The sequence below is a fragment of the Phoenix dactylifera genome, chromosome 1 (genome assembly GCF_051530095.1).
Source record: "Phoenix dactylifera cultivar Ajwa chromosome 1, Ajwa_hap1_PhDact_Kaust_v1.1, whole genome shotgun sequence".
NCBI classification, from domain to species: Eukaryota; Viridiplantae; Streptophyta; class Magnoliopsida; order Arecales; family Arecaceae; genus Phoenix; species Phoenix dactylifera.
The window spans coordinates 11,622,472-11,764,073 of record NC_143190.1 but is presented as its reverse complement, the minus strand read 5'-3'; the positions used below and the strand labels follow the sequence as shown (position 1 = coordinate 11,764,073).

The window sequence follows — 141,602 nt, the reverse complement described above, 5'->3', positions numbered from 1 at the left end:
GAATCGAGATCAATTGAACCTTAATATCCAAGCTCGAACTCGATTTGATAAAAAAAGCAATACTCGAGCTCGACTCGAATATCAACCAAGCCGTACTCGAGCTCGAGATCGAGCTTGAATTCGAGCCTTGGTTACATGTTAAAAAAGTATGGTTAAAAGTTAGAAGTTAGGTCAGATAAAAAATATAAATATTATATTTTAAAATATTAAATGAATAATATATATTATAAATAAAATAAAATATTATTAAAAGTATATACATTTGACTAGGGTTGTGAGCTTTCAAGCCGAGTATTTTGCTACTCGAGCTCGACTTGAAAAACTATTCTAGCTACTTGAGCTCTCAGCTCTCAACTCGTGCTCTATAATAAATGAGTCGAGTTTGAACTCTAGTCTAGCTTGAGCAGCTTGCAAGCTGCTTGGCGCATCTGCACCCTTAGTTTGGGGAGGGTTAGATCCAACGTCGGTGGAACCGTTCCAAACCACCTGGTTCAGGGCATATCGAACGATACCGGCAGACTGGAATAGTTCTGGCCTACAAAATGAGAAAATAGCGGAGGAGGCGGAGAGGGAGAAGAGAGGAAAAGAGAGGGGGGGAGGGAGAGGGAGGGTGCCCGCCGGCTGGAGGGCGAGTAGCATTAGGAAAGAGAGGTAGGGTGGCCGAACGGCCAGAGGGGTAATGTTACTAGGAAAGTAAAATTTTTCAAGTAACATTAGGTTGAGTGGTGCAGATTTACCTAGCATGGAAATGTAAATGATCAGTTGTTATTACTTTGAGGAAGTTATAGAAGATTCTTATAGAGATCGTTGCAGATAAACCAAGCAATTTTGAACATTTTTATAAAATTCTCATTCCAATGAATAGTCTTGAATTTTCACTCAAGATTTAATGCTAGAATTTTCAAAACCCAAAAGTAGCTATCTGGTATTTTCCTTGCCTTTAGAAACTGATTTTTTTTCTTAAATATGCTATCGGAATTTGAACTTTAATAATGCATTTTTTTTCCTAAGGCAGCAGAAAAATCGTAAGTATGGGTAAGGTATTGTCGTTTACAATTCTTGTGATCTCTTTTTTCAACGAGCAGAACAATCATAATTGTGGGCAAGAAATTGTTGTTTACTACTTTCACTTGCTTGCTAAGTTTCCTTTTGTACTTTGGTGGCGGTGTACTACGTGTGTGTTGGATGGGGTAGGGGGTGCCCTTCTTCGTGGTTTGTGATAACAACTACTAACATTTAAGTCAAGAACCTTCTTTATGAAGAATATTGAACTTTAAGACTGCTTAGGATAAGTAATTGGAAATTTGGAACATTTTGGTCAATCTTTAAGATTGTGTTTTCCCTATGGTCCGCCGAACCGGTACCGGTAGCCTACCGGACCGGTGCCGAATCGGTCTGCATAGCTAGCGCACGCCCATGCGGTTCCCAGCGCACCAGTACGCTTCTATACCGTAGGGGGTGCCCTTCTTCGTGGTTTGTGATAACAACTACTAACATTTAAGTCAAGAACCTTCTTTATGAAGAATATTGAACTTTAAGACTGCTTAGGATAAGTAATTGGAAATTTGGAACATTTTGGTCAATCTTTAAGATTGTGTTTTCCCTATGGTCCGCCGAACCGGTACCGGTAGCCTACCGGACCGGTGCTGAATTGGTCTGCATAGCTAGCGCACGCCCATGCGGTTCCCAGCGCACCATTACGCTTCTATACCGCTCGATTCCGGCCCCCTTTGGGGTCGGAACTGTTTTCCACCGCTGTACCGAACCGGCCGATACGGGCTGAATTGGCCGGTACAGGATGAATCGGCTGTTACGGGCTGGTTCAGCATACCATGGTTTTTCCCCTGATTTTTTCTTTGTTTATGTAAATTTATGCGAATCATGGCTATCCATTTATATGCCGGTGTCATGGTTATCCATATTTGCTGTAGTTACCCAACTATTTGAGATTGAGGTGACCCTTATTATGCTTTTTTCGACCTGATTAGCAATAATCATTGAATGTTGGGTTGCTTATCCTGAAATGATTTTTGTTATTACCTTTTGAAGTTTCTTATTGCTCTTGTCACTCATGTTGTATGCATGTGGACTAGCTTAATGATTATTACTTAATCTTTTGTTATTATACAGATGAAGGACATGATGCTGATCCTTGGGGTAGCAAGGTTATATCTGGGGCTAGAGCTGATGCATGGCATTCTAGTAAAGCAATGGACGGCTGGGGCAAAGCAGCTAGTTCTAGTGGAGAGCAGGATTCGCAATGGAATATGACTGCAGCTGGTGAGAAAGTTACTGATCAAGCTAGAAATTGTATAGAAGATGCTGATGGTTGGAATGGCAAGGCTTTGGCTAAAACCAGTACTGAAATTGATGGATCGAAGAAATCAAAACCTCAAAGCGGTGGTGATGGTGGCTGGGGGAGAGGCAACTTTGGAAGTGGGAATAATCTGGATCCCTCTGAGAATGTTACGGGGAACTGGGATAAGCAAAGAGCTGATAATCTAGGTGATTCTCTGAAAAATTCTGATGGTGTCAGTGGCTGGGACAGAGCAGCAACCAGCAAGGACAAGGGAAAAGACCTTAGTTGGGATCGGTCAAATAACTGGACTCGCCCTGAAGTTGTTAGCAATGACAAAGTAAGTTCTTGGGATGTTAAAGGCAAAGGAATAATTAGTAATGAGGATGATTCTTGGGGCAAAGCAGCAAGCACTCAAGAGAAAAATACCAATGAAAATTGGGGTAAATTTTCTGTTGGTTCAGGGCAAATTAAAGAAAAAGATGCTACTAGATCTGATGGGGGAGAACAAGCTGATCGTTGGGATGCTGCTGCTTCAAATTGGACCCAGTCAGCTGTGCAACATGGAGGTCAAAGTAGCAGCTGGGATAAAGCAAGAAATCTTCATGCTGGTCGACTGGATAATTGGGGCAAGTCAAATGATAAAAGTGAAGCTGAAACTAGAGATTGGAACAAATCTGGATTCTCTAGCCAAAGTCAAAATGCCAGAAGGGAAGAACCAAAATCTTTTGGTGGAGATAAACCTGGAGGTCTAAGTAGCAGTTGGGACAAAGCAAAAGATCCGCATGGTGGTCAATCTGATAACTGGGGAGAGGTGAACGAGACAAGTGAAGCTGAAACTGGAGGTTGGAGCAAAGCTGGATTCTCTAACCAGAGCGAGAATGTCAGATGGGATGAACCTCAGAATGCCCGATGGGATGGATCAACATCTTTTGGTGGAGATAATGCCTTCAACTGGAGGAAAGCGGTAGATGGAGGTGATCGGATGGACAACTGGAAGAAACCAAGAAATTTTGAAGGGGGGCATGGATTTGGTCAGGGAAGAGGCAGGGGTTGGAATGCAGGCGAAAGTGGAAACAAAGATCGCGATGGCAGCTGGAACACTACAGTGAGCTCTGATGGTAGTCAGAAATCAAGTTGGGGAAAAGGATGGGATAGAAATATCGAAGCTGGTGGAGATGGAGGTCAAGAGAACAACTGGAACCAGCAAAGAGGCTCTGATGGTGGCAGGGGATCCGGATGGGGAGGTGGAAGAGGTCGTTATGGATCAAGAGGAGGTAGAGGTCAAGATGATAATTGGAATGGGCCTGGACCCCGGGGGGGATGGGGATCTGCAAGGGGAGGTGGTAGGGGTCGAAATGGAGGAGGTGACAATGCAAGTAGTTTCGATGGGACACGATCATTTGATCGTGGTCGAGGTCGAGGTCGTGGTCATGGTTGGGTTCAGTCTTCCAACCTCAAGGATGACCAGGGATATTGTTGGGATGGAGCCTTCCAAAAAAATCCATCATCTGGCTGGGCTGGCAATAAAACTCCTGGGTCGGGCAAGTCGGAAGGCTTTAGTGAAATTGAAGAATCAACAGAAAATGTTGATCATCAAGGTGGCTTGAACGGAAGAAAATCTTTTGACACAGGCTGCTCATCTGGCTGGGGTGGACAGTTGTCTGACTGGAAGAAGGATGAAGCAGGCAACAATTCAAGGAGCAGTCCCAACTCGAATTGGAAGAAGGAAGCATCTGTGAAAGATGCCGCTGGAGGTGGAGATGACTGGAATATGTCCAATCGTTCTGGTCGAAATCAGTCTGGTTGGGATAAGTGGTCATCTGGCAATGAACAAGTTGGTAAAGCTGGAGCAGGTTCGATGGAGGGTTGGAACAGTTCAAGACCTTCTGATAAGAAACAATATTGTGTGGGGGCTGACAAGACATTAGCTGGAAATGAAGAAGCATGTCGAAAGACAGTTGGAGGTAAGTGGAATAGTTAAACACCTTTATCATTTTCAATTTTAGTCAACATTTGCTTTGAAAATTGAATGTTATTTATTTTTTTTCTTGCAATAGAACGTCCAGATGACCTAGACCTTTTGCACACTCCTGGCATGATTATGATCGCCGTTCTTTTTTTTGTCCTAGCCATTCTTCAATATTTTCACTTCTTACAGAACAAAGCAGTGAAATTGAGGAGAAAATCATTATTTTCTAAAATAATCTAGTTTTGAAATTGCCGAACTGTTAATCATTCTTTGCCTGTTCTGACTGTGAGCATGCTTTGCATCTAACTGTTCAATTTTATCACTTTAAACAGGTCAAGAACATGAAGCTGATCCTTGGGGTAGCAAGGTGGCATATGGGGCCAGAGGTGATGCATGGAATTCTAGAAAAGCTGCAGACAACTGGGGTAAAGCAACTGGTTTATGCATAGAAGAGATTTCACCATTGAGCAAAGCAACAGTAGGTGAGAGGGCTATTGATGTAGGTCAAGATGGTGATTGTCCAAAAGATGCAGATGGTTGGAACAGAACTTTCAAAAGCGGTCCTGGAATTGATGGATGTGAGAAAGCAGAAGTACTTCCAAGCATGGATGCTGGTCAGAGCTGGGACAAAGCAGAGATCAGCAAGGATAAAGGAAAAGGTGTCAGTTGGGATAAGCCAAGTAGTTGGGCATGTCCTGAAGTTAGCAATGATAAAGCAGATGTGTGGGACATCAAAGACAAAGGATTAGTTAGAAATGAAGTGGATGTTTGGGGCAAGTCTTCCAAATGTCAGGAGAACAACAATGAAACTAAAGATTGGGGAAGCAATTCAAGCCAAAATAGAGAAGATAACAAGTTCATCGGTGGAAACAAAGCTAACAATTTGGATGCTGCCGCTTCTCATGGGACCCAATCAGCAGCACGTGGAGGCCAGAGTAGCAGTTGGGATCATTGTGGTCAAACTGATAACTGGGGAAAGGCAAGAGAGAAAAATGAAGCTGAAGCTGGTGGTTGGAGTAAAACTGGATTCTCTAGCCAAATTCAAAATGCTAGATGGGATGAAACAAAATCTTTTGGTGGAGATAATGCATCCAACTGGAGCAAAGGAATAGACAATGAAGATGCTTTCAGAAATGGTAGGCCGGACAACTGGAATAAACCAAGAAATTTTGAAGGGGGTTGTGGATTTGGTCGGGGAAGAGGAAGGGGTCGAAATGCAGGTGCAAGTGGAAATAAAGATCTAGATGGCAACTGGAACAAACCATTGGATCGTGAGGGGGGTCAAAGATCCAGTTGGGGTAGAGGAAGGGATGGAAATAATGAAGCTGGTGGAGGTAGAGGTCAAGAGAGCAACTGGAACCGGCAAAGAGACTTTGGTGGTGGTGGTGGTGGTAGGGGATCAAGCTGGGGAAGAGGAAGTGGTCGTACTGGAGCAAGAGGAGGTAGAGGTCAAGGTGATAAGTGGAATGAGCCAGAAGACAAGGAATGGGGATTAGGATCTTCTAGGGGAGGAGGTTGGGGTCGAAATGGAGCTGGGGATGAAAGGAATGACTCTGATGGTAGACAATCTTATGGACGTGGGCGCGGTGGGCGCGATTATATTTGCTTTTCTAATCGGAATGAAGAGCAAGAAAACTTTGGGGATGGAACCTTTCCGAAAGCTTCGACATCTAATTGGGCCAATGATCAAAGTCCTGGGTGGGGTAAATTGGATAAAGGTAAATCTTTTGATGCAGGCGGCTCATCTGGCTGGAGCAAACAATCCTCTGACGGGAACAAGGATGGAGCAAGCAACAATTGGAACAGTCCCGACTCCAGTTGGAATCATGGAGCATCTGTCAAAAAGCCAGCTGGAGGTGGAGATAACTGGAATGTGTCCGATCCTGGTGGAAGTCATTCCTCTGATAGGGATAAGTGGTCTTCTGGTAATGAGCAAGCTGGTAGAGCTGGAGTAGCTGCGGAAGGGGGATGGAACGGTTCGAAACCTTCTGGTAAGGAGCATTCTTTTGGGCGGGGTGACAAGACTTTAGCTGGAGATGAAGAAGCTGGTAAAAAGACAGTTGGAAGTAACAATGGAGGAAACAATTGGAACACCACCAAAGCAGCTGGTGGTAGTCGGTCCTCTGCTTGGGATAAATCGTCAGCTGGAAATGAGGAAGCTGTAGCTGCTGAGATTTCAAGCAAAGCCAAAGAAGATGAAGGTAGTGGACGTCGGGGGAGCGGCTGGGAGAAGGCTCCAGCAGCATGGGCCGAAGCTAAAGATGGAAGTGCAGGTAACGGGGGGTGGTAGTCTGGCATGTCAGATGTAGATAGACGTGGTTTATCCTGGCTGTGCCTGTAAATATTGGGTCTGTTCGTTTTGTTAGACCCATTTTGTTCTATGTTTTGTATCTTGTAGATGGTTAAGACTAAAAATGTTTCCCCTCATTTGCTTGCTCTCTTCAACTGTTAGCAGGAACCTGTCTTGCATCCTTTTGATAATTTTTGGGGATCAACCAAATGGACTTCTTTAGTGCCAGTTGGATTGCGTCATATCATCGTATCATCAAATGTGGTTACCTCATGGGGTATGAAGCTTTCTCTGGGATGCCAAAATGCAATGCGAACAGATTACAACGTCAAATGTAGATGTGGCTGGATTCTATAGTAGAAATTCAAAGTAGGTGCAGATGGAATCTATTACTTTGTCTGCAATCTAGGATTTCTTGTGTAGCGTCAAATCTCTGCCCCCACCGGTCTATCATCATGCTTGAAGTTGCAGAAAATAGGTGCGGCTTAGGATATTAGCGAAGTGCAGGTGGCATGTTCACTGTGCTCTGGGATTACCAGGAGATAAGGTAGTTACCTTGAAACAGCAACTGTATTTAATTTTAGAAAATTTATGATTACTGGAAATTATGTGAGATTAAGTCCTGGGAGAAGCGACTCAATTGTTTTCCCTAGAGAATTCAATGATACTATGACCTATCGTGAGAACATTGATGGCGCCGGCCCTTTATGATATTCTGCTCTTATTCTGTAGCTTAATTTGAAAGTATATTTTTCAGGTCGATGGATTTTTCTTGTGTTTCTGCCGTCTGAAATGACTACCTCCTTGACTGCAACATAGCTTTCTGCTTTTCTCGTGTCACCTCTACCATCAGATTGTCTATAATTTGGAGTTCTAATCAAAGACAACAGGTGCCAATGTTACACGTCCTTGAGTTTATGGATAAGCCACAAAAGCTTGCAGCGTCGATACCGTGAAGTATTTTCAACGCCTGTAGCAAGCTTTTCGGATTGTCCAACGTGAATGTTATCATCTTTGTAATCTGTCGATAAATCTTTTACACCTGTTTATAAGTTTATAACGAATGGTAGATTGCAGATCCTTCTCGTTTGGAACCATGATCCTAGTTTTTGGCGCAAAAATTAAAACTATGTCCATTAGGCATGGAATGGAATCTCGTTCTGCGCAGCATCCATGCACTCCATAGAGCTTGAGTGTAAACATACCCCCTCCTCGTCCTATAATTCCTATAGGGATTAAGCCCGTTAAAATTGTCAAGGCTTCGGTGGCAACCACTTCTATCTTGTTTCTATAACAGGAACTAAATATAACTTATAAGCTAGTTTGTTTCTGTGCATTGTATTATGATAGAGTTGTGGTCTATGATCAAACAATTATTTGAATTGATGCTCGTGTTATGGGAGCAGACAAGCGGGAGTACAAACATCCAAGATTCAACTCAGGTTCTATCAAAACCGACCAACCAGCCAAAACCAATGCCCACCAATGCACTTTCTAGCAACCTCAGGCACCAGCACATTGAATCGTCTGGCAGAGGTTTAAGCAAGAAAACGAGTGTAATTTTTGAGCAATCCATAACCTCGAATAAAGCAGATGCCCGCCAGCAGCACCTGATAATCCAATCTCAGATGCTTGAAGCCAAAATATATCGAGTCATACTCCAATGTCCTGAACATCGATTGTTCTCAATTGGACCAGAACCCCCTAACTCAGACCATGAAATTCTAGAAAGATTGTTAGAACTTTGAACTGAGAATTACAGAGCATCGCTGATTAACTGCGACAAGCAACTTATTATTGATACGTGTTATGTATACAGAGAGCCGGATAACTCACAAAAGCATTCACCACTTGACATATTGGCAGAAGAATTATATTGTCCAATACTGGATTCGGACTAGGAAAGAAATAAATACCAGAAGAAAAGCTTTTACACCAAGCAGTCCAGAATGCCATGTCTGATGATCTTGGGACATTAGTCTGAACTCTTTTTTTTTGTGTGAGAAGATAATTGATGCTATGATATTTCCTACAGAGCATCTGGATGCTCCCAAGACTCCACAGTACACCAATTTGCCAATCATAGCAATCTCTAGGCAAAGCGACAGAATAGCTACTGTGCTGCTCAGATGACTTTCGGAATTTTAACAGTGGAAAATTGAATGCGTAAAATCTCCAATAATGTATTCAGAAGTATACCAGGCAGCAGCCACTTACAAAACAAAAGAGAGCGCCAATGCCCTAAGTAAGATACACAGCCTTCCTCCAAAACAAGTCTAATCGCTTAAACACAACTGTATCTGCTTTCTCTTTTACTTTGATATACTACAGATGCAGCAACATACATAACAGTGGTTGCTCAATTTTTTACAATGGATTTCCTCAGATCACCTCTTCAACTTCAAAAATTGGATGAATGTTCTTTCCTACCATTGCCAAGTTTTCTGATAGCAAACTTTAATCAAATAGAAGAAATCTTCAATTGGTATAAATGAGGAAGAAAGATGAAATATCAAATAGCAGAAGATTTCACCTTCTCTGCCTCTCATCCATGCCTGTAAGAGTTGCCCCCAGCTGAGACTAGCAGTGTGCGGTACCAACCCTCTCTGATTCGAGTGGCTGCGTTTGCATCAACTACAGGAATCCTTCTGAAGAAGAGCCAAGTCCATCATCAACTAGGAGTCAAACCTGGTGGCACCTGCTGTAAGAGATGACAGAAGTCCTGCTGCTGGGCCAGGAAGCATGTCACCAAATGTTGACATGGCAGCTGCTGACCTGTCCTTGAACTTGCCAACTTGGCCATCAGAAAGCATAGATCCCCACCTTGATGTACTCTCTCCAAATTTGCTGCCAACCTACGTATTTGGAATGACACGGAAAAATATAATTCAGTCAAAAACATGGCAAATTTTACAACAAAGCAAGATTTTTAATCTTGGAGAAAAGCTCTGGAAAAATAGCATAGTTCATATAACCCAATAATTAAAACTAAAATATGTTAATCCTTCAAAATCAAATTAATGTAGAACCTGGCAAATCATTAAAAATAATTGAAGGCCAAAGACATCTCATTAAGCTGGAGTCCATGTACTCAGCACCAAATTGGTTAGCGGGCAGTGAGACCTCTATAAGATGATGAATGGCATTGCAGAAAATGGGAGCGCATAGTGTTCTGATTAAGATATTAATTTCTAGGCATTTTATAAACTGAAGAATCTGATGCTGTAGTAACTTTGAGAGACATTAAGATGAGGTTGAGCATAACATTTTGGAGGACCGGAAATCTCTGAGAAATGAAACTATGTAAAGCACAAGATATGCAGTCTGCCAGAAGATCTGTATGAAACTATGGATGAGAAACCCCAAAAATAGACTTACATGTGCCTTCAGCTGAATCAAATGCAGCATCTTCACATGTCATCTTCTTTAAGAGTGTGTATAGCATATTCAATAACAAAATCATGCATATAACTAAGAGTCTATGCACATTTAGCCTCACAAGTTTTGAATGTAGAAAACATATGAGACAGAACAAGTACTTCACAGTTCAGTACCATGCATTCCTGACTATGATGTGCATCATTAGCATTTTATGAGGACATTACAATGACAAACTGAAATTCCAACAGGAGACTTCTTTATCTGGAACATTCAAGCATATGTACCATTTCACAATCAGAAAATTTGATCATAAATTTGTGATCAAAATGATTGTTGCCTTACCAAGATGTTTAGAATTATGCAACTATATACCAAGTATGTATGACTTTTTATGACAAATACCTGGGTCATGATTGATTTGAACAATGGTGTTGCAACTCCAAAACTAAGACTATCATCAAGTTCAGGCTTTGGAGACCTTTCTCCATTTGAATATGCTTTCCAAGGGCTCCTCGATTGTGTATCATGAGCTGACGTCTGAAGGGCTGATTTATGTGCTCCTCTTGAAGATAAGGCAGGAGCACTAAAAAGAAAAAGGCTTTACAGGTCAGAAGCACAGAATTATTGGCAATGGAGACGATGCATATATGAAGCCTGATGAGAGATAAACCAAGGGAACAATTGTGGTAAAAAAAATCAATAGTTTAGTTACGCATAATAAATGATCTTGTTAAAATCATCATGATAGTTTTCTAGTTTAATCTAAGTCACATATTTCATAGTATATCATTCATCCTAACATTCTAATTACAGCTCAAAAATAACTTTAGTGGCCAATTCTATATGTGGGTTTTTTTGAAAAAGAAATGGCAAACACATGCAACACTATTAACTATTAAGCTTAGTGGCATAACTTTGTTGCTACATCCACTTCAGAGACTTACTCCAGAAATTTTTCCAAGTGCTTCCAAGTATTTTGCAGTACATACATCTAGTGTCACGTAACCACCTCAATTCCAAGGTCCAACTAGACAAATTAAACTTTCATTTGTTTCCACACTTTTCATACTGAATAACTTGTCAAAAAAAGAAAAACGATATAACAAAATTTGTTTAAATGCACAAAGATACCAATCAAATATGAATAATGACCTACTTTTTTTTTAACCATTGTAGATGTATCATGTATTTTACAATATCCATGTCTTCTTTGAGTGAATGTAAATATTAATTGGATAATTATGATATTTATGTTCGTTAGACAAACATATAAATGGGTCATATACAAAAAATATGTTAAGATATATTACTATAAAATTGATCTCTAGAATAATAATACAAAAAAATTGAACCATTTATGAGAATCCTTGTTCTCTATCTAGGAACATATGCAAAAGAATGCTCTAATCCACAGTATGTACATATCTACATACATACAAAATATATATATATATATATACACACACACATACATATATACACACATATGTATATATGTATATACATGCATACATACACACACACACGCATGCACGCACACGCACGCACATGCACGCACATACATATATGTGTATACACACACAAACACATATACATATATGTATATACATACACATACACACACATACATGTGTGATCAATTTCAATGTGGAATATATGGTATTCATTCCATCTGGTGTACCATGTTTTTTTCTCTTTAACCCAATGAGTTCAAGTGTAGCCCACACAGAAAGTGAAGACCAGCCAGTGTAGATACAGATACAGTGGTTCACATAAACTTAATTCAGGAACTTAAAAGAACCTGTTATTTAACATGTACATTTCACAAGACAATTGGGGATGAGCCTTGTTGCAATGGTAAGGTTGCTCCATTTTTGACCTAGGTGTCGTGGGTTTGAAACATAGAAACAGTCTCTCCGCACATGGGGGCAAGGCTGCATACATCTGACCCTCTCCACACCCTATAGTGGTAGTAGCCTCGTGCATTGAGCCGCCCCTTTTATTTCAATGGACAGCTGGGTAGTTTATTGAAAAAGGGAAAAATATATGATAGCACATTCCAATATTAGGTTTGGTACATGAAAGATCTGCAGCTCAAGTACCTTCTGTAGAAGAATTTCTTAACAATAAAGTAAAATGTCACATGTATATCCTATGATAATTTGGCACAGCTAATAAAAATTGAAGTAATTCTATATCATTGTAGGTAGAAAATAATAATAGCCTAAAACATAATTTCAAGTTATTTTTAGTTTGAGCTTCTAAGTAGCTTCCATCTACTACAGAACATCTGATCATTAATAGCTTGTCATCCAAAGTCTGCCAGGACTGTGGGAGCATTTAATCAAGGAAGATATATCTTCAATGGTATCATAAAGTGTTCGTTATGTGATGCTAATTGACAATGTTAAAATCAAACTAAAGTTTCTTTTAGCATGTCGATAGTAGCCACAACATGCTTGCATATAACAAAACTAAGATTTCTCCATGTTAGTAAAAGAATGAGAATTTTTTATTTTTCATCACAGCAGGACTGCTGATGTGGTCCATACTTCTTAAGAGACCATTATGAAGAATCTTAATACTTTAATAGCTCTGCTACCATATGATTTATGGAGTTTGTTGTCATGGTTTCCGCAACTCTTGGCATCAGCAGATGTGTATAACAAAAGAATCATGCACATATAACATTATAAAAAATTAATTTTTAAAAGAAACTGTTCCTGTTAAAGGCTACATAAGTAGTAATTGAAGAGTCCAGTCCTACGAACTGCGCTTATGATGTTGAGTTGGTTTTTATATTAGCAATATCTCCAAGAGATGCTACTAATATACTTCAGGAAAATATCATAGAAATGACAAGAAGAGTGCCAACCTGATCGGAAGGTATTTGAATCGCGGAACTGTAGAGCATCTCATTATATTAGAGTCTGTATTTGATTTTGTGGGCAATTTTTGTACGGTGTCAGTGTACATGCGATTAAGCTGAACAAAGAACCCGAAGAGGACCGCATATCGCTTATATGATTGCTTCTCATTTTCCCATAGGTAGGGTTCATAACTGTGAAATTCACAGGAAAAATATATATATAATCAAAAAATTAAAATCTGAAAAAAAAAGGAATGAATAGGGAGAAATAGTAAAAGATTCAATTATTCAAATATAATTGTTGTCCTATCAGAGACATTTATAGAAGAGCTTACATAGCCCAGTCAATGGGATCCAGCCTTTGTGAAAGCTTATTTATCAGCTTCATTACATGCTCCCTATTAGCATAACCAGGCTGGAGTTGTGGCTGTTTCCATCTAAATAGAGGCTTTTGCGTCACAATTTTTGATGACTCCTCTTTGGCATTCATTTCAGGACTCCCAGAGGCAGAATCTTTGCCCCCAGATAGAATGTCAGCAATGAAATGTAGGTCTAACAAAATCTGCAGTACTCCTTTTTCTGAAACCTGAGCTTCACCCCTCTCTATGATTGACAAGAAATTTTCATATACATCCACCACCTATTACATAATGAAGGCAAAATGTCCATGAGAGATTGTTATCGTTAGGAATTGTGTCAAGCCATTGCAGCACTATCATCTACTTGCAACTAACACACACAGTCAGCTTGCATTTGACAAATAATTTTGTTCGGTGAAAGTAAAAGACTGGCATTCAACAAATATGGACTCTAGTGAATCTCATGAAAATGCCTCTCATATATATAATTATTTCAGTTTCGACTTGAAGTTAAAAAACAAATGCTCTCCTCATCAAATTTTGGACCTCTGCTGCAACTGGAATTGCTTTCTTCTTGTGTGCTCAAATATATGCACATCTTTGAATGTGTTTGCGCTTGCATGCCTAATACAAAGTTTAATACTATAACAAGCCATACAACCCTGCAAAGTTTTTATTCTTAAGTGAAATGTTACATTATTGTTATTCAAATCTAATAAAGTTTCTAACCAAAACCAGATATTTTATCTTTTCAATATCAATTGTAAAATTTTACCAACAATGCTAGAGAGTACTGTTCTCCATGCATGTAAGTACACAAGGTACAATACCAAATTGATTAATGATCTAATCGAAGAATGAGACCATTCAAAATTTTGATAAGTTTATTGATATTATGGGACCAGAAATATCTTTCAATGACCAACAACTGCACTATGAATTTGGCCCACAATTGTCATCAAACCCATCCGTTAATGTTGAAATTTAGGACAATAAGATAATAAATGAAAATGTCATACCAACTCCCCAAAGATTTAACTGAAAGATGAATCCAAGAGGCCAACATGATCGAAATCCTGTCAATCATTAGAAATAAAACTATACACGATTTTCTTGGAATTAATTGATTGAACCTTATTGATCAAGAATAAATGGAAAGAGGCCTCTAACTTGGAAATTCATCTTGTTGACTAAAATTACAGAAATACCATATTAGAAGATATGAAGAGGAAAAGGATGTCTCTAGCATGATCTAAAACTCTTGGCTTTAAAGAAATAATAGATGTAATGGCCACAACAACGATTGAGGAAATCATTGTTAAAAAGTTGAAAGCTAAAAGATTAAATCAAAGAAACGAAACTGAAACCTCTCTTGACATGGTGTAGAACTGCAACTAGATCTTAAGTGATGCCTTTCCATGCACGTTACAAAACTTGCAATTTTGTAGATTCCATCGCCTATCTCTGTTACATGAGACTTCTTTTTATTTTTTTCTAAATATTTCTCTCTTTGTTCTTGCTTTCAATTGGTTGTTCTGGTCTGTCTCGCACCATCACAGTACCATACTGAACCCACTGCAGATAGAGACATGCTCCGATACCGGGATTAAACCCTAGTTACAGTAACAATCAATAAAACTTCATGAAGATATAGCATGTCTTAGTTATCATTCATTATCGTCGTCTAATATTTGTCCAAAAAGATGGTCAACATTCTTTTAATTTGGTCATTCCTTAACATTCATCATGCTGGTTCCATTCCAAATAGGAACCTTGATCATGGCATTACATGGACGCCCAAACTCCCACATGCTTGGGGATGGCTTGATGTCACATAGGTGATCACTGAAAGAACAATTAAGCCAAGAGCATATAATGCATCATCATCAGTCTATATTACATGTTAATCAAAATTAGAACAAAATCTGCCCTATAATGTTATATTATTTTCCCCCTTTACTTGTGTTGAAATCTTATCATAATCACAAACCATTAACATTTTTTTTATGATAATTTATTGACACAAGCTTTTATCTTCATCCAAGAAATAAGCATTAGGACAACATAAAGGAGCACTTTAAAGGAATATCATTATCAACAAGCAAATTATAGATCATTTTTCATAATTATCAAGTCATTTCTTTTAATGTGAAACACCAGTAGCTCATGTTTGTTTCATATGATGCCTTTTTTTGCAAGAGTAAGGAACCAGCATGACTTAACTACCTCAAATTTGACAGACAAACTACTAAGCTAGTAATGCTCCATAAAAATGACACAAAAGTATAATTCACAAAATGCACATATAATTAAGCCTGGGGCACTAAGCTTTCTATGCCATGTTTGAAGGCATCTTGGTTCATGGTCCTTTTGTCCCATCAGAAAGTCAAAGGCAAATTCATTTTAGCAAATTAGCATCAAAGGCCATAATAAGAATGTGGCAAGGACACCATGTGCAAAAAGATAAACAACATAGAACAAATTTTATAACTGTGATTAGACTTGATGTGCAACTGGGCCAGGAGGCCCAGTTGTCAAATCACAGACAACCGTGGGACTGTAGTTTTACTTGTCATCTTACGAACTGGGTTGCATACCAAGTTGCACCCCATGCAACCGCCCCTCCAAAATTGCAGTCATATGCATGCTATTGGACACAAGACTGTGTTCCACTCAAAGTCAACATGAATGAGACTAGGAATAAGAGGCAATGCATTGTGACTTGTGACGAGAAGGGATACAATCATGTATGCAAGGTAAAGGTTGTACAGATTAATCTAAGGCTCTCCACACGACACCCAACTGGACCTCTAGAACTTTAGGCAGCAAAATCACTAAGTTGATAAACCTGCCAACTGATAATGTGATAATCAGGATCTGCAGGTTCATGATCACAGAAGTCTAAGTGCAGTGTTTACAATGTTAGGCGGCAGAAATTCAAATCAAATGTTTATAAGTCCTCGTAATGGTGACAAGTCAAACAAGAAGATATATATTATCATGTACCACAGATACACATCACAGCAATCTCCAAGGATGGCCAAACCAGTATCGGAGGTTTTTTTTTTTTTGGGGGGGGGGGGGGGGGAGAGAGACAAGAAAGAGGCAAGTGTGAGAGAGAGTAGAGGGTTTCCCTCGAACGGACAGGGTGAGAGAGAGAAGATGGAGAGAGAGGAAAGCGAGAGAGAGAGAGAGAGAGAGAGAGAGAGAGAGAGAGAGAGAGAGAGAACTTTCTCGTCATCATCGGCGAGTGAGAGAGAGAGAAAGCAACAAGAACGAAGAGGGCGAGAGATAGATTGAGAGAGAGGGACACATACCAATCCATCATCATTATTGTTGTCACCATGGGTGGCGGCAGTGATGACGAAACCTTAACCCTAGCTCGAGAGAGGCGAGCGAGAGTTCGGTAGAGGGTTATACAAAGCTCGAGCTGTCTTGAACCGAGCGGAATTGGATAGTTCCACTTGGTTCGGGCCAGTTCGATTCGACCTGGTTTGAGGCCCAAACTAAATTGAAAGGCTATCTCGTCACAGTAACTGACTGGTTTGAATTGACAGTTCAGGATAATTTGGCCATCCTTGAATCTCTATTTTGAAATTCTATTATCTCTGATGAAGTGTTGGTTTAACATAAACTCGTGGCAGAAGAGACTGGATATGAGAGGAAAAATAACATAAGAGATATTAAGACATAATGAGGGCATGCATATGGAGCAAGGAAATTATTATACGGTGACAACCTAGATCCTCCAACAAGGTACTCTCACACTGAAATTTTGGTGATAAAGATCAGAAATGTCAAGGTGCCAAGCAACCCAATGACATTGACTCTTGAATGTGCTATGTAATGTAGTAACAAGTTCCAGCCTATATCTTGTAGCCGGGGTGTCTCCCTCATTTCACAATGGACTCGTTCTACCCAGGGGCTTTATTTTTAATCTATTTCTTAGATTTTTCTCTTTTTTCCTTTTTTTGGTGTAAAGAGAGAGGAAAACCTATAAACTGATTTTCTTGAGAGGTAAACTCCTCACAGCTACACCAAAATTTGCAACCTTACTCATTATCAATTTAGACAACTAAGGGTAGGCCCTAAAAAAATAGACACGAAAGCAGCAAAATATAAGCAGTTGCTTTTGTATATCTTCTTCCCTATATAATGTGATGGCCCTACCTTTTCTCATTAAGCATGCTGCTTCGGCTAGCAACATGGAAAGCTAGAACTGTAGTTATTTAGAAAAAAACAATGTTGATGGGGTCATTTGATAACAACAGCCAGAGAAAAATTAAAAAGAACATCTACAAAGCATCCTAAACTAGGAGTTGGAGCAAACAATATAGAACACAATAACTTTGCATTTTAAAGTTATTAAGGTCACACCTTTGTTCCAAAGCTTCCATTGACAAAAACCCTATCAGTCAATTTCTAATCCTCAAGAAACTGTCAATACAAGTCCAGAAAATTAAGCCTCGATAGCTACTTAGAAGTTATTGTTACAAAAAATGCACATTTAAGCCATTGAATATTTTTTTAAAAATAAAAGATCATCAACCAACCAAAACATGCAAATTACACCATGTAGAGTGGTAAAAAAATGCAGACACTAGCATGGGCAGACACTGACAATTTGTTAACTTCTACGCACAAGGAAATGGAGCAACATACCTTCTCCATTAGTCTCCATGCAAAATTTTGCAGTATTATCTTGTCAAGAACATGGCCTCCAACTTTATGAATTTCTAAGCATGCTTGAAAGAGAAAAGATGTGACATAGAGAGAAGGCATGATAGGAAGAGCTATTTTCATCTCCAGAGGGCCGTCACTGGATTCTTCTTGTTTGATTACAGTCACTTCCCAACCCTGAAAATAATGCTTTGATTTATCATTAGAAACCCACAAGCTGCAGCTTAACTTTTTTCAGACAACTACCTAGACACCAATGGGAAAAAAACTGAAAAGCCAGATTATATAATCCAAGAAAGAATCAAGAGTTCAGTATGTTATTTGAGAAATACGATCATGGAACAATACAAAAAGCAATACAGCAAACATCCAGAACATAGCAAAGGCCATACATACCCGCAAAGGATTTGCTGAAGATAATGCATCATCCTTGTTGAGATCCTTGGAAAGAATAATTGATAGCTCATTGGACACCCATGTTATCCATATACTATGAGCTTTGATGCAGAGTTCTTGCAAAGTTTTGTTTAGCACGTCAAGTTTTGGGTTCTTGCTGTCATCCACAGCATACAATGCAGCGGCAGTTGAAATTGTTTGCCTTCTGGGATTATCAAAAAATCGCTTTTGGGGGCTTCTGGGGCTGTCAAATGTATGCCTTCTAGGGCTAAAAGAGACTAGGGAATCAAAGGCCACCCTAGATTGCCTTGGCAAAGGTGATGATAGGTTAGTAAATGCTGCACCACTTGTTTCTTTCGCCCACTGCCTTGGGGAACCGAGTATCACAGGTAGGTGACTTGAATGGTTTCGTAATGCAAACAAGAGAAGCCCAATGAAAAGAGATCTTTCAACAATCACAGAAGGTGGTATAGAATCCTTGTCCCCATTGTTGCTTCCTAAGGAAGCAGACAGATGCGCAAGCTCATTTTCAAGTTCCTTCAGTATAACTGAAATGGTCTTGTAACACTTCTCCTGAATGTATGGCACAAGTTCCTTCAACCTCAAAGTAGAATTATGAGATTCTACAAAGCATAATAGATCCTCCAATATACTTTGGCATTTACTGTCCACTGCATCTCTAATCCGAGTGACTTCAGGCCCAAAATATGCATTGAGACAGCTCCGGAAATCATTCTCATCAACAGTTGGTTTAAAGCTATACAAAATTCCTGTTTTCTTTTGGTTGGGCTCTGAAAACCAAAACCCACCTGTATAAGGCTTCTTCAAGTATGCCTGGAAATCATCCTCATCTTTAGGACCTGTGACCGCCACAATAGCCTCGATTGAATTTCTCACGTTGATGTCTCTGTTCAAGTTCTCAAACTCTGAATGAATGATCTCCTTCATCCTCTTCAGGAATGCCGCTTCCAACCTATCTTCCAAAATATCCTTTCCATCCCTCAAAATTAGCCCGCAAATCTGGTTCCATGGTGACTCAATTTCAGAGCCAAAGGCGCTCCTCAGCCACTGCTCCAAGCTCTCCTCGAGCCCCTCCCGACCATCCAGAGCCTCCCGCACCAGCTTCTCAGTAGATCCAAGGCCTTCTCCATTTCCAATTGCGTCCACAATATGCTTTCCATCTGACAGTTCTCCAAATATCTCGTTGCAACAGCTCTTCAACCAAAAGGAACAGGCCTGGGCGATGAACTCCGGCTCAAGCAACACCATCACTGACTCCAATTTCTCCCTGTGCGACTTCCACAGCCTCACCTCCTCCTCCGGATTTGGAATCCCTCCAAAAAGCTGCGTCCCGGGGGGCGATCCGAGAACGGTCTTGTAGAACAGTGGCATCTCATTCAACGCAAGAACGAAGAGCTCCCCGACTTGCCCTAGACTAGCCCTAATGGTTCTGATCGCATCACAGAGAACATAAGAAGAAGATCCGTTCGAGTCGACGGAGGCACCGGCGAGCTTCTGCGAGATCCACGATCGCCTGGAGTCGAGGAAAAGCCCTAGAACCTGTTTGGGATCGAGATCGTCGATGATGGCGGCGGCGGCAAGAGCGTCGGCGTAGGCGGCGATGGTGAGCCCACGGTCCATCAGGCGCTCGCGGCTCCGCTGGGAGATCTGGGCCTTGAAGCTCTCGACGATCTGCCACTGGTGGCGGAGAAGCGGGAACTTGGCGAGGGCGTCGGGATCGACGGCGCCGCCGGCAGCGGTGACGAGGCCATGGACAGTCTTGGCGCGGAGGTAGCGGCCGGAGGCCTCGAGGAGCATAGACTCGTCAAGGCAGCCCCAGATGTTCTCGGGGGTGTCGACGAGGTACTTGATGCGGGAGGCGATGTCGTAGACGCGGGCGCGGGCGGGGTCGGGGGCCAGCTTGGGGGTCTCGGGGTCGGCGGCGGAGGTGGAGAGGGAGCGGAGGGCGGCGTCGATGGCGGAGAGGTTGGAGGAGATAGCGTCACAGGAGGACCTCATGAGGAGGATAGAGTCGGCGGACTCGATGAGGTCGCGGTAGCTCTTGCCGACGAGCTGCCGGAGCTCTTCCTTCTTCTCATCGATCTCCCGTCGGGTGGCCGCTTCCAATGCGCGGATCTCCGGGATCGGCTTCGTGCGGAAGAGGGACTCCGCGTCGCGGGTGCCGACGGCGGTGGCTGCGGAGCCCGGGATCTCCGCCGCCGGCCGCGCCGAAGGCGATCTCATGGCAAGGGATCCGGTATGCCTCCTCTTCTCTACCTCCGAATCCAAATCCAAACCCTAACCCTGGAGAAGATTGGGATTGGCGGAGTTCACGAGCGCCAGATCCGAGAGGGGGGTAGGAGGAGGGAGTGGAGTCAGGAGGGGACGAGGGGGAGGTGAGATGGACGTGTTGGCACGTGCAACCGAATAGAGCGGGAAGTCTCGGGGCGCTGCCCGGAGTCGTGAGGCGCAACCGCGCCTCCGTGCTTTTCTACAGATGCACGCTGCCATCCATCTGGCTCCACCTTTGGATATCGCTTCGTTTCGTCCGAGCATCGCTTCTTTTCCTTTTTCCTTTTTCTTTTTTTTTTCTTTTTTTGCTGACATAGGCACATCATATATCACCGATACAAATACATCTAGTAAAATCGACAAACAAAAAATTCTAAAATACTTAAAAAATACTTTTTTTTTTGAAAAATACTTTATGTCACATAAATTTTCTTTGTTTATGGAATGCTAATATGGTAACCCATGATCCGACTTTATACGTTGCGAGCCACCAATTTTTTCTTACCGTAGAATTTCTCGTGTTACTAAATGGGCAATTTCTTGACAATTATTTTTGATAAGCCGAATACAACGCACCATCCTAATATAGATACATCTAAAAAAAAATCAAATAGAAAGAAGTAGTGGAGAGAGGATGGTGAAGACTCATAATTATACAACTTCAGACTCAGAATATTGTGCAACAAACGGTACGTCTCAATTAGTAATTCCATTCGCCTCGCGATGTATTTGGATAATCTGAAAGACCACACAATCTTTCAACAGGTTACGAATGCTCTACAACGGTGGATGCGCATCGCCAGCCCTAGCATGGCACTTAATCTACCTAATTATATTTGCCGAATCTTCTTTCAAAGTAGCTTTTTTTTAATGCTTCTAGAAAAGAGGTGTTGAACAAACAATTTGAAAAATTGGAATTTAGGGGTTGTCTTGTTGGACGTTTTTTTTTTGCAAGGTCACTATTTTTTTATCTATTTTTTCTTCTCCAGTTTCCCTTCACCATGTGGTGTGAAGAGAAGTGCTGGACCTACAAGTGTAAGAAAACCTGTTACATTTCTTTCCTCCACAAACTCGACTCTATCACTCCATCTCTTTTAAAGTGGCTTTGAATGGCTATGTTTGATTCATGTTAAGTGAGAGAGGCGTGTTTTTCCCGTTGTGGATAGCTGACTTTTAACAATGCCGTATATAGAGAATTAATAAACCCATGTTTTATGAAGAGAAGTATATGTTAACATAAGTTTATTGCAAACATGTCTCTGTCTTTATTATTTTGTTAGCTTTATATATATTGTAGATCCATCAAGGCCACTCATGCAACTCATTTAAATACATGTCTATGTTTTATGCTGCTGTCTCATTTAAAGGTCGCTCATACAACTAATGCTGGATTAGGACATTATCAGATATTAACCAATTATTGGAAAGCTTGCTTGATTTGTAAATACTCGATTAGGATAAACTATGTTGTCATTGTGTCCGTTAATGCATGACTCCAACATGAGACTAATATTAACCTTTGATATTTTGACTATTAAATTATGACTTTTCATCTCGCATTCTGGACTCATGCAAGGTATTTATAGTCTCTTTCTTTTCCATTATGTTTGAAAAGAAATTAACCTACGCAATTTTATTTTCTTCAAGATAATGTAAATCTAGCATAGCAAAATTTCTACAATTGCATTTTGTTGCAGGACACTCCTACCAAGATGATTGCTCTTAGCTATACCTTTGTAATAAATTTATGTGCCCAACAAATGGACTTCCCACCTAACTTTAAGCTAGCAAATCAACCTTTTGATAGAGATGCTCAATCAAAAGCCTATAAACTAATATAAAAAATTTAGAACGAAAAGGAATATATATGAAAAAGAAAAAAATTCAATGGATGATCTTCACCTGCATCAACCAACCAAACACCCCCAATCTCAACCTCTCTCATCCTAATCCTCCAACCAAGCAAATTTTCTATTTTAATCTTTTGCATGAAAGATCAGTGTTGAATCACCTACTGCATAGATCTCAAAATATTCTAATCATATCGCTTGTTTATTTTTACAGATCTCAAAAGTGGCCGATGGATGATCCAACGATGGATTTATGTGTAGGAAGGATTCAAAGATACAACCACGATCCCTTCGGGACACCCTCCGCAATTATCCTTTCCCTCGCATGTCGTACACCACATAACCCGTGTCCATCCTCAGGAAAGTATTTAAGCCCAGCCCGGCTTCTAGCCTCTAATCCGTCGAAGTTCGAAGACAAACTCCCATGGCGTCGGTCGCCGCCTCCAAGGGAGCGCTGCTTGCCGACGACGTCCCGTGGAGGGCCTCCCCTGCCGGCTTGAAGCCCGTCCCCAGAATCCACCAGAACCCCGTCCTCCGCCTCCCGCAGAACCCTAACACCTCCTACGCCCTCGCCGTCATGAAGGTAATCCGGACGTTCCCTTCTCCGTTTCTTGGTTTCTCTCTTCGATTCTATCTGATTTGGTGTTCTTGTTCTTGTTCTTAGCGCCCCGATCCAATTGGCGAAGGGGTCGCGATGGAGGCGAAGCTGGAGGCGGCGGGGCCCGACTGCATCGTTCCCGGGCTGGCTACTCCTGTGAAGTTGCTCGGATTGAAGGTTTAACTCTACAAATCCTAAAGTTTCCGTCTTTTGAAGATAGATGTGCGAGTGGATTGTGAAAAATGTGTTCATTAAAAAGAATATGATCGGTCACTGAATTTTATCATTTGGTCACCAAGGAGTTGGGGTTATTGTTAGTCTTGTGATTCTTGAAGCAGTTTTGAAGGAATTGAATTGCTTGAAGGGATTTTGCTTCTTAGTTCCATCCCAGAAAAACAAAACCTTCTATAGGCTCGTAAACTTGTAACTCAAGTGCTACAGTTGGTGGTGGAATTATTGGTATTGGGTGATCTGCAGAACAATTTTTAAGGAATTGAATTGTTTTAATGGTTTTCTCTTATTCTTTTCCATCGCAGGAAAAGAAAATCTTCCGTGTGCTACTAAAATCACAACTCCAGTGCTGTAACTTTAGGATTTTCTGTCCATGGACCTGGTAGATCAATGCTGTTGGACATGAATGCAGGATGACAAGCCATTGGCCTCTTACTCTTTTTGGAGGGTTCTTGGACCCCTTTTTAGTTGCTCGTAGAACAACCATGTTTTTAATGATTGAAAAGGTTTTGAATTTCTTCTGTATTTTGCTTTGTATTGGTGTTTTTAGTGATTCGACTGCATGCAACTTCCAAGAGCAAGCTTTTTTATATGCCATTAGTACTTTGTGTTGTCATTTTTCTTTCTTTGTCCAACATTTTTTTATTTTAGCTCTGTGTATTGATTTATGAGAGTTTTTCATTATTTATGTCTTGATTTGTTCATATTGTAAATTTCCTTTTTGATAACATTCTTGTATAATGTTTCACATAATAAAGAGCACAATTTCCAGATTTGAGAACAGAACATAGAACAGCTGCCACAGACTTATTTTGTCTGTAGGGCCTGTCAAGGTTGTTCTTGTATAATGTATAGTTCTAATTGTTTGGCAAATAGTTTATATGCCTTATGGGTCTGGTATCATTACTTAGAACTTCCCCCTTTCTTGATGCTTCTGAAAAATTTTTCCTTATTCTTGAGCATTCTTAGTGCAGTTCTGGGCAGTACCATTACGTGTTCAACTGTATGCAGGTCTGGCCTATTGAAATTAACTTCAAATTTATGGAACCTGTTGGACGAGAACTGCAGAACATTGGAAAGGTAACTATGCAGTTCAACTATATTTTTCTTGCAATATTATATGATAATAAATGTTTCATGCATATCTTTTTCAGTGCATATCTTGGTCAAATAATATCTACAGTGTAAGGAATAAGATTGGAAAAGAACAAAACATTTAGTAGCTAAATGATTGCAGAGCTCTTTGTTGAATTAGTTACCTCTCAACTTTGTCCATTTCTGTTGACAAGTCAATATTTTCCACCATAAAAAGCATTGTTACTATTCATACTAGTACAAAAGATTTACTAATCATACTAGTAAAGAGGAGTGTGATTAGGTGACATGGACGGGAAGTATTTAAGGTTGTGAATGGGAAAAAATGCATCTTCACTTCATACTTGAATACAATAAGTCTGCTAGACAAAACTAATTCTTGAGGTAGAAGATGTTTTATACTTCTGACAATCTTCTATATGAACTTAAAAACATTCTGCCAAATGGTCAGGTGGTAAAACTTTTGTCTGCCAATACTATGAGCTTTCAAATGTTGATTACTTTGATATACTCATTTCAAGTATGTGCTTCTTATATACATATATGATAACATGAATATTGACTTAAGCATTGTGACTGATATTGGTAGGGAGCCAATGTCTGCCTAATTCGATTGGGCAGTTGACATGCGAATGCCCTTTATATTTAACTGTTAAGCTAATGGAGAATTGGACTACACTTATCTTCTATGATTTGTGTATTCCCTATATTTGCTTGTTGGATGCTGGAAGAGTTGTTGCCTACTAGCATGCAGTGTCAAATAACCCAAATTTTAAGTTAAGGTCTGACCAACCAACTATATACCGGGCAGGATGTTCGCATATATACATATGTATGAATATTATGCATGCATGCATATATGTATGCATGTATATTATCAATCTTTGGGGTGGTAAAAGTGTTGCAAGCAAGGTATGCCGTCTCGGTACTGGGCCTTGTATTGGTGCCACCTTGTTACTGTGTCAGTGCGCCCGATACTGGAGCCGATTTAGCGTACCGAGTGTCGGTACATCCCTGTACTGCATCTTGGTACTGGATCAGTATGGTACGATACGCCCCGTACTGTTTAGTTCGATATGGTATGGTGTTCCTTGGCAGCAAGTGCTATGTAATTCTCCATGAATTAAGAGTCAGGTCATGTCTAAATCCATGAAAACATCTATAGTTAACTATGCTGGGAAAGGGCGTAATTAACACAAAATGAGGTATGTATTATAAACATAATTGATCTGTTAGGATATGAATCCACGGTAATTCTATCTAAATGTCATCAATGTCTTATAAATATGTTCCTAGATTTTCTTATGTACTCGTTAGATATTCAAGTCCACTGTGGTAGAAGTAACAAAAGCATGCAAATTTTTTTGGATTCTTTGGCATTTTGTTAGGACAAGTTCAAGTCTCTCTCTCTCTCTCTCTCTCTATCAAGATTCCTCACATAGAAGTATTTATAGTTTTTGACATATAGTAGTCATATGTATGTTAATACATGTCTAATGCCAGTACCTCAAACTAATCCGGCTAAATTAATTAACCATGCTATCTAAAATGCTCCTTTCTCTCTATCTTGAAATCTAACTTCGTGGAAATGGCATATTGTGTGTTTTCCAACTTGCATTTACATATATTGTTCATCTTAAAAACATATATCATTTGTACTAAATCTATTACATTTGCATTAAAATCTACAACTCCTTCCTGTCTCATGGATTACTAAATCTATGGTCTCTTATCAACAAAGTTTGCCAAACCGGTACTGAGGGTCGTATCGGTTGGCTACCAATTTGGCATGATACCACTATATGTTGTACTGAGTCGAGGTGTAACGGAGATGAAGGATCAGGAGAAAGAGAGGGGAGAGAGGGAGAAAACCCTAACCCTAAGCCTAGAAGGAGGTGAACTAGCGGTATGGAGAGAAGACAAAGGGCAGAGAGGGAGAGGGAGAGGGCGGAGAGGGAGGGAGGAAGAGAGAGAGAGAGAGAGAGAGAGAGAGAGAGAGAGAGAGAGAGAGAGGTGTACAGGGTGTCGACCGTTGGCGATGGCGTCGGCGTACCGGTGGAGCCTCTAGCAACAGCGTGGTAGGGCTTTGAAGCTTCGATTCATGGTGGAAGGAGAGAAAGTGAGAATGAATACATGAAGAGGTCGGGGTTCCTAAGGGATTTTGAAGGCCAAACCATTTTGGTTCTTGGTCAGTTAGGTTTGGTGTAGCCCGAACCACCCAGTTTGGGACAGGTCGTAGAATCCTGCTTACCAATGTTCGTAAGTTCCTTTTTCTCTTCAACTTCTAGTGGAGTGATCCTTTTGTTTAGACTTTTTTGATGTTTGAACTGCGCCGCTACCTGAATAACATCCTAGCTTCATTTTTTATACCTATCTTGAACCAGTGCCAAAACTGTTGCAATGCCATGAATATTACCCTTGGTTCCATTGTTTGCTGATGAACAATTTCTTGCTAAAGAATGTTTCTGTTCTTGTAGATTACAATCTTTTTGGGCAGCTGAATGGTTTTGCCTCCCAATATTCAGTAAGATAGTTTATCAATAAGGACCGAGTGGCTTTCTGATATCCTTTGCTTTATTCTACATCATTCTTTTATTGACATTAGGAATTTCAAGGATTGTTCTGTCTTAGCATGGAACACCTTTTGATTTAGCTGAAATCAAGCAATCATCTTTTTCTTTCTCATTCTCTCAGCTGATATGGTGCAAAGTGCAAAGAAAGTAACCACTTGAGATGCCATGAGGAAAATGCTGAATTCAGGTTCCTATAGCAATGGAAAATGTAACTGCTAGATGCTTCTATCTTGGTGTCACTTTTGGCTTATCTTGCCATTAGATTTAGTTGTGGAATCTTCTGCTTTAGCTGCTTCACCGGTGCTGAAAACTTGTATCTGCCTATGCTCCTATGCCCTTCAATGGTCCAATCTAAATTTCTTAACAGTGCTAAGTTAAGCAGATATGATCTAAGTAGAATTGTAATTTTGTGAATATTTCTTAAAAAATTCTGCTTCTAGTGAAGTACTGGTGCTTCATTGCTTACATTGGAATTTGTTTGGTTGCATGAAAGTACTCTCGAGTCATGCAAGTGATGTTGGTGGTCCAATCCCGAGAGTTTGGACAGATGTAAGTCAAGTGACTCGTAACTCTTATATATTTGCTTCCTACTTTCAAGAATTGGCTTCAGTTAATAGGGAGAAAAGGAAATTCAAATCACCCCTCAAAAATTGATTTTGAAAAGTGGTCCTATTCGGACCTTTTTGACTTATTTAGCCATTGTTGGTGGCTTGTTGCGGACTAATGCATTTCTATCACTTCTGTGAGATAATTCTTCTCATGCTGTACTTTGAAACTTGCTTCCCCTGAAGTTCACTTCAGATATTTATGCATATTCAACCAAATTGGCCCCTCCATGCAACCATAGTCTAAATATTTTCCCATTTGAACATGAGAATAAGATTTCAGGTTTCGCCTGGTTGATATGTACCTCGCATTACTAAGTGAATGACACCATTGGCTAAAGTAGAGGGGCCGCATTTTTTCTGTGTTTCTTCAAGTTTTCACAATAATAACCTACCTTTCTCTCATAGCAATATCCTGCTGCATTAGATATTCAAAACAATAGCCTTCCTTTCCAATTCTTCCTAGGTGTCAAAGCCTGTTGCCATGCCATTTAATTCTCATGAGTTGCTGCTTTTCCTTTACTGTACAACTCATCACATTCAACCTGTTGGGGGAAAAACCCCAAGTCATACCGCCACGGAGGCGCTCGGCTAGAGAACGCCGACCGGAAAGGCGCTCGACTAAAGGACGCCGACCAGAGAGAGTGCCAAGAGGCGCCCAACCAAAATAACCAAGTAGGGATGCTCGGCTAGAAAGAGCCGACCAGAAGACGCCGACCAGAGAAGCGCTCGAACTAGGAAGCGCCGACCAGAGACAAAGCGCCAAATAGAGGCGCTCGGCTAGAAGGTGCTCGCCCAAAGGGCGTCGACCAGAAGTACTAGAAGCAACCCCGCCACAGGGCGCCCCTCTGGGCGACCAGCTCGGCTCGGCAAGGGTGCCGAGCCGATGCCTTAACTAATACTCCTCCCCGCCAAGCTTTCTCGAAAGGTCCGGCGGCTATACACGCGACTCTACTACAACCTGCCACTATCTCCAAGCCATCAAGGCATAAGATCTCCGCAGGTATTCGGCACGACCTGCCATTAATGCATGAGACTCCCTCAAGTCTCCAATGCACTCAGTCATTTAATGAACACGGCTCAAGACGATCTCCGGATCGCTGAACCATCAAAGCGTATGGCTCTCCCTGACCGTCGGTTCATTCGGTAATAAATGCACTTACCATCCACAGACCCCAGGCCCACCACAGCCGGCGGTTCAACCACTCCAACAGGTCCGATCGACCATGACAACTCCCTGGTTCCGGTCTGATTCGGTCCCGTTCTCCACTACGCCATTAATGGGCCAAATCATGCCCAATTATGACGAAAAGAGACAAATTCCCCTGCCACCTCCCAGATAACGTAATCTCCTTCTATAAAAGGAAACCTGGGAGAAGGGAAGGGGGGCCCCCGGACAGAACCCTCCTGGACCAGGTGAAAAGAAGCAAACAGCACAGACACAATGGAGGATATCATCCTCTTCATCTTCTTCATCTTATCCAAATATTCCTGCTGTCTTCTCCATATACTCTCTTCCTTGCTCTCTCCACATATCTGCCCCCTCTGACTTAAGCATCGGAGGGCCGGCGCCGGGGAGCCCGGCCACCGGCTTTTTGCAGGACTTACACCCCTCCAAGAGGACGTCACCAGTCGGCGCGCCGCCGACCACCGTCCCTGCGGCGAAGCTCCTCCTTCCCCAGCTTCGCGGTATCCCCCGGGTCCAATTTCCAGCAACAGTTGGCGCTAGAGGAAGGGCCCGAGTTCGCTGCCATGAAGCTAAGAAGCAAAGGGGCTTCCAACGCCTCTCGACGTCCTCCACCCAGTCCTGAGCATTCCGTCCGGAACTCACCACCTCCGGCTGAGTCAGTTCATCAAGTTCGGCCGGAGCAATTCGATGCCCTGGTGCAACAGGTGCAGGCCTTGGCCACCGCTGTCCAAAGCCTGCAACCCAGGGGCATCCCAACGGCACCGCCTCCTCCGGCTCCAGTCCAACCGGAGCCTCCTGCAAGCGGACTTCCCCTTCGAGGTCAGGACTCTCAAGTCCAGGCCTCCCTCTGGAGAGAGCACCCCGTCAGAGGCCATGGAGGCTGGCCACAACCTTCAGAAGCTGAGTCGGTTCCAGGGCAACCTGCACCCGAGCGAACCGCTGCAGCAATCCTCCAGAACGATGAACTCGACAGGAAGGTCGAGAAGCTGGAGCGCCAAATCCAGGCACTCCATGGCAGGAAATCGGGGCGCGATGGCGACTTTGAGTTTACTACGAAGTCGCCCTTCTCCCCGGAGATTGAAGATGAACCGGTTTCGCTACGGTTCAAGATGCCCCAGGTGGAGCCCTACAACGGCAAGGCTGATCCCCTTGACCACCTGGAGAGTTACCGGGTCTTAATGGCCCTACAAGGAGCCTCGGAGGCCATGATGTGCAAAGCTTTCCCGGCGACACTCCGAGGACCAGCCCGGCTTTGGTTTACCGGGCTGAAGCCGAGTACTGTCTCTTCCTTTGAGCAGCTTGGCAGACAATTTGCTGGCAACTTTGCCGCCAGCCAGCCCCAGCGGCGGACATCCGACTCCCTCCTCGACATTAAACAAAAGGAGGGAGAATCCTTCAAGGAGTACCTGGACCGGTTCACCGCTGCAACATGGGAGGTCCGGGAGCTTGACCAGTCAATCGCCATGTCGGCGTTGAAAACTGGAGCCCGATCCTACAGATTCTTCTTCTCGATTGAGAAGAATTTTCCTGCGGACCTCACCGAAATGTTCGCTCGGGCGCGGAAGTACGCCAAGGCAGAAGAGGCCGTGGCAGTTAGGCGGGGCGGGACCGAGCAGAACCCCAAGAAAAGACGCCGCGAGGAGCGCGGCCAGCCCAGAAGCCCGTCTCCGCGACGAGCTAAGAATCCGTCCCGCCCGAAGAGTCCACCCCGGCTAAGGGGACCGCCACAGCAGAGGTCACCACTCCGCCCGAGGTTCCCACTGCAGGCCCGTGCACCCGAAGGGAGGTATGAAAGATACACTCCCCTCAATGCTCCTCGGGCTGAAATCCTCATGGAGATTGAGAGTCGGGATTGCATCCGGCTCCCACCTCCGAAGCCAGACACCAGAATCCGGCGTGATCTCCGGAAGTATTGCCGTTTCCACCGGGATCACGGCCATGATACCGAGGAGTGTTACCAGCTCCGAAATGAGATCGAAGCACTCATCCGCCGAGGGGTGCTCGATCGGTTTGTGCAAGGCTGGCGTGAAGGAAAGAAGCCAGCCGAAGGAGCAGCACAGCCTGAAGGTTCAAATGCCAACAGGCCCATCGCCGGCGTCATCAACACTATCCGAGGTGGGACCTCGGCTGGAGAAGCCTCAGGGGAAGAAGCCTCCTCGAAGCGCCCGCGCACCTCTGAAGCCATCTCCTTCTCAGAAGATGATCTAGAGGGAGTCGAAACTCCCCATGATGATGCTGTGGTCATCTCCATGGTCATAAACAAATTTGATGTAAAACGCATCTTGGTCGATAATGGAAGCTCGGCGAATGTTTTGTATTTTGGTGCTTATTGTAAAATGAGGATGACAAAAGAACAGCTACGGAGGATGAATGCTCCGTTAGTTGGATTTACTGGGGATTCAGTCCCAGTAGAGGGCGAGATCGACCTTCTGGTCACAGCCGGGCTCGCCCCTCGTGAAAGTACCGTGGGTATGAGCTTCCTTGTAATACGCCTGCCCTCGGTTTACAATGCCATCCTCGGAAGACCAGGACTCAACGCCCTCCGAGCAGTGGTCTCAACTCACCACCTGCTGATGCGATTCCCTACCAGCCAGGGAGTCGGTGAAGTTCGAGGGGACCAAATGGTGGCAAGACGATGCTACCTAGCGACCCACGAGGCAAGACGACCAGCCGAGGTGCCTGCCCCAACGACTGACCAGCCCTCGACTGAAATTATGGAGGCACGGGTCAACCCCCAGAAAGAGCGGGTAGAGCCTGGTGAGTTGTTAATTCAAGTTCCCCTACGAGAGAACTTTTCCGAGCTAACCGTGCAGGTCGGCTCTGGCCTTGGCGAACATGAGAGGAGTCGCCTCGTCAACTTCCTACGGGACAATATGGATGTCTTCGCATGGTCGCCTGCAGACATGCCGGGGTTAGATCCGGAGGTCATGGTCCACCGGCTTCAGGTGAAGCCAACCTGCAAGCCCGTGCGACAAAAGAAGCGAGGCGCCGCCCCTGAACGACAACGAGCAGCAGCCGAGGAGGTCGGCAAGCTCCTTGAAGCCGGCTTCATCCGGGAGATATCCTACCCGGAATGGCTCGCCAATGTGGTCCTCGTCAAGAAAGCCAGTGGGAAGTGGCGTATGTGCGTGGACTATACCGACCTGAATAAAGCCTGCCCGAAGGACAGCTTTCCACTCCCCAGCATCGACCAGCTCGTGGACTCCACCTCGGGTCACGAGCTGCTGGCATTCATGGACGCCTTTTCCGGATACAACCAGATCTGCATGGCGCCGGAAGATGAGGAAAAGACAGCCTTCATCACCGACGGGAGAACCTACTGCTACAAGGTAATGCCATTCGGCTTGAAAAATGCCGGGGCAACTTATCAAAGGCTGGTCAGCCGAATCTTCAAAAACCAAATAGGCCGAAACATGGAGGTCTACGTGGATGACATGCTGGTGAAAAGCAAGGTGGCGCAAGACCACATAGCCGATCTCAATGAAGCATTCTCCACACTCCGAAAGTACCAGATGAAGCTCAATCCAGCTAAATGTGCATTCGGGGTCACCTCCGGCAAATTCCTCGGCTTCATCATTACACAACGAGGAATTGAGGCTAATCCAGAGAAGATCCGAGCCCTCTAAGAGATGACGCCTCCCAGGACGGTCAAAGAGGTACAGCGGCTCACGGGCCGAGTGGCAGCCCTCGGGAGATTCATCTCCCGCTCGGCCGAGCGCTGCCTTCCATTCTTTGCAGCCCTCAAGAAGCCGAAGAACTTTTTGTGGTCGGACGAGTGCCAGCAATCTTTTGAAGAGCTCAAGCACCTACTGGCTTCCCCTCCCCTGCTCATGAAGCCTCAACAGGGTGAGCTCCTCTACTTGTATCTAGCTGTCTCCCCTGTAGCAGTAAGCTCGGTCCTGGTTCGAGAGCAGGGCAAACTCTAGAAGCCAGTATATTATACCAGTCGGGTCTTAAGGGACGCTGAGACCCGATACTCCAAGCTTGAGAAGACCGCCTATGCTTTGGTCATCTCGGCTCGGAGGCTCCGACCCTACTTCAAAGCTCATACAGTGGCTGTGCTGACTGACCAGCCAGTCAAGCAGATCCTGCAGAGATCAGATCGTGCGGGTCGGATCACTAAATGGGCCACTGAGCTCGGAGAATTCGACATCGAGTACCGGTCCAGACCGGCGATCAAAGCACAAGCACTCGCAGACTTTATAGTCGAGTGCACCATACCGGATGAGGTCGAGCCTGAACCTGAGCCACCGGTGGAGCAGACCCCGAGTTTGACATAGACTCTGCATGTCGATGGCTCTTCAAACTCGGGGGGTAGCGGAGCGGGACTTATCCTCACCAGCCCGGAGGGGGTGGTCGCCGAGCAAACCTTGCGCCTCGAATTTCCTGCTTCAAACAACATGGCGGAGTATGAGGCACTTGTCGCCGGGCTTAAGCTAGCCAAAGAGCTAGGAGTGAAGGACTTGAAGGCCTTCAGTGATTCTCAGCTCGTCGTCAACCAAATTGTGGGCGGCTTCGAAGCCAGAGACCCGACCATGCAGAAGTATCTTCAGAAGGTACGGGATCTCGTCTCGACCTTGGAATCCTTTCATATTCAACATGTTGCCAGGTCGGAGAACCTCAGGGCCGACCAGCTATCAAAGCTGGCGTCCTCTCGCATGAGCGAGCTTCCCAAAGAGGCAGTACTGGAATATCTCCAAAAGCCCAGCACAGACGAGCCCGAGCAGACCCTCTGCACCGAGTTCAAGCCAAGCTGGATGGATGAACTCATCAGCTATCTGCAAGACGAAACCCTCCCCGCTGATGAACGAGAGGCTCGCCGAATCAAGCGCCTCGTCACCCGGTACATACTACACGAGGGAAAGCTCTATCGGAGATCCTTCACCTCTCCCCTCCTCAGATGCCTTCGCCCAACGGAAGCTAATTATGCCCTGCGCGAAGTCCACGAAGGGATTTGTGGAAACCATCTGGGAGGGCGAGCATTGGCCCATAAAATTCTGTGCCAAGGATATTATTGGCCGACACTCCAGAAGGATGCTATGGATTTCGTCCAAAGATGCGACCGGTGCCAAAGGAACGCCAATGTTCAGCGCCGGCCCTCGGCTCCTTTGACCTCTATCAGCTCCTCTTGGCCCTTTGCCCAGTGGGGAATTGACATTCTAGGGCCATTTCCACTGGCCACCGGGCAAAGGAAGTTCCTGGTCGTCTCCATCGACTACTTCACAAAGTGGGTAGAAGCCGAGCCCCTCGCCCGGATCACCGAGCAGAAGATGCGGGATTTTGTCTGGAAGTCCATCATTTGCAGATTCGGGCTTCCCCGCATCCTTATCTCTGACAACGGTCGCCAGTTCGACAACATCCATTTCAGAGAGTTCTGCTCCGAGCTTGGCATTGACCACCGCTTCACCTCGGTCGCGCATCCTCAGACAAACGGAGAAACCGAGGTAACAAATCGTACTATCTTGCAGGGTCTCAAAGCCAGGCTCGACAAATCTAAAGGACAATGGGTCGGAGACCTGTACAATGTCCTGTGGGCTTACCGGACCACGTTCCGCGTCCCCACCGGCGAGACCCCCTTCAACCTAACATATGGGACGGAGGCCGTCATTCCACTAGAGATTGGGCTCCCCTCTCCAAGAGTCGAGCACCATGATGCCAGCTCCAACTCTTCGCAGCTCAGAGGCAACCTCGACCTGATCGAGGAAACAAGGGAGGCCGCCCGAGTGTGTATGGCAAGGTACCAGCAAAAGACAGCTCAGTACTACAACGCCAGGGTCAAAGTCAAATCTTTCAGACCAGGGGACCTTGTCCTCAGAAGAGCTGAAGCCTCCCGACCAACTGAGCAAGGGAAGCTGGCCCCGAATTAGGAAGGACCATACCGAGTCACGCGCATCCGCCGACCCGGGACTTATAAGCTAGAGTCCCTAGACGGAACTCCCATCCCGCGGAGTTGGAGCTCTGAAAATCTCCGCGTGTACCACCAGTAGAACCCTAAGGGGTTCCCCATTATTCAACTATTGAATTTCATTCTATGAATTTCATTTCACAATAAACTGATGGTTTGCGAACTTATTCCGAGCTCACCAATTCTCCTGATTATCTCATGGCATCAGGTTTATTCTTCTTCCCTGACCACGGTTGGGATGCCTCGATGCCTCGGGATGGTGGAGTACCTGCGTGGACTCCATGAAGATGTCCGTGAGTTCGTGGTGCGCTTTCCATCAACCAACGAGCTCGGCTCGCGCTCCTACCCCGACCTCGGCCGGGATGCCTCGAGACGTCGAGATGCCCCGGTTTATCGGGATGCCCCGATGCATTTGAGTAGCGGTCCTCTCTGACCGGACGAGCTCGGCTCGTGCTCCATCGACTATCGAGTAGCGGTCCTCTCTGACCGGACGAGCTCGGCTCGTGCTCCATCGGCTATCGAGTAGCGGTCCTCTCTGACCGGACGAGCTCGGCTCGTGCTCCATCGGCTATCGAGTAGCGGTCCTCTCTGACCGGACGAGCTCGGCTCGTGCTCCATCGGCTATTGAGTAGCGGTCCTCTCTGACCGGACGAGCTCGGCTCGCGCTCCTACCCCGACCTCGGCCGGGATGCCTCGAGACGTCGAGATGCCCCGGTTTATCGGGATGCCCCGATGCGTTGGGATGCGGTCTTCATTGACCAAGACGAGCTCGGCTCGCTGTCCGCCGGCTTCAGCCGACGAGCTCGGCTCGTTCTCCATCGCCGGATTTCTCTGCCGACGTCCCCAAAGAACGGACCCCGAGCAGAGGAGCGTCTCCAGTCGCCTCGGCGCAAGGACGCACACGGTACAAGGTACCCATTTATTTAATATTTTTATATTATCTTATCTGCTTTTGGATTTCTCTGCCGACGTCCCCAAAGAACGGACCCCGAGCAGAGGAGCGTCTCCAGTCGCCTCGGCGCAAGGACGCACACGGTACAAGGTACCCATTTATTTAATATTTTTACATTATCTTATCTGCTTTTGGATTTCTCTGCCGACGTCTCCAAAGAACGGACTCCGAGCAGAGGAGCGTCTCCAGTCGCCTCGGCGCAAGGACGCACACGGTACAAGGTACCCATTTATTTAATATTTTTACATTATCTTATCTGCTTTTGGATTTTTCTGCCGACGTCCCCAAAGAACGGACCCCGAGCAGAGGAGCGTCTCCAGTCGCCTCGGCGCAAGGACGCACACGGTACAAGGTACCCATTTATTTAATATTTTTACATTATCTTATCTGCTTTTGGATTTCTCTGCCGACGTCCCCAAAGAACGGACCCCGAGCAGAGGAGCGTCTCCAGTCGCCTCAGCGCAAGGACGCACACGGTACAAGGTACCCATTTATTTAATATTTTTACATTATCTTATTTGCTTTTGGATTTCTCTGCCGACGTCCCCAAAGAACGGACCCCGAGCAGAGGAGCGTCTCCAGTCGCCTCGGCGCAAGGACGCACACGGTACAAGGTACCCATTTATTTAATATTTTTACATTATCTTATCTGCTTTTGGATTTCTCTGCCGACGTCCCCAAAGAACGGACCCCGAGCAGAGGAGCGTCTTTTGTCGCCTCGGCACAGGGACGCTCACGGTACAAGGTACCCATTTATGTTTTTACATTAACGTTTCTACATTATCTATTGTCCTCGGATCTCTGCCGACGTCCTTAAAGAACGGACTCTGAGCAGAAGAGCATTTTCAATCGCCTCGGCGAAAGAATGCTCACGACACCAAACTATTATACTATGGTGAATCCCCGTCACAAGCTGACGAGTATTCAACCCATTTGTTGGAAAAGAATCTGGTCCGCCCCGATAACTCAAGGCTCGGACCCAGAGTTCACTAACTGCGCTAAAATTTAAGTCCTAGAGACCGCCTTAGGGCTCGGTCGAATTCTGGACTAAGCTCGGAAAGACTCTCCGAGCCCAAATCCCTTTGGCATAAGCGTTGTTATGCCGCTGATCAAAAGACTGAGCAATGAAGCTCGGCAAGCTGAACCTAAACCCAAACCCTGTGGCGGGCGAAATTAGAGGCCATAGAGCCCATGTCCTTGGAGCCTAAAATAGATCCGAGCAGAAAAACTTGGGACTATAACAGAATAGTTTCCAAAAATATGTATTCATTTTAAAAAGGCCCGTAGGCTACAAGGATTCGGGCTCGGCCCTTACAAATGTGGGGACCGTCCCGACCTAAAAACAACAAAATTACATTAAGGCTCGAGCTCGACCGCTTCGGCTTCGGCAGTGTCGGGGGCGGCGGGCTCAATAGCCGGGACCTCCTCGGCCTCGACAGCGATAGGAATAGTCTCGGAGGCGACCTCGGCAACTTCGGGGACGGCTCCGGCCGCCTCGGCCAGACCTCCCTGGTCGGCCCCCGGAGTTTCTGCCTCCGCCTCCGCCTCCGGCCTTTCGACTCCTGCTCCCGGTTGGAGCAGGTTTACATCAAAATCCGGGAGGAGCCGCCGCAGCTGGTTGCGGAAATCCCGGAAGCCCTGGATCAGCCCATTCACGCCCTCCTCTGCTAGGAGGTCGCGGAACTCCTCCGACTTGCGAAAGAGCGCCACCGCGCTCTGGGCTTGCTCCCGAGCCTCGAGCTCCCGAGCCTCATGATAGGTGGCCTTCCGCTCGAGGTCCTTTAGCTCCCGCTCGAGCTCTAAGTGGCGAACGCGGGCATTCCCCACCTCCTGCTCACGGGAGGCCAGCGCTTCCTCGGCTTGGGCCAACCGAGCCTCTGCGGCGCGCAGCTCGGACCTCGCCAGTGCATGCGCGCCCTTCTCCTCGTCGAGCTCTGCGGTAAGAGCTCGAACTCCCTCCTCGGATGCTCCAACTTTTTCCTGGAGCACCTGACGTTCGGCCTCGGCGGCTTGGTACTTCGCCTCGGCGGCTAGGTACCTCGCCTGGGCCTCGTCATAACCGCGCTGGCACCTCCGGGCCTTCTCCCGGTATTCTTGGACTAGGTGCATCAGCATCTCCGTCTCGTGCAAATGCTGTAAAAGAGACGAAAAGAAAAATATAAGGCGCCACTAGTAGAAAACTTATACAGATTACACAGGTGGAGAATTTTACTTACCCGGACGGCGTTGCAGCGGGTAATGTCCATGAAAGCATTGTAGCTCATGGACTGCATCGCGGCCCGGTCGGCTGGGAGCAGCGCGACCCGGAATATCTCACGCGCTACTCGAGGGTTTTCGAGGGCTGAATCACCCTCGAATACCGACCAGGTGGGTGCGAGGGGCACCCGTTCCCCCGAGCCTGATGGGCCCGGAAGGTCAGCATCAGCTGACCTGGATGGAGCTGACCCCAAGGCTCCCTGACTGCTCTCCAGCTCGGAGCTAGGGGGTTGGGGTCGAACGAGCGGCTGATTTGACCGCCGCACAACTATAGCGGGGCGTGCAAGCACGGGACCCGCGGAACTCCTCCCCTGGTCGGCAACTGAAGCGTCCTGCCGACCAGGAATCTGCGCTAAAGGCGCTGGGCATGGGGGCGCCACCGAGGCTCCTCTGGAGCCCGAGCCCCCGGAATCTGCGCCCTCCCTCCGACCAGCTTCGGGGCGCGCGGGCTGAGAAGGGCCCGCCTCGGAGTGAGCGGGGCGAGAAGGACCCGCCTCGGCCACCGCTGCCGCCGGGGGCGCTGGGGTCGCCGAGACCTTCTGTTTCTTCCTCGGCTCGGTGGGCTCGCCCGAGAGCTCGGCTGCCCTCTTCTGGAAGCGGGCGTAGAGGACTTCGCTTTTCGTCACCATTTTTGCGATATCTGCAAAGGCGAACAGGATTAGAACATTAGAACAGTAAGGAAATAAAAAGAGACACTGTAACTACCCTTACCGTGGGGACGTGCCGAGCTCAAGCCCACGTTCACTAAAGCGTCCTCACATATGAGGCCGTTCAGTAAGATGCCGTCCCCGAGGCTGCGGATGGCGTCGAGGATCCCCTGCTCACGTGGAGAAAGTCTGGGGGGTTTGTTGATGGACTTGAGCTGAGCCGGTCCCCACCGGGGGTCAAACCCCCAGGACTGTGCAGAACCAAGGAAGAAGAATTTCTCCTTCCAGCCATGAATGGACGAGGGGGCACCATGAAAGAGCGGCCGACCCGCCCGAAGGGCGATGTAAAGCCACTCCCCGTCTCCCGGATTCGACTTAAAGATAAAAAGTTGCCGGAAAACGTTGACAGAGGTCGGAATCCCCTGCAGTAAACACAGTGACAGGAAGCCCATCACTGTCCTCCAGGCATTCGGAGTGAGTTGCGCCGGAACCAACTGGCATACCGTCAGCAACTCATTCACGAAGCCGTGAAGAGAAAATCGGAGGCCGGCCCAGAGTGATTCCAGGTGCACTCCAATCCGGCCTACCGGAGGATCGGTTATCCGATCCTTTCGCCTGGCGGGCTCCAAACGGAACCCCTGAAGAGGGAAAAACCACTCTTCGGTCATTTCGACCTTCAGGATGCTCATGGTGGACTCGACCTCACTGGGAAGAGAACCCATTGCAAAAAAGAAAAAGAAATCAAAAAAGAAGGACGACCTGGGGAAAATGCCGGAGAATGGAACTTCGGACTGAGAGAGGCTGAGAGGAAGAAAGCTAGAAGCAGAAGGCAATAGAAAGAGGACAGAGGGCCAGGGGAGAGTTTAAATAGACCTCCCCAGCGGCCCGGATCAGCGAGAAAAACGCTGTATCCTGTTTAGATGGCGACGCGTGTCGGTCCAAAAGACAGAACGACGCATTTAATTAGGGCTAGCGCTTCGGACGCCGAAGCGCCCCATCGGATCGTGCGGCCCCATCATGAGCCCACGACGCGAGGACGCTTCGCAAAAAGTGTCCCAATAATGAGACTTTTCGGGAAAGAAGAGACGCCGCCTATTAAAGGCACCTCAAAGCGCTCGATAATTCAAAATACGCAATAAATTATGATTTTCGGAATCCGTAATGACCCAACTGAAGCTACTTCCCACGCTCCAACTGTTAGCCAACTGGAACTCGGAAGTCGGGGGGTAGTGTTGGGGGAAAAACCCCAAGTCATACCGCCACGGAGGCGCTCGGCTAGAGAACGCCGACCGGAAAGGCGCTCGACTAAAGGACGCCGACCAGAGAGAGCGCCAAGAGGCGCCCAACCAAAATAACCAAGTAGGGATGCTCGGCTAGAAAGAGCCGACCAGAAGACGCCGACCAGAGAAGCGCTCGAACTAGGAAGCGCCGACCAGAGACAAAGCGCCAAATAGAGGCGCTCGGCTAGAAGGTGCTCGCCCAAAGGGCGTCGACCAGAAGTACTAGAAGCAACCCCGCCACAGGGCGCCCCTCTGGGCGACCAACTCGGCTCGGCACCCTTGCGGAGCCGATGCCTTAACTAATACTCCTCCCCGCCAAGCTTTCTCGAAAGGTCCGGCGGCTATACACGCGACTCTACTACAACCTGCCACTATCTCCAAGCCATCAAGGCATAAGATCTCCGCAGGTATTCGGCACGACCTGCCATTAATGCATGAGACTCCCTCAAGTCTCCAATGCACTCAGTCATTTAATGAACACGGCTCAAGACGATCTCCGGATCGCTGAACCATCAAAGCGTATGGCTCTCCCTGACCGTCGGTTCATTCGGTAATAAATGCACTTACCATCCACAGACCCCAGGCCCACCACAGCCGGCGGTTCAACCACTCCAACAGGTCCGATCGACCATGACAACTCCCTGGTTCTGGTCTGATTCGGTCCCGTTCTCCACTACGCCATTAATGGGCCAAATCATGCCCAATTATGACGAAAAGAGACAAATTCCCCTGCCACCTCCCAGATAACGTAATCCCCTTCTATAAAAGAAAACCTGGGAGAAGGGAAAGGGGGCCCCCGGACAGAACCCTCCTGGACCGGGTGAAAAGAAGCAAACAACACAGACACAATGGAGGATATCATCCTCTTCATCTTCTTCATCTTATCCAAATATTCCTGCTGTCTTCTCCATATACTCTCTTCCTTGCTCTCTCCACATATCTGCCCCCTCTGACTTAAGCATCGGAGGGCCGGCGCCGGGGAGCCCGGCCACCGGCTTTTTGCAGGACTTACACCCCTCCAGGAGGACATCACCAGTCGGCGCGCCGCCGACCACCGTCCCTGCGGCGAAGCTCCTCCTTCCCCGGCTTCGCGGTAGCCCCCGGGTCCAATTTCCAGCAACACAACCCATCCAAATCTTCACTATTCGATCCACTTCTTTTCTTCTCTTTTTGGGAACATGTTTTTGGAAGTCTAGGTATGCTCTCCTTGGGAAGATAATGGCTGAAATCATATTTTGAAGAAATGTCTAAGATTCAATTTCTGCTTTAGAGAAATATCTAAAAAATTACTTTTAATTCTAGTGTAGCATCATACTAGAGGTGTTACATATATTTTTCAGTCCATGGGTAAGCACTAATTACCACTTATTTTTCAAATTTATTTAAATTTGTGCTTAGGTTACCATTGCCATGATTATGCCCAAATTTAAATTAATTGCTATCAAATTGAGATAGCAAGCATGCTACTAATTTCCAGAGTTTTTTTAAACATTATTTACTTATTATTATTATTTAATTAAAAAATATATTTTTAATGTAAAAAGTTATCCGATGAACGAAAAATTTTGATTTTTGTAATACTATGTAGTTATTCTTAAGATCTATAACATATCATGAAATCATGATAGATACAAAATTTTGGAATAATTTTTCCTCATTTTCTTTTTTTTTGTTTCTTTTTTAAGGCTTCAAGGAAAAGATGGGAGAGGGAAGCGAAGGAGGAGATTTACTTGCTTAGAGTTGGATTTTAGATGAAATTTGTGTTGATCGTCCCTTATACATTGTTTTATTGTTTTTGTAGGAAAATGAAAAATTGGTCGTGGGAGGGCTAAGAAGGCACAAGAGATCTTCTTAATGCCTTCTCTCAATTATTAAGGGTGGGATTGGCCTGAAACAATCCGAACACGTTGAATTGAGCAGAACCAGGTGGTTTTGCTCGGTTCGGGTCGATTCATGCCAGGTCGGGTCTTCTCTTGACTTGATAGTGCATCCTACCTAGTTCTGGCCTAGAATGGTTCGAAATGCCTTGAATCGGGCAGTTTAGGGCTGGATGACAATCCTTAGTTGAATACTTAGATGAACTTTTTTCTTTTTCCATGTAGGGAATGTGCATATTCTTTTATTAAATGGCTCAACAAAAGCAAATGAAAATTCTAGAATTAGCTATGTCTGCAGAAAAAAAGATGGCCTGAATCTGCAAGGGTAGAAATCACATGTGCTAATTTGGCAAAACACCTCTGATGTTTTCCCATCTAGGAACCAAGATTGAACCAGGTTTAGTGCGAGAAGACCTGCTTTAGTGGTGCACTATAGACTCAAGGTGCATTTTATTTTATAGCTAGCAGGACCTGTTTCTGATTGGACATGTTTCTTCTTTGATTGATGCTATGTGATTATGGATATGTCTACTTTATGGTTGATATTACATGATTGTGGACATCTTCATCTTATGGCTGATGTTATTAGTTCGATGGATGGTAATATTATGTCATTACATTGTTGACCTTTACATTATACCGATGTTGTTCGGTGGATGATGTTTTACAGCTGTCCTTTATATTTTTTATTATTTTTTGGAAATTGATGTAAATTATGCTTTTTGATACTGAAGTAAGAAAAATATTAATATGTTTTACTAGCCCATCTCCAGTATTTGGCACCTGTTATCCGTTGTTTGCCATGAAATACGCCAGCCATTATGTGTCCACCATTCGCTTTTCAATTAGTTGATCTGTTTGCTTAAACCTTCTATTACTTTATATTATGATTTTTTTTTCCCAGACCAGTTTTGGTGGCTTATAGTATATGGATGACCAATATGGTGTTTTTTGGTAATAATGCAATCTTAATTTTGTTGTGTGCGCTTTCTGCATTATGTTGGTTCTAGATGTAGGAAAAGTTAGGTGAATCATACTTACTAGAATTTAACCGTACAAAGTTTTTTTTTTTCAGGTTTGAAGCACTTAATTGTTCAATTTAGAAACAAATTGTTGCTTCTGTACAAAATTTGCCGAGGATTTTTTGTATTAAAACATCTAAGCTCTAATATCTTATATTTTCTCCGAAAGGAAAAAAAGGGCATGACATCTTTTAGTTGTACTTAATCCAGCTTACTTGTTATTCTTTTATTTTCGTAATTTTGGTAAAGAATCCATTATGGCCATGTAATGTGCAAGGAATTTCCACCACCATACACGCTAATTAATGTGTTTAATGTACTTAATTTGCCTATCTATGTTGGCCCAATACCGTTACTGTTGATTACATGCTCTTTTCTTTTGTAGATGATGGATTCAGCAGTTAACCTAATGAATGCATCATTTCAAGATCGCTAGGCCCAGATGTTGTTTGTACTGGTATCCGAATTCTAGTTCTGGTTAGCCTCATTTTGGGAGTACTGGGTACTGGAGTTGATGCAGAGGAATCAGTTGATAGTACTTGCTATGCGGCTGATTAATGGCTACATCTGTACGCTTGCAATGAAAATGTATGTTAAGCTGCTAATTTTTTCTCATCTTACTGTGCAGAAAACCTGATGGCAACTTTGTGCAGCAAGTTATTGTGCTTTTATTAAATAGTGTTTCGATGGATGACAATGTTCATGCCAATTGTTTCCGTTAAGGACGCAAATGGGTCAGGTTGACCCATGACCCGACCTGACCCAAACCAACCTGCTTAGACTCAATTTAGACTTGATTTATGGACCCATGGGGTTGTATCAGGTTTGAAATTTGGATTTGTTCTACATTTCAGATTGGATCTTGTTTATTAAGTTCTGATTTAACCCAACCTGATCTGATCCGATTGTTATATGGTTCAATTTAGGCTTCTGGCCTATTACTTGACCTGTTGACCCAACACTGTTTACAGTCCACAGTCAATTTGGAGGGGGAGTTGAGCCAATTTACTATTTGCAGTCTATTGAAGTCCCAATTAGAGATTAGTCCTATATAATAGTGGCATCCATTATCAATTAAAATAAATGATAGTCATCATCCCACCAATCTTAGCTTCTTGTTTTAATTTTATTCACATGACATAGGAGATGTTGTGGCAAACTATATAGCTGTGTGATCTTTTTGGATAGGAAATTTGACTTTTAGATTATAGATTGATACTATGATTGACTTAACATTCTATCACTGTTTCAGTTAATTAGATATTTTTAAACATAATAATTCATATAATGTGCAAATAATGCTCAACTTTTGAAATTATTTTTGATTATTTTTAAGATTTATTGGAAAAGAAATCATACTAAATATGTCATAACATGCTTCGAAGGAGATACTAATCTCTTATGATGAAGTTAGGATTATTTATTTATTTATTATTATTTTTTTTTTAAACTTTAGGACTCCATATATATGACTCGGATTCGATCTGGACTTGAATTTTTGGGGTTGGAATTGGATTATATATGGATTCGACCTGAACTGAATGATTTATTGGATTAAAAATTTGAGCCATAAATTTGATCCAATCTTTTATTGAATTCGATTTAGGTCCAATATTAGAACTCGAACAAGAATTCAGGTTTTGTCGAGGTCTCTAATGATGCGATTCGACTTAATCCATTTACGCCCCTAGTCTCCATAAAGTAGCGTAGGATTTGTGTGTGTCTTGTCAATGGATACATCTATATGACTGCAATGAAGAGGCATGTGCATATTTGTTGTCTTACTGTGAAGAGAAGGTGATGAGAACGTTGCATAACTTTTTGCTTTTCTTCCAGAAAGGAATCTACTTTCATTGAAATACCGTCTTGCTGGATGCCAGGTCTCATAGCTGTTTCCACGAACTAGCATAGGATTTGGTACGATGAAATTTTGGTAGTTCACCATTTCAGAAGAGCCTAATTTCGAGCCTTTTGGCAAATTTTGCCGAGTGCATGAAAGATGATTAGTGTCAGACGGCCAAAGAATGTGCTTGCAATTGCAGTCATTTATATAGTTTAACATTGACCCTGTATTGTAAGCATTTTTTTTTTATACCATCCTTTTAGTATCTCAATACAGACATGGTACATGTGTCGCACACCCCGATGTCAAATTTATTCATCAGTATATCTACAAATTACATAAATACTTATATAGGAATATTCGTACATGATCATATGCTTATATATCTTGTTAATGCAACCTTATTGTTGAATCTAAATTCACATGCATAATCTTATTCCTAAATTTAAATTCATATACATAAACATCTCTTTATCATATTTGTATTGTGCGCTGGAACGACTGATATATGAATAGAATAACTTAGCAACCGCGCCTCTTAATCTCTTGTTACCTTATCCAAAAGATGCATGCGTAGATTTGCATATAGATCCAAGATCTATCCGCCCTTCACTTTTTTTTTTCTTTTTCGCAAGTCAAAAAAGACGTCCTATCTCGTATAGCATCCCCTCTTTCCCCCACTGAAAGACGAGAAAGCAACGACAGCACGTAAATGAGGTCGAATTCTAAAAAGTAATGGACGAAAGATCTAAAGCCTCTCGAACGGAAGTTCTCTTCGCTGGCTTTATGGACAAAATTAGGAATACGCCCATCATATCACGTGTACTCGTTGGGAGTCGTCTCTTTTCCCATCCTAGCTCGCTTTGGTTGACGACTGCGTCTCTGTTTTTCCACCATACGAACGTTGGTCCCATGCACACCTCTTTTCTTCTCACACTTGGATGAATCCTTCTGCGACCAAACTCTATTCAAAGTCCTCAATAATGCTTCTAAGCTTAGTCCATATACCACCATTTAAGCCCACTGGTGAAGTGGTCTCCATCCATCCGACGTGTGAGCGTGACTCTTCTTATGGCTCTTGCGGTCAACTGCATTTTAGTCATTTATTATATCATGCATCTGCCCCACCTCGGGGCGCCATCAGCGAAGCTTGATCGAGGTAGCTATGTGGCATTTTAGTCGTTTATTAAATCACCAGCACACAGAGTCTCCGCTTGAAGTTGAAGAGGTTGCAGTGGTGCACTGGTCCAGCCAGCGGTACCACAAAAAGAAAGTGCTGGATTCCATGGCGTTTCTCGTCCATTGTTTGGTGATGGAGGCATGGGTCCTTTTACGCTCTTGTCACAATATGTCCAATATCTCCATGATGCCGTTATAGTGGCGGCCTTTTAAAACGGTTATCTAATACTGTAGACGAAAAAAAATAGACATCATTACATGTCTTACTTTAATAATAAAAACCAACAATATGGGATATTTATTTAGATATTGACATTGAGCAAATCCATGCAAATCTAATCACAAACATCATGATCGGTCGGTGGTCAGCTCCAATAAATCTGTGCTGCACTGTCTCATAGTCCACATAAATCATAAACCGAGTCGGTTCTGATACAACTCAGATACTCATCCAAAATAACTAGTCGAAAAGTATTATTTGAATTTTTTAGTTCTATATAAGTATTCAATATCTATTCAGCCTAAATACAAAAAACTGTTTCAACAGGGTGGTGATTAAACCGTTAAAGTTGCGTGCTATGAAAGTCGTTATATTATTCTAAACCTCGATCGGCTATTCCCTGGTCAAACAAAATCTTGATGGAATCTCGGATCTCATCGTAGAGTTGTGTACGAGATATCGGGTTGGTAGCTAGTGGGACACCCTCATTTTAGAGGAGGCAGAAACCCATTTCCTCCTCTTTTGTTACTTTCTTTGTTAACGAACGGAGCAACTTTCCTCGCCCTCCCTCCCCCGGATGGGATCGGCGGCAAACATTTTTTTAATGAAAATAAAAAAGGATTTTTTGCATGGATACCCTTCTAAATATTGGATTTTGCACGAATATCCTTCCAAAATTGATATTTGCATGTATACCCTCATCCAATACTTGTTTTGCTATTCTACCCTTTTTTATTCTTGTTTTTGCATATGTACCCATGCCATCTAACGCCGTTAAAAAATTAATGGTTTCAAATTAAAATGACTAAAATATCCTTAATAGGTAGGCATGCAAATAGAAACATTTATAAGGGTATACAAGCAAATAGAAACTTTACAAGGATATTCATATAATTTTCTATATTTACAAGGGTATATATGCAGAAAAGAATTCTAGTAGATGGAAAAAATTTAGATACATCAATTAATATGATAGCCTTCATAATGCTGTATTTATTAGTTAATATCTTATTTCTAGGCCTTGGAAGAAACTTTATCACGAGCATCCTCTCTATAAAACACTTTGAAATAGAAATAATTATTTAAAAACTATTTGACACCATCATCATTTTCTTGTGTCCATTTTTGTATAAATTAGTGAAATTTCATTTGGCCTTATGGAATGCAGCTTGAAAACCTACAGGAAATCAAGTCAAATCCAAGCTCTATTGCGTCTGAAGTTATGAAAGTGTTTGCTTCCAAGTCAACATCTGGTGAGAATAACTTGCCAGAGAGTGCCACCGAATCTTTATTTTTGAGTTCTTCACAGATGGGTACTACCAGTCGTGTTCCAAATAACTTGAAAGCAAATAAGGTGCAAAAGTATCAATCCAACCATTTCTAACTCCTATATAAAAATCACGACAGCGTTCTTGAATAGTAAAATGGGAACTGAATCACTTGAAATCAAACAGCAAGCAAGTTTGTCATCTTACTTGTCAAGAATGAAAAATGTGGGACTCCCAGGGTCCCTAAACTTTTTTTTTTGAAGGTTAGCTTCTTCAAGAACCTAGGCTTGTCATCTCCTCTACATGTGATCAAAACGGCCTTCTCCTTCAAACCCCGGACATCCGGGCTGCCCACCTCCTTTAAATCCCTCCCTTCTCTTATATCAAGCAGCTAAGCATTGATGTCTTCCGATAACTTCGAGAAAGCAGTACTGGCAGACTCCACTCCCCAAGGCTTCGGCCTCTGAAAAATCTGCGACATAACCAGCAGCACCGCCAGCGCCGTAGGGAGGAAGGAGGAAGTTCGCGAGCGGCATCGTGATCTCGGGCCGATCTCGCTCGCGAGGCCGATCTCGCCCGCCCGCGGGCGATCGCCCAAGGGATCGCAAGATCGCAATCGCGATCTGTTCGCCCGCAGGCGAACAGCGTTCACGATCCGGAGGGGGAGGGGGAGAATAAGGATAATAGCGTAATTTCAAAATTTTATTTTATTATTAATCTATATAAATTTGAGTTTTTTAACTCCGTTAAAACAACTGTTATATTAGAGGTATTTGTACAATAACAGAGTTTTTTGAGGGTATACACGCAAATATCAATTTTGGAAGGGTATTCAAGCAAAATCCGATATTTAGAAGGGTATTCATGCAAAAAAGTGATACCTCAAGGTCAACCTTCAACGGGATTATTTGTTTTGTTGGCTTCCATGGGTTAGACATATAATTAAATAGGGGTACGATGAGATGCACATATAAAGCTATTATTTCTCTTGTTAAACTTTGAAGAGCCTTTGTAAGTAGAGCTGATCACTGGCCCGCCCAGTCCGGTCTGAAATTTTTCGGGCGTGGGCATAAAAAAAGGCCCATGGGTCGGGCCTGGGCAGGAAAAGCCCGACCAAAAAATCGGGCCGGGCCTGGAAACTTTTAAAAATGGCCCGACTTGGCCCTTGTTTTATATATAAAGGTAGAAAAATACATCCAGTTTTAGAGAGTCTATTAAGCTGTTGGGCCATTCTGGCCCATTTTCAGATTCTAAACAACAAAAAAATCGGGCCCGTCGGGTCGGGCTTGGGACCGGATTTATAAAGTTGGGTCGGGCCTGGACAAAAATTTAAGCCCGACAGTCGGGCCGGGCCTGGACAAAAATTTAAGCCCGACAGTCGGACCGGGCCTGGGCATAGCCATCGGGCCTAATTTCTGCTGTAGAGCCCGGTCCGACCCGAGTTTTGATCAGCTCTATTCGTAAGTTATTTCATTGGTCGTATCTTGCGGGTGTGGACCGAAGACCTGGCACAAACAGTATTAAAAGCTTGCCCCGTAGGTCAAGCTATTTGCATACCTACTCTTCAGAGGGCAGAACCGTATATGATATTGTGAGGACCCGTGAGGGCGTGTGTTTAGTCCCACATCGGTTATTCGCTGGGTAGATCTTGGATACTTATACAGGATCAAGGAACCCAAATAATACCTTCCGGCTAGCCATTTTGGGCGAGATCCTGAGTTGTTACAAATGGTATCAGAGCGGACCCGGCCCATAACCTATGTGGACTAGGGAACACTGCAGTACGGATCCGTTGGGGCTGACCACGGACCAATCGTGGTATTTGTGATTAGATTTGAATAGATATGAACCCTTAGCCTGACGAGGATGTCAGGGCTTGAACGGAGGGAGTATGTGAGGACCCATGAGGGCGTGTGTTTAGTCCCACATCGGTTATTCGCAGGGTAGATCTTGGGTACTTATACAGGATCAAGGAACCCAAATAATACATTCCGGCTAGCCATTTTGGGCGAGGTCCTGGGTTGTTACAGATATTTTATCTAAGGAGGATATGTATTTCCAAATCATATCCCCACGCAATAAAGAGTATTGCTTTGAGGCTCGTATAAAGTGCACGAGAATAACCCTCCTGCTTAGTGGTAAGAGGTAGGACTTAGGAGCGACTTAATGTATTTGGGGGCCTAAGGCGAATTCATCAAGAGAAGATTTTTTTCTTTCCGTTTTATCTTTAAGAAATTTTCTGCAGTGGGCCGGCCTAAGGCGAACTCACTAAGAAGTGCCTTTTTTCTTTCTGTTTTGTATTTGGGCCGGAGCCTTAGGCGACCGCCTCAGTTGCCTAAGGGTTGGGCCAACCCTAACTAAGAGGGTTGGTACATCTTACAAATTTGCTGCCAAACACTGGCAAGTTGGTAGATTGTGGAGTTATCAACAACATAGGGATTGCAGGTCTAAAAATTTTTCATGTATAATTTAGGATACCCGATTCAATTTTGTATAATAATGTCTTTTATTTTGTTATCATGGAAGGGCACAATAGGCGTTTAGTTCCAAGTCCTTTCTATTTGCTTTTGCTTTCTAGAGAGGACGGGAGAAGATTTTTCATCCAAAACCAATTAATAAAGTTTTAAAATAGATAGGTCGAGAAAGAAAGTAGAAACTAATATCTAATTAGATTAGAACAAATGTATGATAAAATATTTTCCTTGGGAATTCAGCCATCAAAATGTCACAACGGACTCTTTCAGATAGAAACTGTATCTTTTTTAAGGAAAAATATGCGATGAGTGCAAGGATGCCAATATCCAATTGTACAACCCAATATATTCGAGCCAAGTTGGGTTGATTTGTGTCCTTATGATTTCAATTCAAATCAGAACTGCGAAACATCTTCATTGTGGGATCAAATTATTGCCATGACACTCTAAAACTCATTGTTGAATTCTAATAATAAAGGCAGATGATCGATTAATCAAACGACATTGTGATGGTTTGAAGGGTGAAACAACCTGCACAATCCTTCAAACCCGGCACATTTATAAAGTAGTTTTTCTGGCCAAATTGATTAATCTAATTGGATAAAATTATTTTTTCGCTGAGCTCTCTACTATTGATTTGTACTTTACGATGTAAAGCTCCGTCCCAATAATATCAAACAAGCTTGATTTGTCATAGCCATGATCAGCTCTGAACTCATGTTCGTAGGCAAATCGGAAGAGAGAGAGAAAAAAAAAAAGGTTTGTCAAATCGCCATAAAGGTCAGCCAAGACGGGATCGGCGGAGTCCAATAACCTCTCTCTCCCAAAGCGTACCGGAAAAACTCTCTCTTGAGTCTTGCCAAATATGAACGTATATTTATTATTCTTCCTATACTCGTGAGCCACGTGGTCCCATACCGATAGATTCGATGGTCCGACCGTCCCCACGGACGGTGTCGCCTTCCCGCGCCTTCTCCCATCCCAATATTTCAAAGTCAACAATCGTTTGCAGAGTCCTCAGTCTATACCCATCCCTCTCCATCCCCACCTCTCTCTCTCTCTCTCTCTCTCTCTCTCTCTCCTCTGTTTTGCCGTCTGATTTCCTTCCCTACTCCACGCCATATCGGTCTCACCCTCTCGCCCCGAATTATTCCGGCACCTTGCTTCGTATATTCCCCTTATTCCTCGCTGTCCCCGTCATATTTATTCAACCACGGGGGAGAAGCGTGTGTACCGGGTGTGGAGGCGTGAGGACAGGTGAGAACAGGGGAGGAGGAGGGGAGAAGAAGCGGAGCGACAGGAGGGATGGGATGGCGGAGGGATTCTCGCCGGCTTGGTGTTGCTCTGGCTTTGTCTCTGGTGGTGGTGGTGGTGGAGCTCGCAGGGCGGTGCCATGGAGGAGTCACCAGCTCCTTTGTGCGGAAGACGGAGAAGACTGTCGATATGCCGCTTGATAGTGATGTCTTCCGTGTCCCCCCTGGCTACAATGCCCCCCAGCAGGTCTTAAATTTTGTTCCTTTGATCGTTTTTTTCCTGATATTTTGGCTCTGTCCCAGTTGTTTTTCCTCCGGTCATTCATGTTTTTTTTTTTTTTTTAAAATAAATCTGTTATAGTTCCTCATATTTATTCCTTTGATATTTTGGCTCTCCTATTTTTTAAGTTTTTTCTACTACGCTTAGTTTAATCTGTTCTTAGCTCGATGATCTGAGATTTCGTTCTTTTAAGTTCCACTTTCGATCTCTGATTACAGGGCTTCTGTGATTTTCTTTTTAAAATTTTTCTAATGCTCACTTCTTAATTTGGTTCTACCAACATGGATTTTGGCCCATTAGTTCTTGGCTTGATGTCCTTAATGATCTCTATTTGTTGTTACTGTTACTTTTTTATTTTTTTTATTTTTTTATTAAGTTGGTATTGGTAATCTGCCCTCAATTTGGCTCTACATAGGTTTTTGCTTTATCGAGTCCTCTTATTCTTTTTATTTTTATGTAACTCTGTTTTCTTTTCCAGTCCTTAATTCTTCTTTTCCTACCTAATGAGTTTCTGCATCCTTTTGCTTCATATGTTTGTTATATCCTTCAGGATGTTTGGTTATTAATGTTTTTATTACTCGCCTTCACTAGAATTGACTGTGTATTTGAACTTTGGTATGTAATTACACTTTGATGCTGAGGTTCTGGTCTCCGATCCATCGTGTTGATGCGCTGGCATTGACACTGGTACTGGCTTGTTTGTTTGGATTCCAAAAATATTAATCTTCTGTTTATTGTTTCAAAGGTTCATATAACTCAAGGCGACCAAGATGGTGCGGCGATCATTGTATCATGGGTGACTCAGGATGAACCTGGCTCCAGCGCGGTGCTTTATGGGACTGATAAGAACAAGCTCGAATTCTATGCTGAGGGAAAGTATACACGATATAAGTTCTATAACTATACTTCCGGCTACATCCATCACTGCACTATCAGGAATTTGAAGGTGATTTGGCAATCTCAACCTCTCATCTTCTTCTGCGATGAATTTTCACTGATGAATCCTCATCTGTGACATTAAACTCGAACACTAAGGGTGATCGATAATATTTTAGGTAATCAAACACAAGTTTACAATTAGAGGAGTTTTGGAATTCAAAGTAATGCAAGTTCTTGTTGCTTTGCAGCATGACACAAAATACTACTATGCAGTTGGGATTGGCAATAAATTGCGGCAGTTCTACTTCATGACCCCTCCTAAAGTTGGTCCTGATGTACCATATACATTTGGTCTTATAGGTATTTCTAGTTGTCCTCTCTCTCTCTCTCTCTCTCAAAGTAATTTGACAAAAAAACCTTCTAATCTATAAGTTTATGTTAATTGTGGATACCATGGACATATGTTTTGTACAATATTCAACGTTATCAATGCTAGAGACTGACCATGCATTCCTGCATTTCAGAGAGTGAAAACATGGACCGTGTTTCAAGTGACATTTTATTTAGATGCAGTTCTCATGACGTACATTTATAAATGCTACCTTGTTGACTGTAAATCTAAGAAAGTACTTATTTGGTGTTATTTATTGTGGTATCAAACAATTAATATAAACTTATTGATTAGAAGGTTTCTATTGCTGCCTACCGAATCCAATAAGATAACTATATCGGTGTTCCATCAGAAAAAATGCTATTGTCTTCAGAAAATGATGCTTTTGAAATGAATATGATTTTCTAGCGGGGTTTTCCTGGAAGCTTCCATTTTTTTTCTTGTTGAGCAAATGGTGGTGAACCACACACAATTTACCTGAAGTAAAATGAGTTGAAGGTATTCTATTGACATGCAATTGTTTCTCTTCAAGGATTTTTACAGACATTCCTGTCAATCAAGAAAAACCCTTGATTCCATTTCCTTTGTGTAATTCCGATTGAATCTATCATGATAGGAATTGTAAAAAAAATTAAAATTAAAGTGATACTGTCATATTTGACATGACAGATGTTGAGGTCTTTAGCAACTTGATGTTTGTAAAGAGAGTTTGAATCTCATTACTTTTTTTTAAAAAAGAAATTTTTTAGAATCATTTTCACCCTCCTTGGCTTTCTATTATGTGTGGGAATTTTTTCTTTGCCTTTTTTTTTATTGAAATTTTTATTGAAAGTAACATTCTAATGTTTGACATTATATTCTGTACTCAGAAAACATTTAGCTTTTGCTCCTTTTTTTCCTTCAGCATGAAAAGGAGTTATCTTACAGTTTAGCTATATATTCCATGAACATATATGCACAATTGATTTATCTCTATGTGCTCCAAGATCATAAGGCTTGCGGGTGTATGTGCCTTAAACTGTCGATGAAACTATGCTGCTGCTACTGAATATTTGCATGTTCTCACATGATTTTCATCTTTTCGGTATCATGTGCAGGGGATCTTGGACAAAGTTTTGACTCAAATAGCACACTTTCTCATTATGAATCAAATCCCAAGGCACAGGCCGTGCTATTTGTTGGAGACCTTTCTTATGCAGATAACTACCCAGATCATGACAATGTCAGGTGGGACACATGGGGCAGGTTTATTGAGAGAAATGCTGCGTATCAGCCATGGATTTGGGTTGCAGGAAATCATGAGATTGACTTTGCTCCTGAACTTGTGAGTAGAAAGTACATTGGTTCAAGTATATTTACTGCACAATATTTTCATTTATGTTATAACGTTAGATATCTTCTAGTGCAATAAAGCATCGACAGATGGTCATGCTAAGTTGATGATATCTACTAACAGCGGTTGGCTGGCATTTGTAGTTTGTGTCACTATCAGGAGTTAAACGACCTAAGAAAAGCACTGATTGTAAACTTTGAGACAGCTACGTAGTAAATCAGGAAGTGTATCTCAAGCATTAAGCATATTGTAGGGGTCTCTAGTTTTGCATCAATTGCATACCGAGAGAGGGATAACAGACTGGCATGGTATATACAAGTGTGACAAAGATCAGAGGACACTGCAATTGTGAGCAGGGCTTGAGTTTCCGTTGAAGGGTCAAGAAAAAGAAAGGAGAAATTTAGAAGAGTTGGATTAAACTTGTGAAAATTTGACAAAGATAAGAATGACAGAGGTAATTTTCATCCAAAATGGATGGGATGAAGCTGGATGGTTAAAGTTATGATGATATCGTGTTTATATTGACGACTAATTTGTTTGGAACAATTGGTTAGGGGTCACTAGATTTTATCAAGCTGTATGGTAGATTATACTGTTCATAAGATTTTGAGGCTCATGCTTGTTACTTCCTTTCATGTTCTAGGAAAATAAAATTTTATCTTATGGTTTTTATATGCAAATTTAATCTGATTTGATATTTAGAATTAGAAGTGAACAAGTTGGAGCATTTATATATTTGAGGGATTCAAAAGACTTAAATGTTCATATCTTTATTGCAGGGTGAAAATGTGCCATTTAAGCCATACAGTCACAGGTATCATGTTCCTTATAGGGCTTCTGGTAGCACATCTCCATTCTGGTACTCCATCAAACGGGCCTCAGCATACATCATTGTCCTGGCATCATATTCAGCTTATGGTAGGTATACATGATGCATTATTCTGATTTTTTAATGCATATTTAGCATTTTTGAAACATGATGCACCTTTCTGGTATTCATATATGATGCATCATATTTGGAATATCTTTTTTCTGAAATTTATATAAATTTTCCAGAATAAGTTTGACATGATGAAAGAATTTTACTATCTTTGTATGCATTTATTCATCAGCTTTATTATGGTGGAATATAGGCATTTAGAACAACCTCCATCTGTGGAACTTATGCTTCCCTTTCACCATTACATCTTCGAAGTACAACATGGCTACACTTTGCATTTATTGTCCATTCAAACTTGCAGAAATTGAATGTGTAGTTTCCTGAAGTCAATAGCATGCCATAGACTGCACACAACTTTGGAATTACATTACAATAAGTTACCTTAACTAGTTTTCTTATGTTGGAATTATACAAAGTCACTCCTACACAGCACACTAACATTTGCAATGTCAACCACTGGCATGAAAAAAATTAGAAGGGATCCAGATAATAATCCGTATCACATTAACTTATGTCATTCTGATTATTGCACCTGACTTTTGGTAAACTGGGGTTTGTTGATACCTTATTAATGGTTAAATATGTTCTGATTATTCTTTTTTACTTCTTCATTTATTCATATTTATTTATTTATCTGTATTTATATTTTATTTTATTGTTGGTGTTTGGGGGGGGGGGGGAGGGGGGATCTATGGCCAAGCCATTTCTTCTGCATTTATATTTTATGTTATTAGGGGGAAGGGGGATCCTTGTTAGTGCTCTGCATTTCATCTCAACAATGATATTAAGTCATAACTGATCAATAAACCAAAGAGTTACAGGTCCATTTCTTCTACAACGGTTATTTGATGCTTTTTTTTTTTTATATCATTCAGGTAAATACACTCCTCAATACGAATGGCTTGAAGCAGAGCTACCCAAAGTAAACAGAAGTGAGACACCATGGTTGATTGTTCTCATGCATGCACCATGGTATAATAGCTACAACTATCACTACATGGAAGGAGAAACCATGAGAGTAATGTATGAGCAATGGTTTGTAAAATACAAAGTTGATGCTGTATTTGCTGGTCATGTCCATGCCTATGAGCGCAGTGTAAGTGCATATCATTCTGCCTAATCATCTTCTACTCTCTTGCACCATTTCATAAGCACAAGTTTCCAGTTCACCACTGCCTTTTGCTAGATATGGGATTATTTATGCATGACCAGGAATTTCTGTTTTTTGCATACTAAATCAAGCGTTGCTTCCTACACAAAAACACACATCTTAATTTATGACCTTTTAATTTGTCCCAATTATTTATTTGCTTTTCATGGCTGTGCTATTGGAATTAAAAAGCTATTAGAAAAGAGCCTCTGCCAGGTTGCCTATACTCCATTCGATTTAGGTTTCTGTTAACATCAATGGTGTGCCATGTATGACAAGTTATACTAAGAGCGATAATTTATGTATTAGCAAGAACTACAACCATATGGTGCTTTAACATTTGAGTTGGTCTGTTGGGAAGTCCTCTTCTATTGAGTCTTCCTGCCTAAGGTCTTTCTTTGAGTAGTTTCCTACTCCATAGACAGTTCTTGTTGGTCTTGTTTTACCTCCACCATCCTAGGTCATGAACAAATCTGATGATTTGATGGTTCTGTTTTGCAGTATAGGATATCAAATATCGCATACAATATCGTGAATGGGAAATGCAAACCAGTTCCTGACCAATCAGCTCCTGTATACATCACCATAGGTGATGGTGGAAATCTCGAAGGGCTCGCGACTAAGTAAGACAAATACAAGATCTATAATTATCATTTCATTCCCTCGCTGTTTTCGTAACATTTTGCTGATGCGATCGGACCTAGTGATTCTTCATGGACTGATCGAGTTTTTTTCATCCACAATGCAGCATGTCAGAGCCACAGCCCAGTTATTCAGCTTACAGGGAAGCCAGTTTCGGTCATGCTATTTTTGACATCAAGAATCGGACCCATGCTTATTATACTTGGCACCGCAACCAGGATGGTAATGCAGTTGCTGCTGATTCCATGTGGTTTTACAACAGATACTGGCACTCTATTGATGATTCTACTACATCTGCTACATAAGTTGATCCACTAGTTCTGAGTCTTTGGAAATAAAACTTTGTCTCAAATTTTGAGGCAGGCTTGGATACTTCTCCTTTCTTCGTTACTTCTCTACTTCACCTTTGAATCGAAAATCTTGTAACAGAATACTCTGCCCATTTAAATAGCTTATTTGTTGCTTTGTCAATAATCATAGTTTGGAGACTATGATGTTGATATGGAGTTGGTTCTGAATCAACAAATCACTGGTCTGAAAGACTAGCTTCATTTCAATGAAGGAATTCTAGAACTTGTGTGATTGCGAAGGTCCAGTTAGCTCAGTTATGATAACTTGCAATAGTGCTTAACATAAATTGGATCAAGTTAATTAATTTGCTCAAGTGATTCATAAATTTATTAATATATTGATTAATAGTATTTATAAATAATAATATATTTAATATATCAATATATTCATTAATAAATAATTAAAAAATATTTATTAATTATCAATAAGTCTAGCATAGGATTTATTAACAATTAATATATTTGTTTATATACCAAAATTTGTTAAAATTTATTTATAATAAGAAATATGTTTTCTATTATATGTATAATTAATTTAATAATCTTTATTAACAAGCAAATATATTTCAATATTTGAAATAGCTAATATTGACAATGTTATATAAGTGGACCACAAATGGTTAACAAATGGATCGAGAAAAAATATTGTTACTCGAATTGTTTATTCAAGAATATTCTTAAAAACATGGTAATATTTCCATATAAGATTACCTTTAACTAAATACAATAATTTTTTCAATATTATTTTTATAGTAAATTTTCCTTAACCAAATGTAGTAATTTTTTCCCCCATTTATCAGATTATCGTGTAATAAGACCTAAGGTAAGCCAAAATACGACCGGCGGAGTTCAATATCCTCTCTCCCAAGATGTACCAAAACGAACCTCACCTCACTTCCCAAATATAAATAGATATTTTATTATTCGTTCCTGTACTCAAGTGAGCTGCATGAGTCCCACACGATGGACTCGACGGTGTCACCGTCCCGGCGTTCCCTGTCTCCTTCCCGCTCCTTCTCCCATCCGAATATTTCAAAGTCAACGAACGTTTCCAGACCCCTCAGTCTATATCCATCCCTATCTATTCCCACCTCCCTCTCTCTCCTGTTTTGCCGTGTAATTTCCTTCCCTATTCCACTCCATATCGGTCTCACATTCTCTCTCCGTATTATTCCGGCACGTATCTTCGGGTGTGTACCGAGTGAGGAAGTCTGAGGACAGGTGAGAAACAGGGGAAGAGGAGGGTAGAAGAAGCGGAGTGACAGGACGGATGGGGTGGCGGAGGGCTTCTCGCCGGCTTGGTGTCGCTCTGGCTTTGTCTCTGGTGGTGGTGGAGCTCGCAGGGCGGTGCCATGGAGGAGTCACCAGCTCCTTTGTGAGGAAGACGGAGAAGACTGTCGATATGCCACTCGATAGTGATGTCTTCCGTGTTCCCCCTGGCTACAATGCCCCTCAGCAGGTCTTCAGTTGGCTCCGGTCCGCTTAAAACTTGTTCCTTTGATCACTTTTCGGTCTGTGGTTGTTTGATTTCTGTGTTTATCTTTTTTCTGATATTTTGACTCTATCCATGTGGTTTTTCCGTTATCCATTTTTTTTGGTCTGTCATAGTTCCTGATATTTGTTCCTTTGGTATTTTGGCTCCCATTATTTTTTATTAGTTCAATCTGTTCTTAGCATCTGAAATTTCGTTCTTTTGGTTCCCCTTTGGATCTTTGATTATAGGGTTTCTGTTATTTTCCTTTTAAAATTTTTCTAATGCTCCCTTCTTAATTTGGTTCTACCAAAATAGATTTTGCTCCATTAGTTCGTGGCTTGATGTCCTTAATCATCTCTATTTGTTGTTACTGTTTTTTTTTTAAAGTTGATTTATTGGTAATCTATACTCAATTTGACTCTACGTTAGGTTTTTGCTTCCTCTTATTCTTTTTTATTTTTATATAACTCTGTTCTCTTTTTCCTTTTTCCGTTCAGTCCTTAATTCTTCTTTTCCTACCTAATGAGTTTCTTTCTCCTTTTGCATTATACGTTTGTTATATCCTTTCATGATGTTTGGTTGTTCATGTTTTTATTACTTGCCTTCACTAGATTGACTGCGTATTTGAACTTTGGTATGTAATTACGCTTTGATGCTGAGGTTTTGGTTTCCGATTCATCGTGTTGATGCGCTGGCATTGACACTGGTACGGGCTTGTTTGCTTGGATTCCAAAAATATTAATCTTCTGTTTATTGTTTCAAAGGTTCATATAACTCAAGGCGACCATGATGGTGCGGCGATCATTGTATCATGGGTGACTCAGGATGAACCTGGCTCCAGTGCAGTGCTTTATGGGACTGATAAGAACAAGCTCGAATTCTATGCTGAGGGCAAGTATACACATTATAAGTTCTATAACTATACTTCTGGCTACATCCATCATTGCACTATCAGGAATTTGAAGGTGATTTGGCAATCTCTAACCTCTTGTCTTCTTCTGCTATGAATTTTCACAGCTGAATCCTCATCCATGACATTAAACTCGAACACTAAGCATGCTCGATAATACTTTTGGTAATCAAACAAAAGTTTACAATTAGAGGAGTTTGGAATTCAAAGTAATGCAAGTTCTTGTTGCTTTTCAGCATGACACAAAATACTACTATGCTGTTGGGATTGGGCATACAATGCGACAGTTCTGGTTCATGGTCCCTCCCAAAGTTGGTCCTGATGTACCATATACATTTGGTCTTATAGGTATTTCTAGCTGTCCTCACACACTCTCTCTCTCTCAAAATAATTAGACAATCTTCTTATGACGCCAATATAGTTATCTTATTGGATTCTGTAGGCAGCAAAAGAAACCTTCTAATCTATAAGTTTACTTCAATCGTGGATACCACAGAAATATGTTTTGCATAAAATTAAACGTTTTTAATGCTATAGATGACCATGCATGCCTGCATTTCAGAGAGTGAAAACATGGACCATGTTTCAAGTGACTTTTTATATGGATGCAGTTCTCATGACGTACGTTTATAAATGCTACCTTGTTGACTATAAATCTGAGAAAGTGCTTATATGGTGTTACTTATTGTGGTATACACAATTAATTTAAAATTATTGATTATAAGGTTTCTTTTGCGGCCTACTGAATCCTATAAGATAACTGTATTGGTGTTCCATTAGAAAACAGATACTATCATCTTCAGAAAATGATGTTTTTGAAGTGAATATGATTTTCTTATTTTTCCTTGAAGCTTCCATTTTTTTTTTTCTTTTTGAGCAAATGGTGGTGAACCAGGCACAAATTAGCTGAAGTAAAATGAGTTGAAGGTATTCTATTGACATGAGATTGTTTCTCTTGAACGATTTCTACAGACATTCCTGTCAATCAAGAAAGACCATTGATTCCGTTTCCTTTATATAACTAAGATTGAATCTATCATGATAGGAATTATAAGAAAAGGTTAAGTTAAAGCGACACTGTCAGATTTGACATGACATATGTTGAGGTCTTTGGCAACATGATCTTTGTAAGTAGAGTTTGAATCTCATTATTTTTTTTTAAGAAAACTTTTTTCAGAATCCTTTTCTCCCTCTTTGGCTTTCTATTATGTATGGGAATATTTTCTTTGAATTTTTATTGAAATTAGCGTTCTAATGTTTGACAATATATACCCTACTCAGAAAACATTTAGCTTTTGCTCCCTCTTTTCCTTCAGCATGAAAATGAGTTATCTTACAGTTCAGCTATATATTCCGTGAACATATATGCACAATTGTTTTATCTATATGTGTTCCAAGATCATAAGGCTTGTGGGTGTATGCTATTTCTACTGAATATTTGCATGTTATCACATGATTTTCATCTTTTCATACCATGTACAGGGGATCTTGGACAGAGTTTTGACTCAAATAGCACACTTTCTCATTATGAATCAAATCCGAAGGCAGAGGCAGTTCTATTTGTTGGAGACCTTTCTTATGCGGATAACTACACGAATCATGACAATGTCAGGTGGGACACATGGGGCAGGTTTATTGAGAGAAGCGCTGCGTATCAGCCATGGATTTGGGTTGCAGGAAATCATGAGATTGACTTTGCTCCTGAAATTGTGAGTAGAAAGCGTATTGCATCTATATATGTTTTTGATCATTGGTTAGCTTTAAGTACTATTTATTGCACAATATTTTCACTTATGTTATAAAGTTAATTTATTATTTATGTTATAACGTTAGATATCTTCCAGTGAAATAAAGCAAGGACAGATGGTCATGCTAAATTGACGATTTCTGCTAACAGTAGTTGGCTGGCATTTGTATTTTATCATTGTCAGAAGATAAAGGACTTAAGAAAAGCTTTGATGCATACTTTGAGAAAGCTATGTGGTAAATCAGGAAGCGTATCTCAAGCATTCATATTGTAGAGGTCTCTAGTTTTGCATCAATAGCTGACTGATAGAGGGATAACAGATTGGCATGGTACAAACATGTGACACAAAAACCAGAGGGTGCTGCAATGATGAACAGGGGTTGGGTTTCTGTTGAAGGGTTAAGAAAAAGAAAGGAGAGATTTAGAAGAGTTGGATGAAACTTGTAAAAAATTGACAAAGGTGAGAATGACAGAGGTAATTTTCATCCCAAATGGATGGGATGAAGCTGGATGGTTAAAGTTATGGTTGTATCATGTTTATATTGACGGCTAATTTGTTTGGGTCAAGTGGTTAGGGATCACTAGATTGAATAGAGACGTATGGTAAATTATACTGTTCATAAGATTAGAGGTTCATGCTTGTTACTTCCTTTCATGTTCTAGGAAAATAAAATTTTATCTTATGGATTTTAAAAACAAATTTAAACTGATTTGATATTTAGAATTAAAAGTGAACAAGTTGGAGCATCTATATATTTGAGAGATTTAAAAGACTTAAATGTTCATATCTTTCTTGCAGGGTGAAAAAGTGCCATTTAAGCCATACAGTCACAGGTATCATGTTCCTTATAGGGCTTCTGGCAGCACATCTCCATTCTGGTACTCCATCAGACGGGCCTCAGCATACATCATTGTCCTGGCATCATATTCAGCTTATGGTAAGTATACATGATGCATTATTCTGATTTTTTAATGCATATTTAGCATTTTTTGAAACATGATGCATCTTTCTGGCATTTGTATGTGTTGCATCATATTTTGAATATCTTTTTTCTGAAATTTATACAAAATTTTTCAGAATAAGTTTGACAGGATGAAAGAATTTTACTGTTCATTAGCTTTATTATGGTGGGGTATAAGCAACCGAAGTTTTTGATCAAGTGGTTCCTTACCATCTTTCTTTTCTGTCCATTAGAAGCTTACCTCTTGTCTCCATCTGTGGAACTTATGCTTCCCTTTCACCATTATATCTTCGAAGTACAACATGGCTACACTTTGCATTTATTGTCCATTCAAACTTGGCGAAATTGAATGTGTAGTTTCCTGAAGTTAATAGCTTGCCATATACTGTACACAACTTTGGAATTAGATTACAAGAATTATATAAAGTCACCCCTACACAACACACCCACATTTGCAATGTCAACCATGGCATGAAAAAATTTAGAACGGATGCAGATAATAATCCGTATCACATTAACTTATGTCATTCTGATTACTGCACCTGACTTTTGGGAAATTGGGGTTTGTTGATACCTTATTAATGGTTAAATATGTTCTGCTTATTCTTTTTTACCTCTTCATTTATTCATTATTATTTATTTATCTGTATTTATATTTTATTTTATTGTTGGTGGGGAGAGGGGGGATCTATGGCCAAGCCATTTCTTCTGTATTTATAATTTATGTTATTAGGGGGAAGGGGGATCCCTGTTAGTGCTCTGCATTTCATCTGAACAGTGGTATTAAGTCATAACTGATCAATAAACCAAAGAGTTCAGGTCTATGACCAAGCCATTTCTTCTACTACAGTTATTTGATGCTTTTTTTTTTGTATCACTCAGGTAAATACACTCCTCAATGCAAATGGCTTAAAGCAGAGCTACCTAAAGTAAACAGAAGTGAGACACCATGGTTGATGGTTCTCATGCATGCACCATGGTATAATAGCTACAACTATCACTACATGGAAGGAGAAACCATGAGAGTAGTGTATGAGCAATGGTTTGTAAAATATAAAGTTGATGCTGTATTTGCTGGCCATGTCCATGCCTATGAGCGCAGTGTAAGTGCATGTCGTTCTTCTACTCTCTTGCATGTTTCATGAGCACAAGTTTCCAGTTCACCACTGCCTTTTACAATATATGGGATTGTTTACTCATGACCAGAAATTTCTGTTTTTTGCATAACTAAATCGACCGTTGCGTCCTACACAAAAACACACATCTTTATTTATGACCTTTTAATTTGTCCCAATTATTTATTTGCTTTTCATGGCTATGTGCTATTGGAATTAAAAAGCTGTTAGAAAAGAGCCTCTGCCAGCTTGCCTATACTCCATTGGATTTAGGTTTCTGTTAAACATCGATGGTGTGCCATGTATGACAAGTTATACTAGGAGCGATAATTTATGTATTAGCTAGAACTACAACCATATGGTGCTTTAACATTTGAGTTGGTCTGGTGGGAAGTCCTCTTCGATTGGAGTCTTCCTACCTGAGGGCTTTCTTTGAGTAGCTGCCTACTCCATAGACAGTTATTGTTGGTCTTGTTTTACCTCCACCATCCTAGATCATGAACAAATCTGATGATTTGATGGTTCTGTTTTGCAGTATAGGATATCAAATATTGCATACAATATCGTGAATGGGAAATGCACACCAGTTCCTGACCAATCAGCTCCTGTATACATCACCATAGGCGATGGTGGAAATTGCGAAGGGCTCGCGACTAAGTAAGATGAATACAAGATCTATAATTATCATTTCATTCACTTGCTGTTTTCTTAACATTTTGCTGATGCGATCAGAACTAGTGATTCTTCCTGGACTGATCCAGTTTTATTCATCCACAATGCAGCATGTCAGAGCCACAGCCCAGTTATTCAGCTTACAGGGAAGCCAGCTTCGGTCATGCTATTTTTGACATCAAGAATCGGACCCATGCTTATTATACTTGGCACCGCAACCAGGATGGTCATGCAGTTGCTGCTGATTCCATGTGATTTTACAACAGATACTGGCACTCTGGATGATTCTACTACATCTGCTACATAAGTTGAGCCACTAGTTCTGAGTCTTTGGAAATAAAAATGTCTCAAATTTTGAGGCAGGCATGGATACTTCTCCTTTCTTCGTTACTTCTCTACTTCACCTTTGAATCGAAAATCTTATAGCGGATTACTCTGCCCATTTAAATAGCTTATTTGTTGCTTTGTCAATAATCATAGTTTGGAGACTATGATGTTGATATGGAATTGGTTCTGAATCTACAAATCACTGGTCTGAAAGATTAGCTTCATTCAATGAAGGAATTCTAGAACTTGTGTGATTGCGAGAAGGTCCGGTAGCTCAATTATGATAACTTGCAATAGTGCTTAACATAAACTGGATCAAGTTAAGTAATTTGTTCGAGTGATTCGTGAATAGTTACAATGAAACCAGTTTGCAATGAAACCAGTTTGCAATGCGGATAAGTTAAGAATTCAATTTGACAATTTATTGGAAGAACAAAAGGCAAGGAGGAAGAGTACATAAAGGAAAATAACCATTTATTGGGTAAGTTCTTGACTGGCTCAACTCCTTGACCGTCAAATGTTTTCTTTACAACTATGCGCAAAGCAACCTAAGCAACTTCAGAAGTTAACAAAATATATTTCCACGTTTTATCCAAAGCAAAACTCTGTACCCCTCCTTTTCTGCTTTTTTTTAAAAGGTAAAGCAAAATCAGTTTGTTAACAAAGAGAGAACAAAGAGTGGACTGCAAATTACGTGATCAAGTGAACCAACAAATGAAGCAATCCTGAATCCAGACCGAAATGGATCGAATCAATCAAGTCCACCTAATTAAAACAGGTTAGAAACGACAGGTTACCTGCCTGCTTCTCAGCTGCACTACCAAAAAGACCATATCAATAGTTTTATCATTTAATTTCCTGTAACTTATTGGATCTTCTAGGGAGTTGGGAGTTTCCATCTGTGGAATTTTGATGAGCAGAAATGGAAGAAGATGGACAAAGAAAGACTTTGGGGATTCATCTATCTATTTCAAAACAAAAGAGAAGAAGTTTCTTCTTCTTTTTTTTCTCCATCTTTTGAGAAGAAACAAAAGAAGGGAGATTTTAACAACAAAATGAACTTTGACTTTAGAAAGTAAATAGTAAGCAAATCATCGACATTCCTTGCAGTTCATTCCTTGGACAATGCTACCTCCCATGGACCAGATCAAAGCAAATGGCATCGACCAGACCCAAATAAACCATTAATCAACTCGGAATTTTTTTATGGAAAATCAGCTTAGAAATTGGGCTACTCCAACAGCTTGGTTATCCCGTTCCCTTTGATGGATAAGAATTGGTGCAATGCATGAAGGTTAGGTGAGTGTTGCATGAGGCTTGGGTCATTTCATAAGCACCATATCAGCACAAATAATTTAGCAGACGGGTATAGGGAGGTTTAAGTTTTCATAGGGAGAGAATCTATGTGGTATCATTGTATTTTCTGATTTTCAGTTTTTAAAAATTCAAACACAACAACTAAGACAAAAAAGCTGTTTGGTGGAGTAATTTTTTTTATTATATGAACTCTATGCCATTTTTTGAAAAAGTTATTAAATGCCATTTTTAATTTTTGAGAATAGAAGTAAGTTATATTTTACATGCCCAACAATCACTACTGCCACCTATATCACCATAATCGCGACCATTACGACCATAGTTACCACTGTCACCATGATCACCTCGTTTTGCTATACTAAGTGTATTTATATATGAATATTTTCCAAAAAATAGAATTTATTTCTTTAAATTTTAAAAATTAAACACAAAGATATCAAATGTTATCTTAATTTTTGCTTCATAGGGCAGTAAAAATCATATTTATGTCTGGGCACGATCTTACCCATAGTTTGAATAGGATCTCGCCAATAAATTGAGTACGATTTGAACACTGTAAATTTCTCTACATCGCCGATCAATGATCCATAATAGGTAATTGCCCCGTGCTTCCTTGTGGCATGAAACTGACTCAAACAACAATCAAACCAAAATAATAACCAAACATATTCCAGCTTAATTAAAACCATTCAATCTACTTGGCAATTAAATTCTGTGATTGCAATGATGGACTACTTTGTTGAATGAATACCAGTCAGCTGCGGATAACTAAAACCAAGAGTCATGAATCAGTTTGCCTTAGCCAATTAAATTAGGGTTTGAGAATGACTCGCATTGAAAGTCTCAAAATTTCGAAGCTTAGGTTCTCTTATGCTCTATTTTAACAAGAGAGGTCCAGCATCAAATCATCAACTAACCGATGATTGGACATGATAAAATATGTACCATCCCGGCCGGCTCCAATCATCTACTGTCACAGCAATACACAGGACGCAGGTGATATTTTCCATTTAATGAAACCAAAATAAAAACCAAACCGGCTCTGGCCTCTGGCTTAGTAAAATTCTTGATGAACGTTGAACCGCACTTCAGAGATCCCATTTCTCTTCTCTCTGAATGCAGCGGAGAAGAGGAGACTTCTCTCGCTCTCCCGCTTTAAATAAACCCCAAACCCTTGCAGACGAGATCCGAAATATTAGTTGTTGCTAGTAGCGAGCGAGTTCGATCTCATTCTCTGTCGGAAGAAGAGAGCGAGAGCGAGAGGGATGGAGGAGAAGGGGGAGGAATCTGAGGCGGAGAGAGAGAAGCCGGCTAGGGATCCGGAGTTCTGGAGCTGCCTCCTCCAGCCGCCGATCGCCCACAACGACCCCGATTACGTCGGGATCCGCCGCCTCCTCCTGCACCGCAAGGCTCGGTCCTCGCCGGCGATCGATCACCGGAAGGTACCTATCTCTCTGATCTATTGGTTGCGGTTTATATTTTGATGGATCTTTAGCGGATTCTTGTCAAGAAAATGATCGAATCTTTGGTAAATTTGGTAATTTATTGAATTTAATTGGATTCTTGTGTTAAAAGGAATGGAGATGCAATGGCAAAGGGTACGTGGCGTATCGGAATTTCATTCGCCGGCCAAGGAATTGGGAGAGTTCCGCTAACCAGAGCCAGCCGAGTACCCCGGGGCACAGGTTGGTGATCCGACGTGGTTGAGTTCGTGGGCCTGAAATGGAGTCAGAGGTGTTGAATTTGAAGTATATGGACAGAAGTAATTGAATGTTAGATGTCAAAGGCCCCATGCTTTAGAACCGCTTCTGAGAACTGCTAATTAATGTTTCGTTTGGTTGAAAAAGTTTCTATAGGAAAGATATTAGAAACTCAGCATACTTATAACTGAATGCTGTATAATTTTGTAATATCTTCAGTATGGATATCACATACTCAAATCTATCCTGAAAATTTTTGTCAGGTTGATTTCATTTTGCATGAGAAATGATCGAAATCTTTTTTATTAAGGGATAGGTGAAGCAAGTTTTTAGGCTTTTATTTATTGATTAAATTCTTCAACTCATCCATAACATGACAGACATTTGATATGACTGATATAGATATTTAATTTCATAGTGTCAAAGAATTGATTGGCTATCTCTGCCTGGTTGCATGTGAAATATGAAAAATAGAATATACTCTACCTAGAAAGCAGAAAAATACTTAGAATGTGCACATAAACAGAAATGTTGTATATATTCAGGCTTGCATACAAAAATTTATCTGCATCATCCAAGTAAAATTATTTTCTTTGAATTATTTCGGAAAGAGCCATACCATGTTCATATTGGATATGGTGATGTCAGTCAAAATCTAGGTAAAGTATATGCGTATATACTTTAACTTCTTATTGCTATGAAGTCTCTACTATAAAGTCTTCATTTTTGTTGAACTTTTTATTATCTTAACTCATGCACTTTTTTTTAAAAAAAAAAATTAATTGTGCTTTCACTCAAATCTGATATTAAGTTATTGTTGATGTATCAGTGGGCGTTGGGCTTCATCTCCAGGCCCGCAGTCTATTCTGTTTGAGGCAGACAGCTGGAGTTCTAGCAGGGTATGTGCTGCATTCTTGCATGCTTTCTTGTATTAACTTCGAGTAGTTTATTTTCTAAAAAAAAGTTTTCTCTCTAGAGTTATATAGCTTGTACTTTGCTTCACATTTAAATAACTAATCTGCACTATCTTTTCCTGTATTATGATTTAAATTTTGCTTCCTAATTCATTATGTAAACATTTTGACAGTATCATTTTTTTCCTGAAGGACTTAAGAAGTTCCAGCCAAGCTTTTAGCCATCGTGCAAGTTTCAGCTCGAGCATAAGTGATGCTGACCGTCAAGTTCGATTTGTTGAACCTGCATACTCATTTGTTGGAATGCACTGCATCTTTGACAACTGCAAAGCTTCAGGTGATTTTCAATGCATAAAACAGTGTTTTGTCACTATTTTCTTTTCTACTGTTCAAAGGAACAATATCTAATATAATTTTCCAATAGAAACTCACTGAAATGTTGTTTTGTCAGTAACAATCTTAAAATTTGGGCATATGAGTTCGGATTTACTTGCATATGGTGCATCAGATGGAAACCTGACAATTTGTCATGTCTCTGACCCACCTTCCATCCTTCAGCAATTAAGAGGACATTCAAAAGCCATCACAGGTTAGACTGCGTGTCAATTATCCAGAGCTCTATATTTATTATAACTCAAATTTTTTATTCCCGAAGAAAAGCTATCATATAATTTTCATATCTCGGCTTTATTGTATATTGCATTGTCACATGTGTTTCAATATATAATACATAGTAAATTATGGCTGAAATGGTGCTAGAACTAATGTTTAAAAATGGGCATCTCACACATCAAATAGAAGATAGAGGAAGAAGCAGAAAGTTCTTGAAAGTGAAAAAAAGGGATGCATCAATATTACATTCCGAGTACTTGGTATTTTCAATGCATTACAATATAGCTAGTATATGCATTGGTTAATGAGGAAACTTGGAAATCTGTTTTCCTAGAATTGGTGTCTAACAAATCTAGAACCTAGTAGAACTTGATTTTCTTGAACTTTTCATATGAAGCGAACCTACCCCACTTAATGCTTCTGTGCATCATCAAATAATTTTGTTCTTGAATCCTCTATGCATCCCTTCATGTAAAAGCATCTCTTTATTGTGCATAACTATTACTTTAGGGTGAGTATGGAACTCTTTACCTTATATTAATAATTGTTTTTTTATTGTCAAGGAATCAATTTTATGGTATTTGAGAGTACCTTAAATCTTGGTGATATTGGATAAAATATGATGATGGCATCCTACCATCAAATTGGTTAAGGTGTCATTTAGAGAGATGACATCCTCCACAATCTAGGGGTGGAAGCAAGGTTCGTAATATCACTACTAGACTATGTATCGATGCCATGCTAATAAACTATTAATTTTTCCGGAATGGGGGGCCAGGTCGGCGTACTGAGACTCGGTGCACCCCTCATACCGAATGACAGTTCGGCACTGGTACGGTATGATATGTTCGGTATAGGATGGTATGTATCGGTATGGCGGACCTTGGTTGGAAGTCACAATGAACAAGAGGACATTGAAAGTGAATGGAAGAGATCAAATTGCATGTATTCTATTAATCTATTTTTATGAATCAACATAAAATAACTGTTAAATATTCATATTAGTGTTGTTAAGCCAACACCAATTGTTTCTCTTCTTATCTCTCTTTATAGAAGTGTTATTATAAGCTTTGTCTAACCCTTGCAACATCTGCTAGAGTTTGTAATTTCATTTCACGTTTTTACACTCAATCTTCGAAATATGTCCAACCATTTTGCACAGTAGTCAACATTCATCTTGCACTTTATTTATATTAATATGTTTTAACAACTGTATATCTTCAGTTTAAATAATTGGGAATTATTCAATTGAATTTGTGACGTTGGTCACATGAAATTTTATGGTGATTTCACATCTTTTGCACCAATACTTGTTTCCTCTATTCCCAAATTGCTAACTAGATTACAGATTTTGATTTTTCATCTAACAATCAGTACATTGCTTCGTCCTCAATGGATAAGACTGTGCGAGTATGGGAAATATCTAAAGGTCATTGCATTCGAGTAATATATGGAGTTTCTTCCCAATTATCCATTCGCTTTCACCCGGTGAGTAAAGATTCATGTCACTCTTTCTTATTTTTCCTATATAAAGTATCAAGATATTTATGAAAACTGGTTTGTTGTTTCACCCACAGTGTGCCCACATGCTCTGTGTGCATGTGTTGCAAGGATTCTGCAATTTATATGTAATCAATATTGCAAATTAACTTGATTGATCATGCACTCTCATAACTGTTACTTGATTGATTGTTTTCTCTATCCAGTAACTTGTGAAACACCACATTTTGAATCTACTTTAGTCTAGAACCACAAAACACTCACTAGAAATTAATGCCACCTAATTTGCCAGCTCAATCTGGTGATTTTAGTTCCAAAAGCACATTTGCTTCATATTACTACTTAGTCTAATGTTGTTTGTTGGATATTGCAGCAAGAAGTTGCGATTCACAGCATAACTATATTATTTATATTTTTCAAGGCCATCTGTATCTTATAAATTATAAATACCTTTTTAGTTATATTAAATGCATTACCTTTTAGTAATTCAGTAGGCCGTTATGTGTTCCTTTGGGATCTTTTTTGTCAAATTATCAGACTCTTCTCTATTAAATTAATATTCTGCACTAAGGGGAATAATAAGAATCTTACAGGTGTCAATACCTGTATTGTCCCTGATACAGATCAAACTTCAACCAGCTTAAAGTATCTAATGCATTGAATAAGCTTTGTACATTTGATCTTGACCTGTGCAACTATCAGAAGATTACCGGATTGTCCTATCAGATCAAGAGTTCTGATTGTTATGTTCATCCATTCTCGTTCTGTTTTGTCGAAGCTGACCATGGCGTCACTATCAGCCCCAAGATAATGTTAGATTTCTCAAGAATAAGCTGATATAGAGTACTATGAGTAAGAGAATTTAGGAATGCCCCCCAGGCTTACATCCTTTACTATCAAGTTGAAAATCATGCATGTATGAGAGTTTTTCTTTTATAGTATTTGTTGCTTTATCTTTACATGTGCTGATTGGTTGCATCAATCTTGAGTCTAACATTAGGTATGTGCTGGCTTTGGCATATTACTAACATACTTGATTTTAGGGACTAACTTGGGTGTGGCTAGCATGGATCAAGGCATCTCGTAGTGGTGGCATTGCAGGCTTGATAGCTGAGACTGGCATGGTATCTGCAGTGCCTTGCTAGCAAGGTTCATAATCTCGATGCTAGATCCCATATAGGTAACATGTTGATACAGTGTCATTACATCTGTTATGGGGTCGGATTGGTGTACCAAGACTTAGTACACCGCTCAAACTGAGTGTTGGTTCAGTACTGGTATGGTACGGCATGTTTAGTATAGGATGGCATGCATCGGTATGGCATGTCTAGTACAGGATGGTATGCATCGGTATGGCAAACCTTGCTTGCTAATGATTCATATAATCTAGCATTACTATTGGCCAAGCATTGGCACGCTATTGTTACCATGCCTGGTGGAGTACATAGCATGTTCTATCATGCATGCTGACTAGCACTTTGATTAATAATTCTTAATACCAAGAATTTGAAAAATCATGAAAAATTTGAAAAAACACTGCACAAATTCACATCATTAATCTGACCTGAAATCTCCACACAGGTTTTAATACTGAATGCATAACTTTTGTAGTCATTGCTCTTTGCTGGAGCTCCTAGCATAACTTCACCCAAAATCTTCACACGGGTTTGCCTTGGAAAATTGCAATGGTATTGAAGGCATTGTACTAAGTAACCTCTTGATACTTCTTTAGAATTGCATGCTTTCATTCCTACATAAAGGTGATTATACCTTTAGCATCTGATGCTGAAGGATTTAATTGTATGACTACATGAAAATCTCTTATTATGTAATGCAAGTTTAGACTTTTCCATGGTGAAGTTTTGGGATACCATCTTCCATTTATGATTAGGCATGACAAAAGAATGCTTTTTTTGAAAATAGTTGCTGCCATTTACTTGGAAGTTCAACAGTCTGCCTATCAATTAGCTAGAGGCCAACCAACAGAAGGTTATCCTTCCTTAGTTGATGTGTGAATAATTGGAGCTTGTCAATGTCATTATTAAGAGTAGTCTTTCATGCCGAAGGTGCATTAGCCAGAACCTCCTCTTTTAGAGGCTATAGGCATAATGTTCTAATCTTCTCAACCTCAATGTTTTCTCATTCTTGGTTTTGCAAACAATGCGCCAAACTACAATATAAATTTTGGGAAGGGCAATGCTGCTACTTCTAGGACTGGATTTTGGTGTTTCTTGTTCCTTCAAGTGCCAGTCTGTACAAACAGGGAAGCAGTACCATAGATTTGACAGCTGAGAACAATATAAGCAAGCTTGTATATCTAGCAAATGAAGTTTGTCCTTCCATCAAGAAATCTGCAGTGACTAATTTGCAAGGTGGATAGAAGCGTCTGATAGTATCAACCAAAATAGAGAATTTTAGAAGTATTTTTAACTTACTAAACTGCTCCTTTCTTTGATCTTCTGAAGTCAGATGAATTTTCTCTTTGGATGTTCCAAATCTGCCACTATGCAATGGAGAAGGGTTGTGTCAAGCAAAAGTAACGATCTTTTGCTCTCTCTTTCTCTCTTGCCTTCCAAACCTATGGTAGTTGAAAAGACTTCACAAACACTTTGGACCAAAGATGGCACATATTTATGGGCTCTTGCTACTGAGACCATTTAGTGACCCTGAAACATGTAGTTATTTTCATTTATGGATTTCTTGGTTGCAATGGGTTGGTGGATGATCTTGGTTTGGCTCTTTAACTCCAAATTTTGTTGACTCGTAATCCTTCTACCTCTTCTTTGCTCATGGTTAACATAATTCATGTCATTTCAAAAAAATGTGTCACATTTTTTTTAAATGTTTACTATCTAGAAAAATATGAGATATTGGGTTATTATGTTGTCCAGAAATTGGAAATATATTAACACTGATTCTAAGCAGTCTTTGTAGATACGGCTTTATTTATGATCTGCTTGATGCTGGTTGCAGGTGAATAACAACTTGTTTTCAGTTGGCAACACAAACAAAGAAATCAATGTAAGGTTTTTATTCTGTCTCCATGCCATGTTTTATAGAATTTTATATTTCTCAAGATTGTGTTGGTAAGACAGAATGCTTTGTCCCACAAGGGGTCTAAAGCAAGAAAATTCTAGAGGTTTTCTCTCTTAGGAATTCCATATCAGTTTGTCATTTTCTTTTTCTTTCTTTTGACATAATTTGTTTTTTTTTTTTATTTTCTCTCTCTCCCCCCTTCTTACTATGTTTTAAATTATGCCTCAGGTTATCAATTTTAGCACCGGTCGGGTTATTAACAAACTTCTCTTTGAGAATGAAATAACAGCTATGGATAATGATCATACTGGTCAGCTTATTTTTGCTGGCGATGGACAGGTAGGGTCATATTAATTGAACCATGTCCATTAATTTAATGAAAGAATATATTGTATCCAGAATATTACAACTTGAGTGAACATCACAGGGATGTGTATACACTGTTAGCGTGAACTCCCATACAGGGTCCATATCCAGGTCCCATCGAAATAGGAGCAGCTGGAGCAAATCTCCAATCACAACTGTGCAGTATCGTACGTTTTCTCTTGTGGCACGAGGTCCTGTACTTCTTACATGTGTTCAAGATGGAAACATTTATTTCTTCAGGTTTTCTTTCATCTCTTGCATTGAAAATTCCATCAATCTGTATCTTAAGCTTTCGAGCTTTGTTTCAGTACTCATCTAGTTATGCTGTCTTGTGCAGTGTTGCCTTGGAGGTGAAAGGGTATTTGACTCTTCTGTGCGCTCTCAAATTAGCTCCCCGGGTGCACAGCATTCGCGCTTCTTTCTGCCCTCTACTTTCTCTTGAAAAAGGGGAATTTATTGGTACATATCACACTTAGAGGTTCCAATGGCCTGCGCTATTTGTGATACCTGAAGTAGTATTTTCATAATCACTGATTAAATATTTATTAGGTCCTAACATGCAAGATATTAGGAGATGGAGGAAGAGGTATTAAGAAGGAGATAAAACAATATCCTGGCAGATTGTCTTAGCAAAATAGGCTATTTGTATGTCTATCTTTTATTTCATGGTTGGAATAATGAAGCTTCGTATTTACCTTATAAAGGTCCTCTTGGTTGGTTGCAAGATTTACCATATCAATTGTACTGACGTACCGGTAGGCACCGGTACCGGCCAATAGTGCGAGCGCTCTTTCCCGCGTGCGGGCGCGCGGGGAAGCTGCGCTTGGGCTGATACGAACTGGCCCGGTTCTTACAGGTATCTGCTTGTACTGGTGCGAATCGGCAAGCCGCGCTTGGGCCGGTGCGAATTGGCCCGGTTCGCACTGGTACCGGTATAGTACGTGCGGAACCGGCGGCCGGTTCAGCAGACCTTGGTTGGTTGGAAGTTTGGAATAGAGCTTAAACCTTTGCTTTGCCAAAAAAATATCAGAAAAATGTTCCAATTGCAAAATTGATATTTGACCTCCATTTATCTTTCAAAAAAGATATCTGGCCTCCATTTTTGGATATGGTGGAACAATCACTTTCTGAAAAACCTAAGAACCATATTCACTTTAATTTTACAATTGCATCATATCTGAAGTGGTTGCATTCGCATCTTTGTCCACCTACATAAAGATAGTTGACTGGACAGTTAGAGCCCTTTGATCGTAACTGACAATCAGGCTTCAGTCTTGATTATATTCCGGATTATCATCCTTTTTGCTGGGGGCATATGGTCCTGCTTGATATGAAACAACACTTCAAACATGTGTCTACTTCGCATGCTCTTCCAGACTTACAGATATAATTTCTTTTTTTATTTCAGTTAAATGATCTTTTCTATGACAGTTGCACTTGCTTAATGATATAAATATTATTAGTATCTCTTTTTGTTCATTTCAGTAAACTCAGATTACTGACTAACTGATTTGCTGAACATTTAAGTTTCTGGCAGCGAGGATTCAAATGTTTACTTCTATGACTTAACTCGGCCAAAGCACACGTGTGTAAATAAGCTGCAGGTCTGCCCACTTTCTAGATTTTGCTGCATGCATAAAACCTCAGACTTCATGCCTGCGATGCTGATTTATTTGTTTCGGCAGGGGCATGGTTCTTCAGTTATAGGAGTTGCCTGGAATCATGGGGAGAACTTGTTGGCCTCTTCTGATTCAGATGGAACAGTGATTGTTTGGAAGCGAGCAAAGACAACTTGACTCTTCTGTGCACTGCCCTGGAATCCTATCGACTCTTCTGTGCACTGCCCTGGAATCCTATTGATCAACGCAGCCAAACATGACAATAGTCACAGGGACACATTGACAGCATCATGGCAATAGCATATCCTTTCTCTAATCTGCACAGATGTGGCCTGAAAAAATGACAGCTTCAGTTTTTCAAGTCGAGCCTTAATATGCCTATAGGCATCCAGAGTACGGAAAACTTATCTTGGTATTTGTTGTTGTGTAATTTTTTTTTGTTCTGTCCTCTTATTTTGTATTGCTATTGGGGCTTTTTCAGTCTTTGTATTGTATAGAATTCTTAGTATTGCATGCAGCGGGAAGAATGGTTTAGACAAACTTCAACATTTTTACAACTTCATGCTGTGTGATCTAGTGCAAATCACCTGTATCGGCAGCAGCAAACATGAGAATGTCACCTGGATATTGTTCTCTCTTTGGTACAGGCAAATTTTCGGTAAATAAAGGACAAATCGTTTTCCAATTTTTCTACTTACTATTTGATCTTATAAACACCAGAACACAAAAAGTTTGCTCTTTGTTATGAAAGTCACCCAGCTGGTTTATCGGACTCTTATGACTCCCTCTGAATTGGCATCATGAAATGTGCCACATAATGAAATAAAATGAGTGGTGCAATACAGCTGATAAACTTTTTTTAGAGAGAGAGCTACTCACCATGACTACCCAGGTCTAAATTTAGGACGCACCATCCAAATTGCTGTCATGCTACCATTAAGGTAATCTCCAAAAGCATTGCCCTTCCTGTTTTATTGTCTCTGGCATACCTTGGCTCGGTAGGATACATAAAGATCCATATTGAAGCAGTACATCTTTAGATATTGGTTCGGCAAACCTTACTCCTAGATATACACTTTAGTAGTTGGGGAAAATGTATCATGCTCCAAGACCAAGGTGGTAGTGTTAGCCACCCATATGGACTTGTCGTTTTTACATAATCACTGGATTCGATGCAAGAGTGTAGGATCCATTGCTATAAGAAATATGGTGCATATTATGTGTTGAGGCTTGCCATGCTACAAAATATCAACAAACTCTGCATGCATCTTCACATACCTGCATAACAATAATGATACGCCAACTTGCCTGAACCTCTCTGCAAACGAAAACCTTTTTGTTTGCCCTCATTTATCATACTTCCCGACAACAATTGCTCCATGTCGTTGCATGCATCTTAACATCTTGTACATCTCCATGCAAACAGTTTTTGGCATTAGTTTCTTTATAACAGAGAACATTTCAGTCCTTGACACGTTAACAATTTTCACTTGCATGTTAATTGTTTGGTCTCATAAAACTGTCAATTGAAGTTCAATTAACATAAATACCATATAATACAACAGAGTACATGACAACCAGCAGGAAACAAGTATAAAACCCACAAACACCACCCTTTTTGGAAGCATTAAATCTTATTGATACTCCTAACCCCTGATCAGTAATCTCTGCTATTATGTTTTAGAGTATTCCAAGCCTTTGTACAAGGTCCTGACCCCCTATGGTAAAATGCAGCCATCAGTCAACAAGTTGCTTAATATATACTCCCTTTCTTTAATAAAAATGTACACAGGACTTTGCTCAAAGAAATATGTACACATGACAGCAGGAGCTGATGGCTACTTACAATGCAGGCAGTTTGGGTAACTTTTGCTCGTAGGTATATGCAATTAAGCGATGATTTTCTTGCACTTTTTTTGTTTCTAGTGCCTTTTCTAAATCTTGGCATTTCTTTAGAGCTGCCCTTATCTCCCTCAGCATTTCATCAATGCCAACGAGTTTTCTGCAACAAGCAACAAAATAACAACATTATGACATAATAGCCACAATGGGTAGAACCAGCCGGAAAAGAAAGAATTATGGCATTACAACTGCGAAGCTTTAAACCAAGATTTGTCGTCCCGTACTAAACCGGATAGTACAGGACGTACTGCACCGTACCAATTCGGTATCGGTACACGATACAGGAAAGGTACTGACATTCGGTATTGTCAAACCATTCCCGTACTGTACCAACATAGTGATATGGTGGCACTAGTATGGGCCCGGTACCAAGACGGCGTACCTTGCTTTAAACCATAGAGACAAAGGTATGTTGTGTCTGCAAAAACTGCAGATATCAAATAACATCCTATATGTATAAAAACAAATAGCTTTCCATTAAGAAACCATAAGACTAAATAGATTTGTAGCCAACATCAATTCTAGCAAATCTTTATGGGAGGCATACCACAAATAAAGTCAAATATTTTGTTCATTTATATAATGTGAAAGCCATGAATGATTGAATCCAGTGACACATGGCATGCAACATTATCTAGAATAAAAAAAATGGAAAACAGGAGACGAGACTAGCATTGCACATCCTCGCATTTTCCCCATGTCTATGCTACTCAAATATGAAAGAAATACAGCCAACTTAGTCAAGTTGTCAATTGAAACAAGATTTTGCCTATTAAAAGATTTATTGAATTACACAAATAAACAAAAGATATTTCAAATGAGATGGGGAATCGCACCATCATATCTCCTCTCACATGCAGTATGCATGGTCAACTCTAGTATAACTATTGAGAAACAGGTAACGAAGCCAAGGCTAGATGGTAGTAGGAGCTAAAAGCCCTTCCAAACATTATAATCACACACCAGAAAAAGAGAAGCAAAACTGCCCTGACAACTTAGCCAAGAAATTTTATAGGATCCAGCCCACTTCCAGATAAGGTCACTGAAAGATAGGTTCATGTGCCTTTCCTCATTTTATTCCACATCATAACCATGATCTAAGTTTTAATAATCATTCAAGAGACAATGTCCGATTCCATTATATTAACAGCAAAAAAAACAGATAAAGAATTCAGCTTTACCATGTTATGGATTCAGGAGGCCAGTATTTGCAGTAAATATAACCAACTTAAGTTTGATTTTCTTTAGTAGCACATGTCTAGTGACTGAACAATAGACATCTTCCATTACCGACATTCCTGATTAGCATGATTAAATCTACAAAAGATGAAACATGTTGCAGAAAAAATCTATAGCAAAACAATAAGCACAGTAGTTTTATTAGAACTATGAAAGAATGCAAATTCATCATGTCAACCTATGATTTCACCTAATACAGATTCTAAAACTTGGCAGGTTAAAAATGCTATACTCTCGGACATAATCTTGAGAACACAGACATGCAGATACCCTTGTTAAATGCATAGAAACACACACAACGTGCAATTGTGCAGTGCCTGATGCCTCATGTATAATAACTAGGCATCATTCTTGAGCCCTTGTTATTTTCAATTCCATGTGCTGCAAAAAGAGCATTTCTCAGAGATCTGTAATAGGTTCCGCACTCTTGGTCTAGTTTATTTTGAATTTGTTTTGTGCCCTGTGAACAGCTGTCCTCAGGTGTGCTACATCCTTGGTCCAGGTTGCTTTTAGTTCTCAACCACTGCAATTTGATGATGCAAGGCAAGCACACATTAAAATCAAATTCTTAGTGAAACACCTCATATAGAAACTCCCAACACCTCATTCTAGGTTCAGATCTAAGATGAGATTTCTTTCAGGCAACGATAACAGGTTCACAGGTAGGATTAGTTCATATCAGAACAGCATCATCAATCTGCTGTTAGCTGCTGAGAAAAATTGTTGATCTTGGTCCTTTTGACCCAATGTTGTTACAATCGATTGCTTGGGCATCTGCATAATAGTCTTTAAAGTTGTGGCCTGTGGGAGCCTGCCTTTAAGGAATTCTACTATACATACGTTGCTGGCAAGAAGGATTGAGATTTGGTGCAAGCCAACAATTCTATCTAGACAATATGTGAAGGCACTATAAATATAGGATAATTAAGCCAATGGGATAATGATAGATCATCTTTCCGTGGATGTAATGTCATTAATACTCTCTATATTTCTTTAATTTCTACTATAAATTGACAATTTACACAAGCGAGCTTCCAAAAGTTGAACAATCCCCATTAAGCTATTCTTCTAGGGTAATAGAGGTGTCTGGTGGTGTATCCCGCTATTAAACATCGATAACAATAAGAAATGTCCAAAAAGGTTGAATATTCTATTATAAACTATAGTTCCACTTTCTTATGCCGAGCTGAAGTTTTCTCTTATTATAAAAAAAAAAAGAATCTGGAGAAGTAGTGACTAAAAGTTCATTAGGAAAGTATGACAAAAGAAATTGTGTTTAATGGTGATATTTATGGATCCAATTAATCATTAATGAAAGAATCATACTTCCGAAATGTAACAAGCATTTTAGTCTTATTATTTTGGATGTCAATGTAACTAGGCCTAGCATAAAAGAAAGGGAAATAAAGTAAGAGAAGGAAGTAATTATACTTAAAGGAAATGCAGAATAAAGATTATACTGGGACAGGATCTTACAAAACACTAGCAGCCACAACTGCAAGAGGTCTTGGATAATCCTCTATCCCCTTTTCCTTTGACTGTTCATTACTAGCTCCTGAGGAAAGTATGGGCACACCTTTACTTTCAGCAGATAATTCCTGCCTCATTTCTAAGTTAGGTGCCTCTCTACATCCAATCTTGGAGACTTCTTGTACCAATGATGGCAGCCTATCCCGAGCCTGTTATAAAAGTGATGGATGTATTATTTTAGACTGAAAATATTTTCATGAGACACATGGTCGAGTCTTACTTAAATCTTGTTGAGCAAAATACAAAGGATCATTAACCAAGGAGAAGGTAAAAACATGGATATAGCTTTGTATAAGAGCATGAATTTTATTGGAGAATGGAACTAGAATGCACCTCTGGAAGGTCAATCTTGTTTAACACTACTATATATGGTCGTTGAAGATAATCTGGGTTGTACATTCGTAATTCCTGCAAGAAGGTCCACCTATTGTCAAAGCTACTCCTGGCAAAAGTAGTGTTTTTTGATTATCATAAGCATGCAATAAAGAAACATTAGCCACCGTGAAAGGATGAAGATACAGAGTCCAAATGTTCATGGCTTAGTTCATCCTTGATGCAAGCATCATCATAGGCCAAGTGGATTTTAAAATGGTAGTATTATCATCTGAAAGAGTAGAGCTTATAAACATCTAGTTAGATCTTATCTGTGTAGCATAAAGCATTTGGAAGTCCAAGATAATGCAAAATCAGTTTTTTTATCTTGAGAAAACCAACAAAATTTAGGCAAATGCAAAACATATTAAAATATATGTACTATGAGAACTATAGCCTTAGTCCATAAGCACTCTCGCAGAAAGGACTTGAATTGGCCCTTGGCGAGGGTGCTTGAGTCACCTATCCACAAATACAAATTATAATAATGAAAAAAATCGCTAATAGTGGCTTCAAAGACTCCATCTTCACCACTCTCGATTCAAGCCTTGCTAGATCTTTAAGGAAGAGGAGAGAGAGAAGAGAGGAGGGGGTGGGGAGTAGGGGAGAGAAAGAGAGAGAAGTAACAGTCAAAAGTGAATATATTCATCGAGTTATTTAAAATAGTAAAAATCTTCGATAAGATAAGGGGTCACAACAATCCATACTTCCTCTAATACGAGGTCAGCTATGCCGAAACCGGAGCCTAGACTGGTTGCCTGGCGTCACAGGTCGGTATGCTCTCGTATCGTTCTGTCAGGCTCGTACCGACACAGTAGAGGAGGCAGGAAAAAGGAAGAATAGGAGAGAGAAAAAGAGAGAAGGGGGAGAGAGGGAGGGAGAGAGGAGGGTGGCGGAGGCCGACGGAGTCGCACGGAAGAGGAGGCGGAGCCCCTCCTCCACGGCTCACTAGCCTCTGCAACCCTCTCTTCCTTCCCCCTCTCCCTCCCTCCCCTGCTTGCACTTTCTCTCTCTTCTCCTCTCTTTCCTTCTTCTCCCCCTCCATCGGATAATTTTTGTTTTGGTTGTCGGAACCATCCCGGTAAGTCGCCGATACGGCTCGGTACTCTCCAAACCACTCGATTCGGGACGGTTCCGCCGACCTTGCCTTGACATGTCATTTGCATTATTTTAGGTTGCTTAAAAAAAACTTTGAGCAATTCTTTACCTAAAAAGAATTGCATTTTAAATTTAAGTGGAAGCTTCGTCAGATCCTGTCTAAAAACTTCTAGCCATATTTTCTAAGGTCCTCATTCTAGATTGCTTATATACATGTCCTAAGCCTCTCTTGTTACTGGAGTATCTTACATCACACTTGATCATATCACACAATCTGCTGCCTATCTACTCATCTTCTATATGATAATATCTGAGCCATCATTAATAAATTTATGTCTAGATTTATCCTTGTTTCTCCAAGCTATCAAATTGACACCTCAACACAACAACATATAGTTTATAAAACTTCAGGGCATGATAGCCCTTATCATAATATAGCATAAAAGTCAGGTACAATTTTATAACAAGCAAAATGGGTTAATATGTTTTAGACACAATTGGAAATTGATGCAGTTTTTGTATTAAACTAGACATCGTATAATCATATTTTTACTAGAAGATACCATATCCAAGTTAAGGTTGGCAAACATGATACTCCTACTCCAACATTCAAGGATGCCAGAAAGTTTCAAGGTACTTAGGATCCATAATTCTATAGCACTTACACGAACAGTACAAAGCAGGGACTATACAACTACAATCTTAAAAAATATAATCAACTCAAGTGGTGTCTGTGCAATTGTTTGTTGCTTACCATCTCCACTTGTGGGATACTGCTAAATAAACATAGCTTTATCTTTTTTTTTGTTGGTACCATTTGCCTTTCTTTTTTTTTGAGGATTTAAATATCACCTATTCATTAACAAAAGGTATAAGAGAAGCCTCCTTCTAGATGGTAGGGACATAAAAGGGCATCCTAATGCACAAGGCTCCTACCACTGTGGGCTTTGGGGAGGGTCGTACTCGTATGTATGTTATCTCTATATGTGGAGAGGCTTCGTATTTCGAACCTGTGACACTAGATCATAATGGAGCAACCTTACCATTGCGCCTGAGAAGTATGCAGCCTTACCTCCACATACAAAGAGGTTGTTTCTATGTTTCAAAAAAAGAGGTAGCTTAGAGCACGAGGCTCCCACCATTGTGGAGTCCAGGATCCAAAATGATAGGGATATCATGAGCCCAAATTCAAAAAAGGGATAGGTTGATAAACATAGTGTTTGACAAGCTAATAGATGCACCCTGTTTTTGAGCTGCACTTCTTCTAAATCTCTTTTAAAGACTATCTATCCTCTGTAGAAAGATATGCACAAAGAGTATCTAAAATATTACTATCAAAAATAAAATTTTATCATTCATGTTAATTCAAAGCATCTAACACATGCATGTGCTTAATTTCAGACACTGGAGTTGGCAAAAGACAATATTGGCAATGTCAATATGGAGAATCTCAATTCTACCATAATCAGATATTCAGATCTATCTAAAGGATAAATATTTTCATGTGGATCATCATTGGAGTATTCCAAAACTTTTTTCTAAGCTGTCTGAAAGAACTATAAATAAACTTTCAATTTAAGCACATAGTCATTGTCCACAGCTCTTTTAGAATAAATAATCTATCACATGCAATCTAGTTGAAAAATTGATGAGAGAAGTTTGAAGCCTATTAGGCTCCCAAAAAATTTTCATAGCAATGGAAGTTTTGAAATCCTTTGCAGACTCTAGCTACCAGTTTCATGCTTATGTTGTGGTCTTTTGCGTGTTCTGGATTCATCTGTTGGTCAATTTTGTTTTTGGATCCTTTGCTAAGTTCAGTTTTCTTGTTCGCATGGCATGGTAGAAACAGAAAGTACTTTTGGTGACTTGAAACATTATTATTTTATTGATGCAAGAGTTGGAAACATGTCTTTGAAATAGATTAGCATTATAAATATAATAATGTATGTGAAAAATCAAGATCGACTTTTGAGAGTAGATATGTGGTAGCAGTTAATATGATCGACTTTTCTCCATGAATTGGTGATGACTGAGATAATTTTATCATGGGTTGGTGCACTGACCCAAAACATAACATCATAATTGCAACAAAATTTGTTCAGAAATTGACTGGACTCTGGCAATAAAAGGTACAGTCAGCTAAGGAAGACGAGACTACTTCAGTGTCATGCACTTTCAATCAAATGTTATATAATAGGACTTACCAATTCATCATCATCACTTCAAACATGACAAGAAAAAGACTAATAATGGTATTTTCAATACTATATCAAGGATTCTGTAACATGCATATAAATTCTTGATACAACTTCACTTTAATTTGAGCTTTTGAGAAGCATTTTTTGCAGGGTAACTTCAAACATAGTCAAATGGCAGGATATTTCCAGTTACTTGATGGCAATTTTCCCTATCGCTATTAGCTTTTACTATCTGAAGGCCACTAAGACAATGGGCACATCTGTTTCAAGAAAAGGAATTAACAGCTTCAATATCCCAACTGTATTAACATGACCATGTTTTCAACTGCCCATATTGATCAGTACTGGCACAAGCGCGAGCCATAGCAACCTACTTGGTATCATGCAGTGCTGGTTCAAAATGGGATGGTCACAGAGCTCTTAAGCCCCCTTTTGGGTGGGGATGGGGGGGGGGGGGGGCAGGTTATGGCAAGGAACGCGTCCATCCAGCATGGCACAATGCAACATGTGCAGTGTTGGCCACTGGCTAGCACCCTGCAAGCTGAGTATCATTCAGCTAATTGACCATATTTTACTTCATATGATCAAAGAATTCCATAAGTACCTTTAATTCTACCAAAACTATCTCTGATATCTGAGGTACTGCTTAGCCTTTATAGCTATGTCTGCTCATAAAACATCAGTTCAATAGCTAGAACCACATTCAACCATTTCCACACTAAAGTCATCTACTACAGTAAGCTATTGAAGAGGTTCCAGTTAAAAAAAAAAAGAGCAAAAACAAAATGAAGATAGAAACTAATAAATTGCTACATAAGGAGCAAAAAGATAGGTTACCTCCCTGACAGTTCTATAATCATTTATTGGGTTCTCTGCAGCAGCATCAACAACATGAACAAGAAGCCGAGTTCGCCTTAGGTGTCTTAAGAAATTCCGACCAAGCCCCTGTAATAAAATATATTTTTTTGTGAATAAAGCATCTGATGCTGTCAATAAAGGAAAATATGACAAGATACGATGAACACAGAAGTACCTTGCCTAAATGAGCACCTTCAATCAGACCAGGCAAATCAGCTAATGTTGCTCCAGAGGAATACTTAAGTGCTTCTAAAGTAGGGTCTCCATCAAGGCGACCAAGGTTTGGCATTAAAGTTGTGAAAGGGTAGTCAGCAATATCTGGTTTTGCAAGCGTGATAGCTGCCAAAAGAGTTGACTTTCCAGCATTTGGGAGTCCCTGAAGGGAGCAAATAAGATACCCTTCAGCCAAATGTTCCTTTATTTAGTACAAATAAGCTATACATGAGCAAGCACTTCACTAAACTCAATGCAACAAGGATTGAGTTGATAAGGTAGCTCTCTAGAACCTATATATCAATTACAGAGTTCCTATTGCCAAATGAAATGCTGATATGCTCTCTTTTTTTAATATAGTAAGCACTATTTGTTCTGATGTCTCTTGGGCCTTGGCAATGTAATGGTTGTTTGTTTATATTAATTCAAACCTCGTGCATTTTGATCATGTTTTATAAGGACTTATGACAATAATATGAGCATTGGGCTTACTGAATAACGTAAAGCACAGGTTGGCATGGCTCACCTTCTTTGCACCCCTTCATAAAAGCATCCTTATGTAAAATAAAAACTGGTGAAGTATTAATAGAGCAAATCAAAGTGGCTTCAGCAATGGTGATGGATGAGTAAGGGTAGACTTACCTGATTCAAGAATCCAGGAGGGTTTAGATAATCTCAGTAGGTCTAGATATACCACAAATGGCAAACATAACCAAAGTGTAGAATTAGTAGTTACTTAGGAAAATATGAGCATTGTTACTGCAGCAAAGGGACAGACATATGATTATACTCATGTTCTCAATTTAGTTGGTGTTTCCATCGCTAGTGGCAAATCACTAAAATATCTGTGATAGTCAAAGTCAATGTTGGCCCCTTGGATGTTTTACATGAATATTTGGGTTCATGATTGATCATATTAAGCTCCAAGAGAGCACTATACAAAATTAAATCATGCTAAAAATATCTCTAGCAAGAATAGTATGCTCAAACCAATCAAAAGGCTTTGGAATCTCATGATCAGCCTAGGAAGGGATGCAAAGAACCAACATTAGGATCACTCTAGTAAATGAGCTTGTATAATAGAAACAGTTCCAGTAGAAACCCTGATCATATTAATAGTTGCAGTAATTCATCTTTGTTGACAAGCTTCCACCTACAAAGCTTGGAGCAACACCGAAATATACATGAGCATGATAAAAGTAATAGAAGAAACTAAAGCACTAAGGAAGCAAGAATGATGCTCAACCTCACTACTGCAAGAATTGGGAGCTAAGGACACAGTAAGGCATGCATACACCTTACAGCAAAATGACTGACAGGGTCTAGACAATGCAACGAAGCATTGAGCACTTAGCAGGCCAATAAGTTCCAAGTGAAATAGCAAAACATACAAAAAATGAATAGAGTATCAAATCTCTTAATATAAATAGGCTTTCCTGATGTTCAAACACTCTCAGGGAAGACACTGCAGTTCTGGTCAGCCAAGTGTGAAAGGGCAACATAAACCAAGAGAACAAGGCTTTGTAAGTTAAACACCGAAACGATTTTACAGATACCAAGATGCTGTCAGCAATCTCGAAAAGACACCAAATGCCAAAACAGTGTGTAAGAGGCAGTTAACCCATAAACAGAAAATAAATGGAAGAAACGGTTCAGAAAAAGGTCCTCATAGAATGGCCAAAAATAAATCCTTGAAAAAGGGTCCTACAAGAAATAAACGAAAACCTCAGACGGATCTTGAATCAAATCCTAATCAAATTACATGAGTTCTCTAGTTCTGATTTAAGTTTCTAATTAGGTAACAATCTAGCTAGCTTAAGTGTCCATTTCACTCAGACTAACCAAAAAAGGAAAAAAAAAAAAGAAAAAACCTGCATAAAGTTAGAAAGGCTCAAGAATAGAAACAAACTGGTAAAAAAAGAGTAATTTATTTGGAAAAATTTAGTATTGAAAAAGTATTTGAAGACATTTCAAAACCTTCTTTTGCATAGAAAAAGTGAGTTAAACTATCTGACATTTTGAGGTTCTATTGTAAGTAAGCAAAACATAGAAAAAGCTTGTTTGCAACCACTGACTAGGTTAGCAGAAAGAGCACCGAAAACATCTAAGAAAGAGCCTTAAAAAGCGCTCAAGGTCTACCAACTACAATGATGCCAATGTAATTTGAGACTAGCAATGCTCATCCAGAATAGTCCTCCAACAACAAAAACAAAAGGAAAATGATGAAATTATCAAACAGCTGAAAAGTCCTTTGGATTTGTCAATCCAGGGCAAGTGTGGTGTTCCCCAAACTTCTCATTGGAGGCTTTTGAAGAGGTCTACTACCATGCATTCTTGCATACAAGAGTGGGAAAAAAAGCACACTACAGGGAAAAGTGGCTTTTCCGATAGTGATCCACCGACGTTATAAAGAAGCGTCGCCAATTTAGTCACCACGTCAAATTTTGGCGATGCGAGGAGGTAGCATCCGTATATTCTGGCGCTTAAAAATGTCAGAGTGGGAAGAGAGCTACGACGACACTTATAAACGTTGTCAGAAGCCTAAGTTAATACTACGCTTTTTAAAAACATTGTCGGAAGCCTTAGTGCGCTAAGGCGATGCGTTAGAAAGCGTCGTCGGAGACCTAATCGTCCCACGAGGATGATGCTTTAGAAAGTATTGTCGGAGGCCAAATTTCACCCCCAGGACAATGCTCTAGAAAGGGTCGTCTTAGGCCAATTGCACCCTCACCCCCAACAACCCTTTAGAAAGCATCGTTGGAGGCCGATTGCCCCCAACGACGCATTATCCCCCCTCCCCCAACAATGCTTTAGAAAGCGTCGTCGGAGCCCCCTCCCGATCCCTAACCCCTCCAGCTGCCCCTCCTCCTTACAAATCCCTAACCCCTTCCAACCCAGCCATCCCTCCTTACAAATCCCTAACCCCCTCCCCTTCTCTCTCCGTCGCTCGCTTGCGTCTCATTTGAGATCAATCTTTCTCGATCTCCGACGATGGCTGCAAACTTTGTCCTCACCAACGGTGGCAAGGGGCGGTCGCCTGGCCGCCTCGTAGCAGTGTACAGCGAGGTGCAGACAAGCCGCCTCAACCACCCCCTCCTCCTCCCCTTTGCCGTCAGAGGGCCCTTCAAGATTGTCGATGGGGCTCCGAACTCCGCCGCCGGAAACCCCGTTATCCATCTTCCTTCGTTTCTCTCTTTCGGTTCTTGGTTGAGATCTATGTAGATCGACCTGAGGTTCTGATAGTAATATTTGTGATGGTATGGGCTGCAGATGAGATCAAGAAGTTGTTTCCTAATCTCTGCGATCAACCATCGGCCAGCTGGTGCCGACGGGCGCCGTTTCGTCGGAGATGGCTGGGAGTCTTAAGGTCGGCATGGTGCTCTCCAGAGGCCAGGCTCCCTGTGGGCACAATGTCATCTTTGGAATCTTTGGTGAGTGCTTCTTTTCGTGGTTTTTGGTCGTCTTTTTCTCCCCGTACAAATTGATTGATTTCTTTCTTTGTCCTTTCATAGTTGTGGATGATTTTGTGTTTTTGGTTGATTGATTGTTAGATTGATCTTTTGATTTATCATTTTTTTCTTTTCTTTTCTATGGTTTTTGGTAGATTATTCGCATAATCGAGCCAAGGGGAGCACGCTGTATGGATTCAAGGAAGGTCCGACAAGGATCATGAAATGCAAATACGGTGCTAGAAGGATGACCTCTGACCTTTAAAGCTGGCTAAAAGGAAAAAAAAAATTATATTTTTTTAAAAAAATAATTATAACGACGTTTTAAAGCATTGTTATAAAAACAATTAGCGGTTAAAAGCCGACGCTTTCAAGAGTCGCTAACTGTTCGACACTTATAAGCGTCGGCTTTTAGTGACGCTAAAGCGTCGGCTTTCTTTTTTTCCACTCTCACATAGCTGACACTTTTGCAACGCCTTAGAAACCGTCGGCGACAAAATTACCGATACTTATAAGCGTCGGTATAGGCTTTAAAAAGCATCAGAAAAGATAAGTTTTTTTGTAGCGGCATAAACATCTACTTGCGATGGTGACAATATAGTAAATGATATGAGAGTTTGGTTTCCAAACAAATACAAAATTATATGTGCAGCCAATGTCGAAATGGGGTCCACTGGTAGCAAAAATAATGTGACAGAAGATCATTGGCCTCTATTTCTCTTTTCTTTTTAGATACTGCAAGCATTAGAAAAAACACTCAAGAGCAAGAACTTCCTTTGTTGTCAATCTTGTAAATGATTCTTGCATATCTCTCACAGTAGCCAGCCATTTTTCTGAAAAAATATAAAAGTACCTTGCAAAGAAGAAACAATGCAATTTGTCACCACCTTCACACATTTAGAAGGTACTTGTGATACCACCTTATAAATGCTAGGCATTACACAGCTTACTGGCTTATTTCAATCAGGCATCCTTTTATGACATTTCCAAATAAAAGTGATATATCTTGAAACTCTTGACAAAATTTAAAGTAATCATAGTAAGGCCCTCTCACCCTCACTTAACTAAAAAAGAATAAGCTTTTATATGGCCTTCCAATTATTTTGCACTCGAAAGGCATCATGTATCATATTGTACAAATAAAACTGAGGATGCAAGTGTTTGACCCTCCTTTGATTTGAATTACATAGCATTTCAGAACACATGGCAATCAAAGTTAATATTACATCCCATCTAAAGTTCCTCATGGTAAGTAAGAATTGTCATCTTCATCAACCTAGTTAAACTTATCTCTAGATACTGCAGTTGATGGTTTAAAAGAATGAAGAGCACAGCACTACTGACCACTAATTTCATATAATAAATGCCAGACCTAGAAAGCACTTCAAGATTTGTTCACATACCACAAGACCAGCGTCAGCAACCACTCTTAAGATGAGTTCCAAGCTAACCTCCTCCCCAGGCTGACCAAGAACTAGAACCTTCAAAAAAGCAGCAACAAGATGCTTATACAGAGAAAAAAAATACAAACACCTCGTGAATGAGACCAACTATAACTTCAATAGCTATACTGATATAACAAATAAATTATGGGATACATACGCCAAAGTTTCAGGGATAATGATATAGGAAATCCAACTGATTCAAAATCTTCATATAGAACCAGTTATTCTCCTTGTGTTAAGTCTTTCATCCTTTCAGTTTGTGTACCATTAAGCAAAAATCAAAAGGCCTAAAATATAATGTTATGTGAAACATTTGTGAATAAATTATGTGATATATACTGCTAATAGCAAATAAATTATGCGATACATATGCCAAGGTTTAAGGTATGATGTTATAGGAAATCCAACCGATTCAAAATCTTCATATAGGGTTAGGTATTCTCCTTGTGTTAAGGCTTTCATCCTTTCAGTTTGTGTACCATTAACAAAAGTCAAAAGGGATAGAAATATTTTATAGCCTCTCTGTCATTTTCTTGCCTACTCTAACATGTGGTTTTCCTTCTGTGATCTTGGCAGTGTTTGTCTAATGGATCAAGATACATATCAGGAATTAGATTACCACATCTACATACTCAACCATAGATTGCAAATTAACATATGCTCAAAGTAGATCAAATCAGAAGGCAAGTTTCAACAGTCATGATAGCGTGTAGTGGAAGATCTTTAAATTTTGAGGTTGTAGTTAAAGGTCTGGTATGCAATACAAGTTATGTTTCATTCTTTGGTCTTTTGAAATTTCTCCATTATATTTTGCGGAATTGATTTGGTTTAACATTAAAAGAGGAGTAAATTTAAAAATTTTAAAAAAGTTATTGCTTACTTTAGAGTTCTCAGAAATCCTTGGGAATTAAAAGCAGAAACTGTCATGAAATGATAAGTTCAGCTCAGCCTGTTCACAACTCATCTCAACTTTTAGGACTAATTTAATCTTTTCATTAATAGTCTATCTCCATTTTGTCTTCATCTTCAATAAAAAAAAGGTTCAAATTATATCATTCCTAATCCTTCTTGCATCGCATCTTAAATATTAACAACCAATTTCCCCCAAAGAGAGAGAGAAAAATGTGAGATGAACTTACTCAAAAGCCTAGCTAACATCTTCAGATAAAGTTCAAAGGATATTGTAGCCATTAGGCCCAAGGTTCGCCGTACCGGTACCGAACCCCGTACCGGTGCCGCACTAGTATAGGCGTACCGAGTGTCGGTACGGTACCGTACGCTCGATACCGACCGTACCGACATTGGTGTACCGATACCGGTACCCATCGGTACGGGTACGGTACGCTCGGTACCGACTGGTACCGACCGGTACAGCGAACCTTGATTAGGCCTGTTAACGAGCCGAGTTGCTCGGGCCCGGCTCGAGCTCGGCCAGGTAAAAGCTCGGCTCGAGCTCGGCTCGTTAATCAAACGAGCCCGAGCCCAAAATAAAGTCCATTTAAACTCGAGCTCAAGCAGCTCACGAGCCTGTTTGGGCTCGTGACTTAACCATTTTTAACTCTCCCCCGGACCACAGACCCCCCACTCCACCCCACCCCACCTCTCTCCTCTAAATATTGCTCTCAAGGGTCCGGCTCCCCGGCCTGAATCTCAACCCGCCTCCCTCGACGACCTCCTCCACGCCTCCCTCGGCTCCCCGACCTAGATCTCAGCCCGCCTCCCTCGACGTTGTCGACGACCTCCTCCACGCCTCCCTTGGCTCCCCGACCTGGATCTCAGCCCACCTCCCTCGATGACCTCCTCCACACCTCCCTCGATGACCTCCTCCACGCCTCCCTCGACGACCTCCTCCAGATCCCCCAGGCCCAGGACCCTCTCTGCCGCCCCGCCTCGCCCGGTTCGACCTCCTCCACGCCTCCCTCGACGACCTCCTCCAGATCCTCCAAGCCCAGGACCCTCTCCCTCGCCGCCGCCTCCCTCGCCCGCCTCGACCTCCTCCGCCGAGGGCTTCCGCTCCTCCAAGCTCGCCGCTGCCTGCCCCAACCTCCGCCACCTCCTCGCCCCCTGCGTCTTCAACCCCCGCAGCCCCGCTACTTCGAGTTCGTCGACGACGCTTCCCTCCTTGCCCTCGCAGCCGCCTGCCCCCGTCTCTCCCTCCACCTCGTCGACCCCCCCCACCCTCTCCCCCGTCCGCCCCATCCCCATCCCCATCCCCATCCCCATCCCCGAGCTCGGGCTCGAGCTCGTAATTGAAACGGGCTTTACAAGCTCAAGCCCGAGCCTTTGCTGTGCCAAACGAGCCCGAGACCAATACAGAGCTCGGTACTGAGCCTGAGCCCGAGCCCGAGATTCTATGAAACGAGCCAGAGTCATATCATTCACATATTAATCAGAGTCAGAGGCAGCAATATATGTGTTATATATACAAATTTAATGTTATGGAATTTGGACAAATTGATGCATATGTACACGCAATAAATTAGGTACATGCAAATAGCAGAGATTGCATATGTACATCGCAAATCCTTCAAACTAAGAGTATCAACTAATACACATAACTAATATTTATATGCTTATTTGAGTATTTTAGCTGCAAAAAGTTGGTATCCTTAGCAGTCATTCATGAGATCATAAAGCAATGAAAGACACCATTTACAAGGTTCTAGATCTAGAAGTCTTGATTGTGTACTTTATTATTATACAATATCAACTATTATTGCGATGAATGCAGTCAAGTGTTGGTCCCTGCTGCATGGCATGTATTCTGCCAGCCAAGGACAGGCATAGAACAGGGGATACGAACCCCCTGTATTGCTCTTACTAGAGTACATACCAATTCTTATCAGTCCATGCTGGTGCATGCCAATTGGCACACAGTGGCATGGATAGACAAGGACCAGCATAAACTCATTGTTCATGTTATAAGGATGGCACAAGGCTAGCAGGCACCACAAAGGCACAAACAGTATGTTACCAGACTATGCCGACCTTTGACAGACGCAAGTGCGGCAAATAGGAGTTTTCCTTAGAATGCGATCTTCTTCATTTTCCTACTTTCCTGAATTTAATTAATTAACTAATTAATAGTTTGATTGATCAATGCATCTCAAGTACATCAAAGGCATCACATGTCGACAGCTACAATTCATTTTGAGAGACAACAAATTACAACTAAGCAAGTACAATAATTGATAGATATACCTAAATTCAGCTTCAATAACACAGTGACAGAAGCTTACCTTGTCACTTTCATCTCTCATCACATTACTAGATAGTGCCATCAACCTTTTCCTTCCATGTTCAGGCATCTCTAACAAGCTAATCTGTGAAAAAGAAAAGGGCATGACACGTATAACAGTGAATAAGTGAATAAAAGTTAATTAAGCACTATGGTAAAATGAAAATATTGTGTATTGACTATCAGGCTTAATCTGCGTGCCGCTTTAGCTCATAGACATCAAAATTACATAAGCATATTTTATTATACTGCATACTACAGGATGCAAAAGAAAATTGAAACTTTACAGACATAATAGCAAGATGATCAAGAAATCTTGCTAGCAAGCAAGTAAATTATGCAGTCAAAAATTTGGAGACAGCCACTAGCCAGGCCCATCAAATTTCATCTTGGTCTATGACATGGACATAATCATCCAAGCCCCTTTGCATCAAATATGACAGCTATGAAGCACACCTGTCAGCTCTAAGACAAGAAGGCTTCATGTTTCCCATCAAATTTTGTTCTATTTTATAAACTGAAACTAAAATAAAGAAAAATTTCTTTATAATGGGGTGAATATGGAAATTGAAAAACAAAATGTCAAAAATATTACGTGTTTGTATGTATATAGATTTATATATTATCATAGCGAAAGGAGCTTATTTATTATTGATTTCAGTATAGGTTTACACGTACATAATACATTTTCCATAGTTTACATGAATTGACTCCATCTTTTTGATCTACATCTTTAAAAAGAAACAAAAATTGGCCATACAATAGCTTAAATGGCAGAAATGATAGTTGCCTTCATCCACTCAAATGCTTCTAACAAGCTGTCGATTGGACGATGGCAACTACAGTTCCAAACTTAGTGATAGGGCTTGGTGAAAGCAAGAACTAGAGCAATACCTCGAATCAAGTAAAAGGCATAAACTTGGCATATACTCAGAGAGAATAGGCACATATTTACATATATACATATGTACACGGTACATATACATGCAAGCAAACATGCACATGCATGTGCATGCACATAGAAGAAAGGATGGAAAGAGAGGTAAACCATTCATTGGGATATTGAGGCAAAAGAACATGTCCTCAACAGGGGACATGATTTTTGCATAGTATAGTAGTTTGGCTAAGGACGGTGGAATTGGTACCAGGCACCGTACCGGTTGCCCGGCGGGATGAGTCGGTATGGGCCCGTGTTGCACCATGCCGGGCCCATATCGACACATCTTCTACGCCAGGGGAAGGGAGAACGAGAGAGGAAAAGATAGAGAGATAGAGCGGGGGAGGCTCCTCGGCCTTCGTCAGCTGGCCCCGGCCTCTCTCTTCCCTCCTCTCCCTCTCCCTCCCCCCTCTCTCTCTATCTCTCTTTTCCTCTTCTTCTTCTTCCCCTCCGGTGAGTCTCGGTTTCAATGGCGGAACCATCCTGGTCCACCGCCGGTACGACCTGGGATACCTTGAACCGGACGGTTCGGTTCCGCAGACCTTGAGTTCGGCTTTTATAAGAAAGTGCATATACAGTGTACAGCTCACAAAACTAAAGAGTAAGTAGTTGGGTCATTACTCGAATGCAATCAAAAATCAAACTTCCCTCCTAAAGTTGTTGTACTGACAAAAAATCATGCATAACTTGCCATGTAGATCCTTCAAACTAGTGAAAGAATCATCTAATTGATTTTCAAATCAAAAGAAGAAACAATATTTCCTTGCCAGCAATTTTCTCCTAAACAAATTTGCAAGCAACAGCAATGTGGTTATCAGCTTTAGAACACCTGGTTTAAGGCTATAGAATCGCACCAAGGTCATCACATGGTTGAAGATAACTTCATTTACCTTTAGGCCATCCAAAACAATAGAACATAGCAAAAATTAATATCTAGATCCTCGAGTATATTAATGCGTAATTGTCTACTTCAATTCTTATAGTCTTTTTGATAATTTTATCTTATATTGGTTCATGGCATAAACGTTAAAATGATTTTGTTACTATGTATGCTTGAAGTTCATTAATTAATTAACTCTTTACCATTGCAATGTGCTTTCCAAGTAGTTTAGCTAGACAATCATCCACATTAAGACATCTAGGGGCTGGGGCTCTATTGTCTTTCCTTGGATAAGGCAGGCATGTAATTGAAAAATCTGAAACTTGTTGATTAGTAAAAATAAAGCTAATCTATAAGCCAAGATAAGAAAAAGGGAGGTTAAAAGCATATCTATATAGCTTTTGCATATCTATAACTGCTGTTGTCTCTATCCTGAGCCAATATGTGACAGTACATGGCACCACACAGCTGTTTTTGTGGCTAACAGCTGTTAGCTCAGTTGGTCCGCACCCAACTCTCCATGGGAAAGCCTGCATTCAATCCAGGTGATGGCAGATAACCACCATATTGCTTTAAAAAAAAGAAGGGGGGGGGGGGGGGGGGGGGGGGGGGGATGATGTTTTAGTTTGATTAATATTTGCATAATATAAGATACGTCAGAGCTTGGACTGAGCAATGTTAAGATCAGCAACTCATCTAGAATTTTCCAAGTCCAAATAACACAGGTAAGGTAATTTCACCAAACGATCAGATTTTTTTGATTATTTCATGTTGTCAGTGCATAACCTCAGTTAATTGAAAGCCAGCATACATCATCTGAAATAGTAACAAAAGCATTAAATCTGACTTTCCGCAGATATGAACATAATTTAGTACGCACCCCACCGTGACCACCCCTTGCAACAAGAATTTCATCACCTGGATGTGCTAAGTCAGCAAGAAACTTCCCCCTCTTGCGTCTTACAACTGTACCTGTCATTATTATAAACAGTTAGATTTGGATGTCGCTCTGTCTAATTAATATTCAGTGATTCAATATCTTGTCAAGCTAGACACTTTATAAAAATGATAGGCATTCACAGATGGTGAAGAATCTGGTAAAAATCTTGGCGACGAGGAATGTTGAGATGTTTGCATTCAAATACCATTAATCTTCATATATGGGCAGTCTAGCAAGGTAAATTCAGAAATCTACAAACAGAAATACAACAACCAACACATCATTTGGTTTTTTTTGAACCAGTATTTGGCACGTGTTACACACATGACTTATTTTTATTTATAGATGGCTAAGGTTTCAACGTGATATATCTAATTGACAGAAGTATGCATGGTCATAGTTAATTGGCATTTTTTTATATTAGGGTGAACAATTCCATGGATGGTTTTGATCCCCTCACACCAATGCATGCGGTACTCTAAATTAGGTGGGCATGGAAAAGATTTAATAATATATACATATTTTAGTTCGCTCCAATAAGACTGGTTAAAGAAAACAAAGATGAGTGTGCTTATTATTATTAGTCTACCATTTCAAACAAGAAAAGGAAAGCAAAGAAGAGCTAGGAATAGGATCGGAATCGGAAAATGAAGCATACTCAAATTGCTGGCACAAAGACAGAGAAACTCGTGAACATTTTCCAAACAAAGAAGCTAATTTGGGTACTGGAAATTTCATAACTGTAAACACTTCAATGTTCCAATAGACCCTTCATGTATTATTAAAATGAAAATACCCATGTTCTATAAAATTTTCCTAACATATCTTTAGAGTATTTATTTACTTGGTTGTATATCTTTGAGTGTTTGACATATGCCAAGTATCCGGGCAAGATAGTGGAAATGCATCATGCAGGTACATACTACAACTATAATACACATTAACTAAAGGCTTGGAGATTACAACACCCGAAACATAATGTTCCAGGGATCTACACATTGGAGTAAAGTTTTTTCTGTGTAGCAGAAGCATCAAGCAATCAAAAATTAAAACACCCAAAACATGACAGTTCATATATGCTTTAAAAATTAAAGTAAAATTAAATCTATAAATAGATTTAATCACATAATTTACAAACCTACAGGCACAGGTATTTGTAGCGTTGGTGCAGCATATCCATCATGCAATTGTGAAGTCAGAGTACCCATGGCATCAACATTCCCCCCTCGCTTTGCACCATACCGGCTCTTTTTGTGAAATTCCAGGAGAGATTCTTTGCTCTCATCTGCATATATGACTACATCACCCCCATGTCCGCCAATGGGTAGGATAAGTGAGCCATCCGAATCCCTTTTGTATGTGCGCTTTTTCGTTGACTTTTCCTGGTCATGTTTTCCTTGTGATTTTGAAGTATTTCTAAGGTTTGGCAAGCTGAGAACAGCACCATGGCCTCCATCTCCAGAACGTACAGTAATGACAACCTGATCAAAATACTTGTGTGGTTCTCTTATCAATGCGGCAGCATTAGTGGACGGAGATTCTTTGACCCTTGCAGATCTGCAGTTAATGACAAAGTACTGAATGCCTTTTGAACTATAACTCCACTGTCTACCCCTGCAAAAGAGATAACTCATGGTAAAATTATGAGTAATCTAGAAATTCAAAAATTATTCCAAAATTTCCATCAAAACAAAAGCCTCGAGCACCAAAGAAATGTAAAAAGCAAGATATCAGAATCCAATTGTACAATAAATGAAAATAGTTCAAAGTTTTCATTGAAATAAGAACATCGAGAAACAAAGAAATGTAAAAAGCAAGAAATCAGAAACCACTAGTACAGTGAGTGGCTACAGTAAAGGATATAAAGATTGAGAAGAGTAAAATTTAATCCTACCAATACTTGAGGCTGACCAAAAACCAATCAAAAACAGACTGGAAGCTAAAGCCAAATATTTTGGGCTGTTATCGATTACTTGTCTAAGCAGCATGAAGCCCCTGAAGACACTAGCTCTTTTATGTCAAAGAGTCATGCAATTCCAATATCATTTTTAAGCTCATTTACTGAATATAGAACCCGCAGCTTGACTTAGGTAACGATAGTCCATCAGCATATATCAAAGGGCCAGGCCAGTCACAGACGTGTAAGCATTCAATTTCAACCTACTTGGTGAGGGTTCCCCTAGATTCTTAGGTCCAACCAAGTTTTATTTTGGCCCCAGCCTGCGGAAATTAGTTTATTATATTAAGTGCCTATGTATCTACAATTTTCAGAAAATATAAAAAGTGACTATGTTATTTAACCCTAACAAAGCCATGATCGGAAACCTTTTGTCCGATGCAAATGTCAGCAAGGCAAGGTAAAACATGGACATTCAACCCACCCTTACAGAAAATCTCATGGTTTCACCCTATCATCATCATCTAAACTTCTTGAGAAGATGTTGACAGAGCGAAATAATCCAGGCCGTCCTTGTGTATGCATCAGATCTCTTATGCTATCAGGCTTCCTACAATATCTCTTCGAAGAAGTTGTAATAAGAAATAGTTTTTTTCCTACTAAAATCCTTCATGAAGACAAAATGAGAATTTACAAAGCTGTAACATGCTTGTACCTTTTTCTCCTGAATATGCAAAACTATCATCTTAGTGAAACTATCTCTAAAGTATAATCTGGTCTTCTCAAGCTTATTACAATGCCCATTGCAGAACTATCATCTTAAGTACTCCTTGCTTGCACAAATCAACAGAACAAAACGCTATGAACTAATAAACTCAGAGTGCTTCAGTTAAATATTTAATCACAAATTCAGAGTCTAAAAACAACTAGACAAGATGAAAATTCTGGAGAGAGACAGAAAGAGAAACAGGGGTTCACCAAATTTCCAAAAAAGAATTCAATGTTCGATAAATTGAATATTAAACAAGAATATGTAAAAGAGATTAGACATCATAAACTATGGGTTGTCATCTCAAATTTAAAAGAAAATCACATAGAAATCGATATAAATCTACATCAACTCCCTTACATACCATCTGATTCCCAGACTCCTGACCCACGCAGTGGCCATTCTTTCTTTGCTCAATCCATAAATACATCATTTGCTTATCAAATCCAATATAAATAATCCGCCTCACTCAACGATGCACCCCATGCAGCTTATCATATGGTGTTTAACTAAATGCAGCTTATCATATGGTGTTTTTGGTTAAATTTAATAATCTGCAAGACACCTCTTCACCTCTTATCATACCCAAACTGTGATGCTCAAGTTGATCCACTGGGAGGATGTGACATCACTTAGGTTGCGAAACAGAAGGATTAGGCGAACTACAATAAGAATCATTGTTAATTCTTCCAGGTTCACAAAAATCATAAACCATTGACTAGTCAGTGAACGGTTCAAACAATCCAAGATAATTGGTTAGCTATTCATCCAATAAAAAAAATTGCAAAAGAATTCAAGAACTTACAATATTTTCAAGAACAGTATGATTAAAAATCACGAGTTCAAGACAGATAAAATCTACTTATTCTATAATTAATTTCTTTAAATTCCTCAGCTTCAGACACCAATCAAGAAGAATAAGCAACAAGTACTTCACCTCATGACCAAAGAAAGATTGGAAAAGATAGCAGAGACTATAGAAAAAGAGGGGGAAACGAAAGATTATTGACTAGTCAGCGAACGGTTCAAACATTCCAAGATAATTGCTTTCCTGTTCAGCCAATAAAAAGAAATTGCAATCCTACCAAAAAAAAAAAAAAAAAATTGCAAAAAATTCAAGAACTTCCAATATTTTCAAGAACGGTATGATTAGAAATCACGAGTTCAAGACAGATAAAATATATTTATTCTATGATTAATTTCTCTAAATTCCTCAGCTTCACGCAACAATCAAGAAGAATAGGCAACAAGTGCTGCACCTCATGACCAAAGAAAGATTGGAAAAGATAGCAGAGACGGCGAGAAAAAGAGGGCGAAACGAGAGAAAGCCAGCAGAAAACCGCTAAAAAGAGGGGTAAAATTAATGAGCGAGAAGGAAAGAGGGAGCCATGTCGGAAGCGAACAACCTGTTTGTGGAAAAGACGAGGGATTTGGGAAACGGACAGTGCGTCGAAGAGTCTTCACGAAGCCACTGGGAACTGAGAGGAAGAGAAGGGTGGAGAAGAAGAGCCATCCAGACAGAGCCGCCTTCGCGTGCTCTCTTGCTCTAACGAAGAGAGAGCAGCGTCTCACGGATGAGATGATTTCTTGGAGGGGGACACCGGAGCCCAAAAAAAATATCATCGGGCTTAAATAGGCACGGATTGGACCGTTCGCAACGGACCGTCATTAGGCGGCGAAGAGATCTTAAGCCTCAAGAAAAAGACCTTCAGTACTAAACCAAGTCTAGCGTGACTCTTAACCGATGTCCTGGAGGCTTAAGATTCGGATTAGACCGTTATCAAGGAAAGGGGGGATGGTACTTAATATTTATAGTTATCGAGTCGTAGTTGTATCCTTCGGGCAAATGAAGGATTTAACTTCCTTCGCGCGAATCCACCGTTGGATCATCCACTGCTCGCTTTGAGAGCTGTGCAGGCGGATGCATGAGGCGTTTGTATCGCATTCGGATCTGTGCGGTGGGTAATCCAACGGTGGAAGGAGCGAAGGAAGGTAATCCTTTTTTTGCGCGAAGGATACAACCGTGGTCCATTACGTATCGGGGGTCCACCAAGTACGCGCCCGAGCTGGAGGTAGACCCAATTCAACCACGCTCTACCGTCTCCTGCTCGGTCTCGCTCCTCTCTCTCTCTCTCTTCTCCTCCCACTCCGACCTCGATCTTCGAGTCCCCGTGCAAGGATCACGGCAAGAGCGACGCCTCCGTGAAGGAGAAGCTCGCCCGCTTCCGATCCTTCGAGGACGACAGCTCCTTCGTCGACGAGCACAACGCGGCTGCCAATTCCTCCTCCACCCTCGCTCTCAATGCAGTCGCCGGTCTCATCCACCATGAGTTCCAGCTCACTTGCTTGGGGCTCAGCGCCCGGCTCGCCACGCCCTGGGATAACCGGAAGGCGTTTCGGGGAGTTCTTGGCGATGTTCCGGACTCGATTGATTGGTGGAAGGAGGGGCTGTGACCCATGTTAAGGATCAGGGCAGCTGCGGTATGATCGCCTAATTTTTTCTTTATCCATTTCGTTTAAAACGTTGCTTTTCTGTTTTCTTCCCATGAAAAAGCTTCGTTTTTTTCTCTCAATTCTTGTTGGTTTGATCTTATATTGCGAAGTTGCGAACCATTAGAAAGAAGAAGCGATTAAAGTTAAGATCATTCTGAAAGAATTTTTTGTGCTTCCTTTAGGTTCTAGCAATTATTCATTTTAGTGGAGACTCTAGGTATCATCATTTGTCCATTGTTTTAAGATAGCGAAAGGAGAACCTATTTATGATTAAGGCCATCCCGGTCCAGCATTACAATCATCTCCATCATGGACATAATGGGCTTAATATTTCAATAATTGCAAACTTTTTTACTTTATAGGTATTCTTATAGTGATTAACTGTAAGCTTCATAATTTTCTGAATATTTATAATTCTTTTTCATTGTCAGCATAGTTTGCAGGACATAAGAGTTTCCATAGCTATACTCAAGTTGAGAGTGCCGCTCTTGGTTGCCAGATTCAACAATGATTTGGATTTCTCACAGCAACTTGTTAGATCTATTGGAGCCCTATCCAGTTAATATATGTCAATCTCCATTGCTAGATTTGTCACACTATAACATTTTTCAATAGCAAAACATTGCTAGATTTCTTTCTTTTTGTGTGTGTACAACGGCAGTTCACACTCACCGTATGTGGGTGCAGCTAACAAAATCAGAAAAAAGAAAATAACATAAAGGGTAAGGTACCAACACGTGGTCACCCCAAGTAAAATCTCCAGAATGGTGGGTCGCGAATGAGGCCACCCAATCAGCCACATTGTTTGTCTTTCTGAAGATATGTGTGGCCCACGAGAGACCATCGTCATCCAAGAGTCTGCGGATTTCTTACTATAGGACTTCAAGTACTGTGAGATGAGCCACTAGATATTATCTTTTGAGGTTTTCATAATGAAGCAATAATCTTGGATGTACTGCAGAAATAGAGCCAAACAAAATAACAGCTATTCTGAAACCTTGTGGTCAAGGGAGTATATATTATAGCAATCGCGCTTGGAGCATAAATGAAATTTACTACTATGTAAGACCGGCAATATCAAGTGGTCTCGAATGGCCCTGTTGTTCAAACCACTGTGCTTTCTTACGCTGTAGCTTGTCCTTTCGCTTGTGGGATCTATGTAAGAACACAATGTGAATATTAATGGAAGTCTCATGTCATACTCTTGATCGTGTCCAAGCAATTCCATTGTGGAGGTAATAAGAATTAAATTCATCTTGCTTTCTGGTTAGCTATGTAGAACTTTTATCTCGATATGTTGTTGGCTTCACCTACATTCTTTACAAAGAATTAACCAAGCTAGAAATACAAATAGTTGTAGATACCCTCACAATTCTGCAAAACGTTATGAATTAGTGAGGGTCTAATGTGTAGAATCAATATGCTTTAGTTTACCTTCACGATTTTTTCAATTTTGTGATAGGTCAATGTAAGAACTAATCATAACACACTATTTGGCAAGGTTTATCATATTTCTTGATTGCTTTAGGAATTTAAACCTAATAGCTTCTTACTCATGTATCTTATAATATTGACTTAGGGCGATTTCAACTCCATGTTTCATTATGCTAGATATATCGATATATACTATAAGGTTCTTAGGTACACTAACTCTTGTATAGACATTGAAACCAAAATACCACGTACCAATTAAATTGAGAAAGAATACATCAAAAAACAATTTTAGAAAGAAAAAGACTGGTCTAAAAACCACGGACAGCATGGCTAGATAATGTCACTATGTTGTTGTTTATGAGCATCAAACAACCAACCTCAATAATTGCATATCTTCATTTAGGGTCCAAATAAAATCCAATCTAGTGACTAATTTCTCTCTTAACGGCAGCCTTCTGTATAGGGATCACAAGAGGGAAGCTAGGATCTCTCTAATCCAGAAATAAGAAAAATCATTGGCACAAAAGGAGTGCTTCAACCAATTGCACAAAAAAAAAACTCTCATATGATTCTCTTGGTTCCAATTCCTCTCTCTTAAAATTTTCGAGAGACAAAAGGAGTGCTTCAACTAATTGCACATATGCATTTATCAATTTTTGTTAATAAAAAAAAATTGTGTGAAGCACATCACAACTAGGGTAGTTAACGAGCTCGTTCCATAAATTTTTGGGCTCGGTACTGAGCCGTGTATTGAGCTCGGGCTCGGGCTCGTAAGGCTCGTTTGCCCGAGCCTGAGCCCACCCCATCCCCATCCCCATCGTTCGTCGGAGGAGAAAAGAACGAAAGAAAGAAAGAAAAGAAGAAGAAGAGAAGAAAGAAGGGGGGCGACCGTGAGCACCGCCGGCACGGGCGTCGGCCGCAAGCACAGCCGCGGGCTTGGCCGCAGGAGAGGGAGTGAAAGCTGGGGGGGAGGGGGGTAGGGGGAGCCTCGGCGCAGGAACGGCCGGATGGGGCGCGGGGGTTGGGGCGGCGGCATCGGGGGCGGAGAAAGGAGAGGAGGAGGCGGCGGAGCTTTCCGGAGAGCTGGGATCGGGTGTACGTCGTCGTCGTCGTCCTCATCGTTGTAGCCGTCATCGGAGGGGAGGAAGGCATCATCTTCGAGCTTGGGAGCAAGCCGTCGAGGAGAACAAAAAAGAAACCGAGAAGAAAGAAGGGGTTGGAAAAGTTCTGAAGAAACCGAGAAAAAAAGGGGAAGAAATTAAGAAAAGAAAAATGGGTTAACGGGTTGAGTCTGAACCCGAACCAATCTAATTCGATTTAAAGAAATTAAATGAATTTGGGTTAGCTCGGATTTGGTCTGATCTAAATCCAACTGTGTTCAGTCAGATTGGGATTTAAATTGATTAAGCCAAATAAAATTTAATTGGGTTGAGTCCAAATTTAATTGGGACTCAATTAAATTGTTAATTGGACTGAGCCTTCATTTGGGCTTGTGAGCTGCTCGGGCTCGGATTTAAACGGGCCTCATTTTGGGTTTGGGCTCAGGCTCATTTGACTAACAAGCCGAGTTCGAGCCGGGTTTTTACCGAGCCGGGCTCGAGTCAAGCCTGAGTAACTCGGCCGTTGACAGCCTTGATCACAGCCACCCATCCATTCCTTTCGGCAGCATTGCATGGGTCCATTACTTAAATTTAATAAAAAAAGAAGAAAGATCGAGTTTGAGTCTTTTGCAATTTGTGGGTGATCTGTGGGTGAACATTTCACCCACCATCCATAGATTATAAAACGGGATCGAATGGGTGATTGAACATTTCAGTCCTACGTACTAAGTTGTCGACTGTTCTTTGGTATAAGAACACGGTAACGTCTGCAGTTCAACCATAAATCGCGGCGGATTCGGACTCAAATTGGCCTGAGGCCCTGTTTGGGGGAGCTTTTGGAGGGCCAGAAAGCACTTTCTGGCCATCCAAAAATACTTTTAGATGAAAAACTGTGTTTGGTAAATTTTTCAAAAAGCTGTTTCAGCTTTTGCGGGAAGCTGAAAACAGCTTTTGAGAGGAAGCTCCAATTTGGAGCTTTTGGGAGGAAGCTGTTTCAGCTTTATCGGAAAGCTGTATTTTTGACAAAAATGCCTATATTAAAATAGCATAATTACATAGTTTGTCCCTTTATAAACCTAAAAATCTGCTAGAGCCAAGAACCCTAGTCGTCAGACTCCCTTCTGTAAGAAAAGGTTTTTTTCTTTTCAATTTTTGTATGCATCTCCTGAGCCACATTTTAGAAGAAAAATTTTTTAATCCTTTTCTATACCTTCCAAAATCAATCTATTATTTTTAATCCTTTTGTTGTACGTATATTAAAAGCTAATTTTAACCGGAGGGTCTTATATAGATCTAAAAACATTCTAGATTGGGTTTTATGCTTGCGTATCCTCAGAAATATTAAAATTTATATAAATATTTTGTTTAAAATTGATATTTACACACACACACATATATATATATATACATACTTATAAAATATTTGTTTTGCGTGTATATTCTTTATTTTTTTTCTTGCATATGTGTCTACACCATCTAACACATATGTGCCTGCACAAAAAATGACTGAAATATTCTCAATAGATAGATATGCATAAAGAAACATATATAAAGGTATATATATAAATAATACTTTGCGAAGATACTCACGCAATTTCTCATATTTAGAAAGATTTGCATGCAAAAATTGTAATTTTATTTTTTCTATTTCAACCTATTTTAACACTTGGATTTGTCGTCCACTCCTCAATATTGTTTCATAAAATATTGCTTAATAAAAATAATTCGACAATTGGATAACAAAAATATTTATAGAAGTTCTTCCACTAATTATGGAATTATTCTGCTTTATTCTTCTTTATTTATAACAACAACTATATGTTATTTCATCGACACTAAGCTTATAATATTTATTGTTATAGATGCATATATGAGGGCATGTATTAGAATATAACAAAATATTAGAACCTCTTAAAGGCACACAATAGAATGCGATAATCAAGCTTCCTTTCTACTTTATGCTTATAGCCTTGTAGGTTGAAAAATAATATCAATCATCCCCGAGGAAAGTCACTAAAGGACTTCGAACCTTTCAAATTTATTAACAACCTCTGTGACTATACGGTAAAAGGTCACCTCTACATTGTGTACCTTAAGCTACTTTTATTTGGAGCTTTAATTTTCTATAAGAAGAAAAGATTTAGTGTATAGGGTATATCTTGTCACAGTATTTTAAATCAGCCACTAGCTTACACAAAAAAAAATTTAAACTCTAAAAGATAAATATTTCAAATCTCATACATTAAAAAATAAACTCTGCAAACCTCTCACAACACTTTTCTTTAAGCAATTTATAAAGCTAAAGGCAAGACTTACTATTTTTATGTAAAAATGATATGATGAAGGGCTGTTTATGGTGGAGAAGGAAGTCAAGAAAATAATTTTAATTTTGGACGAAGAAATAAAAGAGAAAGTCGAGATAGATCGGAAAATTTCTTAATAAAGATAGAGAAATTAGTTTAATACAACTTGTTAACCTGATTTAGAAATAAAAATATGCTTTTATAATTTTAATTAATTTTTATTTTAAATAAATATAATTTAGCTAATCTGTGTAGCTATATCAAAGGTATTCATATAAGAATAGTATTTTGTAAAGATATACATGTAAATATGAATTTAAAGGACATTCATGTAAATTCTAGTATTTTAAAAAATATTTATATAAAAATTTAAATATATAAAATTATATGAATATTTTTTAAAATTATGATTTGCATGTGTGTGTATATATATATATAAATAATATTTATGTATATAAAATTAGTATTTATATAAAAATTTAAATATATAAAATTATATGTATATATTTATCCGTGAAGAGTATTTTTGCCCTTTTAATTTTAAACAGCTAGGTTCTGAACACGGCATGGATAGGCGCAAAATGAAGAAATAATATTGAGATATATATATATATATATATATTAATTCGAAAAGAGTGTTTACATAAATTTTAATATTTAGAAGGTTCCCAAAAAAAAAAAAAACCCTACCATATGGAGCACCCAACCTGAAGCCGGGCGAGCCGAGAGAGCCCGTACGCCCTTCGCTCGTCGCCGGTTGTTCTGCCTCGCCCGCACGCGCCTGCGGAGCGATTCGGAGACCGGCCAAGCCGAGGCCTGGCCTCCTCGAGTTCTTCTTCGCAGTGGTGGCGATGATGGACTTGGATCCCAGGCAATACGAGCACGTCGTAAGTTTTTTCTTCTCTCTTTTTCTCTCTTACCCCTTTCTTTTCCTTCTTATTCTCTTGGTTACAGTTTTTTTTTAATTTTTTTTTTGAGTCTCGAATTGGTCGGCTAGGTTTCTCTGTAGTTTTTGATGCATTGTTGTATTACAACACTCGACGATCTCTGCGAAATCGTACGTCTTCATAGTTCTTATCTTATTTTGTTTTATTTCTTTTTTTTCCCTCTAGCTTTCATCTAATCGGATTTGGGTAGGCGTTGCGATTTAAAAGGACGATGGATTATAAGTTGTTATCAGAGGGAAGGGTTTTATGGGGCTTAATTTGGTATTGAAAATGATCTTTAAGTCAAGAGAGAGAGAGAGAGAGAGAGAGAGAGAGAGAGAGAGAGAGAGAGAGAGAGATAAGTTTAGTAGCTTGAAATGGCGTTGGTGGAGCGTGATTTTGTGAATTTCGAATTTGGCTGCGAAATTATGGAAGTATTGATGGAACGTATAGTTGAATGGGGAAATGGCAGTTCCAAACATCTAACTTGGTGGAGCTTTTCAATATTAGATCACACTGAATGCCTTAAGTGAGAGCGTTAACGTTAGCATTGTTATTTGTTGATGTATTGGTCTCGCACAGGTTTTCCAGTTTCTCAAAAACTTTTTAAGATTTAGAATAAGCCGTGCTGCAATTTGTTCATCCGATTGTTCTCATCTGGGCATCTGATTAAAATGACTATTTGAGGTCACCTGAATTTAGTAGATAAAATAAGGGACACATTGCTCTTAGCTTCTTCACTTCTATAGAGCTTCCGTAGTACATATCTATTATGGAATGAAACAGTGGAAGGCAAAGATTGATTAGTTACGAGAAGAAACTAGATAACATTCTGCTGGGACTGGAGGGCTAAGGAAATAGAACAACTTAAGAGGTTAACAATAAAATCTATTAACCTATCACATTTGTAGCCCCTGCATCCATCTGGGATACAGCATTATCAAGGACAATTGCATATGTATTTGCTTTGTCGAATGAGTTTAGTGCTATGATTAGCAGATATATTAATTGAGGGTTTTAATTTATAAAATATGGATCTGATATCTCCATAGTCACGTTCTAGTAAATTCAACAAAGCTGGATGAGGTTCATGTTCCCAGAATGAAATGTCACACTTCTTCTTCCTCTTGTTTTTTCATGTTCTAGTAAATTCAATGGTGCTAAACTTCTGTATGGAACTCTTATGGAACAGCATTTTGGTGCTGCTGTTGTGTACTGGTCATCCACCTAATTGATAATTTAGTGCATTTCTTTCACTACTTTCTATGGATGCACAGAGAAGAGGCTTGTCCTAGATTTTATCTTCTTTTTGCAATTCCCCTTTGCTAAATTTGGTGCAATTTCTGCAGTTGGCTGATGTTTTGTGACATTTCTATTGATTTAATTATCATATAGCCTTCTTCAGTATCTTTTATTTTTAGTTTGATCATCAGCGCCAGCTTGTTTCTTTTGTATTTTTTTCTTTCCTTTTTGCATCTGAATATAAGTCAGTAGTTGGTCTATAGAAACAAAAAAAATCTATCTCTAAGAATGGAAGTGACCTGATGGAAGTTTTATTGTTACAGTTTGCAAGGGCCGAGAAACTTGTACCTTTGGAGTGCTTTGATGAAATCAATTTTCACAGAGTTTAGAAATCTATTTGGTCATCCAAAAGCCCTGCATGACTTTGTAAGGAAAATGTCATCCTTTTCTGTTCCATCGATGAAAGTTGTGTTGATTCAGATTGATGAACGGTTGAAGATAGATTTTAGATGTAGCACAGTGGCCTTGAAATTGGCTATATAAATGAAGTTCTTAAGGAGATAGAGGAAGAGATAGCTATGTTGAATTTAGGGATTGCAGCAATTTGATTATGCCAAGCACCTTGTCAGGATTGAAGAAACATAAAGTTTCTTGAGACTTGAGTAATGGTATTCTTAACAAGTCCTTTGGAAGAAAGAATGATATCCATGTATTGGACTTGGGGTGTTACCAGGCTTAGCTACAAAATGGCAACTTCAACTTCATCGTTTCATTGGTAAAATACCACTTTCAGTTTTATAGACCTAGGTCCTGCTGCTGAACCTAGGAAGGAAAGGTTTTTAGAGCTAGTAGCACTGTCTGGTCTAAGGATCCCTTTACCAGATTAGTGATCCTTATTATAGCCGTGTATTTTTTATTTCACAACTGGATGAGGGTACCAATATATGATAATTTGACCAAAATGATCTTTCACATGGCCGGTAGCATTTGGTCTGTATGTTATATACTTAATACATGCAAGATTTTTATTGTTTCAAGTTAGGAGAAAAGGTTTTTCTACATCAAGCACTGTCCAGTAATCAACATACAACACTGTATAGCAAATCCTAAAAGGCATATGAGAATTAGGCATTTTAGAAGGAATTGATTATTATTATTATAATTATAATTATAATTATTATTGTTATTATTGTTGTTGTTGTTGTTGAGGAATTGTGACTATAGTAAGAAAGAAGAAATCCTACTGGAAAAAACTAAGGGAGAAATCCTTTTTGAGGGTTCAGAGGGCCAATACTTGATCATATTTGTGAAGCTGCATCTCTCTAGCCTCTTTCTACTCTTCCTCTTTCTCTCTAATATTTATTATGTACTGGGGCATGCCAAGTATTGGCAAGGTATGGTATAATATTGTGTTGGGGCTTGATTGGGACTGGCTTAATACACAAAATGTTAAACCTTGCAATCAGCAGTCATGGCATGAAATAATACGAGTTGATTGTTGGAGGTTAAATGCTCCTACCAGCAAACAAACCCAGGCAGGAATATTAGGGAAAAGTGAAAATGTTGAGTTCATGTTCAAATGTTTCTCCCTACCAAAATTTCCTTTAAGATATTGTATTTTCTTCTTTCTTTGTGCATATACCATCATGTTAATACATGATGATAATAATTTAAAATTTTTCATGATTTCGTGTGAGGGAAATTTAATAGAATTAATTATGATAAGTAAGTCCCTCATTAGTATGTGCTAGGTAAGACTTAGTGGGGTAAAATAAAACTGTGATTAAGATACATCATACTGTACCGAACTGGACGGTACGGGGTGTACCATACTGTACCAGTACTGAATCGGTGTACGTTATGGGGGGCTTGCCAATACTTGATACGCCGAACTAGCCTCTTTACCAGTCATACCGACACAGTAACAGAGTGGAAACGGTATGGGACCCGAAATGAAAATATAAAAATAGAACGTTTGGGCTAAGGGTCAAGTTGGTCATTTTTCTTACATTTCTCTCTCCCCACCCTCCGAAAAAGTGAGCGATGAGATAGCTCCGCACCATCAGATCTTTTCTCAGCCATCAGATCGGCCACTCTTCCCTTTTCCTTATACCTTGGAAGATGCAAAAGAGCTCGACTTCGAGTATGGTCTTGTTCTTAATTGCCTGAGAGAGCGTATACATCCTCTTTGTCGTCCCTTGCTAAACCTCCACAAGGCTTCCCATGCTTGCTAATTGAACCATCCGTCTTAATCTTAATTCATTCCTTTCAACCGAGACGGCATACCTTGATTGTGACTATTTACCTTCTTAGTGCTACATTCTCATTCTTTTGACTTGAAATCTCTCTTAACAGAGTTTGTGCTATCTTAAAGGTGCCTCTTCATAAATCTCTGCAAGATTCACAAGCTAAATCTTATCATAGTCTCGCACACTAGATTTTGGATTTTTTTAGTTTTGCAAGTTTTCTTGTTTTCCTTCTACAAACTTAAATCAGAAATAATTGGTAGACAGATATCCTAAGAATAGTTTTTTTGAGCAAAAGGTTGGGAAGATTTTGAGACTAGGTGGTATGGCAGTTTCTTTATTTTTGTATCCTCAATAAGAATTGTATGTCATATTTCCCACATTTTTCATTTTTCTTGCACTCGTTATTGACCTGCTTCCCTAGCATCATCAAATGATTCCTGAACTATTTCCTTTTATGTTGAAACTCTGGGTATTGATTTTTTCCCTTTTCGTTGTTTATAGATAGTCAATGACAGTGATGTTCGCAACATTGTCCTATCATATCTTGTGCATAACTGTTTCAATGAGACGGCAGAGACCTTTCTTGCTTGTACTGGAATGAAGCAGCCTGTTGATTACCTTGTGGACATGGACAAAAGGAAATGTAAGTGACTCGCAGTTTGTTCAGCGCATGCTAATCTTAGATTTCTTTTTTCCCTCTGGGATATAGCAAATTTAAATTCAATATATAATTATTATCGGAGATCAATTTATACCCATTGCCTAATCTTCATGCAGTGAAATGTGCATATTCATCTATTTAGACTGTTGAACTGTTTGGTTGCTGTTAGATGGGACATGTAATTCTTTTGGATGGTCTAAAAGAATTCATACAGTAAGCTAGCCTAGATGATAAGACCTTGTCAATAAAGATGGGATTCATACTTGTATAATGTAACACCGCGCATAGTTTAGATTGTACCTTAACATGTTTTAAACTAATAACAAAAACACTTGCTCCAGGAGCAGAATTTTTTTCCAAGGAAGCCCTTTAGGTTGACTCTTGTTTTCACTTCTTTATAAAACTTGGACCTTGGAAATTCAAAGGCTGCCCAATTCTTTGAAGGGATGTGGCAGCTTGAGATGTAGTCGAGTCAAGTCATTGTCATGATAAAGTGATTGATCTATCTTTTATTGATGCTGTTGATTAAATTAGATGTATAAAAATAACAAACCTGGTAGATTGTAATGTCCAATTAACTTTCTGTATATCTGACTATACATACAATAAATGTCATGACCGACAGGTATGTACTAATATATTCTTTGAAATGGTAAAATATGTAGAATGAGCCAATGTGTTAATAAATCATTCTCCTGCAAAAAGTCGCAAAGACACCCTCTTTCTGAGTATAATTTGAAGTCTCACATCATAAAGTGAATCATTTTCATATAAATAAAATGAAAGAATTTACCTTTTGCCATGTTATCTTCATACATTTGGAAAAATCATATCCATAAAAATGGTTCTTAATTAGCTTGCTGTTTATCTGAATATCTCATATGCAACAAGTGTCATAACAAACAATTATGTTCTGATATATTCTTAGAAACAGTGAAGCGTGTAGAATGAGCCAATGTGCTACTAAATTATTGTCCTTCAAAAAATTTAAATTGACCCCTTTTTTATCTGAAATAATTTGTTCTCAAATCATAAAGTGAATCAATTTCGTAAAGGTAAAATGGAAGAATTTACCTTTTGCTATTTCATCCTTAAATATTTGAGATGAGTAAAAATATAGTATATATTGACTTAACGTGGTAACCATATTTTTTTTGGTTATCCCTAGCAATATTCCATTTTGTGTTGGACGGAAATGCTCTCAAGGCCATAGAACTGACAGAACAACTAGCACCGAACTTACTGGAAGATGACAAGGATCTGCATTTTGATCTATTAAGCCTTCACTTTATCGATCTTGTCTGTTCAAGGAAATGGTAAGGGATCCATAAATTATCATTCGGAAAATGACATGCAAGACTTCTGACCTAATTATGATTCATCTGTAAATGACAGCACAGAAGCTTTGGAGTTTGCTCAAACCGAGTTGACACCATTAGGAAAGTTGCATAAGTATGTTGAGAAATTGGAAGTATGTCTCTAAAACTAATATACTTTTGCCGAACTACCCTAAAATATCATATCTTTCATGATTCACTGTTTATCACGGCCATCAAGTTCTTATAAAAACAATACTTTTTGGTGTACACCAGGACCTTATGGCTCTGTTAGCTTATGAGGAGCCTGAAAAGTCACCTATGTTCCATTTACTGAGCTCCGACTACCGACAGAATATTGCAGACTGTTTGAATAGAGCTATCTTGGGTATGTTAACTGTATAGCAACTCTTTGTTTGCATCTCAACTAATTTACTCTCCCCTTTTCTTGATATGAAAGTGACTATTTTATAATATTTGATCTGACGGTTAGTTTCAGCATATCCTAATCTGCCTAGCTATTCTTCAATGGAAAGGCTGATACGGCAAGCAACTGTGGTTAGACAGTTCCTACATCAGGAGCTCAGCAAGGTACATAATTACTTACTTTTCTTTGTTATTTACAGATATGCCTCATCTAACCTTTTTCCCTCTAAAGTAGTTCTTTTACATAATGAAATCATTTATAAGCTTATGCCAAATTTTGACTATGTCTGTCAGACACCTGCAATTTCTGACTTAAAACATGTGATTAAAACTAGCTTGAGTATAACCGTAGGCCTTGCTCAAACTATTTGGAGTCAGTGCAAGAGGTTACTTCTGTCTTGTTTGAACTATTCTACAATTTTGTAAGCTGACATAACAAATTATATTGGGTCCTTCTGAATCATTCATCTAAATTTGTAGTATAAGGTGGCTAAAATGGAAACTTAAAACACACAAAACACACAGAGGGTCTTCTGAGGTACTAGGGTCTAGGATGTCTCCTTACTTTTGGAACTTGTGGGCGAGCAGGATGGTCCTCCAACTTTTTCTCTGAAAGCCTTTCTGAAAAATTAGGCAGAGATGGCATGCTCGGACTTGCTTACCATGAGCATGGCTTGTTTCATTCTCCTTCGGATTACTGTTTGCTGCCCGTGATTTTTGTACAAGGTCCAGTCATGCAGAAGGTAGTTGCAATAACTTGGCCAATGTAAATGTTAAATATTGGGAAACAATCATATGCATCTCTTTTTCTGGTGTCTGCTTATGTTTTTTTTTTTAATAAACAAAATCATTGGTTAAAAGCCAAGTGGTTTCTGATCTGAGAGAAGTGGCTGTTGCTTGTCGAGTGCATGCTGGGAGAAGATGGGATATCAGGGTCTTTTCTTCTATTTATTCTAAATGTAACTCAAACTGGCATATGAAGAGAAGCAAACAGAAGCCATTCTATCTTGCTCCACAATTGTTTGGCCTCTGCAATTTTTGATTTGTTAATTCAGAGTATCAGGGGTGTCTTAATGGCTTTGAGATGGCATCAATAAAAAGCCTCCCGTGATCAATGATGAGTTGATTTTTCTTAATAAATCTGGACTCTTGCAAAGCTCTTACTGAAATGCTCTGAATTCTGCTGCAACATGTCAGCGGACTAGTTAAGGGTTGCCTGAGTTTGAGCAAACTGTGATTAGTTCCAGCTTCAGAAATTCCCCACTTTAACACCAACTTCAGCAGATTAGAGTCGGAATGTAAATGGGCTGGGCCCATCCGCAATTTCAATGAGCTCAGCCTGAACAGTAAAAAATCTTGCCTCCAGGCCGGCTTATTTGCAGCCATCCATCAAAGAGATGTATGGTTACAAGAATCTTATTTCTGCTCCAGATACCTTGACACATCTCGCCTTGATTTCCCAGCAACATGGCCGAGAGGATCAAGATTGCCCCGAAATGGTAACAAAGATTTTGGACTTCAAATGCAGATATAACCTCTGTTTACTAACTGTCTTTGAGATGTTTCTTCGAGAAAAAAATTAATTATATGCTTATTTTTCATGCTCTCACCACGGTTACTAAATGTTTTGTCTATTCTTATTAGGCGACCATGGTCTATCCTGGTTCCCAGCAGCTGGTTATACATGGCTGGAAAAATAAGGTCAGATTGTGATAGTTTGGGATTGCTTCAATCACCTATATATGTCATAATTGCAGATACTTGGCTTGAACATTAATTTATAAGCAATTAACTCCAAGAAACTAATCTCCATAGCACATGAGGATGCTTGGAGTTGCAACAGCCACCACCACTCTTTTCTTTTCATTTTGTCAACATTTTATTCATCTTTAGTAAACAAAGTTCGCAGGGATAACAGCATACAAGTTCATGATATCTTTATTAACTTATAGTGCACAGATCAAACAAAGTTTACAGGAATAACAACATACAAGTTCATAATATTTGTATTTAGAGTACACAGATGCCAGTAAGCCCCTCCTAAGACCCATCCAATTCAACTGTTTTATCAGACAACCACAACAGCACTGAGACACAAGTTGTTTGTATCCTTATTTACTAAAGTACACAAATCGGAGGGGTTATTTCTTATTTTTCGGCCCACAAATCGCCCCACAGCAGCAAGTAGGCACTATGTCAGCTCCAATTGCATCAAGATACGCTCCTGAGCGTCCAAAGTAGCCGACAATCTTACCATTCAGCACAGGAACATAGAAAGGAGTTCCTTCCCTTGTTGGAGATTGATGTAAAAAGTGAGTGACTTTACGACAACTAAGTCTCCAAGTGGACCGGAATAGCCTGATATCCCGACAAGAAATTCCCCCGGCTGAAATACTATCTGCAAAAAAATGAAAAATAAAATTAGATCTAACAAAGTTAAATAAACAAAAATATATCTGAAAGAACAGCTGAATTGGAATGCTTAATTAGATGACAAATCACATATTCACATATTATTCGAAGCTTATTCCATGGAAAGACTATATGGATGCCTCAATTCCTAAATTTTACATGCACAATAGCTTACATACTTCAGACTCCCGTTTTCAGTTGTCTGAAGTCAAAAATATCATAGACCTGAGCAAAAGCCTATCAATAAGCCGTTACGATGGTCAGAATTCATGTTTGTCATTTATTTTAATGGACAAATACATATGTTTAAGGCATAATGGATGCGTCCCCAGCAGTCATAAAAGATGATAATTTCATGATAATAGTTTCCAAATGCTGCACACGAAAATGGCACCAATTAATTTTAGATTGGGCTAATTTGGCATCTTTGATGACTAGAGGCACAGGAGTGTTACCATGTCATAATATGGTAATGTTTGACAAATGTAATAAATGAGAAAGGATGTTCGATTAGAATAACTATTATTCCTATCTGATTAAAAATATCTATTATTTATGTAATTCAAAAAATATTTCCTAATTTTTGATGGAATGGCTTTTCTATTTTTTATTTTTTTAGCACAATTTTTTTTTTTGATGGAACGAAAGTATCATACATAACGTGTACGAATACAGCCAAAAAAGTCAAAAAACAGTACATCACGAAGAGCAGTAGGCACCTCCGCCTCTCCCATCCATAGGTGGTCTTCTGAATGGTTGGCGACAAAGGAAGCCACCCAGTCCGCAGCCCCATTCACCTTTCTAGATACATGCTTCGTCTGGATAACCATCCCATCATCTAACATGGCTAGGGATAACCTCCTTGAGCACAACTTACCTTAAACGATGTGCTTACTAAAGATCGAAGGAGCTATAAAAGTGTGGAGAGTGATGGAGATATGAGGAGCGAGATGCTTGATTTCCAATTCCATTGCAATTAAATTATATTTGCAGGGAAAAAATTATTGTTGAACTTCCCAAGATAAAGAATGTTATTTCTTCCTCATAACACTAAAAAAGAACGTTATTATTGAATCATTTATGAGGTCATCAGTTTGGAAATTACAGACAATTCTTTCTCTCTCTCTTTTTTTTTTCCTGATGAAAATGATACTTAGGAATCATCCCTTAGCTACCTGAATTTTATTTCAGAATGAAAGAAAATTTACAAGGGAAAGAAAAGAAAAGAATGTACAGTGTACAGAAAAGAAAAACAGTCCTATAGTGACAGAGAAAAAAAAAAGAGCCAGCCCTGAAGACTACAATTTTACCCCAAAACAACAGAACAGATGTGTAACAGAGCAAAACACACATGAACAGTCTTAAAAAGCCAACCCCTTCCAGATAATATGGTTGAGCAACAGAACAGAGCTGCGGGGCCCATAACGCCATTCCTTTGAGTCTCCAGGTTGTGCTGGCCACGGGAAGAAGAGTCTGGAACTGCCTGGAAGCAGGGAACAGGTAAGCGAAGAAACAACATCACCATTCCTTGGGAGCTAAAAAAGTGAACTTCAAATTAATAAGAGGACTCAGACAACTTCAAAAATTCCTCATATTGTTTCAGAGTTCTGTAAATCCTGCAAGCACCTTCTGATGACAAAGAAGAGACCAACCCGATGTTTGAGATGGTAAGTTGCAATAGACAGGATACTGTAGTCCAACAAAGAAACTGGAGCAAAAATGGCTGTTTAAAGAGGAGTAGCTGCAACCATCGAGATGGTAGCACAGTTAGAACGGGGTTAAAATTCTATCAGAGTGGCCCAGATTCAAAATTCGCGGGCATCGATTAAATGCGGAGATCGAATACCCTCCACCTGGTTTGTCCGATAGAGTCGCTATCTAGTCTGCCGGTATTTAAGTGGTGCTGATGTGATATACTCACACGTGGAAGGGGCTACCATATTGGTGAAGCTTCTCTATAGATGGAGAGAATATGAATAAAATTTATCTGCTCGTATCGAACATTTTTCAGTGAAAAAGGAGCTTAGTGAAAATTGCTATGCGGGTAAGATGTCCCCCTCACCCCCTAAAAAAAAATAGGAAAGGAAAAAAAAAGGAAAAAAAAAAAAAAAGAAAAGAAGGGAGGGATGGAGTAGCTGCTGTCTAAATGAGTACCAAAGAGACCAGCTTCCAGAGAGGGAAGAGGCCAAAACAGTACACTCAACGATAGAAACGCACCCAAAAAAAAAAACAGCTTGTAGCGGAGGTTGACAAGTTCATTAATCAAGAGAGTCCATGCCTAGACTTGCGTGCAAGGCTCCTTGCTGTACGTGTGGTTGGTAAGATTATCTAGGTCTCAATTCACTTCTTGAAAAATGTGGAAATATCTAAACTAATCGCTAACAAGGTATCATTTCTGAAAGCTCTCGGTCACAGCATAATATATAGAATTGTGTCAAGCACTTGCAATCCCAGCCTTCAAAAATGTTTTGAATTGGTTGTGTACCAATGTGTATGTGCCTGTGCAAAGTATTTGGCGTTACAATTACGCATCAATTTTTTGTCGAGCTAATCATCTGTATGTCTTGGAGGTATTCAATATTTGCGATCTCAATCATTTATTAAATATCCATAAGCAAAGATCTGTATCACCTAAAAGAGATAGAAAAAATCTAATAAAATATTTAAACCAAAATACATTTCTTATTTCGATAGCAATTGTACTCTTCATAGTTCCTTGCTCTTGGCAACCGTATTTGATGGAATAACGGAGAGATTATCATAGGCAATCATAAGGAGGGATGAATAAAAAAGACATTTTTTCTTGCCCAAAGTCCAGAGAGAAAAGAGGGGAGACAAGGAATTAATATCATATTGTCATGACAGACTATTATTTATTTATTTATTTATTTTTGATGTATTTGGAGGAAGGAATTTTTTTCTCTAATTTATTGATAAAGAATAAAGAAAATACTGAATTGGGAGAAGTTACATTGAAGTAGTAGTGGAATAACAAGTAGAGTTTCTGCCTTCGGATTTCAAAAGATCTGCGTCCAACCATCCTCTCTCTTGAGCAAAGATCTGGCTATAGGTGAAAATTTGATAAAGCCTTCTGAGCACAGATTCGATTGATCCCTTTTTCTTACGAAAAACTCTTGAATTCGTCCTCTTAAATTTAGAGACTAAATTGTACCGTACACGGAGTAGCGGCCCATGCAGCACATCGGCCTGCTTCATCACGAGCCGTCCGTCATGAAATATATGCAAGGCGGGGATCTCGTGATCGAATGGTCAAGGATCAATTCCGCATAAATTAATAGACGAAAATAATCCAGCGTCGCTTACTATGGGATGCGACACCGTGCCTTGACAGAAGGCACCGGGATAGCATCGTTGGAAAACCGAACCGGATTTCTAACTGACCGGTCTGGTGCCCGCTCGAACCGAAGCCAGCCTTAGTTATGGGCCGGGTCGAAGGCTTCGCGTCCCTTCCTTGCCGTCGAGAATTAAAGCAGCAGGAGGGTTTTCTTTTTTTCCGTCCTTCGACGTCTCTTTCTTCTGCCTCTCCTCCTCGATCGTCTCCACCCGCTTCGTCTTTCTCCTTTGATTTCAATTGCTTCGGACAGAGGTAGCCGATTGATTCCCTCTCCGCAGCGTCTTCCTCCCCCTGCTCTCGACCACCGACACAACGGCGGGTACGGTTTTATTCGATCTCCCACCATTTGAAATCCCCTTGCTTTTCTTTCTCTGATATTTTAATGCAATAGTTTTACTCTTCTTATCTGTGACTGCTTTGCTGCTTGAATGATATATATTCTTCTACTTTTTTGGATTATCAGGGCAATTGTGGTGGAAGTTCTATCTGTCTTCCCCTTTAGCTTGCGTATGATGCTTTTTGCTTGATATTAAGTTTAATTAGATGCCATTTTTCTTCATATCTTAATTACTCTTTTCCTTATTTGTATCCTGCAATGAAAACTACCATGATGGAAATCATGACTACTGGTTAGATGTAATTGGGATTGCATTAAGAATGCAAATCTGCTTTTAAAAATTTCGTTTGAAACTTCGAAATTTATGGTGAAGGTTTTATGGGAATAAGTTTGCAAGTGTTCGAGAGTACCAGGAAGCAAGTGCAGTGAAATTATGAGACTCCATGGGACGCATCGTTTCATATTTAATCAGCACAGAGAAATAACGATTTCCTAGAAAAAAAAGAAGAAGCAATGCATAAGAAATTTAATTTATATACATTAGCAAGCAATTCAACTCAATTGCTCCTCTGGTCTGAATATAATATAGAACATATCACTTGATGTACTTTTAGAAGAGGATGGCTTAATCATTTTTCCATGAGTTATAGTATCAATTTTGAGTTTGTTACCTGAAATTATTGATTCCAAGCAAGTAAAAGAGGAAAAGGGATTACCTTTATGGGACTAGTCTTACTCGTCTATTAACTAGCTTACTTTTTTGGCCTTTGAGCAATACTAACTTCGATTGGATTGACGGAGACTAGAGAGGTCTAACTGTATTATTGCATTAATTTTTTAAGGTTTAAGGTTGCTAAGATGGTATATGAGCTAACATCAGGTTAATGATTTCTTTTTGATTAAGTTATAAACTGCCACATGATCATTATGCGATTTGTTTACCAGCCGATTAGAAGTACTCTGAGAAAGGATGTAGATAAACTCAGTTAATACAATATAAACTTCCCAGTAAATGTATTTTAGAGCAATCGCTTACCACTGAACCAATTGGAGAGATCATCACTATCCAAGCCTTCCCCTTTAAAACAAGGCCCACTATGGAGGTTTTTGATTTACATACACAAATTTTATGTTGCACAAGCTCAATGTACTTATTCTTTTGAATGCCATGGTTACCGCTAAGCCATAACGGAGCACATCCAATTATTTGTGACTACTGAATTATTTCATATAACTTTATGTATAATATTATGTTACCTTTTTACATTAGACTGGTCAAGTTGGGCTACTCAGCTAGCAAAATGCTAGCATGCGCTCGGCATAAGATAATTTTGAGCCAAGAATTTCAAGCCGAAGCCCTTCCAGGCTTTTTGAAAATATCTGTTGGTTTTAAGTGGCCTTTTGCTATTATATTTAATATGCACCCTTATGATAATTTTGAGCCAAGAATTTCAAGCCGAAGCCCTTCCAGGCTTTTTGAAAATATCTGTTAGTTTTAAGTGGCCTTATGCTATTATATTTAATATGCACCCTTAGGATTCTAGTTTATAATTAATTAAAAACCAATTATTCTACAAAGACTTTGGGTTATGTTCCATAAGAAATTGCTGGTGATTATTCTATGCTCTTGTTAATAAATGTAGGCTTAATAGACGTGGAGTTATTCAATTTGCTTGTAGTAGAATCCTATCAGAATAAAGGATCACCTGACCTATCACAATAAGGCATTAGTAGTGCACACATAACAAAAGAGAAGAAAGGGGTGGCTTGGGATGCTAAGCAGAATCTTCAGCTACCTTCATGTCCATATCAACCTGGAAAGATGAGACAAGAGGAGATAGACGGTGTTTTTTTTAAGACAAGAGATAAGAGAGATAAAGAAGGACAAGAGGAGAAGTAGACAAGAAAGGTAATAGAAGAATTAAACTTTGAAGAGAAAAGGAAAATGGAAAGAAAGAAAAGAAGATACCCACTTAAATTGTATAATCATGTTTATGCCAATTACTAGTTTGTTCATTAGAGATAATTAAATTAGAAGCATCTATGCCGATCATGTTTGATTAACATATGACGGTCTTAGATCTAAACCAAAGTTTGTTATCTCGGTACTGGACCTTGTATCGATACTGGACCCTATACAACCATTCTGTTACCATATTAGTATGTTTGGTATAGGGCCGGTTTGGCATACCGACACTCGATATGCCTTTTGTACCATGCACCGATTTAGTACCGGTATGGTAAAAACTAATACGTGGTACGTTCGATATGCACTGGTACCAACCGATACGACAAACCATGACCCAGACTATGATCATAGTACACATAATATAGTGAAGTGCAGTTAACAATTGAAGAACCTTCAAAACAAAGATAACAACATCTACAAAGTAAAATGGTTTATTGAAGCGGAGTTGTATAACATGAAAGGATATCAGCAGCATCGCTGCTTTACAAAGCAAAATCTTTGGTTGCTTTGTTCTATTGTGAACTTGGAAATGAGTAACAAATAGCGATAACTACTATTATTTATTGCTGATGTGAATTAGCAGCACAAGATTTGTACAGTATCTCTTCGTTTTTGGATGCTTTTTTCATGAATATGATCCATGATACTATCACATAACAATTATATATGACATGGTTATTCATCCTCCAGCTGTATCTGAATATAAGTTATGATTAGGAACTGATAGGATTTTCTTGCCTATATATACTGAGTTACATCCTACAGGTTGCAAATCTAGATCTTATATTAAGCATTACCCAGGCTGGTCTAACAATTTATAGATACATCTGAGGGAAAAAGTGAAGTTTATTGTTTGTGTATTAAATCTTCTAGAAGCCTATACAGTAAATCAGTCTGTATTTGGGATAGAGGATGTCCCAAGACATGCCGATTGGGATGTCCGGAGGATACCGGGATGGTCCTATCCCGACATGGGATGGTACCCCATCCCGGTGTCCCGTGGGACGTCCCGCCGGGACTTGAATCCTTGCTTGCATGTGCAGAAGCTCACTTAATTCCTAAGCAAAATAAATATTAATCAATAACAATGTGGTGAAGAAACCAGTCTCCTTATGCTGAACAAAGAGTGCTGTTACTAGTAGTATATAAAAATTTAGTTAACTGCACGAAGATTACATATTGATTTAGTGGATTTGTTTTGCAGAATTTTGAGCAGAAATGCAAGTTGTTTTTCGACTGTGTTATTGATGTTCAAATTATGGCATCTGCAATATTCTTCCACCTGCAAAACCTGTGGCCATTCTCCATATTTAAGACTGATGATCTGAAAGTTTCAGCTCGATTGGTTCGAAAGCTTTCAATCCCGGAGCAGACAAAACAGTTTGTTTTTGCTATTAGAGAACCTGAATCCGATGCTGTGGTGTATATATTGGCTGCTAATAACTTGTCCGAACAATCTGCACTTGATGCAGAGTATCTAATTAAAGAAGTGCAGCCTAGAGCTGTAGTAGCTCAGGTTGATCCATCAGCATTGGACGATGTCCAGGCCGAGGAGAAGTGCTTAAAATGTGGTCAATTAAACAATGTGCCGACATCATCTTTTGGAGTGCTTAAAGGATGTTTAACAGAAAATATTAACAGAAAGCAGTATGAGAATTTTGCTGGCTTGCAAATCTTACAAGAGATTTTTGGTGTTGGATTATACGGTCATTTATTGGCCGCTAAGAGAGCTGCGGAAGAGAGTGATTCACATTTCCTGTTACTTGAGTCCCCATATGAAAATAAAGGTATTGTAACTCCCCCGGGCAATGTGGAAAGTGGAAAACAAAGCTCAGGGTTAAACTTACAGATGAGTAGCTTGCTTCCTGGAAAAGTTACTCCAGCTGTCTGCTCAAATTCTAGAAAATTTAGTCTCACGGACACTCTTCAGTCAGAGATGGTTCAGTCATTAACGTCCTCTCTTGATTCATTAATTCCAAAAGCAACTTTGTCCACCTCAGTTTCAGATGTGGAAACAGGAGAATGCCAGCCATTAAGTAGCTACCAAGCTCCACCATTTGCGCAATCTGTCTACCCCTTGCTAGCAGATCTGCGTGACCTATTCATTGACCTTCCATCTATTGGAAAAGCTCTGTTTTCTGCACAGAAAATGCTTACTAATGTAAATGATGGAGAGCCAGTTGATACTGAAATCATATCCAATATATATGCCTTCAGAATCGCAGTTGAGGGTCTCAGAATAGCTTTAAACGGTGCTGCACGGTTTCCCATTGACCAAATAGCAAATGGCAACTCAACGAAGTTGGAGTTCTCCGAGCTCCCTTCTGAGGAGAAATGCCATGTACTTTTGGCACAAGCTCTCAGGATTCAAGCCAGAAAGTTTGGGTCTGTCGTCGCTATAGTTAATGCAGGTTGCTTGGCTGGTCTCAGGAGACATTGGAACACATCCTTGCCTCAAGAGGTTGCAGATTTAGCTGATGAGCTTTTCGCACATCATTATGAAGATAAACATAATACTGACAGGGAAACTGTGATGGAAAACGTGGAAAGGAGGTGGCTATTAGCAGATAAGCCTGTGATTGCGGTTGGTGCAGGAGCAACGGCAATTCTGGGTGCATCTTCTCTATCAAAAGCCATTCCTGCATCCGCATTTATTAAGCTTGCTACATACAAGATTCCCGCATCCCTTAAATTTGGCTTAGTCCAACTGCAGCGAAAAGCTGTTATTGGACTCAGCAAATTTCTTGGCCCATCAAAACTTTCTGGTGTTGCAAGTGCTGGAGCGAAGACATCAACCATGAAGTTTACAGCATCAGCTGAGAAGATTCGTGCAGTGATGCACAGTATGATTACCTCGGCAGAGAGGACTAGCTTACTGGCAATGCGGACGTCATTCTATGAGATAATGAGGATGAGACATGCTCGACCATTCAGGATTGGACCATGGGCCACCTTTGGTTGTAGCGTGGCTGCGTGCACTGGGCTTCTGGCTTATGGAGACGGGATCGTGTGTGCAGCTGAATCAGCGCCATCAGTTCCCATGATCGCCTCCTTGGGTCGTGGTCTCCAGAGCTTGCACCAGACATCTCAGGAAGTGAGACAGACAAATGGCCCAAAGATACAGGAAGCTTTACAGTCTTTGATGTACAATTTGAAGAAAATGAAAGTTTCAGCGGACAAGGTTTGAGATCTTTCCTATGCAAATCGATATTTATAAAGGAAACGATGCTTCAAAAAAATTCAGCTAAGCACAGACTGTACCTCTCAAGGCGGTAGGAAATAGGGAATACATCTGAGCTTCTCTGCCTACGATCTGCTTTTCTGTAGTAGAAGAGCTTCATATTTGCTATTATAACTAGCAGGTGATGAAATGTGATAAGTTAGGGTTTATGGGATGCATTTCTGTATATCAATCCATTTTCTGTATAAAGGGCATTAATTTTTTATCAAATTCCATCAACTGCTAGTGAATATATGTGCTGAGTCTTCATATAGATATTAGTGCATTTGATTTGCTATTCTCTTGGATCGTCTCAATGTCTTCTGCATACTGCATGTAAAATAAATAGTGCATCTTGTATGTGCCAATCGAGAGAGGGCTCCGAGATTTCATCGATTCTCGTCGGCAGGTTGTGTTGTTGAGGTATTCGTCTCCCTCTAGCTCGTAAGCACTAGGCATGACTGTAACTAGTGAAGATCATATGCAATTTTTTTCTGTATGCAATTTTTTTGTGTCTACATGGAGCATGTGTCTGCATAGACTTTTTAACTGATCTTGCTTTTGGCTACTGCCAGCATGATCCACTCTTCCTAGAGGATTCAATCGCAATCTGATGCCATGATGGGTAATTCAATCTAATCATGTTTAGAGCTTCTAAGTCACCCGAATCTCGCCTGATCAACAGTTCGACTTGTTTATGTGTATAAATTTCAACTGTAACCCAGATTAGTTTTAGCAGAAGGTGGTTCTGACTGTTCAGAAGTTCATCTACTGTCAAATTATAGCACAGCACTCAAGTGGCTGGCAAATGATCCTGTGCAGTCTACTGAGGTGGCAAGTACTGGGGAGACTGCTGGCCTCAAAAATTTCTCAAGCCTTCATATATTTTGGACTGCAAACCTCATACCTCTGAAATTGCAAAGATCAAAAGTTTATTGCAACTAATTCAATCATTGATCGTCTTTTCATTATCGAAGGCCCAGAAAACCTTAAAAAAAAAGGGCTTCAGTTTTGTTTGTATTATCAATTATAACCAGTCCAGTTTGCAAGTTCCAACCGAAATACAGCTCCTACTCTTCCGGACCCAAGCAAACAAACAGAAGGACATCTCTTCTTCTTGTATCTAATGTGATTCCCGACACATTACATTAAGATAAAAGCTCCAATAATGGAGGCTACTTCAACGATAGAGACAATGGACGGTATTTGGTCTCCCGCACGTGGTCCTTTTCTCCGATCACGGGCGATGTCGGCATCCATCATGTCTTGTCTTGGTTTTGTCGTGGCAATAATAAAAGACAGCGCTTGAACATAGAAGGCGGCTGCGCCTTCACCACTTATTTCCATGGAGAAATCGCAAGTGTGGGGGATGAAACCAGAGATATTCTATGCTTGAATTAATGGATGGAGGAAATTATACGGCATGGCGATAGCCAAGTTGCAGGTGCTGCCAAGCTAGAAGTCCGGCGCCGGCCCTCGTGGTCAGTGGGATTTTCCTATCATATTTACTGGTGATGGGGGCAATCCCATCAACTATATATTGTTCATTTTTCCAAACCAATATGACTTAATTTTCAACATCTTTCCTGTTGCGCATGTGCTTACGAACGATTGATTGGAACATTGGAACTTAATTGGCTCTACAATGCTGGTGCTCGCATCAAGAACCGGTGAATCATTTTAACTGAAGAAATAAAAGTCAAGTATGAAATGATAATCTTATGGAATGCCTTCAGTCGATCAACTAATCTACTGGATGTTGATAGGCGTAGGATGGTGATATTCAGGTGCATCCCACTATGCCTCAAAACGCCTTGATGCGACTTGATGATATCTCAACATATGCGACTTGATGATATCTCAATATATAATTGGAAGTTTATTAGTTCATTATTCTGTTTTTGCTGTCATTCCCATATAAACGTCTAATGAAAACCACAATGCCAGTGCACCTCAGCAAGTTTCTCATCTAGAATTGTAGTGGTCGAGTAAAATAGAAAATGAGTAATACTTGAGGCAACTGTTTCAGGCATAAATTATTGTCATGCGATACAAGAAAATTGATCATTAAATACTGAATTCTCAGACCAACATCATTGATTCACTAATCCCTTCCGGTCATGTGAGATGGCCAATTGATTACTGAACTAAATAGCGGTCCATGGAGATACATATACCGTAATTTGACTTCAGTATATAGACTGTTCCTTGAAAGTGTATACTGTTGGATTATGGATGAGACAAAGGCTTCCCCAAATCAATCTCTCTCTCTCTCTCTCTCTCTCTCTCTCTATATATATATATATATATATATATATATATGTATGTATGTATGTATGTATGTATGTATGTATGTATACATGTGTGCATATGTATATATATAATATAAGAAAAAGAAGTAAGTGGGAACCAATTAGGACAAGAAATTACATGTCCGTAATTATACATGCAACCTTTTTTTTATGAAGATTATGCATCTAATTTGAACTGCTATGGTAACACCATGTAATGACAATGAAAGATATTCCTGGCAGATCTCTTTGTTGCACTAAGTTTGTATCCACTACCATAAGATTATACAATAAAATTGATTTTAGGTGGCAGAATCAGTACGCAAGCTTCAAAAGGAATCGAAACGCAAGTTACTGCCTTGCCACAAATAAAGAAAACAGAAATTCTGGCTATTGGCAGCAGTCACATGCCAGTCCAGCTGCATGTCAAGGCTCCAACAAATCTTGGCCTTTTCCTTTCACTGCGCAGCATCTGGATGAGCAAAGCGACAAAGATTATCTATCACGCAATGGTACGAGCTTAAATTAAACATTAGCAGTTGTCTCGTACAACTCCAAGACTATTAATTATTTGATTTTTCTCCCTGACGTGAGTGTGGGCCGCCAACTCCGACCAGCTCGTTGCTAAATATCGGAAGATGGTCATACCAGATCCTCACCAACTCTCTTCCTACAAAGGAAGTAATTGAGCTAGAGCAATAAGAGAAATAGATAGGGAGAGAGCTGGGGACAGAAACAACGGCAATGGCCGGAGAGACGCCCCAGGAAATGGAGAAACTAGAGAATGGCACAGCAGCGGAGCCAGAAATCAAGTATAGAGGATGGACAGCCATGCCATATGTTATAGGTATCAAATGACATAGATGAACACTATATCTAGTATTGATTTCCATACAATAGCTACTTAGTTTCTTTCTTTCATCAATCGATTCATATATATGAGATGGTAAATACGAGCAGGAAATGAGACATTCGAGAAGTTGGGGACCATCGGCACGGCGGCGAACCTGTTGGTCTACCTCACCACGATCTTCCACATGAAGAGCGTCACCGCGGCCACCCTCCTCAACGTTTTCAATGGCACTACCAACTTGACTCCTCTTCTTGGTGCCTTTCTCTCGGACACCTATTTGGGCCGCTACATTACTTTGGGATTTGCTTCCGTCTCTTCCCAATTGGTATCTCTTTCTCTCATCTCGGAAACTGCCTCTTTTCTTCCTCAGCTGGTTCTGATCACTCATTAGTTACTTCAAGATAAGTGTTCATGTGTTCGTCGACAGAGTAGACAGAACTTTCACAGTCGGATTGGACCCACACCACAATACCTATTATTGAGGCTCACAGCACGTGTTGGGCTCTTGTCTGCATGCGTTGGGTGCCCCGTTAGAAAATAAGTTGAGCTTAGTATACTAATGCTCTGAATATAAACTAATTAGCCTTCGATCGTCACTAGCCCTTAAAAGTATGTGCGATTATGGATTGCCGAAAGAATAGTCCACTTAAAATATTGGCTCGAGTTGAATTTGATGTAAAATTTCCGAGTAAGCATAGCTTGAATGCTGGTGATGTTGCTGAGCCGTGTCGCTTTTAGATTTGGTCTCATCTTAAATTCTATTTCCTGGCTGACCATTGAAGCATCTTTAAAACCTTTACTATTATAAAACGAATTTCGGAGATATTTCTTGATCCCTACGATTCATTCCAGTGTATTTGTAGTTCTTTACTACATCTTTTTTTTTTTTATTTTTTTCTCATAGAGTCATAGTCAATAACAATTTATGCTTTTTGACCTTCTGTGATGTATGGTTTTCTAGAATTCTCGACAATATTTGATATGTAGATTCCATTACATATTATAGCCATAAGATGGGAGAAGTTTTTTTCTCTCCTATATGTATCTGGTACAGATGGAACTCTTGACTCAGATATGTGTATGAGTTTACTGATCTATTTGCTGGTGTTCTACTTCTACAAATACTACCTATCCTATCCCGAGATGTACAAACGTGTCAAGTTTCGCTGTGGTCATCACTTGCAGCCAATAGTTTTTTTATGGCTAAGAGGAGTCCCATATGCGAGTCCAAGATTTTCACTTAAGAAGGATGTCCATCCGTATTTTGACAAAAATATTGGTAGAACCAATCAAAACTCTAGATCTTGGACCGACTATCACCAACTTTTTTTAGGTTTTTTTCTCCTCTGCTCCGCAGAAGCATGATGATGAATCCATGTAGGGGAAGACAAAAACCTCAAAGTGAAATATATATCAAGCTGACTTGCCTGTAAGAACCTGTAAAAATGGATGGATGATTAATTAGTATGGACTGCCGGAGAAATTTGCTTGAAGGTATGAATTATTTAACACAAAGCCTCGATAATATCTATATCTACAAGTGTTTTTCTATGTTAACTTATGTATGTGAGAACTAGTACGAATAGTTGTGATCTTAAATTAATTAATTTTAATTTATATAATTTAGCAAATATATTTTTGATTTTGATAGAAAATTCAAATCATGGCAGCAACCAATATGCATCACTAAAAAAGAGTGCTCCTGTATCTGCTGAAGCAATGGAGGACTGTGAGAAAATTAATGCACAAACGGTGTCAAGCTTGAAAGCTTGGGTTTGAGAGCAGATATAAATTATGAAAAATCTTTTTGAAATTGCATTAGCAAATATTCTCACTTTCTTGACAACTATTGTTGCCTTCATTTAAGGGCATGCTCGTTCTCACTCTCACTGCTGCAATCTCCAAGCTGCACCCTCCGCAGTGCGACGAAGGCCAAAAATGCGCAGGTCCATCGCCAGCGCAGCTTGCGGTCCTCTTCTGCAGCTTTGGTTTGTTGATCATCGGAGCGGGGGGCATTCGTCCGTGCAACCTAGCCTTTGGCGCAGACCAATTCAACCCCCATACGGAGTCCGGAAGGCGGGGTATCAATAGCTTCTTCAATTGGTACTACTTCACTTTCACAACAGCCATGATGATCTCGTCCACCTTCATCATCTATATCCAAAGCAACATCAGCTGGGCGCTGGGTCTCGCGATTCCCACCATCCTCATGTCCTTCTCCTGCGCTTTCTTCTTCCTTGGGAGTAGGCTCTATGTGAAAGTGAAGCCTGAGGGGAGCCCCTTCACCAGCATCGCCCAAGTCTTGGTAGTGGCATTTAGAAAACGAGGGCTGAAGCAGCCTGATGATCCAAAGACGTCTCTCTTCAATCCTCCCCATTTTAGTTCTCTTGTCACCAAGCTTCCATACACTGACCAATTCAGGTAATTATAGTCAACATCCTCTCTCTCTCTCTCCTCTTCTGTTTTACATACATAAACACTTGCACATTAAGTGGAAAGGAGCAGTAGTGCTAAATTTAAATATAACGGTTGGAAAACAAAATCAAACAATGTCGTATGGTCCACACAATCAAGGCATACAAATAGTACAATTCATAAACACCATGCATGAAGATGGTGGAGTCAAGTCGGGCTGCTGTAGGTCATGCCGGAGATGGACCCAACCCAATCCACTTCCGGCTCTAGTCCTATTTGTCCTGCACTTCACTGTATTCCATTGTTTCCTAACTGGGTTCTGTGCTATTTATGGTGTCAGGTGTCTCGACAAGGCTGCGATCACGACTCCTATGGATGAAATCAAACCAGATGGACATGCTGCAGATCCAAGGAGACTATGCAGTCTCCAACAAGTTGAGCAGGTAAAATGTCTTGCAAGAATCATTCCTATATGGGCTACAGGCATCATCTTCCATGTTTCGACTATCCAAGAAACAACTTTCATCGTCTTTCAAGCCCTTCAAGCCGATAGACACTTTGGAAAGAGTAAATTTGAGATACCAGCTGCTTCTTTCAATGTATTCGCCATGTTAGCCTTGACAGTTTGGATACCTATTTATGATCGCATTTTAGCCCCATGGCTTCAAAGAGCTACTGGTAAAGAAGGTGGATTGACGTTACTCCAGAGGATGGGAATTGGAATTGTTCTCTCCGTAGTCGCTATGATTGTCTCTGGATTGGTCGAAGAGCGAAGGAGGAGTTACGCCATTCACCGGCCAACCCTTGGGACGGCGTCGAGTGGTGGTGCGATATCATCATTTTCTAGCTTCTGGTTGGTACCTCAGCTCGTGATTTTGGGCTTTGCCGAGGCTTTTAATGTGATCGGCCAGGTTGAGTTCTACTACAAACAATTTCCAGAAAACATGAGAAGTATTGCAGGGGGTCTACTTTTCTGTGGGCTGGCATGTGCTAATTACTTAAGCGGTTTAATGGTGACAATAGTTCATCGAACAACTGGTCACAATGGGGGAGAGAATTGGCTAGCCGGTGACCTAAACAAAGGAAGATTGGACTATTTCTATTTCCTGATCGCTTTAATCGGAGTTTTGGACTTAATGCTTTTTATTGCTTTCGCAAGATGGTATAAATACAAAGGTTTAGATGATCGTTCTGAGATTGCCTTGGAGAAAAGCAAATCGAGAGATTCTCATGTTTAAACTAGCACTACATAATGAGATATAGATTTTCCTTGGTGTCTGGTATATTTTAGTTGTCACAATATTGGAAATATATATATAAATGCAATACAATAGTTGATATTTTCTTGCAAATTCTTTTGCTCATTCCATTTAATTTACTTCTCCCGAGAAAAGTAACCAACGTGCACTTTTGCATATGATTTGTTTTGAAGGTCACCGAGCAATTCAGGGATATCCATTGCACCCACATCCCAACATCCAATCTTCTTATGGCTACATGCCATTCACAATTTTCTATTTAACATTTCCATCCATCTATAGGAATAGAAGTTATGTTTATAATATATTTGGATATTTTTATAGAATTGGGTTGAAAATTTAGCATGAATCAGTTCTGTTGGTCCATCTATCTCATGCCTGCCCCAATCCTAATGTTTAGGTTGCTGGAAGGAAAAAAAGATCCACGAATTTTTTTTTTCTTCTCGCAAATTTGGAATGGAAAGTGTTTGGTTGAAAGAGCCATGCATAAATGGGCTACCTAATCCACGAATACTGTAGAAATTTCAGCCTAATTTTGTAAAAATATCCAAATAGACGTTTATAAACTTTTAGAAGCCAATCATTCATAATTTTTTATGACCATGCATTAAAAAACAAAAGAAAAAAAAATCAGGGAATGACCATGAACATCCGAGGCATGATTTCTTAAATTATTTGCTTCTGAAATTTATTGCTTATAAAAAATTGTTCTTCTATAGAGTTTAGATGTTAGGACTGTTGGAAATAATCTATTTGCTAAAAACTTATAAATCTCTTTTATGTGATTTTATTGTTGAGTTATTAAGTAGAAAAATGATGCTCTCATGGATGGAAAGTATGATTATTTTTTTATTTGTAGATGTGAATGGGTGGATTAGGGCTGTTAACGAGCCGAGCCGAGCCCGAGCCTCCGCAGGCTCGGCTCGGCTCGTTTCACCAATTCTCCGGCTCGGGCTCGGTCTCGGGCGGCACAGCTCGGGCTCGAGCTCGTAAAGCTCGTTTGCCCGAGCCCGAGCGGCGAGCCCGAGCCCGAGCCCGCCCCATCCCCATCCCCGTCTCTGTCTCCGTCGGAGAGAAGAACGAGCAGCCGCCAGCCAAGCTCGGTTCCGACGGTTCGTCATCGGAGAAGAATGAAGGAAGGAAAGAAAGAAAAGAAGAAGAAGAGAAGAAAGAAGGATAGAAAGAAAGAAATTAAAGAGAGAGAGAAATAAAGAACGGTTCTCTGATCTCTTGGAAAACCATATCTTGTCTTTGATTCCGTCCAACCATACATAAAGTATTGTGCACTTATTAAAATTTTTATATTATTAAAAAAAAAGGCATCTCTTAGTGAGTTTGCCTTAGGCCCCCAAATGCATTGGGCTGCCCCTAAGTATTCCACGAGGTATGGGTTTGCTTGCAGACCCAAACATATATTGGATGATGTCTTCTCGCATTATAAGCATTCATTCGAAAGCTGAACGATACATCCAAGCAAACTCGAGTGCTTAGCATTGTTTGGTTAGAGATTCGAGTGATATTAAGGCACAGATGCATTGTCCTATATATACCCCATTATCCGCTTTATCCATCCATCCATCCCACCCCACGAGAAGGAAATTAACAATTTGGAGTGCTGCAAACTGCTTGTTTCTTCCTGCGTAGCTCAACTACTCAAACTCAATGTTTGGGCTGGGCTCCAACATATTAGCAGTGGACCCATGATTGTTGGATCACTACTTTGCCAGTGTTGTTACCTGTCACCATTTCATTCTCTGCTCGCCTGCACGAAGGATAGGTGTGTCTTGGCGGAGTCTGGCCATTTCATGAGCGCTATGTCAGCGCTCGCTGGAATGTATTATTTAGATTTCTTAGCCTATATGAGTACTATCAGGATATATAAAGCTGTGGGACTAGATGCATGACCGCATGGGTTCTCACAGGACTGAGGCTGCCGTGAAGTATTCATATTTTTTAGAATTAGCTTTGATCTTGGTCGACTGTTTTGCTCTCTTTAATCATTAAGCATCACAGGCTATCCGATCGAGATGATGGTGCGATCATTTATAGGCCGTGGGCTGGTTCTGTTGGAACTCCATGGGAATTAAATATCTTAACTCTTTCCAAAATCAAAATCTGCCGCACTGAGGATGAAATCCTTTCCATCTCGTTCCAATGCAAGGATGGTGAGACACTTGGCTGGTCCCCCAGGTGCGGGTGTGATGGTGGTGCAGCCCAGCCAAGATCTGCTTTACACTCACAATGGTATTTATTAGATTTTTAGTTTAAAATATTTTTTTAGTTATTTATTTAATGTATTTTTATAATTGGAAAAATGAATCCTTTGTCTCTACAAAAAGTCATTATGGTTGGGTTCAGGTTGTATCTGCCGCATGAAAGAATGATCGACCATTAGATCGTATATTGGACAGATCTCAAAGAATTTTAATTTTTTTCTTCCATCTATCTGTATAAATCTTGAAGCAGCCACGACCGTAAGAGAAGGTGAATCATTCTTTCGCGTGAAAGATACAACCCGGTGGTTATTATAGCAGAATTTAACTTTTGTTACTATCAAAAATGAGCATGGTCCTTAACGTGGAGACAGAAACTTTGTTTTGCTTTCTATCACAGCCTTCCATCCATGGAGGCTTGGGGTTTTTTTAATGCAATTGGAGTTTAATGGAAAGGTTCTCCCGGACCAATTGGAAGATTTCTTATGGTAAGTGTCACGGCCCCGGCCCGAGATAGCGAGCCATATTGTAAAACTCCGGATCGAGCTAATTCTTCGGATCCGTAAAAACAGTAAGAAATCGTGTAATGAGCTAGACAGCCTAGTAAGTAATAAACACCTTAAATAGTCAATTCGTATAATAACATAAAATATAAATACAAATTACGATGAATCAACATAATAATATAATCAATTCCTTTTCAAACACAAATTCATTAAAATCCGTATTTTTCAAATATCCATATACATAATCATAAATCTGATTCGAAACAAATCACATTCATCTCATCAGCCTTTAACTATGACCACACTTATACCTTGTGGCTAGGCCAGAAACAGAACCGCACTTATATCCTGCGGAATGGGCCAGAATACCGCATTTATACCATGCGGAGTGGGCCAGAATACCACACTTATACCCTGTGGTGGGGCCAGAATTGCCAATGCATAACCCCCAATTGGTAGGGTCCAAAATATAGTCAGGCTGAGAGTTCTAAATCTGATGCACATCAAAATTCTTTTGGTAACATAATACATGTATCATAATCTGATCTAAATATACATATACGATGCAAGAACAGTAAATATAGCAATAGTCCGAAAAATATTATTCCAGTTCACATATTCATTTTTTCATTCAAATCATCATCTCGTAAAATTCATAAATCACATATAAATTCATTAACAACTTATTCGATACAAAAATAATATTATATAAATGAAGAGTTTAGAGAAGACAGTTCATTACTTACATCGAACGCGATCCAATTTATCTCACAAATCCCTCGTAGAACCTAATATCCAAAAATCATATTTTTCTTTTAAAATTCATCACAGTATATATATAACTTAAATTTTAACATTCTCCCAGGGCCGACCCTGCAGAGGTGTCTAGCACCCCGGGTTCGGGTTCATACCCGTAAACCGCCCTCTTCTCTTTATTATTATTATTATTATTATTATTATTATTTTCTTTCCTTCTCTTTTCTTTTTCTTTTCTTTTTTTTCTTTTCTTTTCTTCTCTTCTTCTCTCGAAGCTTCCTCTCATTTCTTTCTTTTTTTCTTCTTCTTCTCTTCTCCTCTCTTTTCTTTGGCGGAACAGGGGACCCATACCCCCGCTCCCTTCCTTCTCCGTCGGACTCAGGGGCGGCCGCGGTGGCCAGCCCCGTCGGCGGCAAGGGGTGGCGAAGCAAGTGCGACCACCCCCAGCGGTTGGCGGCGGCGCACAAGGCCGGCGGCGAGAGGACATGCCCGAACAGGGCTCTTCTGTTTTTGAGTAAAAATCCCGACAATAGCCGGCTCAAAGCCATGACAACTTGCATCATGGAAGGAAGAGATGAAAGTTAGAAGCCCTTACCTTAGCCTCCGACGAAGACCGGCGATTCTCTTCCTCTTCGGCGGCAATGGAAGAAACCCGTGCCGTGGCTTCTCGGCTCTCTCTCTCTCTCCCTCCCCCTTGGGCGGTTGCACGAGGAAGAAGAGGGGACTCGGAGGGTTTGTGGCTCCTCTTCCAATGGACTCAAAGGAGAAAGAGGAGAAGCCCTAAAAAAGGGCTCCTCCTTCTTCGGGATGGAAAGAATCCATCCCGCTGCCTCACGTGCGTTGAGGCCAAGTCTTGGGACTGGGCCGGTCAAGTGGACCGGGCCCAGTTCCAGGGTCTCACAGTAAGCATGCTCCCTATGCTTCGCTAAATGACCAAAAACTTCAAAGAGAATTTATACCAATCCCCCTAACTCAAGTCTGCCATAAGAGCGCATATTCAGTGAATAAGGTTTGAGATTTTTTCTTTACAAATCGATATCTATAAAGAGAGCCATGCTTCAAAAATTTTAAGAAAGCGCAATTGGTATTTGGTACCTCTCCCAGCTGTGGGATATAGGGAATACACCTGAGCTCCTCTAGCTGCAATATGTTTTCTAGAATAGAAGAGCTTCATTTTTGCTATTATTACTAGCAGGTAATGAAATGATACGTGCGAAGATCCTTGCTAGGGTGCTTTTAGTCCCACATCAGCTATGCATCGGATAGAACTTACGTATTTATTCAAAACCAAGGAATCTAAATAATAATTTTCAGCTAGTTTTTTTATATGAGATTCTGGGTTGTGACAAATTGTATCAAAGCAAATCCGACTTATGGCCTATGTACACTAGACGACACCGCAACGCGGACCTAACTGGGTTGACCATGAACTAGTCATGGCATTTGTGATTGGCTTTATGGTACTTGTAATTAGATTTGAATAAATTTGGATTCTTAATCTGATGAGAATGCTAGAACTTAAACGGGAGGAGTATGCGGAGGATCCGTTCGGACATATATTTAGCTCCACATGGGCAATGCATTTGAATGATCTTGTTTACTTATATAAGGATGCATTTCTGTATATTAATTCACTCTCTATATATCTAGCGCATTTGATTTGCTATTTGCTTGGATGTATCCATGTCTGATAGATACCGCATGTAAAAGCAAATAGTGCATCTTGCACTTGCCTAACAGGTGGGTAACCAGGTTTTCATGACCTTTTAGCTGGTAAGCACTAGGCATGACTATAACTAGTGCAGATCATATGCAATTCTCTCTGTCAAGAGTATGAGCAATTGAGTCCAGCAAGTCTACAGGACCATACCCAGGCACTACGCTTGGTGTATGCTGGGCATGATAGATGAACAAATCTTTTAACGTTGATCTGTCAGCATGCAGCTTGTATCTGCATGGCCTTTCTAGCTGATCTTGCTCTTCATTAAGAGTATCGTTTGAGAGGATTCAATCATGATATCATATCCTGGTGGGTAATTCAACATGATCTTCTTTAATTAGAGCTTCCAAGTCACCGTAATCTCGCCTCAATCCACAACCCCAACTTGTTCCTGTGCACAAATTTCTATTGTAGCCCAGACTAGTTTAGCGAAGTCATGTGGCGGTGTAGTTTTAATTGTTCCAACGATCATCTTTCATATCATAGCACAGCACTCAAATGAGAGACAATTAATCAATCTTCTACGATCTACGTACTGAGGAGGCAAGTATACTGCAGTTGGCCCTAAAATCTCTCAGTAGGTAATAACTGAGGGTGCTTAATGGTAAGTCATTGATTTCCTCCACAGAAGTTTTACTATAGACATCATTCCTTGGAAATTGAAAAGATGAAAAAAAAAATTTGCAACTAATTCAATCATTAATCTTGTCTTCTCTTAATCAAAGTCCCATCAAAAACAAAACAGTTTTAAATTTTCTTTATACTGTCCAGTTTTTTTCACTTCAAGGGCCTTTTTCTGTATCTGAACAAGTTAGCAAATTTCCCCTTGCTTCACATTTTTTATAATACCCTCCATATATCTGAAACTAGCCAAATCCAAATTATATATTTTTTTAAAAAAAAGAAAAGTAGGCGGAGTGGAACTCCGCGTGCTAAAATGGAATGTAAAGGAACTCAGAACAAGAGAATAAGTAATGTATTAAGTACTGCCAATCTGAGAAAGCTATACCAGAAATCCAGGCCTTTCAAACAAAAAAAATCTCAATCACTAGCCTAAATTCAAGAAGATACAAATAAACACAATTTTTCACTTTAAGTAGTTTAAGCAAAATAACTAACTTTTGGTCGCAATATGAAGAGGGTATAGAGATTCAAATTTTTAAATATTATAAATTTTACTTGAAAAAAATCTCTGCCACTGTGGAGCATTTCTATTCATCCTTTTGGGCTAACACCAAATTGCATTGCAGACAAATAGGCATCAAGAAAATTTTCACTAATTCAATGAGTGTTTAGAGAGATTTCTACATTATTAATCATTTCAACGATTATATGGCTTCTTCATTGTCCTAGGCTCCTATCTATTCTCTTAAACTTTGTACAAAGCTAGTGATAGTGATATTAAGCTATATTCTTGCACAAGAAAAACTAACTAATTGGATAGACATTTTCTTTTTGGTGCATTAAGTAAACTTGTGTGCTTGATTTTACAACTTGGTTCAGTAGATTCTTTACTCATATGCCTCAAATAAGTTTGCCAATTTATTACGATATTTGGTACTTTATATTCCCACCTAGACTAATTTAATTTTAGGTTAGAATGTTATTGGATCCATATCTGGCCCTAACTAAAGAATCTATGATCCATACCCATCCTAGATGGAGCTGGGTTCGGTCGGGCTTTGGGTTGGGTCGAACTTTTAGATTGGGTCAACTTTTGCCACCTTTACTATCCATCTATGTATCTCTAAGTACTCTTTGGGTCTCTAGTGCAACATTCGCCTCACATTATCTTGAGATATGTATTTGAGTATTTGACCTTAGGAGACTTTAGGATTAGCTTATTAGAAATTCATATATAACTCAAAGAGTAAGGTAGGAGCAAGTTGAAGGATTGTTACTTCGATTTGATATGCATGTGTTAGAGGAAAATTTATGTAAAGCATTTATCCGTCTGATGGCAGGCTAATGTTCCTTGAATACTGGATATCTTCATATAACAAATTCAACAAGCTAGGAACATCTTCAAAAGTTATTATATTTTATTGTATCATTTTTTTCACTTTAGCCTAACTTGGGCAAGTGGCCGTTTAACCCATTCCCTACTTCGATACAAACCAATATAAAAAATGCTGGCCAGTTTAAGAAAGGAGTGGGCAGAGAGAGAATGCGATCTACTTATTATTAGATCCTAGATTCAATTTGTAATTGAAGTAATTGTAGAAATTCTGGATTCTGTAATTAGTTCAATCTATTTCTCCCCCTTCTACATAGGGGGTTGAACTAATTGTGGGATCCTTGATTCTATATTAAGTCCAAAAATGTTCCCCTTGCATTTGAACCGAACTGAGATTGTTTCAAGGGACACTTGTATCTTTCATTCATGGAGCGAAAAAACCGGCAAGCTGGCATTAATCAAACTTGACAATTTGGACAACTGAGTTCCTCTTATTTTTTTGCATGATCTTGGACGACGGCCGGGGCCTCCTTGTGCTAGCAATCGGACATGGCCTTGTCATAGGGCTTCCTCAAAGAGAAATTATATCTTACACTACTTCATTCATGCACCACACCATCCAGATTTTTCGTTCCTATGGGCTCTATGCAGCTCATCTCGGATTGTATCCCTCCTTACCTCGTCGCGGGACTCAAGACTGTTTCTTTGGTACAGGTGATGAATGTAATAAGGGTATAATTTTCCCTGCTCAAATCTTTTTGTAACATCCCAAGACCTCACCCAAAATGGCTATCCGGAAGGTATTATTTGGGTTCATTGATCCTGTAAAAGTATCCAAGATCTACCTAGCAAATAACCGATGTGGGACTAAACACACGCCCGCACAGGTCCTCACATACTCTCCCCGTTCAAGCCCTGACGTCCTCGTCAGGCTAAGGGTTCAAATCTATTCAAATCTATTCACAAACACCACGATTGGCCCGTGGTCAGCCCTAATGGATCCGTATTGCAGTGTCTCCTAGTCCACATAGATTATGGGCCGGGTCCGCTCTGTACCATTTGAAACAACCCAAGACCTCACCCAAAATGGCTACCCGGAAGGTATTATTTGGGTTCCTTGATCCTGTATAAATACCCAAGATCTACCCAGCAAATAACCGATGTGAGACTAAACATACGCCCGCACAGGTCCTCGCACTTTTTGTCCTCCCTAATGGTTCTCGAGGAGCTTTGAGTGCTGTGAGAGGCTCATTGAATTAGAGGTGGGAGGTGGAGACGTCACTTTTCGAGCTAAGCATGTATATAGAGATGTTAATGGAGCTGTGGATTACGTGGCCTCATATGTGGCTGACCACTCTGAAGGGCCCTATGGGTTGGTTAGATGGAGTTGCCTAAAGCACTCTGTAGCTTATTATATTTGGATTTTTTTAGATGTATCACACTAGATGCGTATGAATTATTCGTTGTAGAAAAAATAGATAAATAAATAAATAAATTGAGGCTTAAAGGAGGAGGTGCCTCTCCGTATGTTATTATTCAAGGCAAGAGGCCATTTGACTCGTATCTTACTTTGACCCAAACTGGTTCAAAAAGTGCAGGCCGTTCCAAGTAAGGAGTGGAGAGAGAAAAAAAGTGATCTAGTTATTATTGGGGTGATCGTATCCCAAATTTCATAGTTGCAGAAATTCTGGATCCCATAATTAGTTCAATCTACTCCTCCGCCTTCCGCATAGGGGTTTGAACTAATTGTGGGATCCTTGACTCCATATATATATTTACTTCAAAATTTCCCCTTACGTTTGAACTGATCAGTTGGAATTGAGGTTGCTTCGAGGATATTTGTATCTTTAATTCATGGAGCCAAACAACTAGCAAAATGGCATTAATTGAACCTGGCAACTTGGACATTTGAGTTCCTCTTACTTTTTTCATGATGTTGGACTGACGGCCAGGGCTAGTTTGCGCCAACAGTCGGAGGTGTCATTGTCATAGTGCCTCAAACCTTTTCGTCCTCTCTAAGGGTTCTGGAGGAGTTCGGGTGCCGTGAGAGGCTCATTGAATTAGAGGTGGAAGGTGGAGATATCACTCTCCGAGTTAAGCATGTATATGAAAGGTCAATGGAGCTGTGGATTAGGTGGCTTCGTATGTGGCTGATCCCTTTGAAGGGCCCTATGGGTTGGTGAAATGGAGTTGCCTAGAGCACTCTGTGACGTATTATATTTTGATTTTTTAGGATGCATTCACACTAGATGCGTATGAATTATTCGTTATAGCAAAAAATAAATAAATAAATAAATAAATAAATAAATTGAGGCTTAAAGGAGGAGGTGCCTCTCTGGATGTTTCATTGTGCGAAGCCTGAACTATTTTATTGTGCGAAGAAGGAACTCGTGCAACAGCATGTGGTGTGTTCCCAGCTTTTCCTATCCCCTGTGTTGGAAGGTTGGGTTAAAATTTTCAAATTCTAATTCTTCAATTTTCCAAATCCCACGTGCATCATGCACGCATCGCGTTACATGGATCACTGTTTGTTTTTGAGTATAACGAGGCCATGTTCTCCTTCCAATTAAGAACGTAATCCCATTAACGCGGTCTTTTTCAATTGATGGATTCTTGGTGATAACGTTGCATTGATATTGTAAAAGTTTAAAAGCTCTATTTTTTAGAAGTGCCGCATTCGTCGTCCGCGTCCGGAATGGAGGAGAGAAACTTAACAAAAAGCTGCTGCTAGCTATCGCAGCATGCCTTGACTAGCTTCAACGTCCCAATGAATATATAAGTATATATAAACCCTTCTTCTTTTAATCTTTTAACTATATAAAAAAAAAAAATCCCACGAGGTCCATGTTTCGGGTTAGCTCAACTCTTAAGCGACTGAGACGGCCGCCTAAGGCCCCAGCCTAAAAAAAGCCCCTACTTATGTAGGAGAAAATTTTCGCCAACCGAATGGGTTTTACAGTAAAATTTCTAAATTATTAAACATTTCAACTTATTATGGCTTCTTCATTGTCCTAGGCTCCTATCTATTCTCCTAAATATTTACAAAGCCACTTGATAACGATATTAACTCAAAGAGAAAGGTAGGTGCACGAAGAAGAATTATTACCTTGATTTGGTATGTGTTTGAGGAAAATTTATTTAAAAACCTTATCTTTCTGATGGCAGGCTTATGTTCCTTGAATACAAGATATCTTCATATATCAAATTTGACAAACTAAGAACATGTTTAGAAATTACGAGATTTTATTTTTCACTTTAGCCTAACTTGGGCAGGAGGCCATTTGACTTGTATCCTACTTTGACCTAAACCGGTTCAAAAAATGCGAGTCGTTCCAAGAAAGGAGTAGAGAGAGAAAAAAAGTAATCTAGTTATTATTGGGGGGATCGTATCCCAAATTCCATCGTTGCAGAAATTCTGGATCCCATAATTAGTTCAATCTACTCCTCCGCCTTCGGCATAGGGGTTTGAGCTAATTGTGGGATCCTTGACTCCATATATATATATATATATTTAGTTCAAAATTTCTCCTTACATTTGAATTGATCAGTTGGAATTGAGGTTGCTTCAAGGGACACTTGCATCTTTAATTTATGGAGCCAAACAACTAGCAAGATGGCATTAATCGAACCAGCAACCTGGACATTTGAGTTCCTCTTACTTTTTGCATGATGTTGGACCGACGACCAGGGCAGTTTGCACCAACAATCGGAGGAGTCATTGCCGTCGTGCATCCTCAAACCTTTTTGTCCTCCCTAATGGTTCTGGAAAAGTTTGGGTGCCGTGAGAGGCTAATTGAATTAGAGCTGGGAGGTGGAGATATCACTTTCCGAGCTAAGTATGTATATAGAAAGATCAATGGAGCTGTGGATTAGGTGGCCTTGTATATGGCCGACCACTTTGGAGGGTTCTATGGGTTGGTGAGATGGAGTTTTCTAGAGCACTCCGTGACTTATTATATTTTGACTTTTTTAAATGTATTCACACTAGATGTGTATGAATTATCCGTTGCAGCAAATAAATAAATAAATAAATAATAAATAGAGGCTTAAAGGTGGAGGTGGTTCTCCACAAGTTCCAAGGGGATGGCTGGAAGGCGGAACTAGTTTATTGTGCGAAGAAGGAACTCATGCAATAA

At 40.3% G+C, this 141,602-nt stretch overlaps 10 protein-coding genes and 1 long non-coding RNA gene across 36 annotated transcripts in view; 9 read left to right on the top strand and 2 right to left on the bottom strand.

Annotated features, from left to right (window-relative positions):
• Nucleotides 1–6,713, top strand: part of KTF1 (kow domain-containing transcription factor 1) — a 19,518-nt gene extending 12,805 nt beyond the window's left edge. For both annotated transcript variants that reach the window (XM_008795780.5, XM_088720897.2), the window contains exons 17-18: nt 2,131–4,263; nt 4,601–6,713. In XM_008795780.5, coding sequence (XP_008794002.2) covers nt 2,131–4,263; nt 4,601–6,558 — 4,091 coding nt within the window. In that variant the 3' untranslated portion in view covers nt 6,559–6,713. The remainder of the gene's footprint in view (nt 1–2,130; nt 4,264–4,600) is intronic.
• A 1,987-nt stretch (nt 6,714–8,700) lies between these two features.
• LOC103710161 (conserved oligomeric Golgi complex subunit 1-like) lies at nt 8,701–20,834 on the bottom strand. Of its 3 annotated transcripts, none has more exons than XR_604585.4 (7): nt 18,244–20,822; nt 17,830–18,024; nt 13,144–13,448; nt 12,815–13,000; nt 10,342–10,522; nt 9,092–9,413; nt 8,701–9,013 (listed from the first exon to the last, which is right to left on the bottom strand). XR_604585.4 is itself a non-coding variant. In XM_008795779.4 (6 exons), exons 1-6 carry the CDS (start codon nt 20,485–20,487, stop codon nt 9,234–9,236), a joined length of 3,291 nt encoding a protein of 1,096 aa, XP_008794001.2. In that variant the 5' UTR covers nt 20,488–20,834; the 3' UTR covers nt 8,701–9,233. The 3 variants fall into 3 exon arrangements, 1 of the variants encoding a protein (XP_008794001.2); XR_604584.4 differs by having other exon boundaries at nt 8,701–9,002; XM_008795779.4 differs by having other exon boundaries at nt 8,701–9,413; nt 18,244–20,834.
• Nucleotides 20,835–22,613: 1,779 nt separating this feature from the next.
• Nucleotides 22,614–43,306, top strand: LOC103710160 (uncharacterized). 5 transcript variants are annotated; one of them, XM_088720894.1, is made up of 5 exons: nt 22,620–22,968; nt 23,050–23,160; nt 24,226–24,294; nt 27,376–27,431; nt 43,001–43,306. In XM_088720894.1, the coding sequence occupies exons 1-5, from the start codon at nt 22,810–22,812 to the stop codon at nt 43,002–43,004; spliced, it is 399 nt and encodes a 132-aa protein (XP_088577020.1). In that variant the 5' UTR covers nt 22,620–22,809; the 3' UTR covers nt 43,005–43,306. The 5 variants fall into 5 exon arrangements, with proteins under 5 accessions (XP_008794000.1, XP_088577022.1, XP_088577020.1 ...); XM_026805851.4 differs by lacking the exons at nt 27,376–27,431; nt 43,001–43,306 and adding an exon at nt 42,669–42,984 and having other exon boundaries at nt 22,625–22,968; XM_008795777.5 differs by lacking the exon at nt 27,376–27,431 and having other exon boundaries at nt 22,632–22,968.
• Nucleotides 43,307–50,609: 7,303 nt separating this feature from the next.
• On the top strand, nt 50,610–57,049 carry LOC103710155 (purple acid phosphatase 2-like). Its single transcript, XM_008795774.5, has 8 exons — nt 50,610–51,099; nt 51,878–52,078; nt 52,260–52,371; nt 53,500–53,726; nt 54,515–54,653; nt 55,551–55,771; nt 56,327–56,448; nt 56,574–57,049. Exons 1-8 carry the CDS (start codon nt 50,905–50,907, stop codon nt 56,770–56,772), a joined length of 1,416 nt encoding a protein of 471 aa, XP_008793996.2. The 5' UTR covers nt 50,610–50,904; the 3' UTR covers nt 56,773–57,049.
• An 898-nt stretch (nt 57,050–57,947) lies between these two features.
• On the top strand, nt 57,948–64,287 carry LOC103710158 (purple acid phosphatase 2-like). The gene is made up of 8 exons (XM_039134548.2): nt 57,948–58,276; nt 59,056–59,256; nt 59,438–59,549; nt 60,684–60,910; nt 61,748–61,886; nt 62,793–63,013; nt 63,561–63,682; nt 63,808–64,287. Exons 1-8 carry the CDS (start codon nt 58,088–58,090, stop codon nt 63,950–63,952), a joined length of 1,356 nt encoding a protein of 451 aa, XP_038990476.1. The 5' UTR covers nt 57,948–58,087; the 3' UTR covers nt 63,953–64,287.
• A 2,026-nt stretch (nt 64,288–66,313) lies between these two features.
• On the top strand, nt 66,314–75,773 carry LOC103717803 (Transducin/WD40 repeat-like superfamily protein). 4 transcript variants are annotated; one of them, XM_039134543.3, is made up of 12 exons: nt 66,314–66,783; nt 66,917–67,026; nt 67,871–67,940; nt 68,148–68,292; nt 68,407–68,544; nt 69,916–70,055; nt 73,041–73,088; nt 73,332–73,442; nt 73,531–73,709; nt 73,807–73,928; nt 74,997–75,073; nt 75,155–75,773. In XM_039134543.3, exons 1-12 carry the CDS (start codon nt 66,607–66,609, stop codon nt 75,263–75,265), a joined length of 1,428 nt encoding a protein of 475 aa, XP_038990471.1. In that variant the 5' UTR covers nt 66,314–66,606; the 3' UTR covers nt 75,266–75,773. The 4 variants fall into 4 exon arrangements, with proteins under 4 accessions (XP_038990471.1, XP_038990474.1, XP_038990475.1 ...); XM_039134546.3 differs by having other exon boundaries at nt 66,375–66,783; nt 75,007–75,073; XM_039134547.3 differs by having other exon boundaries at nt 66,375–66,783; nt 68,129–68,292.
• Nucleotides 75,774–76,556: 783 nt separating this feature from the next.
• Nucleotides 76,557–99,766, bottom strand: LOC103717802 (putative GTP-binding protein OBGC2). 5 transcript variants are annotated; one of them, XM_026808730.3, is made up of 12 exons: nt 99,460–99,676; nt 96,526–97,001; nt 95,328–95,419; nt 92,632–92,715; nt 89,351–89,428; nt 84,461–84,661; nt 84,265–84,372; nt 80,093–80,167; nt 79,706–79,908; nt 77,373–77,408; nt 76,935–77,090; nt 76,557–76,806 (listed from the first exon to the last, which is right to left on the bottom strand). In XM_026808730.3, the coding sequence occupies exons 1-12, from the start codon at nt 99,564–99,566 to the stop codon at nt 76,746–76,748; spliced, it is 1,677 nt and encodes a 558-aa protein (XP_026664531.1). In that variant the 5' UTR covers nt 99,567–99,676; the 3' UTR covers nt 76,557–76,745. The 5 variants fall into 5 exon arrangements, with proteins under 5 accessions (XP_026664531.1, XP_088577015.1, XP_008804547.1 ...); XM_088720889.2 differs by lacking the exon at nt 99,460–99,676 and adding an exon at nt 98,418–98,593; XM_008806325.5 differs by lacking the exon at nt 77,373–77,408 and having other exon boundaries at nt 99,460–99,766.
• A 627-nt stretch (nt 99,767–100,393) lies between these two features.
• On the top strand, nt 100,394–101,185 carry LOC120104105 (uncharacterized). The gene is made up of 2 exons (XR_005506585.2): nt 100,394–100,534; nt 100,978–101,185. It is a non-coding gene; the product is annotated as an uncharacterized LOC120104105 (long non-coding RNA).
• Nucleotides 101,186–106,064: 4,879 nt separating this feature from the next.
• LOC103717800 (uncharacterized) lies at nt 106,065–114,123 on the top strand. Of its 10 annotated transcripts, none has more exons than XM_026808727.3 (7): nt 106,072–106,270; nt 110,302–110,443; nt 111,630–111,777; nt 111,857–111,932; nt 112,054–112,165; nt 112,277–112,368; nt 113,848–114,123. In XM_026808727.3, exons 1-7 carry the CDS (start codon nt 106,235–106,237, stop codon nt 113,914–113,916), a joined length of 675 nt encoding a protein of 224 aa, XP_026664528.2. In that variant the 5' UTR covers nt 106,072–106,234; the 3' UTR covers nt 113,917–114,123. The 10 variants fall into 10 exon arrangements, with proteins under 10 accessions (XP_008804541.2, XP_026664528.2, XP_008804544.2 ...); XM_008806322.5 differs by having other exon boundaries at nt 112,271–112,368; XM_088720887.1 differs by lacking the exon at nt 113,848–114,123 and adding an exon at nt 113,488–113,520.
• A 3,955-nt stretch (nt 114,124–118,078) lies between these two features.
• Nucleotides 118,079–123,770, top strand: LOC103717799 (uncharacterized). Of its 2 annotated transcripts, XM_039134550.2 has the most exons (3): nt 118,132–118,289; nt 118,434–118,477; nt 121,481–123,770. In XM_039134550.2, the coding sequence occupies exon 3, from the start codon at nt 121,535–121,537 to the stop codon at nt 123,461–123,463; it is 1,929 nt and encodes a 642-aa protein (XP_038990478.1). In that variant the 5' UTR covers nt 118,132–118,289; nt 118,434–118,477; nt 121,481–121,534; the 3' UTR covers nt 123,464–123,770. The 2 variants fall into 2 exon arrangements, with proteins under 2 accessions (XP_008804540.1, XP_038990478.1); XM_008806318.5 differs by lacking the exon at nt 118,434–118,477 and having other exon boundaries at nt 118,079–118,289.
• A 2,656-nt stretch (nt 123,771–126,426) lies between these two features.
• Nucleotides 126,427–130,407, top strand: LOC103717810 (protein NRT1/ PTR FAMILY 2.11-like). Of its 2 annotated transcripts, none has more exons than XM_017845360.4 (4): nt 126,427–126,634; nt 126,748–126,965; nt 128,508–129,061; nt 129,396–130,407. In XM_017845360.4, the coding sequence occupies exons 1-4, from the start codon at nt 126,532–126,534 to the stop codon at nt 130,291–130,293; spliced, it is 1,773 nt and encodes a 590-aa protein (XP_017700849.2). In that variant the 5' UTR covers nt 126,427–126,531; the 3' UTR covers nt 130,294–130,407. The 2 variants fall into 2 exon arrangements, with proteins under 2 accessions (XP_017700849.2, XP_088577009.1); XM_088720883.1 differs by having other exon boundaries at nt 126,512–126,634; nt 126,748–128,134; nt 128,311–129,061.
• Nucleotides 130,408–141,602: the final 11,195 nt, after the last annotated feature.

Excerpts from the sequence above, each read along its gene's own strand:
- LOC103710161 (XM_008795779.4), bottom strand. The coding sequence starts at position 20,487 with ATGAGATCGCCTTCGGCGCGGCCGGCGGCGGAGATCCCGGGCTCCGCA. Across the intron at positions 13,001-13,143 it reads GATCCCATTGACTGGGCTAT|TTATGAACCCTACCTATGGG; the intron begins GTAAGCTCTTCT and ends TGAATTTCACAG. Across the intron at positions 9,414-10,341 it reads TCAAATCAATCATGACCCAG|GTTGGCAGCAAATTTGGAGA; the intron begins GTATTTGTCATA and ends CCAAATACGTAG.
- LOC103710160 (XM_088720894.1), top strand. The coding sequence starts at position 22,810 with ATGGCGTCGGTCGCCGCCTCCAAGGGAGCGCTGCTTGCCGACGACGTC. Across the intron at positions 23,161-24,225 it reads TGAAGTTGCTCGGATTGAAG|GTCTGGCCTATTGAAATTAA; the intron begins GTTTAACTCTAC and ends AACTGTATGCAG. Across the intron at positions 24,295-27,375 it reads AACTGCAGAACATTGGAAAG|TACTCTCGAGTCATGCAAGT; the intron begins GTAACTATGCAG and ends GTTGCATGAAAG.
- LOC103710155 (XM_008795774.5), top strand. The coding sequence starts at position 50,905 with ATGGGATGGCGGAGGGATTCTCGCCGGCTTGGTGTTGCTCTGGCTTTG. Across the intron at positions 51,100-51,877 it reads GCTACAATGCCCCCCAGCAG|GTTCATATAACTCAAGGCGA; the intron begins GTCTTAAATTTT and ends ATTGTTTCAAAG. Across the intron at positions 54,654-55,550 it reads GGCATCATATTCAGCTTATG|GTAAATACACTCCTCAATAC; the intron begins GTAGGTATACAT and ends TATATCATTCAG.
- LOC103710158 (XM_039134548.2), top strand. The coding sequence starts at position 58,088 with ATGGGGTGGCGGAGGGCTTCTCGCCGGCTTGGTGTCGCTCTGGCTTTG. Across the intron at positions 59,257-59,437 it reads GCACTATCAGGAATTTGAAG|CATGACACAAAATACTACTA; the intron begins GTGATTTGGCAA and ends GTTGCTTTTCAG. Across the intron at positions 63,683-63,807 it reads TGCGAAGGGCTCGCGACTAA|CATGTCAGAGCCACAGCCCA; the intron begins GTAAGATGAATA and ends TCCACAATGCAG.
- LOC103717803 (XM_039134543.3), top strand. The coding sequence starts at position 66,607 with ATGGAGGAGAAGGGGGAGGAATCTGAGGCGGAGAGAGAGAAGCCGGCT. Across the intron at positions 66,784-66,916 it reads CGGCGATCGATCACCGGAAG|GAATGGAGATGCAATGGCAA; the intron begins GTACCTATCTCT and ends TTGTGTTAAAAG. Across the intron at positions 70,056-73,040 it reads TATCCATTCGCTTTCACCCG|GTGAATAACAACTTGTTTTC; the intron begins GTGAGTAAAGAT and ends TGCTGGTTGCAG.
- LOC103717802 (XM_026808730.3), bottom strand. The coding sequence starts at position 99,566 with ATGGCTCTTCTTCTCCACCCTTCTCTTCCTCTCAGTTCCCAGTGGCTT. Across the intron at positions 95,420-96,525 it reads ACAAATACCTGTGCCTGTAG|GTACAGTTGTAAGACGCAAG; the intron begins GTTTGTAAATTA and ends TAATAATGACAG. Across the intron at positions 80,168-84,264 it reads ATTATAGAACTGTCAGGGAG|GAATTACGAATGTACAACCC; the intron begins GTAACCTATCTT and ends ACCTTCTTGCAG.
- LOC103717800 (XM_008806319.5), top strand. The coding sequence starts at position 106,235 with ATGATGGACTTGGATCCCAGGCAATACGAGCACGTC. Across the intron at positions 106,271-110,301 it reads CCAGGCAATACGAGCACGTC|ATAGTCAATGACAGTGATGT; the intron begins GTAAGTTTTTTC and ends CGTTGTTTATAG. Across the intron at positions 112,166-112,270 it reads TTTGAATAGAGCTATCTTGG|TTTCAGCATATCCTAATCTG; the intron begins GTATGTTAACTG and ends TCTGACGGTTAG.
- LOC103717799 (XM_008806318.5), top strand. The coding sequence starts at position 121,535 with ATGGCATCTGCAATATTCTTCCACCTGCAAAACCTGTGGCCATTCTCC.
- LOC103717810 (XM_017845360.4), top strand. The coding sequence starts at position 126,532 with ATGGCCGGAGAGACGCCCCAGGAAATGGAGAAACTAGAGAATGGCACA. Across the intron at positions 126,966-128,507 it reads CTTCCGTCTCTTCCCAATTG|GGCATGCTCGTTCTCACTCT; the intron begins GTATCTCTTTCT and ends CCTTCATTTAAG. Across the intron at positions 129,062-129,395 it reads CCATACACTGACCAATTCAG|GTGTCTCGACAAGGCTGCGA; the intron begins GTAATTATAGTC and ends TTATGGTGTCAG.